Source organism: Schistocerca cancellata, chromosome 8 (genome assembly GCF_023864275.1).
Source record: "Schistocerca cancellata isolate TAMUIC-IGC-003103 chromosome 8, iqSchCanc2.1, whole genome shotgun sequence".
NCBI lineage: Eukaryota > Metazoa > Arthropoda > Insecta > Orthoptera > Acrididae > Schistocerca > Schistocerca cancellata.
The window spans coordinates 596,520,174-596,642,069 of NC_064633.1; the positions used below are offsets into that span (position 1 = coordinate 596,520,174).

The window sequence follows — 121,896 nt, forward strand, 5'->3', positions numbered from 1 at the left end:
TATACCTTTTACAAATCACTTACCTCACAAAAATCTTCGCTACTCAAGCTACTGCAAAACAGCGAGCGCCACTACTGCCAGCTAAATAAAAGATTCAAACTACTGAAGGTACTAACTACTGATAGGGATAGTTAGCAAATGAAAGATATTAATAGAGAACAAACAATGTATTTACATTAATATTCATAATTGACATTCAGTCTTACAGATTATCAAAACTCCGCCATCTCTCTCCCCACGTCCACCACTGCTGGCGGCTCACCTCCAACTGCCCAACGCTACGCGCTGTTCACATCCAGCTGTAGCAGTTCATGACAACAATGGCAGACAACAATGCAAACTAGCCACATACTGCACACAGCACAGCCAGTGATTTTCATATAGAGCGCTACGTGGCATTACCCATATAAAAATCTAAACAGCCTACTTACATAGCCCCCATGCTCCCCACAAAAAATTTTACAAAATATTTTTGGGCAGTGGCCAATAAAGATTTGATAAAATTTTTCATAATTACAATAACAAAGATATCAAATGCACACACTTATTGATACAATGTTGGTCAACAGCTAAAATTTTTTCACAGTCAATAAAGACAGTCCTGATCATTCAGCATAAGAGTAAACCTGCAGTTTGTTTGCTCAAAGTCTGAGCAGTAAAATACAATGCACACGGAAGTAGTGGATTTCCATGCAGTCTTGAAGAAGTAGTATTGTCCTTGCAACGGTAAGACAGTGCTGACTCTTGACATGCTGACAGGTAAGGGGCCACAACAGAGCAAACCCACAGCAGAGTCAGTTGACGTTTCGAAGAATATTGGTAGGTAGGTCATCACAGAGTAGACCCACTGCAGTCCTGGTAGAGATGGCCAGCAGCCATCTGCTGCGACTGTGCAGGTGCACAATTACCATCGAAGAGTCTTGCAGAGAAGATAGCAAGTCCATAAACCACCACTTGTGCACGCACAAAGTTTTTGGGAATTGTCCTTAGAACCAGCAATGCTGTTATCCAGTCCCTTGCTGAATTAGTAACACACGTGCAAACACTAACAGTCCCTACTTCTCACATATTGTCCATATACTATGACCAACAGAAATGTGTGCAGTGAGATGAATGCTTACAAGTTACTTGATTAGATGAACTGGTGTCAATCACAATATTATAACATAAGAATACAATTACAAAGGTACAAAATACATCATTAAAAACATAATAATACAGATAATATTTGTAGTGCAGGCTTTACAAAACAATAGAAATAAACATATACATCAGTGTTACAGGAATGATGACATGAGTACATACATAAAAGATCAGAATCACTTTTAAAAATTCAACTTCACACATGAGCATTAAAACAACACAGAATAAATAATGTCTAAGCATCTTTACAAAGAAAATAACAGAGTATTAGAAAAATTCTACAACATAGCTCTCATCAGCTAAACACATAAAGACAGGAAAAACACAAATACACACGGGTACCCAAACACATAGTGGGATAACACAAATGGAAAGGACAACACACAATTACATATTGGGAAAAAGCAACAAAGAGGAAAGGACAGGGTTTCTTTTACTGCAGTATTTTGCTTGGAGACCTCCCTTCATTCCATAGATCGTTCGTCTTATTTCAACCTTTGCTTCCACCAAAAAATTCTATCTAAGCATGCTTTCTGTATTTATATGTTCACACATTGCTTACCTCATCATTTATTTCCAAGAAAATCCTACCTATACCTCGTTCTTGTATTCTATTCATATTTCTTTCAAAATAATTATTTCTGATTGTACAATACTCATTGGGGCCCAAATCTTTCTTCGCAATGCATTCTTTACCTATTCTCCATAGTCAGTTTCTTATATAGTCTACCCCCTCTTAAGCTAACTTAAATCTACTGAGCTCAGATATATATACCAAGGGACGAGGCAATGCAGCAAAAAAAAATAATTAACACAAACATCAATGACAAAAAATAGAAATGGCAAAGCAAGCAGCATAAATTAGCAAAGCAAGTGCAATATTACAACTAATATAAGGCAATGCAGCAAACAAGAAAAACTAGCTTAGAAGAGTAACACAAAGTCAAATTCAGTAACACTATGCCTGGCAAACAGCAGCAACTTATACCTAAACATGACATAGCTCAAGCAGAAAAAATATTACACTAAAGACGATAATGCAGACAAGGGAAATGTATATTCACATCTTAATGTCTATGTAATTAAAGTGGTGCACCATAACAACTTATTGTAAAAAAATATTACCATGTACTTGAAAAGAAAATTATGTGTTACTGTTACTAGTTCCTTCTTATTGTTCTTTCCTTTCGAAGTGCTCCCTTTTTAAAGAATCTGGATCATAAAATAATTATTTAATAGATCTGTTGACAGAAAGTGTTCACATTAGCAAATGCATTTCATTTTATAAAAGCAATGCTGCAACACAGCTGGAAACCAGACATCAAATGAAATAAGCAACTATGAAAAGCAAAGCATAAAAATATCATTCAATAGTCATGTGGCATTTCGTAAGTCAGTAGCACTCAACTCTCGGAGAAAGACATTTGTCATAATCAGGTGAGCAGATGTACGAATATTTCCCATCAATTCATAAGCATTTCAATAATTAGCACAAAGTGCGAGTAATCATATGTTTTTAAGTAACGAGGGTGTCGCATTAGCGATGAAAGGCACGCCCTAATGGCTTGTTCTCCAGGTGTTTGACACAGCTGTGTGCCCACAACGCATTACAAAAATCATATGTTTTCAAGTAACGAGCGTGTCGCATTAGCGATGCCCTCTACAAAGGAATGTCATTAACAGTGATATAGGCCTCTCTTTGTCCTTCTCTTCCACCTGTGCCTCTGGCACACCCTAATGGCTTTCTTTTCTACCTGAGCGTCTGAAAAGGCTTGTTCTCCAGGTGTCTGACACACCTGGGTGCCCACGTCGCATTATGTGCAGGTGGTCACTTAACTTTCTTACGGAAATATTTACGACAGCAGTTTCCGCTACAGTGACAGTCTCATATAAAAATATTTCACAGGTCAAGAATTTGCGTTACAAATCTGTAGAAACAAAATGCTATTGATATGACAGTGTCCAAAAAATTTTCGCTTGCATTGTGATACATTCACGCATTTACACACACATCTCATAACTCTTAAAGTACGATTCTTGGTTTCCAACATCCTTTTTCACAAGTCAAGAGTCCCTAACCACTATTCATTACTCCTTACCTTATTCGTCGACACTTTTTCCATATTTCATCATAACAGATACATAGCATAATCAAATAACTCATATAGCATCAGCTTATGGATCATAAACTTACCGCAACAGCATAATACACATCGTCGTCGTAAAAATAACATCATAAAACCTCAGTCAAATCTCAAAATCGTCGTAGCTTCCTCCAATAATTTCAAAACCTAACAAAATTCTCTGCTCATGTCAAAAGTGTCACCTGCCTCCAACGTACTTTAAAATCATACTCCCTTACCAAATACATCATTCAAAGTTCTCATAGTGTCACAATGGTTTCAAAAAAATTATGAACAGTTCACAAAGTGCAGACAAAGTACAATTTCTTAAGTGTGAAGTAATCCAACTCTGTAATTGCGTAAACATGTGTCACTGACATAGTAAAAAGATGTTTGTTTCTCTGTTAAATGATCAGATAGCTGTGTAATTTATGTGTTAGAGAAATATGGTACCGATGTGTTAAATTGTATAAGCAAATACCATATTAGCTAGGGCTCCTTGTGCTTGCCAAACACATGATACACAAAGTAGGCGTGTACCCCCCTGAGGTTTGTTGTAATTATACCCTCAGGTGTTACAGATTACAGCAATGGAATGAAATGTATCACGAAAAACTTTCTTTGTAATTCAAAACTCTTAAAAAATAAATGTTTTATGTACAAAATTAATCACTCAAATACGTGTCCAGTAGCGCTAAATATGCGTCTTGCTGTAAGATAATCTCTGGGAAGTGTCGTAGTTATTGTCCTCCGAAAGCTAAGTTCTGCAGAAGTCAATGTACTTACCTCATGATACACAAAAGTGAAATGCTTTGCGTATAGATAACTTAGTTATTACGCTTATTGCCGTGATGAGGAAAGTACTGTGCTGTAACGTATTGTTGTCCTACGGAAAAGGCTGTCTCCTTGTAGCAATAGCACAAAAGTCACCACTAAAACATGTCTCACTTTACAGAAGAATTCAGAAAAACTGTGCAGATATCAAACAGATACACCGCAAAAGCAACATTGTAAATTGTCACTCATTAGTAACGTCGTGATATAATCGTGTAGCTGTCACACAAACCAACCACTGTGTCATCTGGCATTTCACAGAAAGCACCTCAAATCCAGAATCCACTCGTAAGCAAACCAAAATGTTGCATGAAAATCTCATTAGCAGTGCTGGTATATGTTCTAAGTATGTAAGCCGTATATTCGTTACGTAATCGTGCAACTAACAAGGAGGAATGTATAAATAACAACACTGTGTCGTCTGTTCGCAATAACAATCCATTCGCAGTTACTTGTCTAAGTTACCTATGTTCTTGACTGGATGGTTAGTTAGCTTTAAAACATAGTTGCATGTTAACAGTTTCTCAGTGTGACAAATTGTACAAGTAGCGTGAAGTGAAAATTGCAAAGACTAAGTTAAAAAGCAGATTATCTGTCAATAAATGGTTTTACATGAGAAATGTGGTGTAAACCTTTACTCTTCCTAGTACGCAGAGTTTCAACTTCAACGCAATTATCATGAGGTATACGTCGGATTCTGTAAGGTCCATTGTAAACTAGAAAGAATTTGTGACTCAAGTGTTTCTTCTTATGTGACAATGAATGAGCTTTAATGAGAACTTTCTGACCAATATATAATTTCTTTGCATTTGCTTTACCGTGTAGTTTTCTCCTTTTGTCTGCTGCAGATTTTATATTTTTAAGAGCCAAATCAATTATGTCTTTGTGGCGAAGTTTACGTGTATTCGGGAAAGGTACAAGCTCTCTGATTCTGTTCGGAGGTTCTACATTCTTCAGTACAAGAGTAGGTGGTAAAGCAGTGGAATCATGAGGCATTTCATTCAGCACATTTTGAAATAAGTGTAAATATCTGTCCCAATGCTGATGCTTTCTGTGACAATAAAGTCTGCAAAGCTTATTGATTTCTTTCATAATCCGTTCAGACGGGTTACAGTGTGGTGAATACAATGAAATAAAAACAGGTTTGATTTTATAATTCCGAAGCATGCGTGACCAAACAGCAGATCTGAATTGCGGTCCGTTATCTGAAATGACTTTACTAACGTGTCCCACTTCACGTAAGAAATTTTTAACAAAGGCGTTGGATACAGACCGTCCAGTGGCTTTACGTAACGGAGTGAAAGAAACAAATTTTGAAGTAAGTTCAACAGCGACTAGAACGTACGAAAATCCATTCGATGTTGTGACAAGGGGTCCCAAGAGATCAACAGCAGCAAATTCTTTTAATTTGGAAGGAATAATAGGAAACAACGGAGCACGATGTGAGATAGTAGATGGTTTCGCCTTTTGACAAAGTTTACAAATAGACAAGACTCTTCGAATTCGCTTTTCCATATTGTTAAAATAACAAGTCGTTCGAAGAATATGATAACATTTTCGTGGACCAAAATGTGCGTAGCTGAAATGAATGTACCAAATGAGCTTATTAACAAAATCGTCTGGAATGCAAAGTACCCATAGCTTGTCATCAACAGTGCAGCGTTTGAAAAGTATGTTGTTTCTAACCAGGTAATAATGCCGAATCTGAGTGTGTGTCTTTTCATGCCATTTACTTTTGATATCTTTCCAAATCGGATCTTTATCTTGTTCATGAGCAATGTCCTTTAAAGATGTGGTGATGAAGTTTTCAAAGGCGACTTTCTGAATGTAAAGAATACTGAAATTTTTCTCGAGGTTGCCTTCTGTGTTACTTTTCTCAAGCCCAGCCGGTGCGCGTGACAGCGCGTCCGCAACAATGTTCTCCTTGCCGGGAATGTAGACTATTGTGAAGCGGAATTCTTGCAGAAACAATGCCCAACGTTTTAACCTATCATGATTTAATTTTGAAGACATAAGAAACTGTAATGCACGATGATCACTGTATACTTTTACGTGCTTACCAGAAAGAAAGAAACGAAATTTGTTAAATGCCCAAACGATAGCTAAAGCTTCTAATTCAGTAACGGAATAATTTTTTTCAGATTTTGTTAGCACTCGGCTAGCAAAAGCAATGGTTTTCTGTATGGTAGTGTCATTTTCTATGGCTTCTTGAAATAAATGGGCACCAAGACCAACTTTGGAAGAATCCGTGCTAAGGCAGAAATCTTGTGACAGATCTGGATGAGCTAGTATTGGCGCGTGAAGTAACGCTTCTTTCAAAGAATTGAATTCCAACTGTGCTTGTTCGTCCCAGTTCCAAATAGTATTTTTTCCAGTGAGAGAACAAAGTTTTGGTGTAACTAGAATTTGCATATTCAGAAAACGACGGTAAAAATTTACGAGACCTAGAAAACTGCGGACTTGTCTTTTTGTGGATGGAACTGGAATGGCTCTGATTGCTTCTAACTTTTCTGGATCCGGCTGAATGCCTTCAGAAGAAATAATATGTCCCAAAAACTTCACCTTTGACCTACCGAATTCTGACTTTTCCAAGTTAACTGTAATTCCAGATTCTGCAAAAATACGTAACAAACTGTTGAGGATGCGGTTATGTTGTTCCCATGAAGCTTCTGCTATTAGAATATCGTCCACATATAAAGTGATGTGACGTTTTAAGAACTCAGGTAATATGGAATTTAACCCACGAATGAATGCTGCCGAAGAAATGTTCAAACCAAAAGGAAGTTTCCGAAACTGATAACAAACGCCGAAACAAAGGAAAGCTGTGTATGTTCTACATTCTGGATGAAGTTCGATCTGATAAAAGCTGGATCTGAGATCAATGGAAGACAACACTTTTACACCATTGAAATTTTGAAGAAGTTCTTCCATCGTCTGCGGCCTGTCTGTTTCAGGAATAATGATAGTATTGATTTGTCTCGAATCTAAGACAAGTCTGATCGATCCATTTTTCTTCTCAACAACATGTAACGGATTGTTGTATGAGCTTACTGCAGGCTCAATAATGCCCTCGTCAAGCATAGATTGTATTTCTGTTCTAACACGGTCCCTATAATGTGCTGGAATTACGTATGGTCTAACACAAAATTTAGTATGCTCACGAACACGAAATTGATATTGAAATCCCTTGATTGTTCCTGTTTTGTGAGTAAAAACTGTGGAATGTGCTTGTAAAATCTCAAAAAGGTCCTGCCTTATCAGTGTCATTACAATTCTCAATTGTTTGAATTTTATTCTGAATTAACTCATTAATTTCAAATATGCCGTCGATGTCATCCCTGTCAGTACTTGCAGAGTGATTGTTAGTGTCTAGTTCCGTAGAAAATTCCGAACTGTTATCTAACAGAAGGTAAAGCCGATTAATTTCCTCATCATGGTTTGAGAGCCAGTCTTCAAATTTCAAAGCTATTGACTTACCTTCTTTCTCTAAGCTTATTTCAGCATCGTGAAAACTTAAGATTGCTTTATATTCATTCAAAAAGTCTACTCCCAGTATAATTTCCGTCGACAATAATGGAACAATAAGGAAGTTCATAGAGAAGCTGTGGCTTTGACAAAAGAATTCTAAATTGGTTTGTTGGCGTACATCTACACTTTTTCCAAAGATTGCACCTTGTAATTTAATCTTACGTAACGGAAGTGTGGGGCAATCGTTCGCTTTGTTGCATTTGCTAAAAGCTGTTTCGCTAATTACTGAAATGGGACTGCCAGAGTCAAGTACTGCCGTAAATTTTACGTCATTTACAGTAATGTGAATCACAGGATATGCAATGTTGTTACGTGTTACGTCGTGTTCCTGGAGTAAGATGTCCCTAATGTCTTCCATTTTTACGTAATTACTAGCTACGGCAGCTGCGTCATCAGTTTCATAAGTACGTCTTGTGGCTGCCAGTGGTGTGAGTCATCGCCTATTGTCTCTTTGTTGGCGCGCGTCGTTATTGGGATTTGGAGGCCTAACTTCCACAAATTCGCCTTGCCGAGAGGGCCCAGCTCTGTTTAAATCTCGCCAGTTCTGATGCAATTCAGGTCTGTCGTTACGATCATATCGTCTGTCGTCATGTCGGTAGGTTCGATAGTTTCTTTCTTGTCTGTCACGTGGTGGAGAATTTCTGCCTGAGTCGTAACTGCGTGCTGGACCGTTGCGTCTAAAGTTATTCTGTCTCCCTTGATAATAGTTATATTGGTTCCCATATTGTCTGTTTCTCTGATTGTCTCTGTGATAGTCATTACCGCCGAAAGGTGATCTTTCCCTGTAACTATTACTCTGCCAGTGGTTGTCATATGGGTGGTGTCTGTTTTGGTCACGATTTACGTTGTAAGAATAGGTTTGTTGTGGCCATTTATTGTTTCTGTCGTCACGGAATTGTGACGGATGTGACCTATAGTGATTGTTTTCCTGTTTTCGCATCCCGCGACTGTCTGTGTCAATTTCCAGTTCTTGTAACAGTCCCTGAAAAGCTTCAATGTCGTCTTTGCAACGTCCTGCCAAAATAATATGTCGTAAATGTTCAGGCAGTTTGATTAAGCAAATGCGGATGAGTTCTGAGGGGCTGTATGGGTTTGACAGGTACTGATTCTTGTGCAACATGTCTTCAAAATATTTGACAAGACTGGAAAATTCAGATTGTTCAAAGTGTTTCATCATCATGATGCTATGTTTTACGCGATCTTGTGTAGCTTGTGACCAATATGCTGAGAGGAACGCATGGTAAAATTCTCCTTCACTGTGACAATCGTGAATGACCGATCGCATTCTTACAGCTGGTTCATTTTCTAAGTAGCCACACATAAATTCTAATCTGTGTTCTAATGACCAGTTGGGAGGAAAACAATGAGAGAATTGATGGAGCCACGCTTGTGGATGAATGTCGTTGGCAGAATTCTTGAATGTTTTGAATTTACGTGTAGTAATGAACAGCTTATAGTCAAAATCATCATGTCGGCGAGTCACATATCGGTCATTGTTACGTCGTGTCGGCGGTTCCATCTCAAAATTCGGTGCACCTTGCCAATTTCTTTCATAATTTCCGAAATGCCCTGTGTTATTATTTTGTGGCTTTTCCGTATTTCTATGTCCCTCTTCCCGTGTTGGAGCGCGAGTATCCTCTGAAATATGTAATTCTTGTATTACCTGTGTCAACTGATCTTGTACTTCCCGGATTTCTCTTTTGTACTGTGTATTGATTTGATTTTGATTTTGTTTGAATTTTCTAATTTGTTCATACTCTTCTGTGTCAGTGAAGGCTATGGGTCTTGTGTCATTCAGATCATCATCTACCTTTGTAGATAAGTTAGTGACCTGATCCGAAAGTTCGGCTACTTTCTCTGATAATGAACTAATTTCCCCCATGTGTCTTTCTACTGTGTCCATTAAGTTTTCCTGAGTTTTTGCAAGTTGCGTAACCGAATCGGTAGATGCAACTGAGTCCATTTTAGCTTGCAAGGTCTCATGATTTTCATGAACAATAGTTTGCAGCTCTTTTATGGCTGCTTCGTGATTCTGTAATGCATTTTCATGCCGCGAAAAAATAGGCTGAAAATGCTCACAAATTTGTGTTTTTACGTCATTACAGACTTTTTGACATTTCGATTCAATGTTATGTAACTCAGTAGTTAAATCTTCACGTGTTTGTTCAAGTGTGGTGTCTAACTTCCGAAGATTTTGTTCCATTGTGTCTAACTTTTTAAGATTTTGTTCCATTGTGTCTAACTTTTGAAGATTTTGTCCCATCTGTCTCTGATTTTGTTCCATTTGTTGCATTAGTTGTAATAACAATGCATTAGTGTCTGGAATCTGTTCCTCTACTCTTTTCGGCAGTGCATTTGCGCCGGCAACATTCACATTTTGACAAGCTGAAAATGTGTCTTGACTTATTTGAGAAAACGGTGAGGACGCAAAACCTGAATCTACAGTATTTGCAATATTGTGTCCTATCATTTCGGATTCCTGAGGCGAGCTGTTGCCGACCGACCGATCGATAATGCTTCCCTGTTCACTACCTGTTTGACTGTCTACGCCATTGTTTGATGTCCGCTCCATTTCCCTATGCACAGTTACCAAATTACTACTTTGAACATTAGTTAACTCATTACACAGTGGCGCTAACACATTGCTTTCGTCTTCACTGTCGTTTCTCAGTTTACTTTGGAGCCGAGTGTTACGTTTTTCACACGCCATTATTGTGACAATATTTCACACGATAACACAGAAAAACACAATTTGAAGAGCAAAAATAGGAGAACACATTAACATAGCACTGAAAATAATATCTAGTTAATTGCAGCTGCGAAATACTTGGTGCAAATCTACATGCATGCCACAACTGTTTTACAGTACAACAATGAAAGGCTGCAACTACAAAGGAGATTCCCTCTACAATTACGCACTATCAATAAACAAAATCTACACTAATTACAGAAACTACAAAAAAAAATCAGAAGATTCCAGTGAGGTATCCTAGGCTAAGGGTCGCCATATGAAACGTCCCCTTTGAACAATTTTACATGTGAAACGTCCACTTAGAACAATTATACAAGCCTGTGCTTAACCTGACACACAATATTATTTAGCGCAACGCAATCTGACTTTCAAAAATCCCTACAAAACAATGGCCCTGACTAACTTTAACCTATACCTTTTACAAATCACTTACCTCACAAAAATCTTCGCTACTCAAGCTACTGCAAAACAGCGAGCGCCACTACTGCCAGCTAAATAAAAGATTCAAACTACTGAAGGTACTAACTACTGATAGGGATAGTTAGCAAATGAAAGATATTAATAGAGAACAAACAATGTATTTACATTAATATTCATAATTGACATTCAGTCTTACAGATTATCAAAACTCCGCCATCTCTCTCCCCACGTCCACCACTGCTGGCGGCTCACCTCCAACTGCCCAACGCTACGCGCTGTTCACATCCAGCTGTAGCAGTTCATGACAACAATGGCAGACAACAATGCAAACTAGCCACATACTGCACACAGCACAGCCAGTGATTTTCATATAGAGCGCTACGTGGCATTACCCATATAAAAATCTAAACAGCCTACTTACAACGTGGATGGCCCCCTTAATGTTCCCCAGTGCATAATGGAGCCGCCGCTAGCTAATCTTCGTCCAGCAGTACAAGTGTCAAGGAGCTCTTCTCCTGGAAGATGACGGAAGTATGGTGGAGAAGGTAGCGAGATTCATGAGACCATGAAACAATCTTGCTTCTGCGCCAACGACCAGTGTCGTTGGTCACGTGCCCATTTAGTGGCCGATGTCGCGTAGTTAACGTTGGCACATTCGTGGGTTGTCGGCTGCATAGGTCCATTGTTAGCAGTGTTCGGTGCACTGTGTGTTCAGACACACTTGTACTGCGCCCAACATCAAAGTCTGATGTTAATTCCGCCACAGTTCGACGCCATTCCTGTTTCACCAGTCTGCCCAGCCTACGACGCCCGACATTAGTAATGAGGGACGGCTGCCCAACCTCTCCACTTCTGGACGTGGTTTCACCTTGCCTTTGCCACGTGTTGAAGGCACTCACCACAGGAGTCCTCGAACACCCGAAAAGTCGTGCAGTTTTCGAAATGTTCGTGGCAACCATTCGGGCCATGAGAATCTGCCCTCAGTCAAACTCGGACAGATGGCGCGCCTTCCCCGTTCTACGCACGGACAGCACGCTCACTGGTACTACATGCACGGTGCGTGTGTCTGACCAGCAGCCATTCCTCGCCAGGTGACGCTGCTATCGCCTGGACGGGCTTATATCGATAGTAGGTCGGTAGTCATAATGTTCTGGCTGACCAGTGCCTGTGTTTGCGTGCGTGTGCGTGTGAGTGTGTACGTGTATGTGTGTGTGTTTGTGTGTGTGATCCACATGCCTTCTTAAACCACTAGACCGATTTTAACCAAACCTCGTACATATATCCCTTACTGTCTGGCAACAGTCGCTGTCTGCTGTGCCTGCTGTGTAAGAACCATGGAGGTACGAATAGAGGGAGACGCCGTGTCGTCACAGCTGCGAAGCTATGTGAAGCCGAGGGTAGCCATCTCAATCCGGCCAAAACATTGCTGCTGTAAGCTTGTGTGCATAGGCTTGTCGCTCGCTTTTGGAAGGATTTTGCGGTATTATGGTGACTTGTGTGGTGTTCTGATGTACGAATCGTTCTGATTGTGATGCGAAATCGAAGGGAATAACATTTCATGTGTAAGTCGTCTCGCTAAGAGTGATTTTACAGCTTCATTGTGAATGAACGTGTGCTACATCGGTACTTGTACTATAGCGTGTTTTTCTCCTGTATGATTTTAGATTTCCTAAAAATGAAAGTCGGAAAGCTCTGTGGGAGAATGCCGTGAGGAGGAAGAATTGGCGTGCGTCTAAATGGAGCACTATATGTTCTCAGCATTTCCGAGAAGAGGACATAGACCGAACTTCCCTTTCAACAGTAAGGCTCCGAGAAAATGCTGTACCATCAGTTTTCCCTACACATCCAAAACAGTCGCAAAAGGTATGTTAATTCAAAGAATTAAATTCTTAGTTTTCAAGTTCACGTTTCAGTATAATACGTACGCATCGTCGATAATCGAAGTGTTGTGTAACTCACTTTGTCTTCATCATGTACCAAATTAAAAGCTAACACTACATTAACTGGCGTAAAGTATAGGCCTAAACAGGACACTGTGTAGATTTGACATTCTATGTACCGTATTTTAGTAAATATTGTTGGTAATGAACAGTGTTTCCCAGTAGTGTAACGTAACTGAAATGTCCCAGTACGTATTACAAACAAGATGTATTTATGGGGCTTTGGAGGGAGGGTATAGCTAACTTAGTTTTCAGTTTCTATTATTTAGTTTGTGATACACGTTTATTACTGAATTAACAAAATATTATCGTTTACATTGAAGACTAGCTATTCGTAATATTACATTAAAAACTATTTTTAATCAGAAGAAACGCGGAATTTCGCCTTTACGAGATTTTATTTTAAACAGAAACTTTGAAACAACCAATCTGAAGACGTTACATGCGTATATGGTGCAATTAGCGACTGTAATACACGCAGCGCTATAGCACACTGGCAATGTTTTGGTCAGAGTGTCATGGCGGCGAGCCACGCCCCCATGGCTTCAAAACGTAGTACGGCTGGGATACGTAGCGCCATCTCCCCTTATTCTTACCTCCATGGTAAGAACCACCCCAGATGTCATAGTTCACGGATATGACATCATAAGCAATGAGATACGTGAAAAACCAGCGTATCATGTATGACGTTTAAATTTATTACGTCTGTGCTATTAACTCTGTTCGCAATAAGTTTTCGCAGGCAATATCAGTACAAGCCGTCGAATGTGTCTGTATACAGGTATATCGTCGTATGACACACAGCTGAGGAAATATGACGTCATAACCACTGAAATGCTTGAAAAAATGCCGCACCAGACATGAGCTGTTGATAAACTTACTCTTTACTACAAAGGCACTCCTACAGTTGAGTCAACTTAAGGAAACCCCTGACACTTGGCAGTGATTTTGACAGCTTTCAACAGCACCCAAAGTGCGAAGCGCGAAGGGCTGTACGAGAAAACAAATGCCATCCAAAGAATTATGAAGAGACGTTAACCAGAATTGCCTTGTAAACACACGAAGCCGCTGCGCCCGTTGTACAGAAACTGTCAGGGTTATTACGCTTCAAACACGGTTATTCATTCTTTGTTTTACTTTCTAATAGAAAATTGGCAGAATGAATATTAGGTGTGGCGGCGCGGTTCTTTCCGTCCCTTTACGACGAACCTGCACCTATCTGTGAACATTGTCTCAGCATATCATCAACAGGGAAGCCGAGCGAAACCTACTGTACTTCGACGTGAACCAGGCTGCAATGGAAGTCACTAATCTACGTTTCGAGAGAAAGTTTTCACACGAAATGAAAGGTTGGAACTTTTGTCATCAATTAATATATTCTGAAACTTAGGTGAACAAGTATCACTGCCAAGCCCGTGCTAGTCTGAACACAGTCACTAACAATCCCTTTCACTCACGTTAGCAAGTTTATGGTGTTGCATTTCCCGAAAACGTAATAGCTACAGAAATACTGATTGTTTTTGATTGAGAATGCTCGACAAATATTAAGCCTGTCGGTAGCAATTGCAGTCACAGTTTTTTAGCCCCCGACCTGCTCAATATGCCACGCGGAATGTATGTCTTTTCACGTCACAAAATTCACTTAACAATTCCGAAATTTCTACACGCCCATCGGAAAAATTATGCCGTCACTTTAACACACTTTTGATGTATGAAACACTGCTACATCCGGCAACTTATCGTTTCCATCGGAATTACTACTACACACGTCTGAACAGTTTCATGGCTAGCCCCCCCCCCCCCCTCTTTTCTAGAATACCCTAAGTCTTCTCTAACAGCAGAGAAAGGCGCGCGAAGAATATTGCTTTACCATTGGTCAGTTCACTCAACAGTCAATAGCAAAACAACATTCTCCCGCGTCAATCTGCGCTTTTCATCAATAACCAATCGCAAAATAGTAAACCCTAACGACTGCACTTTTCATCGACGTAATTACCTAATATGCTGAAGTTTTGCTTATGCATCAAGTTACTTACTATTGTTATTTATACCTGAATTAACTTTCCCTTTACCATAAACTTAGTTTACAAATCTATTCTACAAATATCCCCTTTGTCCATATCCATACTTCTTCGAAATGTTCCCACACTAGATCCTACTACATAGCTCGTTAAACAATTATCTTCATATTAAACTTAAACCACACGCATCATTCATACTGCTAACACACATTTATAACATTTTACCTACACAAAAAGACATAATAACTGTTTATGAAAATAATTGAACAGTTTATGAAAAACATTCTATTACTGTAGTGCACTATAGTGGGCACAATCGAAACAAAAATCACAGTGCCCCTATCCAATATTGTCCTCTATCGGCTGATACATAAACTACGTGCGCGTCCAGTCTCGCGTCACCATCTGTCACTATCCAGCTCTGAGACACATCTGCCACTTAACCGTCTCCAAGGCAGCATCGTTATACGGCGCTACGCCTGATAGGGAAATTCCGGGTTTTCAGCTAGTAATCTATAATAACTTAAATAATAGGAAATACACTAATGATTTATGTTTTTATCCTGGGTTTTAGTTTTATGTGTGACCTAATTGTGGAGGAACAGTTAATTCCACTGAAACGATAGAGTTTTGTTCGTAAAATAGTAAAAGAAGACTGCTGCTGTCTCCTGGGACACAGTACTATATATATATATATATATATATATATATATATATATATATATATATATATATATAGTTTCTTTCTGTAGTAACATTACGGATTATAACTGCCCCTTTGTCGTAATTGGCAGGGAAAATGAGGACTGTCATTTGGAATTACATTCTTATATTGAGGCAAGATTCCCGTGCACTGCCACACGCAGATCGAACGCATGCCTGTTATTCGCAACCCGCAAAGGGACCGCGTGCGCGTGACAGCTCCATCAGGGAGTTGCGAATGCAATTTTCCTCGCTAATGAGTCGCCAGTTTGAAACCGGACGACAGCGACTGCCGGGGTCTCTGACGTTAAGAATCCAGAGAGCAGAGTGTGTGTCGCGGTGGACATTGTTTTTTATATGTCTCGGCTGTATCTGAAGTTGCAGTAATGCCTCTCTCCGGTGACTCGCTTTTAGCAAACACCTGTCTAACAACATCCTCACGTGCACCTAACAAGGGAACCTCCCCATCGCACCCCCCTCACATTTAGTTATAAGTTGGCACAGTGGATAGGCCTTGAAAAACTGAACACAAATCAATTGAGAAAACAGGAAGAAGTTGTGTGGAACTATGAAAAAAATAAGCAAAATATACAAACTGACTAGTCCATGCGCAAGATAGGCAACGTCAAGGACAGAGTAAGCTTAGGAGCGCCGTGGTCCCGTGGTTCGCGTGAACAGCTGTGGAACAAGAGGTCCTTAGTTCCCGTCTTCCCTCGGGTGAAACGTTTAATTTTTTTTGTTTTCAGACAATTATTATCTGTCCGTAATCGTGCGTTAATTATCAAAGTTGAGGCACTCACACATAATCAACTTCGCTCTCCTAAATTAGAGGATATGTTCAGATTTGCTTGGACATGTGCAGGATTTGTCGGTCTACACACGGAAAAATTTGAAAACGTTAAAAACATATGTTTTGACAGAGCACAGGGAAAACTGTGCGTCTGTGAAACTGTTGCATTCATTTGTTGCAGTTTATGTGACAAACTCTTATGTTTTCATCATTTTTTTGGGAGTGATTATCACATCCACAAGGAAACCTAAATCGGGCAAGGTAGAAGAGCCTTTTTACAGATTCGCCAAGTGTACAAGTTAGGTGGGTCGACAACATATTCCTGTCATGTGACGCACATGCCGTCACCAGTGTGGTATAGAATATATCAGACGTGTTTCCTGTGGAGGAATCGGTTGACCTATGACCTTGCAATGAAATGTTTTCGGTTTACATTTTAGAGGCACGTCCTTTCGTCTACTAATCGCACGGTTTTGCGGTGCGGTCGCAAAACACAGACACTAAACGTACTGCAGTGAACAGAGACGTCAATGAACGGACGGACACATCATAACTTTGCAAAAGTAAAGAAGGTAAACTTTTCACTTGAGGGAAGATTTGAACCAAGGACCCATCGTTTCGCAGCTGCTCGCGCTAACCACGGGACCACGGCGCTCCTGGGTTTACTCTCTCCTCGATGTTGCATATCTTCCGCATGGACTACTCAGTTTGTATATTTTGCTTATTTTTTTCATAGTTCCCCACAACTTCTTCCTGTTTTCTCGATTGATCTGTGTTCAGTATTTCAAGGCCTATCCACTGTGCCAACTTATAACTAAATCTGAGGGGGATGCGATGGGGAGGTTCCCTTGTAAGTACATTACTCAGGTACGAGAAAGACGTGAGCAGATATTATTTACACTATTCGTTCCTTACAGCCGTAGAGCTATTTTCTGCATGTGGAACACGTCAAATATGTCAGAAAACTAACGTAAATAAAACCTATTTACAAAAGAAACTTGCATAATAGTACTCCTTGTAGAAGTCCAGTGTAAGGGTCGCAAGGATACGGAAACGTTGAAAATTTTCGTTTCTTTAAAAAATTTACCTATCGAAAAGCTTACTGCAACTGTTTAAATACATCTGTGGCCAAGGGTCGTTAGAAACAAAAACAGTTTACCAGCCTTACTTACGGTTATTACGTGTGTGAAACGGAGCTGTGCCGAAGTCAGTAATACAGAAAATTAATATTATATATTTCCTAATAACTCTGTCAATTTCTTAAGTCAAGAAATCCATCAGAGGAGTAGGAGAAGTCAACTGTCAACGATTTCTTTAGGTTCCTCTCAAACTATGCATCATTAACTGCTAAACCTCTTGCCGTTGCTTCCAAGCTGTTGAAAACATGTGCTCATCAATAATGGACCCCTCCCAGGACAGAAGTGAGTGACTAAGTCTTCACGAAGATCGCTCTTATTTCTGTTCCAAGAGCTAAGAACTTGGTTTGATGACGGTCATAGTGGCCGAGCGGTTCTATGCACTTCAGTCTAGAACCGCGCGACTGCAACGGTCGCAGGTTCGAATCCTGTCTGGGGCATGGATGTGTGTAATGTCCTTAGGTTAGTTAGGTTTAAGTAGGTCTAAGTTCTAGGGGACTGATGACCTCCGATGTTAAGTCCCGTAGTGCTCAGAGCCATTTGAACCATTTTGAACCTTGTTTGACACATAGCAAACTATTTACACAAAAGTTTCGCTACGACATAAGTACATTGACAAGCAGATGCTAGTGTAGATGGTTGTTCGAACATATTTCTTCAAGTCTTTCGTTCTTATTTCGTGTGTTATTGTTCTCTAGCACTCGACCATGTATACATATTTTCTCTTCCCGTTTGTCTCCGTGTGACGCTGGTGCAAAGTGTCGCTTGGGGCTTTGATTAATATGTCATTTGGAAGAGCTCATGGTAGAATGTTGGCAGGTTATCCAGAGCAGTTCTTTTACGAGATGGAAGTTTTATCCATGTTCGGGTCATCGTTAGGCACACAATTTTAATCAGTAAAAAATTTCGCAAGTTTACCCGTTTCCATTAATTTCGTTCGTATCGTGCTTTTCTTTTCCTGTTTCTTTTTTTTTTAATTTGAAGTATTTCTGTTGCGATTTGTACAGATTTAGTTTCATTTTTAGTGACAGCTCCATTATACGAGACCTGATACACACGCTGGCCCATGACACCTCTGTAAATGAAACGAATTTTATATACCGTGAACTTCATTCTCTTTGTAATTTTGTTTCAGCGATAACAGACGTACGACACTGTGACATCTGTATTTATACACAAACGCGTTGTATTATGTCTGGACATTTTTGTTTGCCAAAAAAGGCGTCCTCAACGAATTGCGTAAGTCTCATCTGTATTGCGAAGGAAGAGTTTCATATACGCTCTGGTTGCCCACTTCTAATGAAAAGTTTAGTCAACTCTGTCTGAAGCAAATTTCGACATCAGTTGTTGCAGACACTGCTATTGAGGGCTGATTCGTGAAGGAAAAGTTACGTGGAAGGCCATTGGCTGTGAGCACTATGCGACTTAGCTTCTGAGGCCATCAGTCGCCTAGAACTTAGAACTAATTCGAACCTGCGACTGTAGTGGTCGCTCGGCTCCAGACTGTAGCGCCCAGAACCGCAAGGTCACTCCGGCCGGCGGAAGGCCATTAGAAAATAATTCTCAAATGGAATACTTTCCTATAACACAATGATTCAATATCTGTAGTAAATAGCTTGTAGGATTGAAGGAACTATGAATACGTTCTACTTCAAATAGTCAGTGCGCAATACTGACATATTTGGGAGTGAACTCCTGTACACGAATCAGCATAGTTTTAGAAACACACGTGCCGAGTACACTGAGGAGACAAAACTCATGGGATAGCGATATGCGTATATACAGATGGGAGCAGTACCACGTACACAACGCCGTGCGGGATTAACCGAGCGGTCAGAGGCGCTGCAGCCATGGACTGTGCGGCTGGTCCCGGCGGAGGTTCGAATCCTCCCTCGGGTATGGGTGTGTGTGTTTGTACTTAGGATAATTTAGGTTAAGTAGTGTGTATAAGCTTAGGGACTGATGACCTTAGCAGTTAAGTCCCACAAGATAAAAAAAAAGAAAAAAAAAACACGTACACAACGCTTAAAAGGGTAGCGAAGCTGTCATATGTACTCAGATGATTCATGTGAAAATGTCTCCGACGTGATTATGGCCGCGCGACGAGAATTAACAGACTTTATCGTGAGATGGTAGTTGGAGCTAGACATTCAGTTTCACAAATCGTTATGGAATTCAATGTTCCGTGATCCACATGTAACGCCGGAAATGCATATCCTCCTATTTCCATCTATTGTACTATAATTCTTTTTCCTTGTTTTGTTACCTCAAGATATGACATTTCTGTCTCTTTACATATTGTAATTGTTTTACTATTTGTGTATATATATATTTATGCTTTTATGTCGATGTTTAATTGGTTTGTTCCGTAAATATTATTTGTATTTTTACGCTGGGTGTTGCCTCGGAAAAACTGCTATCGAACGATTACATCGATAGGTCGTGTGAAGAATCAAAGTGTGTAGGATCTTTGAGCAGGTGTGTTGTGTGACGCTCCCGCGAGTTGCCGCGCTTTCGGGGTTTGGCAGAATGTAATTGCGCTCGACTTGCTATGCTAGTTTCTAACATGGTGTCACGGCCGGGAAGCATTAGCTGGCGCACATCAAGAGCCCGTTTCGTCTGGTGACCGTGTCGAGAAGAAGGCGCGCCAACATCCAGCTTCTGCAACAGCGACGGCCGACAATGAATGACTGTGGCCACCTCCTCGATCGACGGCTTCAAACCTTCAATCAACCAACATGGAAGACTGGAAGCACGTAAAGTTTTAGAACTGTATGGCAGACCTCAGCTTTTCAAACTTTTAAAATGCTTGCATCACAAAATTACAGCAACTTAGCATGAACCTTTGTTGCTCATTGTGCCGATTGCATTGCCAAGCAGGGTCCCTTCCTATTCCGAAATGAACCCGAGTGTCGTTGAAATTCAGAAGCCAGCATTAAAGTACAATCATTCCATTTCACTACTTTAATTTCAAAGTGCAGTTAAAGTATTCATAGCTGGCTACAATATTCAGATTACACAAGCACAAATTAAGAGTGCGAGTTTTGTTACCATATTTTAGCTTACCTGTGACTGCAGCTCAGCTTGGTACGTACTAAATTTTACTATTGTTAATTGTTCAGAATCATTTAATTGAAGTTCAAAGTTAAATCTCTTCTTTCTGAATTGCATTGATTCAAGTAGCTTTTGAAATGATTGTTGAGGTAGTCCAAGACTAACCGTATTTTACTGAATTTTGATGTGCTTCAGAAAGGAAGCTCACTATTAACTTCAGTCACTAAATTAACTTTCGATTTTTCCGGTTTTATTAATTCTTTTGCTAAATTAAGTCAGAGTGTAGCGAAATTTATTACTTCTGACAAACTTTCAGTTTTCACCCTACACGTGTCAACCTTCAGTTGACACGCTTCTAGTGATAATTATATGTGTAATAACCTTTCTTTTTCAGTTACTATAGTAATTGTGCTTAGGACTGGCGACCGTAATTTCCCCCAAATCTCAGATATCTAATTACCGCTAGTTAATTGTTAACGTAACGGCCGCTCATTTACTTTCTTTATTAACTTTACCCCTTTTCAAAATTAATTTCCACCAGTTTCATTAGCATTTTTCCTTTCATTTAGATGTAACCCTTTCCTCCCTCTTTACCGACAAATTAACTTCGGTGACGATTGCTTTTCCCAAATTTCCATTAGGTACACGCGGTTTAATTTTTCACTGTCATTAAGGTCGATAAGTGAGGGGGAGGTTACACACAGTGTCAATACTGTGCTGTGAATGTCTTATTTCGGGAATTACCTCTCACTATGGACAACGGGGTGACCGATGGCCTTCGCTCAATGACCGAGAGCAGCGGCGTTTGCCTAGAGTTGTCAGTGCTGACAGACAAGCAACACTGCCTGAAATAACCGCAGAAATCAGTGGGACGTAAGACGAAAGTATCCGTTAGGACAGTGCGGCGATATTTGGCTTCATTGGGCTATGACAGCACAACATCGCCTGCAGTGCCAATCCTGGATTCGTGACCATATCCATTGAACCCTAGACCACTAGAAGACCGTGAACTGATCGGAAGAGTGGCGATTTCAGTTGGTAAGAGCTTATGGTAGAGTACGAGCGTGGCGCCGACGCCACGAAGCCATGGACCCAAGTTGTCAACAAGGCACTGTCCAAGCTGGTGGTTGGTCCATAGCGGTGCGGGCTACGTTTACACGGAATAGACTGGGTCTTATGGTCCAACTGACCGTTCATTGGCTGGAAATGGTTGTGTTCAGCTACCTGGAGACCATATGGAACCAAACAACGATGGAATTTTTATGGGTGACAATGCGCTACGTCATTGAGCCCTAATTGTTCGCGATTGGCGTGAAGAACATTCTGGACGAATCTAGCGAATAATTTGACGGCCACATCGCCCGATGTGAATCCTACCGAACATTTATGGGACATAACCAAGAGGTCAGTTCCTGCAGAAAATCGTGTACCGGCAAGAGTTTCGCATTTATGGACAACTATAGAGGCGGCGTGACTCAGCACTTTTGCAGGGTAATTCTACAGACTTGTTGAGTCCATGTCCTGCTGCACTACGCTGGCCAAAAGGAGGTCCGACACGCTATTGGGAGATTTCCGATTATTTTAGTCACCTCAGTGTAGAAATCATACTTCTCACATTCTATATCCTGCTAAGTGTGGCTGTCAGCCAGTGCGAAAATATATATTCCTAAGAATCAGAAAGAGCATACAAACTAGAGACTGTCGACAAAGGTCTCTATATGCACGGTATTGGAGGGTGAGTATTATCACAGATAAGGACACAGATAAAGAACCGGTAGCGTCAGTAGTTTTCCCAGGAAACGTTTCGTAAATAACTTCTACTCCCTGTCTAGTAAACGGTATGTTAGAATTCAGCATCCATCTGAGACTGTTTCTTTTACGAAAATGTCTTGCACGGAAAGTGTCGTTGGAAGGTAACTACACAATAGCATATTTGGATTTAGAGGAAGCTTTCGGTAATGTGGGATGGACTACCCACTTCGATAATTTGAAAGTAGCAGGTATAAGATATTGGTAGCGAAGGGTTATTTACTACTTGTACCGAAACCAAACTGAAATTGTATTATGCGAAGGGCATGAAAGTGAAGCAATTGTTGAGAAGTGAGTGAGAAGTGTTATAGCCGATCCCTGATGTTATTCAGTTTGAACTTTGAGCATGCAGTAAAAGGAACCAATGCGAAATTTGGAAGTATAATTAATGTTCAGTGACAAGAACTGAAAAGCTTGGGGTTTACCGATGACGTAGTAATTAAGAGACAGCTGTGGACTGGGAAGAACGTCTAGTAGACGAGGTACTGACAGAATTGAAGCTGTCGTGAGTCGTGCATATGTAGCTCAGTCGGTAGAGCACTTATCCGCGAAAGGAAAAAGTCTGGACTTCGAGTCTCGGTCCGGCACGCATTTTTAACCTGCCGGGAAATTTCAACACATAATGGAACCAGTGCCCTGAAAAGAATTTTTAAGATGAACAGGGGTTATGCAATGCAGTCTAATTAAATGACGCGATGATGAGGAATCATATTATGAAATGAGACACTAAAAATAGCAGACGGCTCTAGTCTTCTATGGAAGTGAAACGTAGTCGCCACGGAAACCAGACAAAACGAGAGTAGAAGATTATGAAATGTGGTGTTAAGGAGCATTGGTGAAGATTATAGGATAGAGAAAATAACAAATGTGGACTTACTGAATCGAATAGGGAAAACAGAAATTTATGGTACAGTTGCACGAAAAGACGGGATCAGTTAATAAGACCATGCTAAGGCATCAAAGAATTGTCAGTTTGATAATGGAAGTGCGTATAGGGAGTAAAAATTGTAGAGGAACATTAAGGGTTCAATAGAGTAAGCAGTGTTAAATGGACGTCGGTTGTGGTAGTCATGGAAGGATGAAGACTCTTGTACAGGGTAGGGCGCCGTGGAGAGTCGCGTCGAACCAGACTCAAGACAAAAGGAAAAACAGTCAGGACGATTCACACCTACCTTCTACTCCTTGCGATAGTGACAGCTTTCATTGAATGCGGATGAATCAAATTTAATACAGATGGGTACTGACTGTTCTCATACAGTATCAGTGAAGTGTTGCTTGCGTCAGCCTGTTGATTAAATATCTAGTCATAACGTTCAGGAAACTACATGAAATATTAGGAATCCTTGGAGAGAAGGAGACGATACATCACAAATCTTTGTTGGCGGAAGTGTGAAGATAAGCATTTGCAACTGACTTGCAGACATATTCTCTTCCCTCCAACTTTGAACCCAACTAATACCCGTAATGCAATATAAGGATGACTGGAGCTCATGGAGAGGGAAGAAAGCAATCATTTTCCTCTCTTTCTGACAGTGGAGTAGTAAAGTGCATGATGGGCAATAGGTACAGAGTTCTGTCACCATCTAAACGACAGTGAAGTGCATTGTATCTGTGTGGACCAGATGAAGATGAGCTAAACAATATGTGTTGTACAAACAATATTTATATTCCCAGTCTGACAAAACAAAAAAGATGAAGCACGTAGAGGTGGAGAATAAAACTGATTGAAACTTCACGGTTTGAGACGGTATGTCACATCTGCTGTGATTACAAAATCGAGTCAAATTCAGAAAGAACTTGACAGTATGAGCCCTCTTACCAGTAAGACGCTGGATCCTCTCTAGCCTGGACGTATGGAGTGATTCATTGGAGCTGGGTATCATAAAGCGATTCATCTTCCCCTGACGCAAGCTGGAACACACGTTTTGTGACTGGGTCTTGGTATCCTACATACTGACACTAGGACAGCATTGACGTCCGAGCTGCTGCAACACGTATTCCATTGGTGACAGATCTAGGGAGCTTACTGGCTACGGGAGTACCTCAACATCACCCAGACAAGCCGTAGAGACACGTGTCATGTTTGGACGAGCATTGACCTGTTGAAAAATACCACTACAGTACTCTTGCAAGGGGCGTAACACATGGGTACTCAGGTTGTTCGTGACTTCAGATTTCCCTCAGACACTACCAGCCACGTCCTGAAGCCATACACAATGTATCCCCGCACCATAACGCCAGGGGTAGCACCGCTGAGCCGCTCCGAAGCATTGGGAGGGTGGGACCTCTTCGGAGGTCGCCACCATACTCGCTGACGATGGCGATCCAGCGAGGTGCAGGGTGATCCTCGTTGAGCACTGCGCGCCAATGATGACCTGCAGTCCATGTTTCCCGGTGACGACACCACTCTAAACACAGCTAGCTGTGTTATGGTGTTAACAGCAACCTACAAATGGGATGGTTATTCCTTTGTCCGGTTGCTGCTGCTATTCAACCAATGGTGCTGGATGACACGGAGTATTGCAGGGAGTTCGTTACTTGTTCCTAGATGGCAAGTGCAAATGTCAAGCGGTTGCACAGTGCTTGGTGCACAATATGGTGATCCACGTACTGGGCAGATTTCACGACGGGTATGCCAGCTCTCACGGTCGCAGGCAGTGGAACATCGGGTCACTCTCACACCCGAATTCCCCACAGATCTGGGTTCTGCATGAGTCGAAGAGGAAGGCAAATCGAGACCCATAATGAGGCTTCATTTAACGTTTGGCACGCGCTGATAACGCTACCTCACGTGTGTATCCAGCGTCCCCGTGTCATTCGCAGGTATCATTCAACATCTGATTCTGTAGACGCTTCCTTTATGTCCTACGATGCCTCGTAACAACGCTTAACACACACAAAAATAATGAACTTTGGTGGCCGTTCTGCTTGTCACAGAGAACTGCATCTCTAAACATTTACAAACCTGCCAATAGAGTGTATGTGTATGAAGTTACTAAGGCATATATATATATATACAGCGTAGTCCGTTGATCGTGAACGGGCCAAATATCTCACGAAATAAGCGTCAAACCAAAAAACTACAAAGAACGAAACTCGTATAGCTTGAAGGGGAAAACGAGATGGCGCTATGGTTGGCCCGCTAGAAGGCGCTGCCATACGTCAAACGGATATCAGCTACGTTTTTCTAAATAGGAACCCTCATTTTTTATTACATATTCGTGTAGCACGTAAAGAAATATGAATGTTTTAGTTGGACCACTTTTTTCGCTTTGTGATAGATGGCACTGTAATAGTCACAAACATATGGCTCACAATTTTAGACGAACAGTTGCTAACAGCTAGGTTTTTAAATTAAAATACAGAACGTGGGTAGGTTTGAAAATTTTATTTCGATTGTTCCAAACATGTACCTTTGTGAACTTATCATTTCTGAGAACGCATGCTGTTACAGCGTGATTACCTGTAAATACCACATTAATGCAATAAATGCTCAAAATGATGTCCGTCAACCTCAATGCATTTGGCAATACATGTAGCGACATTGCTCTCAACAGCGAGTAGTTCGCCTTCCGTAATGTTTGCACATGCATTGAAATGAAATGGCTCTGAGCACTATGGGACTTAACATCTGTGGTCATCAGTCCCCTAGAACTTAGAACTACTTAAACCTAACTAACCTAAGGACATCACACACATCCATGCCCGAGGCAGGATTGGAACCTGCGACCGTAGCAGTCGCGCGGTTCCGGACTGAGCGCCTAGAACCGCTAGACCACCGCGGCCGGCGCACATGCGTTGACAATGCGCTGACGCATGTTGTCAGGCGTGGTCGGAGGATCACGATAGCAAATGTCCTTCAACTTTCCCCACAGAAAGAAATACGGGGACGTCAGATCCGGTGTACGTGCGGACCATGGTATGGTGCTTCGACGACCAATCCACCTGTCATGAAATACGCTATTCAATACCGCTTCAACCGCATGCGAGCTATGTGCCGGACATCCATCATGTTGGAAGTACATCGCCATTCTGTCATGCAGTAAAACATCTTGTAGGAACATCGGTAGAACACTACGTAGAAAATCAGCATACATTGCAACATTTACACTGTCATCGCTAAAATGGGGGCCAATTATCCTTCCTCCCATAATGCCACACCATCCATTAACCCGCCAAGGTCGCTGATGTTCCACTTGTCTCAGCCATCGTGGATTTTCCATTGCCCAATAGTGCATATTAAGCCGGTTTACGTTAGAGCTGTTGGTGAATGACGATTCGTCGCTAAACAGAACGCGTGCAAAAAATATGTCTTCGTCCCGTAATTTCTCAGTGGCAGAACTGTACACGACGTTCAGAGCCGTCGCCATGCAATTTCTGGTGCATAGAAATATGGTACGGGTGCAATCGATGTTGATGTAGCATACTCAACACCGACGTTTTTGAGATTCCCGATTCTCGCGCAATTTGTCTGCTACTGACGTGCGGATTAGCCGCAACAGTAGCATAAACTCCTTCTTGGGCATCATCATTTATTGCAGGTCGTGGTTGACGTTTCACATGTGGCTGCACACGTCCTGTTTCCTTAAATAACATAACTATCCGGCGAACGGTCCGGACATTTGGATGATGTCGTCCAGGATACCGAGCAGCATACATAGCACACGCCCGTTGGGCATTTTGATCACAATAGCCGTACATAAACACGATATCGACCTTTACCGCAATTGGTAAACGGTCCATTTTAACACGAAGCAATACCATCCGCACTGGGGGACTGTTACGTTATACCACGCACTTATACGTTTGTGAATATTACAGCGCCATCTGTCACAAAGCGAAAAAGTGGTCCAACTAAAACATTCATATTTCTTTACGTACTACACGAATATGTAATAAAAATGGGAGTTTCTATTTAAGAAACGCATTTGATATCCGTTTGACCTATGGCAGCGCCATCTAGTGGGCCAATCATAGCGCCATCTGAAAGGTGGCCACACTGTGCCACAGCGCCAGAGATCGCGCCAGAGAGTTTTGTTCCGCCGCCTCCACTGTTAATGATTATTAAGAAGTAGCGGCAGGCAGTTCTTGTCGAGAAACGGTGGTAGGCGGTTCCTGCTAAGATGTAGTGGAGAGTTGTTGAGATGTGGTAGTAGTGAGTGTTTGTCCCATGTTTCATGCAGTTGTTTGATGGGAGAGATAGCAGATTTTGTTCTAATGGAGAGATTGTAATGATCAGAGTGCATTTCGTCAATATATATGAAGGTAACAAAACACTATGTTCTTTTATTGTTTCTGTGTCTCAAATAATGCATCATTACAGGTTCAGTCAACAAAGCATCTGGCTTGTGTTCTTGTATTAGAGTGTAATTTTGGTTTTCTTGCGCAATTATAGTATTTCTAATTTTCTTTTATCACGCCAGTATAATTGGTATTTAAAAATTCTGGTCTTGTTGAAGAAGAACCGTGCCAGATGTGTACGTTGAGTCACACTCCCACACACAGAACAATTACACTTGTGCTTTGGTTTCGTAGGTTTTATAGTTGCTGGGGGCTTAATTAATTAATTGTGTTAACAGAAATTTTCTTACATTCTTTGTTGTCATTGTAAGCAGTCAGATTGCGTACTAAAACTAGTCAGGGCCAGCCGTTTACGAGACTTGCGTAATCGGACTAACAGCTACTAAAAATATTTTCTAGTTTCATAATAATTAAGCCCCCATACACATCTGCTTTTCCCCTTCAAGCTAGACTAGTTTCGTTCTTGGTAGTTTTTTCTTTTGATGCTTATTTCATGAGATATTTGGCCTGGTCACTATCAATGGACCAGAATGAAGTCCTTAAATATGGTTCACATTATCCTATATTCAAACTTAAACAATAGCTCCAGGTAGTTTTCTAAGAGCATAGCTATAACCACGGTATTTTTAAATATTTAGTGTCACTGTCGACTGTAAAACGTTTATTCACCAGCGCCAGGCCACCAGCTTGAGAAAAATCGAAAGAAAAATGATAAAGAAACAAAAAGAAACTGAAACTGTTTTACCTATCAAATATGAAAGGAACATACACAGCCTGTTTAAATTTATGATGGTGCAATTCACAGTACCGTACCAGAAGGATACGAAAAGCTATTCCAGATGCCATTTTCCCAAGGAAAAAAGTTGCAAGAGGATTCTGTTGGTAATCAGATGAATTCTGGAATTGAAAAATTCCTCCCAAATGTTCCCAGGTGCGAATCACTTTCGACTCTCCAAGATTTTTTGCGATTTCATTGAGGTAAATAAAAGTTCTGTTTCCAGCTGCCCTGCTCATATGTATGGGGATAAAATAGTCACAGAAACGGACTAATAAAATAGCTAAGCCTATAGTATGATTAAATAAATGAAGGGCTCCAGCAGTTTTTCAGAAGTAAAGATGAATGAAATTACGCGACATTTAGAATCGGATATTTCTTTCTTCTTCATTTTTGTTTCTTTGGTTCTTTCTGTCCTTAGTATGTGTTCCGTTTAAGCGGTCGTTAAGTACCGAGAGAGACACGCAGCCAACCCAGCATTAATTGCTGCTACATTAGTGAGAACTCAGACAATGAACATCCAAGACAGATCAAAGTTAGAAAAGACAAACAGGCGCGCTCTGCTGAGCTCGGATTATCACTTAGCAAAATTGCCTGCTTTGCTGGTGCTGCGGACGTACATTACCAAGCTGTCTTCTTAACTGCACGGACATGATGTGGCATACCGGAGTCGATGGCTGGTTGCTTCAACGTCCCGTCGTGGTGATGATAATGTTGCGAGTATAGCCCGAAACAAATTATCCTGGCCTAGTAGTTCCGGACTAAAGACTTCCTAGCAATACAAATGCGCCTCTGAGGAAGACGAAGAAGGCTCGCCACACAATCACTGACGGTACAGTGATTGATTGTAACAAGCGAAGTCACCCAGTAACTCCGATACAGTCAACTTTAGCCAAAACTGTTCAAGACAGACAACATAGGCCCCTTGTATGCAGAACGCTCAATTGCCAACTGTACTTGGAAAGTTACGTTGAAGTCTAAACTTCAGCAACTTTGTCAAACAGTTAAAATTAAATAAAAGACAGCCAACAGAAGGCAGGCTTTCCAGAGCAGCGAGAGCTCAGTCTTGTAACCTACTCCGACCGAAAGGCGAGAGCCGTCTCCCCACAAGAGCACCCGTACAAACCGAACACAGAACATTCCCGCCCCCATTACAGTGGCCGTGGTTAACCGTTCCAATCAGCAACTCGAAAACCGGCGGAAAATTCCACTCTATTGCCGGAGCACTACCATTCCACCAATGGAGATTCTTGGCGCCAATTTCTGCGCTGATTTTGCTACATCACGGAGCTATGCCCTGAGCAAGCCAATCACAGTTACGATTTTGCAGAAAGCGCGGGAATTTGCCCGCCACAACTGCCTAGGTACACAAGCCATTCCCACGCCTCGCTGGTAGCCCGCCAGAAAGTGTTTTCGCTAAGTTTCTGCGAAGTAACGGAACCTCTAGCCCAGCCGCTACTTCAGGCCCCTGCGAGCATGTCTCCGCCGCTATTCTACAATGTCGGCATCTGGAAAGCATTCACTCGACTCCCTCACACCAGTCGGCTCACGCTTTCAAGATCAGCAAATCCCGCCGGTCACTGGACCATCCGGGTGACAAGAGACGCTGCGTGGGAAATCCGCATGTGAAGGAATAGCAACTTTTCACCGCATGCAATTAGAGAGGAAAATCGTAAGATAGAAATATGCGAGGGGGCTCATGGTACTGTGGGGCGGCGAGTGAGTAAGCAAATTGCTTGTGAAATAAAGTTTGTTATTTAAATGTGGGAAAAACACTGCACTTCCCGGCTTTTGGAATGTTGTATAATGCTGTCTTTCGCCGTTCTCAACACTGGCTCTCTCTTTGCTTTTTGGCACCCAGAAAGTGATTTAACGAAACGTGGAGCCTGTAATGAGAGTTCCTAGTGCCCGCTTAACCTGAGAATATTATTATAGCTGCAGCTTATAGCTCTGAAGAAGTAGGAGATTGTTCGGGATTTCTAATCAAAAACAATTTTCCAAAATAGTTGAGTATATTCTGAAATTCACTGATAACATCACAATTATCCCAACAGCCTAACAAACAGAGCAGTTCAGAGTCTAATTCGCTGATGCAACTATAAATGTCCGAATTGAATGTCAAAAGAATGCTCGCCAAAATTTGATGAGAAAATCTCATCAAACGCCACGCTAAAATGATTGGTAGAATGTCTGTACCGCGACGGCACGTGAAAATACAACAACACGCAAACTGAAGCTAGATAATGAAAATCATTCCAAAAATAATCCTTCATTTGAAATGTTTTCACAGTTACGCGTATACATCGTAACTCAATACGGCACCCGACGCAGTTTGTAGCAGCGCTACCGTAGCGAAGCGACTCCCGACACAGCTGACGTGCTATTCAGCGTCTGGAGAGAACTGGGGCCTTCCTTACTCGTGCAGTGCTCTTATATATATAGCCTCGGTGTGGACGGCTAAGAGAACGCCGGCTCTAACTTGGCTCTCACGACTGGCCGCTGGGCTAGAAACGCACCACTTCAAGTTACATAATAATTTATAGCTTCTTTTGCTGATGGCTTATGAAGCTGTTAATTTAATCGTGCATTTAGCACGCAGGTAAGTATTTATAATAAAATTATGACGTGGCTAAGTTAAATATCTTGGGCGAGAGAAATAATTAAGTTACGCTGCACGCAGCCGATGAGCTCTGAACTGGTCCTTTTGAGATCCGCTATCGCTATAATTTTATAGGTATTCAAAAGAAACTTTTCACATCTTCATAGTCATAGCGGACCTCCAACCTATTTAAATCTAAACATCCTAGTCTTATTCATTAGCCTACTTAATCTATCTTGCTTCCTTCAGTTTTGAGATGAAAACCAGAAAATCATGAATTTCCACTAAGGTCTTAACCTGTGAAATCCAAAGTACTGTTTTTATTAAATCATTATGAAAGATGAGTCTAAATATAAATTTTGAAGTCTCTAGCTCCTTTCTGTTGCGCCAATTATTTTTTTAGAAAAACGTCCAAATTACAAAAATGGCTGAAGTTATCGCACTGATATTTAATACACATTAATTTAGTATTATTCCTTACATGCTGGAAAAGTTTCAGATCATTTGCTTGAATTTTAAGGTATTGCGCAACATTTATGACGTCAGAGCTAGTTACAGCAGACTGGCTGGCACACAATGGAAACTGATGTGAATTTACTACAGCGTGAGTAGGCTGCTTCCCTACATCACCCTCTACTTAAATTTTTTGTTTATGAATGTTAATGAATGAGAAAAAAAATTTAATTACAAAAAGGGAAGCAAGAGTACAATTTAACTCCCTATAAAAATCAAAATTGAAACATAAACATGTAGAAACATTAAAAAAAACTGATTATCTACATTAATTATTTAAATTGTGGGCATGTTCACTGCCTTTTAAACAATGTCAGTACTCAAAATTTTAAGCGAAGTCACTGAAATATTTCGGCATACATATTGCCTTAGACCAACAAACACATAATAATTGAAAAATTATGAAAATCTTAGGCCCATTAAATACATTAAATACACTTTTACATACACAAATTCAAAGAAAATAACATGATACATAAACAGATGATTATCTCTTAGCAGTCTTTTCTAAACCTGAAAGAAAGTTCACAAATAATTTTTACACACGTGGTTGTAGCCGCTTTGGCTGGCGTCCTACACTTCCATTCACAAGGGTAGAGGAGGGGAAGTTGCTATGGTGTGCGTCCTTCACGTTCTCTCTAACTTACATGGGGGAAAGGGGAGGGTCACTGTGAGTTGTGTCCAAGTCACTCCACGCTTTCACGCAGCTACCAGGCTGCCATTATCTGGTTTGTCCTGTAGAACAAACAAAAGAGTGCCTCAGACTCTGTTCACTTAATATCTAAGGGTGGGTCACAATGAAATGGGGATATATACATTTTATCCTGCAATATTTGCTGGAGCAAAGTTAACAGAACTTTTTCAATTTTACTCTTAGGGTTACTTAACTGTCCTAAAATCGTTAAACAAATGGCTCAAAACGCCTTTAGTCATGTACTAGAGAAAATTTATGCTCCTAAGGCATACAATCATAAATCCTATTTAACATTAATTTATTATTTCTGGGCCGGAACACTGAACCAATGCTCGGTACATTCCTGACACATTTGTATTTTAAGCACTTAACTGACTCATCTTCAATTACCTTATTCTTAGAGATAGTATGAGTATGATTAGTGGTTGTTTTCTCAGCTTCTTTGTACATGTGAGTAACTTTTGGTAATAGTACAGTTGTGTGTGTTCAAAACACACTACGTTTAGTTGACTACAAAATCCACTTATTGGTCCTCTGCTGTTGTCAGTTCCACATCTGCAATTAGGGTCTTACTTACTTTGAAGTGTATTTATGCTGAGTTAAAATTACTGTTTCACGTCTGCTATTATGTTTCTTATTTATATTGCTAGTGTATGTACTTATTTACCACTCACTCTATTAATATTTAAAGCATAGGATAGCACATTTATTTCATATTCATAGTGTATTGCGGCTGATTAGTTTGCTCACGTGGCAATCCATTTCCACTCGATCGGATGCTGAAACCTCAGGTAGTCTCTCTCGGACCTACCACTAAAGTGCATCAAATAATTATGGACGAGCGTAATGCTAAATTCCTTAAACCTATAGGACACCATGAGCTGCTCTGTCTCATCTAACATAAGGGTACCTATGGTCGCATTCACGCTTCCAACTCATAACCTCAATACGCGTAGGTGTATCCTGTCACACACTACACTAAAATAATGGCCAGCTCCAACCTTATAAATACTTCAGGGACGTGTCCTTCACGACTCAACCACAAACACTGCTCACTTCTATTACACTGCCTTTCCTTGCTACATCAGGTGAGTTTAAACTTACAACTTATCTGCATATTTTTCATAACACTTATCAATCTCTTTCTTATTATTTATTAGTTAGCTCTAATGTATCCACTAGGTTTCATGACCACTTCAGATTCTGCTTGTACACGAATTCATACATCTTTTTAAATTACTGTTGATGGACCATTTCCAACCAAACAACACTTTGTACTTACTATATTACCAGGGTACTACACATAATTGTTACTCAAATACATTTGTATCTTAATTACGTCATACTTCTCTATTGTTTGTCACTATTCAGTTTATCACATTAGGTATCTTTCTTCACTGATCGGTAGATAGAATGGTAACATAACTCCTGGCCTGATAGTCATGACAGAAAAATTTCATGTCTGAAAGAAGAGATCTAAATTTTGGTGGATAGGAAAGATGAAGAATGAGTGAGACCTGAAAGGGAAAGAAGATCTCACACAGCTGGGACTGCACAGCTGCCACACTGTGTAGAGGTTACAGAACAACCTCCTCCCTACAGCCTTCATTAGTTTAATGCTGGCTTGATAGTCATAACGGAAAATTTAATGTATGAAAGAAGAGGTCGAAATTTTGTGGATAGGAAAGATGAAGAATGAGTGAGACCTGAAAGGGAAAGAAGATCTCACACAGCTGGGACTGCACAGCTGCCACACTGTGTAGAGGTTACAGAACAACCTCCTCCCTACAGCATTCATTGGCTTAATGCTGGCTTGATAACCATAACGGAAAATTTTGTATATGGAAAGAAGAGCTGAAATTTTGGTGGATAGGAAAGATGAAGAATGAGTGAGACCTGAAAGGGAAAGAAGATCTCACACAGCTGGGACAGCACAGCTGCCACACTGTGTAGAGGTTACAGAACAACCTCCTCCCTACAGCCTTCATTAGTTTAATGCTGTATTGATAACCATACCGGAAGATTTTAGTATTTGAGAGTAAAAGCCGAAATTTTGGTGGATAGGAAAGATGAAGAATGAGTGAGACCTGAAATGGAAAGAAGATCTCACACAGCTGGGACTGCACAGCTGCCACACTGTGTAGAGGTTACAGAACAACCTCCTCCCTACAGCCTTCATTGGCTGCCTATGAATCTCTTTAGGTCAATCACGTTCCTTAGACCTAATAGCTTCTTACTTTTAGGGTATTCTAGCCTATATGCATTGGCATGTGGTTTTCCTATGATCCTGAAAGGTCCTTGGTATACGAACATGAATTTCTTTGTTTCTGCATTTACCTTCTTGGATTTTTCTTTGGTTTTAACAAGGACTAATTGACCTATTTCAAAGCTAGTAGGTACAGCTTTTGCGTCATGCCGCTTCTTCCTTTCCAACGCTCTTTTTCTCATATTAGCCCTAGCCTTTAGTTTCTTTTCGTCTGTGGATATTTGCGTTAGAATAGGGAATTCTACCATATCTGCTATCACATTGTGAGGTTCTTGGCCAAACATCAATTCGCAAGGTGCAAAACCAGTTGCATCATGTCTTAAGTTGTTAATTACATTCTCAAAATACTTAATGTGCTCTGCCCAACTTGAGTGTTTTCGAGCACAATAAGTTCTACAAAGCCTATTCAATTCCCTCATAATACGTTCACTCATATTTCCTTGGGGGAAATACGCAGATATTTTCAGATGTTTCACGCCGGCCTTATCTAGACATTCCTTAAATCTATCAGAAGTAAATTGAGGCCCATTGTCTGACAGCAAATTCTTCGGAACGCCAACGTTCACGAAGAAGTCTTTTTCCAACTTTTCAACCAATGTTTTTGCATTCGCTCTTTTAATCGGGTATAGTTTAACATATTTACTGAATCCATCCACAACAACAAATACATGGGTACAACCACCTCTCGAAACAGGAAGAGGGCCAAACAAATCACAAGCCAGTAATTCTAGGGTTTCAGTGGGCTCTACTGCATGCATATCCCCTTGTATTCTGGTGTTAGCAGCACGGACTTTCTGGCACACTACACAAGATGCTAGACGCTTGGCCACCCGGCGGTACATGTTGTCAAACACAACCTTTTCCTTTAATTTTGCAATGCACTTCTTTGCACCGTAGTGTCCATACCTCAGGTGTACATAGTCGATTAGCAAGTCTACGTGTTGTGAGGGAAAGCACAGCTTCCACTCAGAAACACCTATCTTCTTTCTCCTAAACAGAATACCTTTATGCAAACAATAGTATTGCGAAACCTAAGGATAGTTCGCATTTCCTAAATAACTCTTCACTAATTTCAGTTGGTCATCTGCATTCTGCTCACGTCTCAAGTTCTTAATCACTCTCTTTAATGCACCTTCTTCCTTTACTTCGTGCAATACAAACATTCGAACTTCATTTAGGTCTATTGCTGTAATTCCCGCGTCATCACATAGCTCCGCACTTCTAGATAACCCATCAGCTACCAGATTGTCTTTTCCTTGAATATATCTCACCTCAAGGTCAAACTGCTGGAGATACAATGACCATCTTACCAAACGAGAATTCCTCAACTTACAGGTTTTTAAAAAGGTCAACGCCTTATGGTCACTGTAAACAATTATCTTGTGACCTAATAAATACTGCTCAAACTTTTGTACTCCAAATACAATGGCTAATGCTTCCAGTTCGGAGATGCCATAATTTCTCTCTGCTGCCTGTAAAGATCGACTTGCGAAAGCTATAGTCTTGTGCACTTCTTGTTCGTTCTCTATTTTGTACCTGGAATATTTCCACAGCTATACCATAGCCACTAGCATCAACAGACATACAGAATGGCTTTTCAAAATCAGGATGATGTAAAATTGGACTATTAATTAAAGATTGTTTAAGCACCTCAAACGCCTGTTGACATTCTGCTGTCCAAACCCAAGGGGTATTCTTTTTCAGCAGGAGGTGAAGACAGGGAGCATTAAAAGCCTGGTCACTAACAAAACGCCTATAGAAGCCGAAAAGACCGAACATTGATCTCAACTGCTTCTTGTTTCTGGGAGCCTCAAATTTTTCAATGACTGCTAGCTTGCCTGGGTCAGGCAGAATACCTTTTCCACTTATCCTATATCCCAAGAAACCTATTTCCTCTTTAACGCACTCTGTCTTTTCAATCTTTAGTTTCATGCCACCTCTCTCAATAGCCTCTAACACTTCCTCTAATAAAGCTATGTGTTCTTCCCAGGTAGGAGTTGCTATTAACAGATCATCTACGTAGACTGTTATTTTATTACTTAAAGCTGGTCCTAAAACATGGCACATCACACGTACGAAAGCACAAACAGAGATATTAAGTCCGAAAGGTACCACACGGTATTGGTAACAAACTCCTTCGTACAAGAAAGCTGTGTACTTCCTTGAACTCTCCGCCAGTGGCAAGTTCCAATATCCACACGTGATGTCCATAGAAGTTAAGAATTTTACTCCCCGGAATTTTTGCAATAATTCGTCCATATTCTGCGGTCTATCACTTTCCCTAACCACTATTTCATTTAACCAACGAGCGTCCAAGACCAATCTGACACTCCCGTCTCTTTTTGGTACAACAACAAGAGGATTATTGTACTCACTGACCGCTTTCTCAATCACACCCCACTCCAGCATTCTCTGTATTTCCTTTCGAACCGCCTCCTTCCTAGCTACATGTATTTGGTATGGCTTCCTGAAGAACACTTCGCCGGGTTTCACTTTTAATTGACATTCATAACCTTTGACTATGCCAGGTCGATCTGAAAATACCTTATGATGCCTTTTTAAAACCTGTCTCAGTTCTTCCTTTTGATTGGCGGAAATTTTATCGATTTCCTGCAATTTAGCTTCTATTTTGTCTAAAATAATTGCTTCTTCTTCTTCTTCTGTGTTCAGCTTATTGTTACTAAGATTAACACCTTCGTCCCAATACCTCCTATTTTTCAAAATTCTTATAGGCAGCTCCCAAGTTTCATCATCAGTTACTACATGTTTATCACAAAAAGATATTATAATTACTCCGGTTATTGGTAAGACCATTTTTAATTGGCTGTTCTCAAAGTCCACAACACTCTGATATTTTGACAAGAAATCTATGCCAATTAAAACCTCAATACTGAGATTGTTTACAATTAAACATGGATGATCAACTAAATTACCATTAATGTTAAAGGGCAGCAAAGCTTCTTGCTTTACCGTTTTTGACACCTTGCCAGTAGCACCAATTATTCTTAGTCCTGATACTCTCATTACTGTAAGCTTATCTTTACCAGGTAATGCATCAAAGAAGGACTGAGATATTGCACTTACCTCACTTCCACTGTCTAAGAGACAACGCACATTGATACCTAACATATTCACTATTATTATAGGGTGGCTTATTCTAGGTTGTACAGGTGGTTCCTCTAATTCATCTAGTAGTTCCTTTTTGATTTGCCTCCAACTAAAGTGATTGACATCTGTCTTCATTACATTTAGGTCACAGTGTGTAGGGGTTTCCTGAATTACATTTTCAGCTGCCTTTTCCAGTCGGTCTATTAATTTTAAATCGAAACACTGCACAACTTCATTACATTTAGTTTGCTGAACATAACCCAAATTACTGTAGTCTGAGCGATTCTGCGTCTCCAGACCGGGCATAACACTAGTTACAGCTAAACCACTTTTACCGTTATCGTCAGTTTCCTTCTCAAGTGATAACTGGTCACAGCTACTGGGTTCATCGACCCTCAACAGCCTACCCTCTACATTCTCACTTATCTCCTGTCCTAAGTCTATTAGTGATGATGATGATGTTTGGTTTGTGGGGCGCTCAACTGCGTGGTTATCAGCGCCCGTACAATTACCCAATCTTTGCTCAGTCCAATTTCGCTACTTTCCTGGATGATGATGAAATGATGAGGACAACACAAACACCCAGTCATCTCGAGGCAGGTGAAAATCCCTGACCCCGCCGGGAATCGAACCCGGGACCCCGTGCTCGGGAAGCGAGAACGCTACCACGAGACCACGAGCGGCGGACTAAGTCTATTAGTACATTATCAACATCCTGCACAGGCACTTTAGATAAGAGCACATCATCCTCATCGTAAATATAAGCATGAATTTCTTCTGCTTCTTCACCTGTCAATTCAATATTTTGTAGCTCTTCCCTATTGTTACACTGCTGCGCCTTCTCTTTCTCTTCCCACTTAGAAAGCGTTTCTAACACGGTATCTATCAAATACTGTGAGTGATCTAATATTTCTGTTGTATCTTTAGATGCTACCGACTCTTCATCCACATGTTCAGTTTGAGTATTCTGATCTGTCTTACCAATTCCCTTAAATACTGGCTTAGGAAAAGTAACCGCCTGGTGAGCGCCAGTGTCCTCATAGACGGGAACTAGTTTTCCTGCCTCGTCCTACTACTGTTTCCTTTAGTTTCATTATGGTCGACTGGCACAGCATTACTTTCCGTACTGTTGTTTACGTGCATATTTCTGTTTGGAGCAAAATTATTATCCCTTGGACGCCATTGTTGGTTCTGATAATTATTTCCCCAATTCCTACCTCTCTTGGGATGGCGAACACCTACTGTTCTGATATTTACATTACCATTTTGCTCATTCCTAAAATTACTATTATTGTTAGTGGCATTTCTATTATTACGTGCCTGTTCCTCATTAGCAGCAACACGTTCTACACGTTCCAAATATTCAATGAAACGATCAAGATTGTCTCTAGGGGCTGATATAATTCTGGTTTGCCAATACCATGGCAGTTTGGCTTCAAGACCTAGTATAATCATTTCTGGTTTTAGTTTTTCCGACAAATGTGACAAACGTGAGATCCATGACCTAGCAAACTCTTTAATCGATTCCTTGCCTGCACTGAAGCGTTTTCCACTCCAAAATTCTCTTAACACTTCATTTTGCTTATTGCTAGACCAATATTCATTAATGAAAGCTGTTTTAAACTCCGCTAAAGTTTTACACTTCAACATAACATCAGCTGACCAACGCATGGCGTCACCTGCTAAATGACTTCTAATAAATGAGATTTTCTCTCGTTCAGACCAAGTTGGTGGAATCACATCTTCAAAATCGTTCCAGAAATCTAACGGGTGGATATTTTTATCTGGATCGAACCGCAAGAACTGCCGACACCCGATAAAAGCGGCGTTTGCAGCTACAACTTGTTGTGTATTACCATTACCAGAAATTACTGAAGCTACTTTACTCTCTATGTTAGCAATGTTAGTACTGATATTTTCTACTTTCATTTCCACATTATCTACTCTTTGTACAATATGAGTAGTATCACTTTTGATTGCATCTACGTCTGCTTGACATATGTTTACTTTTATGTTAACATCTTTAAATCTGTCTGAGCAAAGTTCAGATTCCGCCTCGATCTTTTCTGTTAACTTGTGCTCCAGCTTCGCATCTTCCATTTGGAAGTCTTTGCGAACCTCAGCAACTTCGGATTTAACTGTTTTATACATTTCAGAAAATTGTTGAGCAACCTTTTTCTTAATATCCTCATGATTGCAATCAATTTTACAATTCAAACTGTCTAGATCCTCTTTCAACTTATTGCAACCAGCCTTGAAGGTATCGTCCATTACCTCCAATCTTTTATTAAAATTTGTTTGACTGGCCATAATCTCATACTTTAATTCAGCATTACTGTTTTTGACCTCAGTTATTTCAGACTTTAATTCAGCATTACTGTTTTTGACCTCACTTATTTCAGATTTTAATTCAGCATTACTGTTTTTGACCTGTTTACTTATTTCAGACTTTAACTCAGCATTATTGGATTCTAGTTTATTGTCCATTGCCTCAAACCGCATATTAAAATTTGTTTGACTGGCAGCTATTGCTTGTAATATAATATTTAAATCAACAGCCCCAGTATCTTTGGGTTGCTCACTAGCTGGCTTTTTATCACACTCAGGTGACGAAAAACTAGCTCCAACACCAGAATCATCAAAACTAAATGAAACTCCTGATTGATCAGTCATATCTAACTTTTCCTGTTTAAATTCTACCATCTCTGATGGTCGTTTCGTTTTTAACTCATCAGATAAACTGTCATCCAATAAATTTACAATTTCTACCTTCTGCTTTACTACAGGGGTCTCTATTCTTGAATCATTACCCCTTCCCACACTACTGTCAGGAGATAATACTTCATATTTTACCTCACAAAGTTTCCAACAGTTGTTAAGTACCGAAAGAAGTGAATTTTGAAAGCAGTGTTTCTTCTGAAAGTTTTTGCACTGACGCCATTATTGACAACAAAGGAATAGAGATTGAAGGTCACGTAGCAGGAACAAAAAAAAAAAAAAAAAGATTTGCTTCTGATACTGTGAGCGAAGACAAAGGATCTGAAAGACGAAGGTCACTTACAAAGTCAGGATAAAAGAATGGTAACGTGAATATCAGTAAAAGAAAAAGGTAATGGAAAGTAGTTGAATTATGTAAGGCGATACTGAGGGCATCACATATCACATTAGAGAATGAGACTCAAAAATCTATTGGTGAGATTTGCTCGTTGACCAGCGAAATATAGAATATAAGCTAGCAATAATTTTAAAAAAATCTGAAAAAAGAGACCCATAGATTATGATGACTCTCATGAAGTTAAAAGTATATTAACATCGAATATAAATTTTTGTTACAGAACATGTTTTCTGAATGTGTTTGCTTGGTGTTAGACCAGACCTTGAATATGCCTTATATTAAGTGGTGTCAAGAGGATGTTGGATGTCGTGGTGATGTACGGGCTAGCCTGATGTAGAGAACTGCATCAAACCAGTCGTCAATGTGATGACTACAACAACAATATTTGTATGAGATTGAACACGTTGGCGGCATAACTGACAGACATGTAATACGGCATATCGCGGTTGCACCAACATTTAATTAATATTTTGTGTCCTCTACACATGAGAATACACTTATCAGTCAAGAAAGCAACTGTCGTTTTGTCGGAATTGGTAGGAAAACGGCGTCTACACATATTTTAATGGCACAGTATTTCAAAACGTAGCCTACTAAACATTAGAGACTGATAGTCACGCATTAGATTCCAGTGTTTTAATCGATAGCATACCTGGAACTTATATTTCTCCATATCTGTATTTCTTTTTCAGGTCTTAATAAGGAGGTAAATCATCACCACGTCATTATCATCTCATCTCCATCATCATCCAATGTTCGGTATCAGGATTCCTGCGTCTACACGTACTGTTCAAATCATCGACGATGTGGTGTTTCTAAACCTCTCCGGAGCTCTTTATGAGGCGACTTTCTCTCTGGAATCCTAAAACAACTGGTTCTTTCAGATCGACACGTTTATATAGCATTTACAATCTAGCAAAAGAAACACCCAATGTCGTACATGGATCAATACCTAATTTTAATGATTAGGATTAGCATACTATTTCTCAACTACTATCCGTAAACAATTTTGTTGTGACTGGCGGTCAACAGCTCGAAGAAACCATTCCGAGGTATTCGCCGCCAGTCACAATCGGTGATGGCGCTAACAAATCTCTCCTCTATCACATCATCTTTTTACTTTCTTCTTAAAACAACTAAATATTATTTATATTTCTGTCTCAAATTATTTGTCATTAAAAAAAAGTTTTTATTCTATATCAAATGTTACAGATAAAAACAAAACAAAAAAGTACAAAAAAGATGACGAACGCAAACTGTAGTACATACAATCTGTTTTGAAGTATCAAGTAACAGGTCTATAAATTTACAGTAAATAAATAAATTTACCATTTCTTATATATAAATACCAACGTTTTTTACATATTCATGTCTTGTTCTATCGCTTGAAGTAACCAAAGTTTTTATATATTTGCGTCTTGTTCTGTCTCATAAAGTTACGCCTTTTTAGTAACGTAACATCTCATGTCTGCTATTTTTGTTCTGGAATTATCACTTTGCCCATGAATTCAAAACCACCAGCGTATATAATAGCCGGTTCTGGTAAGACAGTTATTTCCTCATTTTTATATAGATGTTCCTGTTAAATATTCCATTTCATTTGTTAAACGACGTTAACTCCTTGTGCGTGAATGTTTGGTTGAAAAATTACGAAACATATCTTCTGAAATACATATTGTAATGTTTTATTACTGGCTAGAACGTTGTAGTCTTGAAGTATTTTTTTTTCTCAGCTATAGCTTGTTTTTGATTGCGAAACTCTCATATTGTACTCTGGAACAATAGTTTTAAGTTCCAATACGTGTTTTTTGCAAATCATCTCCGCTTACAGTCTTTCGTGTCCGATCATACATAAGTAACAATGCGCGCAGCAGTCTGTTTTTACAATTTTAACATCAAGCTGCTTTGTTTCTTTATTTTTATAGATTACGATGATTCATATAAATAATAAATGATGATCCATTCTGCTCCAAGACTTCAATATTTTTATGTGTTTTGATTTGTGTACGAAAGCATCTCCGGTCGCTGTGGCCGAGCGGTTCTAGGCGCTTCAGTCCGGAACCGCGCTTCTGCTACGGTCGCAGGTTCGAATCCTGCCTTGGGCATGGATGTGTATTATGTCCTTAGGTTAGTTAGGATTAAGTAGTTCTAAGTCTAGTGGACTGATGACCTCACATGTTAAGTCCCATAGTGCTTACAGCCATATGAACCACTTTCTCAACGAAAGCGTCGTTTACAATGTGAAAGTGTGTAAAGGCTGCTTTAGAGTTCCGCAGTACGAGTAAAAGGCTCAAGTCTGAATGAAGCCACTGTAAGCAAATTTTTATTGGAGGAATTTAGAAACACGAAGAATAGGAAACAAGGAATTTCCAAATGCTAATTTTCGTTGTGTTTCGTGAATTAAGTAAAAAATTGTATCTTTTTGTAGAAGCTAATTGTAGTTAGTCTGTGGCTGAAACATTTAATAATTTACGCAGTTCGTAGACAGGAAGTAATCGCCTGTAAGATACACTTCCTTCTTATTTTGCGTCTACGTTCACTAACATTTCCACAATGAATTATGACTGTGAAAAATGAGTTTCATGTAACGTTAGTCATAAATGACGAAAGCATGTGTAGGTTACTTTTCGTGCTCGACAGAGTGGCTATTCTTGGAGTAACTGTAACATCAAAATCAAGGGAAAATTAAATATTTACTCTGTTGGCCGTCTTCACAACTACGTATTTTGTTCATCGATGATTTCGAACCAATGCTATCATCTTCAACATTGAAGTTGCTTGTCGAGGGGAGTAGATTCTAATGTCAACGAGACGGAATTTTGCTGCTTTAAGTCTCACGTAGCGCTGCAGTGAAGTACGTTCCTCATATTATTTACACAGTTTTCAAAGACTACACGAGGGAGGTACTTGCAACACAGCCAGATGAAGCAATGAGGCTGAAGCTGCGAACTGCACCATCGACAAAACGGTGGACAGACTGTGTTATTATGCCTTTCGTTTCACACGTTAGTTACCAAAGACGTTGAGGTTAATGGCTCATAGGTGTTAATAAACGAAATTTTAGGCGTCATTGCTATGGGAAGTACTGATGAAGGTTGAGTCAGATCATACACTTCACGTCCCCAAGTGTTCACTACTTCCTTGGAATGCGCTGCTCTCCATCTTGTCAGGTCCTCGCGGAGATACGCACGTTGATGCCTCCGACGGATGACGTCACAGCTGACTTGGGATCCATCTTCAGCTTGGCAGGCGTCTTGCTGGTGGCACTGAAGACGAACTTGGAGACCAGCGAAGCGATGCCTAGCTTGGCCTGCAGTAGGCCGAAGCGCATACCTGCACAGAGAAGACACGAGTTGTTGTATGCACCACGTGACTGCTGTGTAAGACAGTGTTTCCTACAACATGTTAGAGTATATATGCGAGGTCGCCAATCCTGTTTGTATTAGTAGGGTAGCCTCCCAAGGACAAGAAAACTCTATGAGGCCCTTCCATAAACTATTCACTTCATGAACCACCGACGTTGTTTTGCAGGGGGGTTCTTCTATAGTCAGGTTTCTACTCGTAGCACTGAGAAATGAAGAGCTGATAGAAAGGCTGCCTGAAAACCTCTGCGTGGGCTGTCATTTGCCGAATTCTTTTGTGTGCTGGCGCTGTGGTATAGATACATCCATTGGGAACGTCTCCCCATCTTTTGCTGGACTTCGCTTAGATGTATTTGCTCTGCAAATTCAGTATAGCAATTACGCACCCCACCCTGCGGTATTTCGTGAGGTTCGAGCAGTCTCACCTACCACGAAATCAGACGCCAGCGATGTAATCATCTTCTGATAGCTTGTGATACCCAGTTGTGCAACGAACTGGATGTTTTGTCATCAGAGATAGCAGACGACATATTTGTTATCTGTAGGTTGGCTACGTTGAAATTTTAGGCGTTATTAGAGTAAACATTGTGTGGAATACCACCTCAACCTATAAACCTTTGACAGTTGAATAAGAACAATGTAAAATTTATGATGACTCGCTCCTGTTTTTGCTAACAGGAGCCCGGAGAATACTATTCCAGAAACTTGAAATCGCTTGTGAGGTTTCGCTCTGTCAGCTTGGAACTGCCGCTTCTATTTATTGGCCAGCAATGGTGAGCGAAATTTTACAGAGCAGAAAACTACGTAGGGCTGTTCGGACCACTCGATGGGCGTGTGGTGTACAAAAGGACCTTCTTAGCAGCAAAAGAACCTCTCTGCACTGATTCCCTCGTGAACCTTAGACGGATAAAGGGTGATACAACCACTTGGGACACGTTTGTATGCAGCAGAGTTACAGAAATATAAAAATTCACCACACTGTGATCAAAACAACAGACTTGGTTGTAGAACTGATTTTATTATTTTACTTATTCATGACGCGCGTTTCGCCTAATATAAGGAATCTTCAGATTGAGCAGCATTGATTATAACTGTATTAGAAAGCGTTAATCATAACTTTCATCTGGAAAGATTACAAATTTAGCTTTTTTTTAACTTGCCAGTAGGTAAAACACTTTGTGCCAGCAGCAAGTGTCTATTCTTCACGGTAAGTGGCGCTGCTACAAAGTTACGCAAGTGACGTAGTTGTCTGGTTGTTTTACTTTAATAGCTGTGTACCAAGGCCACTTATCGTGAAAAACGGACACTTGATGTAAGCACGATGTACCGCAGCGCTCAGTATAGTGTATAAGACCGAAGAACTCACACGTCTCCAGGTTGGAATCTCATCGACTGCAGCAGAACTGTCTTCAGTGATGTTTGGAGCACCATGGACACGGTCCTCCAACCGTATAGGGTTTTTGAAGATCTGACGCAGCAACTGGACAGAATCTGGCATGTTATCTCTCAGGACATTCAACAACACTATCACTCACTCCCGTGCCGAATAACTGAATAAGGGCCAGAGGTGGAATAGCGCGTTATTGATGGTCAAGTTGTAAAGGTCTATCTCTTGAATAAATCATCCATTTTTTTTAAATTGTAGGCTAATGTTTGTGTGTACACGTACATCACATCTAGCAATTCTGTCCTATTCGGATAATTCCCTCATAGGTATATCGTTTTCCTTTCTACAAAATATTTTTATTTATTTAATTTTCGTTAGACTGTATTTTATGTATCTGTACGGCTAGTGTCATAAAAGTTAGTGTACGGCGGAAGTATTGTGCAAATGAATGTTTCTGTAGCTTGTTTCACACCACAGCCTATAAGAGCATGTAGGTCTTTAATTCTGCGTACATTGTTTTCTGCCACGGCAACTCTGATTCTAATTTTCGTAAGTTGCTATTAGATGCAACATACAGAACACCTGCTACGATTATCACATGTACTTATCTACGTTGATGACACACAGCTTGTTAATCGTAAGATACCAGTCAATGTCGATGTATGAAGACCTCTGTGACCATCTCTAATTTACCAGTAAATAGCTGTCGGCCGTGCAGTCGGTTTTACGTCGTGTGAATCTGTTCACAGCGTTAACACCCACTGCAGTTGTAACATGAGTGGTGGACGACGTACCAAAGTTTTAATACATGGTCGGAAATTTGTGTTACTCTACACAAATGCGAAGTATTCACATGTTTATGATCACGGTGTTGTCTCATACTTTTATTCCCTATGTCTTATTCATGGGTTTGTCGTATGACGTTGTTGTTGTTGTTGTTGTCTTCAGTCCTGAGACTGGTTTAATGCAGCTCTCCCTGCTACTCTATCCTGTGCAAGCTTCTTCATCTCCCAGTACTTACTGAAACATACATCCTTCTGAATCTGCTTAGTGTATTCATCTCTTGGTCTCCCTCTACGATTTTTACCCACCACGCTGCCCTCCAATGCTGAATTTGTGATCCCTTGATGCCTCAGAACATGTCCTACCAACCAGTCCCTTCTTCTAGTCAAGTTGTGCCACAAACTCATCTTCTCCCCAATTCTATTCAACACCTCCTCATTAGTTACGTGATCTACCCATCCAATCTTCAGCATTCGTCCGTAGCACCACATTTCGAAAACTTCTATTCTCTTCTTGTCCAGATTATTTATCGTCCATGTTTCACTTCCATACATGGCTACACTCCATTCAAATACTTTCAGAAATGACTTCCTGACACTTAAATCTACACTCGATGTTAACAAATTTCTCGTCTTCAGAAACACTTTCCTTGCCATTGCCAGTCTACATTTTATATCCTCTCTACTTCGACCATCATCAGTTATTTTGCTCCCCAAATAGCAAAGCTCCTTTACTACTTTAAGTGTCTCATTCCCTAATCTAATTCCCTCAGCATCGCCCGACTTAATTCGACTACATTCCTTTATCCTCGTTTTGCTTTTGTTGATGTTCATCTTATATCCTCCTTTCAAGACACTGTCCATTCCGTTCAACTGCTCTTCCAAGTCCTGTGCTGTCTCTGACAGAATTACAATGTCATTGGCGAACCTCAACATTTTTATTTCTTCTCCACGGATTTTAATACCTACTCCGAATTTTTCTTTTGTGACCTTCACTGCTTGCTCAATATACAGATTGAATAACATCGGGGATAGGCTACAACCCTGTCTCACTCCCTTCTCAACCGCTGATTCCCTCTCATGCCCCTCGACTCTTATAACTGCCATCTGGTTTCTGTAAAAATTGTAAATAACCTTTCGCTTCTTGTATTTTACCGCTGCCATCTTTAGAATTTGAAAGAGAGTATTCCAGTCAACATTGTCAAAATCTTTCTTTAAATCTATAAATGCTAGAAACGTAGGTTTGCCTTTCCTTAATCTATTTTCTAAGATAAGTCGTAGGGGCAGTATTACCTCACGTGTTCCAACATTCCTCCGGAATCCAAACTGATCTTCCCCGAGGTCGGCTTCTACCAGTTTTTCCATTCGTCTGTATAGAATTCCCTTTAGTATTTTGGAGCTGTGACTTATTTAATTGATAGTTCGGTAATTTTCACATCTGTCAACACCTGCTTTCTTTGGGATTGGAATTATTATATTCTTCTTGAAGTCTGAGGGTATTTCACCTGTCTCATACATCTTGCTCACCAGATGGTAGAGTTTTGTCAGGACTGGCTCTCCCAAGGACGTCAGTAGTTCCAATGGAATGTTGTCTACTCCCGGGGCCTTATTTTGACTCAGGTCTTTCAGTGCTCTGTCAAACTCTTCACGCAGTATCGTATCTCTCATTTCATCTTCATCTACATCCTTTTAAATTTCCATAATATTGTCCTCAAGTACATCGCCATTGTATAGACCCTCTTCCACCTTTCCGCTTTCCCTTCTTTGCTTAGAACTGGGTTTCCATCTGAGCTCTTGATATTCATACAAGTGGCTGTTTCTTCTCCAAAGGTGTCTTTAATTTTCCTGTAGGCACTATCTATCTTACCCCTAGTGAGATATGCCTCAACATCCTTACATTTGTCCTCTAGCCATCCCTGCTTAGCCATTTTGCACTTCCTGTCAATCTCATTTTTGAGACGTTTGTAATCCTTTTTGCCTGCTTCATTTTCTGCGTTTTCATGTTTTCTCCTTTCATCAATTAAATTCAATATTTCTTCTGTTACCCAAGGATTTCTACTAGCCTTTGTCTTTTTACGTACTTGATCCTCTGCGGCCTTCACTACTTCATCCCTCAGAGCTACCCATTCTTCTTCTACTGTATTTCTTTCCCCCATTCCTGTCAATTCTTCCCTTATGCTCTCCCTGAAACTCTGTACAACCTCCTGTTTAGTCAGTTTATCCAGATCCCATCTCCTTAAATTCCCACCTTTCGACGTTAATGATTTCATATTTCGTGTAACACGATGCTGTCAATCGTTTTATGCTAGTATGTCGTATTTCATTACGTGTGTGTCGTCGTTATCATTTACATCAGCTAGGAAATTTGTGACAGTTTAAGCATTTAATTTTCTTACGTATTACTTTAACAGATATGCATGAACCTGATGGTAGTCAGGGGATTGAAACTGCTTTGTAAATAAAGAATTTTATCGGCAGCTCAGAACGGAAATACGTATAAAAATATCCGGAGCTTGGTCTCAGCTGTGAGATCGACAAATGTGACAGCTTTAATAAAACAACTGCCTTAAAAATTCTCATACAGATGTTGTTGTGTTTTCTGTTATTTAAACGTATAGGCATTGTGTAAACTGAAAAATATCGGTCGGGAACGGTACATTAGTGTAACTTTCTATGTTTTTTCGTAGTTTGTCCTGCGTAGCAGTTTCATTGTAGTACAATCCTTTAAGGTTGCAACACGTATAATAAAATGATTAGACATCTCCCTTGCCTTCATTTCTTTCCATAGCGTAACCGTTCACGTGGTAGAAGGATTTTTCTGGGGCTTTTGATGCGATGTAGGTGTCAAGTTTGTAAACTGTCCTCTTGGCAGTCAGTTGCGGGAGAATTAAAACATTTTTACATCTAAAACCACGTATGTCATGGATCCACTTACCTATGCAGATACGTGGTCCCTCTCCGAACGGCAGGTAAACAAAGTGGTGTCGTGACGCCTTGCCCTCTTCCGTAAAGCGCTCAGGGTCGAACTTCTCCGGGTCCGGGTAGTATTTGGGATCGTGGTGGATCGCGTAGACCGGTATTATGACCTTCACGCCTTTCTCTATCCTGACACTGCTGCCTGGCAGGTTGTAGGGCTCGGTGCTGGCTCTGCTCAAGTTAGCTACAGGGGGATACTTCCGAAGTGTCTCTGCAAATGAAGAAGAGGAAGCATTCAACACTTGTAAATCTTCTTACTACCTATTTTATAAGTCACAGAAACAGTGGAAGACGTTATACTGAAATGCGTTTACTCTCGTTTAAAGTATTTCTACTACGCCAGTGTACTGTTCAAAGACACAGAATCATCATTAGGTCATAGGTTCTGAAGCAAGTACCTTCAGTACTCAGTAAATACCCCAGAAAAGCATTTCTGCACATTTCGTCGATTTCTTTTGTACTTGGCATCACCATATATCAACCCCTAGACATTTAACATACACAGTTTTCAAAGCTCAAAGGAACAAAGAACAAAAAAAATTGCCACTGTCAAAAACAGCAGACGGATTTTATTATTAAGTTGTCTCTTAAGTTGTTACGCAAGACATTAATTACGATGTAAATGTCGTAGAAAACCTTATGTGCAAATGTCAATTTATTTTCTACCTGACATTATCATTACGTAACTCCTAGATATTCAACATTCACAGTGTCTAAAGTTCAAATCATATCGTTCAAAGATCGTTGCAAATAATCGCTACCAAAAACAGCAAACAGCTTTTATTATTAAGTTTTCCTCCATGGAAAGAAGAGTGTGTCGAAAAGTAGTAATTTTTTGCTTGGTCTGAGCTTTTCAGAGCGAGCGTCAAGGTTACAATTGTCAGTTTTCACTTTTAATTTGTTTAACCTATCAAGTAATGGTCTAGTCTGGAAGTCATATATATAACTCATAAATTCATTTATCCAAGTTTTGTTAAGACAGCAAGCCCTTACGGGTCTAAGACGAGTCAAATAACTAAATGGCAGAAAAAGGTACTGCAAGCCCTGTCTACGGTCTAGTAAAGAGATACGACCAGTGCTTATCTACATACATTGATGGTTATGGTAATTATCTATAGATTCCTATAAGAACAGAGAATCAGCTGAAACTTCCTGGCAGATTAAAACTGTGTGCCGGACCGAGACTCGAACTCGGGACCTTTGCCTTTCGCGGGCAAGTGCTCTGCCACTGAGCTACCCAAGCACGACTCACGCTGCGTCCTCACATCTTTACTTCTCCCAGTATGTCGTCTCCTACCTTCCAAACTTTACAGAAGCTTTCTTTCAGGAGTGTTAGTTCTGCGTGGTTTGCAGGAGCTTGGGTAGCTCAGTAGATGCCGGCACGGTAGCTCAGCGTGTTCGGTCAGAGAGCTGGTTGGCCTCTGTAATAAAAAAAACTGAGTGGAAGGATCAACAAACGAACTTTAACGGATGTCATGTGACGTCCGCAACGACCAAACACAACGATCAACAACGAAAAAAAAAAAAAGTGGCAGAGCAATTGCCCGCGAAAGGCAAAGGTCCCGAGTTCGAGTCTCGGTGCGGCACACAGTTTTAATCTGCCAGGAAGTTTCATACCAGCGCACACTCCGCTGCAGAGTGAAAATCTCATTCAAGAAAATCAACTACCTCGAGAAGAACCACTCTTCTTCCTCTTTTACTTTATCTTCTGCAGTTTTCTAAAACGTACTAATGAATCTTGCACTAGTCCATCTTCACCTCCTGCCTCTATCTGACCATCTCCTCCTCTTTCATTTTTCTCTCTATCTCCGTCTCTCCCCACTCTGACCATGGTCACCCCCTCCCTCTCTCTGTCCATCTCCTTCCCCCTCTATCTGTGTCCATCTCCTGTTTCTCAGTCTCTGTCTGTTCATCTCCTCCTCCCTCCCTCCTTCTCTCTCCACATAAGCACTCACACACACACCAATAGGAGGCTGGTGGCTCTTGCCCCTACAGTATTCCTTTCCATATTATACCCAATATGTGTAACAAATATGGTTGAAATCGTTCTAGGAGCTCTTACCTTTCACTTTATCCGGGTACACACAGGTCAAATACGAGCATATTTCACATATATTTAATAATTTCACAGTATTTTTACACGTATTTCACCAGCATTTCTAGCGAATTTCGCCACGCAGTTTCATCTTTACGCGGTTCAGTGTTCATGACTATTTGCTGTACAATGCTATAATTTTGGGTGTACATCCATTGGTATATGTAGCTACTGTATTAGAAATGTGTTGGGAGTAGAATCAGTAGTAAATAAGTAATAAATTCAAACGTCATACATGATACGGCAATTTCTCACGTATCTCAGTGTTTATGGCATCATAGTTCAAAAACTATGTCTTGTATAATCTTATATTACTGTAGGTACATGCAGCGGTATATGTGTATACCGTCTGCAAAAGTTGTTCCGAATAGAGTTAGTAGCAAAAAAGAAATAACTTAAAAAGTTCTGAAAGTTGCGGCAGTTTTTCTACGATCCGGTGTTTTTGACGTGTACTCTGAATTAAACAATGATATAATTTTGCTGGTTCATTCTCTGGTATTTGTGACCAGAGAGAAAAAGTTTCACAAGTTCTTGAAATTATGTGTGAAGTTTGTTCCAAGTCATTAAGTATTCTCATTTTCAAATACTGGATGAGAAATGTGTAGCTATTCGAGCGTCGTGGGGTACATTGCTTTTCCACCTCTACCCCAACCTCTCTGATATGTAGGTGGTTCTTACCTGACAGCCACAGTTTCCAGACACTACGTGATATTTATACCGATTTTGGTTTAAATCTATCCCGTGGTTTAGGAGGAGTGAGGAACGTACATACATACGGAGTACATATGTACCGAGTGATCAAATAGTCAGTATAAATCTGAAAACTTAATAAACCATGGAATAATGTAGATAGAGAGGTAAAAATCGACACACATGCTTGGAATGACAAGGGGTTTTATTAGAACAAAAGAAAAAAAAAGAAAACGAAGTTCACAAAATGTCCGACAGATGGCGCTAGCCAGCAAAACGTCAGTGACTGCGCATGACAATCGTGTATAAAAGGAGTTGTAATGAGAGAGAGAATCATCTCTGGCGGTACACCGCAAGGTTAGCGCCCTTCGATTGTACCATTCCAGGTGCCAGCCAGCCAGCCAGCCAGCCCAGCCGATCCCAGCCGAGCAGAGCCGCAGCGGTCCAGAGCAGTCCAGCAGCAGCAGCAGCAGTTCCGGTCCCGATCCCGGCCTGCAGCGGCGGTCCAGCCGGCAGCAGCCAGCCAGTCCTCCTGCAGTAGCAGCAGCAGCTGCAGCGGCAGCAGCGGTCCAGCCAGCAGCAGCAGCAGCAGCAGCAGCCCCGTCCGCGGCAGCAGCAGCAGCAGCTGCGGCGTTCCTGCGCCCGCCGTCGCCGTCGCCGACGCCGTCGCCGGCCGACCCTGGTCTACGTCCGTCTTCATCTTCCTCCGTCTCCGTCGCCGTCTCCGTCTCCGTCTTCGTCTGTCCCCAGTTTGTGTCCTTTCTTTTTCGTCCTGCGCGTTTTTGTTTCTCCCTGTCGTCATGTCCGCCCCCACCACCACCGCCACCACTACCACCACCGCCATAGTTTATACTTCCCCTTCCGCCGCCTCCACCAGTATAACCTGATGTGCTCAGTCACATCCCCCTCCTTCCATCCCACCTCTTCTCACTCTCCCTTCGCACTCGCTCTTTGTCGCTCCCTCTCCAGCTTCTTCCTCCCGCTCCTCTCGTTCTGATCCTTTCCCCCCACTCCCTCAGCCTGTCACTGCAGCTCCAGCTAGGGTGGTGGCCCGTCGGGCCACTGTCCATGCCCAGCTCTCCCCATCGCCTTCACCATGACCGCCGCCACCGTCATCGTCGCCGTCACCGTCACCGTCACCGTCACCATCTCCGGCGCCGACTGCTGCGTCCACGCCGGGACCTGTCCCTTCCCGCCACTCCCTATAGCTCCCGTCCCTCATATCACCACCCGCCCTTCTGCCGCCATTAAACGCCCTAGTGGCACCACCACCTCCTCCGCTCCCAAAAAGGCCCCGCCCCATCCTCCATCCCCCCCGCAGGGTGCCATGGATGTCTCCCCACCTGGCCCTGCTCCTCCGCCCCCCCCCCCCCCTGTTCATACAAATACCTCCTCTCCCATCCCGATCCTTCCCTTTGTAACGCCGGAAATGCATATCCTCCTATTTCCATCTATTGTACTATTTTTTTTCCTTGCTTTGTTACCTCAAGATATGACATTTCTGTGTCTTTGTATATTGTAATTGTTTTACTATTTGTATATTTATGCATTTATGTCGATGTATAATTGGTTTGTTTCGTAAATATTATTTGTATTTTTACGCTGGGTCTTGCCTAGGGAAAACTGCTATCGAACGATTACATCGATAGGTCGTGTGAAGAATCAAAGTGTGTAGGATCTTTGGTAGTGTTAACTCTGCCGCGTGGAGCGCGGGCTGGGCAGAAGGAGTCTGGCGGGAGTAGCGAGTGGAGCAGGTGTGTTTTGTGACGCTCCCGCGAGTTGCCGCGCTTTCGGGGTTTGGCAGCATGTAATTGCGCTCGACTTGCGATGATAGTTTCTGACATGGTGTCGCGGACGGGAAACATTAACTAGCGCACATCAAGAGCCCGTTTCGTCTGGTGACCGTGTCGAGAAGAAGGCGCGCCAACATCCAGCTTCTGCAACAGCGACGGCCGACAATGAGTGACTGTCGCCACCTCCTCGATCGACGGCTTCAAACCTTCAATCAACCATCAAGGAAGACTGGAAGCAAGTAAAGTTTTAGAACTGTATGGCAGACCTCAGCTTTTCAAACTGTACCATTTTCGTAACTATAATAACAGCAACTTAGCATGAATCTTTGTTGCTCATTGTCCCAATTGCATTACCAAGCAGGGTCCCTTCCTTTTCCGAAATGAACCCGAGTGTCGTTGAAATGTAAACGCCAGCATTAAAATTATACCATTCGATTTCACTGCTTTAATTTCAAAGTATTCATAGCTGGCTACAATATTCAGATTACATAAGCACAAATTAAGAGTGCGAGTTTTGTTACCGTATTTTAGCTTACCTGTGACTGCAGCTCATCTTGGTACTACTAAATTTTACTATTGTTAATTGTTCAGAATCATTTAATTCAAGTTCAAAGTTAAATCTCTTATTTCTAAATTGCGTAGATTCAAGTAGCTTTAGAAATGATTGTTGAGGTAGTCCAAGACTAACCGTATTTTACTTAATTTCGATGTGCTTCAGAAAGAAAGCTCACTATTAACTTCAGTCACTAAATTAACTTTCGATTTTTCGGTTTTATTAATTCTTTTGCTAAATTAAGTCAGGGTGTAGCGAAATTTATTACTTCTGACAAACTTTCAGTTTTCACACTACACGTGTCAACCTTCAGTTGCCACGCTTCTAGTGCTAATTATATGTGTAATAACCTTTCTTTTTCAGTTACTATAGTAATTGTCCTTAGGACTGGCGACCGTGATTTCCCCCAAATCTCAAATACCTAATTACCACTAGTTAATTGTTAACGTAATGGCTGCACATTTACTTTCTTTATTAACTTTACCCCTTTTCAAAATTAATTTCCACCAGTTTCATTAGCACATTTCCGTTCATCTAGATGTAACCCTTTCCTCCCTCTTTACCGACAGGTTAACTTCGGTGACGATTGCTTTTCCAAAACTCCCATTAGGTACACGCGGTTTCATTTTTCACTGTCATTAAGGTCGGAAAGTGAGGGGGAGGTTACACGTGGCGACCTGGTGACAGGACAATCTTCAGATTTGAGGTTGTTCTGGACACGAATTTTGCATTGTGCAAATCTCGTAACAAAGTATTGGTTACGTACAGGCCGTTACGTCAGCGAGAATAAGTAGTGGGAGTAATCCTAATTATATTTGAGATTTGGCATTTATATTGAAAATTATTAAAATGAGTGAAGGCAACAATTGCCAAAATTTGGTAGACTTGGATACGGAACAATCGGTCGAACAGTGGGAAACGCGCACCGCGGTACCCATTGTTCAGGGGCAGGCGGCTAGCATGAAAGACGCGACCGCCGAAACGCAACAAAGAGCAGAAATGGAATTCCAAACTTTAGAAAATGTTTCGGAATCGGAAGTGAAAATCAAACCTGAATCCCTTTATGACGAATACGGGGGGGACAATTAAAGAGGAAGCCGCTACGGAAGTAAAACCGGTAGATTCCGGGAATTTAACTGATTTATTGAATGTTTTGATTAACGAAATCAAGAGTCAATCGGCCAAGCTAGACAATCAGAACAAAGCTATTAACGTTGTTAACAACAATGTTGGAGTTGTTAATACAAAAGTTGATAAAATCAAAGAAGATATTGTTGTAATTAATACCGAAATCGGTAATCTTAAACAGGAAATGATAGGCGTTCAGGCGGAAATTGCGAGCATAAATACTCGTTTTGATTGCGAAATTAGCAGAATCGAGAAAAGTGTAGGAGAAGCAGTTGCTCCGTTCATCGAGAATAAGGTGACGGAACAAATTCAATTAGTGAAAAAGGAGGATCAACAGAAGGTGGAAACTTTAAAGGCTTTAGTGTCCGAAGTAGACACTAAAGTGAGGGAGCAGGGTAATACCTGCGAAGAGAAAAAGAGGGAAGTGGAAACGCTTGCGACAACCACTTGCCAAGTAATTACGAGAGTGTCGGAATTAGAAAAGAAACTTGACGAAAAACAGAGCTATGTGCCAATCTGTGCACATAGTTCGGAATTGTTGACGAAAGAGGAGCGGTTCGACCCCTTGAAAAAAGGCGGTATACACGCGACGGATTTCATTAAAAATTGTGAAAGAGTTTTACCCAGATCATGGACTAATGAGAGAAAAATTAATGCGGTTATTGATGTGCTGGCTGGTGATGCCAAGCGTTGGGGCTTAAACCTCAACATTACGAACCTGACTTTTGACGAGTTTAAAAATTTGTTTCTGGCTGAATACTGGTCAGAGCAAAAACAGCAAAGTGTTTGGCGCGAATTTGTCGTATCGAGGCCTTTCGATGCGAATTCGCGCGGCTCGATGAAGGAGTTTTGTGAGGGCTGGATCTGCAAGTTGGAATATTTGCGTGATCGCCGCACGGAATCCGAAATAGTCTGGGAACTCTACAAGAAGCTTCCAGATGATACAAAACGCTACGTAGGAAGCAATTATAGGACAGTGAATGATTTCCTGGAAAGAGTTGAGGACGAGGACAATTGGCGCAATAATCGCGACAGTGGTAGAGGCCGTGGTAACAACAACGAGTACCACAGCAACCACAACAATGATAACCATGGGAATAATGCATACCGCAGCAATAACAATAATGGTTCGAACCGTAATAACAATCGGTACAATGCAAATAATAACAGGAATGACAGAAACCAGTATCATACTAACGTGATACGGGCTTCACAGAATAGTAATAACGCCAGAGGGTGTGATCAGCCGCCTCAGCAGCATCCGGGGAGCGTATCTGCTGGGACGAGACAGGGAAACCATTAGCCGCGCCGGTGAGGGGCCGAGCGGGCGTGGAGAAATTTTGGCGGCCCAATAACAAGAGAAAACCCAGGTGTCGCCGTTATGAAAATTCCGTGTGGAATAATCAACGGCGGGAGTGTGTGCCAGTGTTAGGAGAAAGGAGTGCGCCCACAAGTAGTAGATCAGCTGTATACACGGCAGTAGAAAATACATTCGCTGTCAGTGAGATCAATTTAAGTAGTGTTCCGGAAATCGATCATAAAGTGGCAGCTGTAATACCCACAGCGGAACTGGAGATTGAGTTTAAGAATGATTCGCAATTGTTGAGAGAAGATCAGATGTCGGATAACGCGTCCGTCATCGAGCGAGGGGATGCAGAGAGGGATGAGGTCTGGTTAAGGCAGTTCGGTCGCTTATACGACGAACTAAGAGATTATAGGGGTCTGTATGGGAGAAGCGTTTATGGGGAGCGCGTGCAGGATTTTCCGCGTCTCGTCCCGCAGGAAGATAGTGTTTGTGAAATGATAGGAAGTTCTGGCCCTAATCGGCAGACTTTACTAGAAATAGTTGATGTTAAGGGGGAGCACGAGCAAGATTCGTCGTGTTTCGTCCCGCAGGAGTTAGATGTTGAAGTAGTAACGGAAAGTTCTGGCCCTAACCGGCAGACTTTACCGAAAGTTTCAGTGGTAGAAGTAACCGACCCATCCGACGCAAACCTCCAGTTTAAACATTGCGAGAGTATTAAGGAGAAAGATTGCGAAAATTTAGTGATAGCCGGACACGATTGGTAGAAAAGCACATAGATTACAACGTGTATGAGGTTAGAGCTGACGTTATACGGTCAGACGGTAGCAGTGTGGGTTGCGCAGATCCAGAGGAAGTAATTGCAGATACTACTGGGCACATTTCTCCAGGTAGATTGGCGGATGAGATTAATCTGACCAAAGTGGAATCAACGAAGGTGACGATTAATGAATTGATAGCAAAGCAACACTCACTAGTTGACGAGTTACAGGAAAATGTTTCGGTATTGGAGGCGAAGCTACAGGCTAAGCCTCAGGACAAACGTGTTGAAATTAAAACTGTATTTGAACAGAGGCTGAAAAAGCCGCCAGATAAGCCGGATTTAGGATCAAAGCCGGATGATTTTTTCTGGAATGACCTGGATATAGACGAGGATTTACTGTGGGAAAATAAAGAAACAGTCGAGGACAAGTGTAGACAGATAGTAGTGTCTGTTAATATGCACGACCTACAACTAAACGTGTTGATTGACACCGGTGCAGAATTGAGTGCTGTATCTGGGAAAATATTTGAGTTACTGAAAGACAGACCCGGCATCGTAGTTATGCCAGTAACAGGAGTGAAAATTATCGGTGCTACTGGGAAGGCCAGTAAACCGGTCACAAAACAGATTTTTGTCAACTTCGAGATAGGTGGGGCACGATTTGAACAAGAGTTTGTCGTCGTGCCAGACTTGACAACGGAAGTAATTTTCGGGTTAGATTGGCTATTAAAGTACCGTGCAGTGATTAATTGCGAAAGCAAAACTTTGACATGTACGTCACAAGATAAAACGATAGTAGTTAGTTTTGACGAGGCAGGAGACGGTGTGCATAAGCAATACCAGCCTATACAGATTGTTAACTGGCCGGATGACATTTACGTAGGAATGAATTTGAACTGCCGTAATGTGGGGAATCTCGGCATTGACAAAAGTGTAGAAAGTTTAGTGGAAGAGATAATCAAATTCCCTCCACGGATTGACATTAGTATTGGTGTGAAAAAAGATCGTTTGCGAGAAGTAATGAAGCTAAAAGCCGATGCTCGCAAACGTCGTCATGACGCTACTGCGTGTTTTGCTAAGTTTGCAATCGGAGACTTAGTACTTGTAAAAGCTCATGAGAAATCGAGCGAGATAGACAATGAAATCTCTAAATTTAAGTTTGTTTATAATGGACCATATAAAGTCATTGGTATACCTCACACAAATGCTTATTGCTTAGAGTATCCAAGCTCTGGAAAACGATTAGGTATACGGAATATTGTAGACTTGAAGTTGTACCAACCTAGGATCGATTAATACCACACAATGGGTAATTTGTACAGTATGTAAATATAGAGTGTAAGATTTAAGGATGTGCCATGTTACGATGCTTTTGCCTGACCTAGAGGTCATTAAAGAAGTTGTAATTAATAAGTAATTGATGTTGATTAAATTATTTAGGAGTTACTGAATATTAATCAATTTAAAAATCCAAGCTGCCAGTTTTCAGCTGAGTCACAGTAGATTAAGGAGAGTAAATATGCTTTTGTAACTAGCTGTCAGACTTCATGAATGTGTGTTTCATTAGTCATTGCCGATGTACTTAGACGCTGTTTTAAGTTTCAGGCTAGTACATGCGTGTCATGATGGACAGTGTTGAGTTATCCGCTGTGATAGTGTTTATGGACTCCTTGAGATTACTCGGGAGTGAGTTTTTCCGAAAGAATTCAGTCAAACGGACGTTCTGGAAACGCCGTTACAAGGGGGAGTGAGATCAAGCGTGCCGCACCGGCGGGCGGAACAATAATGGAAAGACCGAGCCGCTGTCGGCTCTTGTGTCGCTGTCGGCTCTTGTTCCGCTGTCGGCATTCTTTGTACTCGCGAGTACGGAATGTGGAGTTGCTTTTCTTCCCGGACAGCTAATGTGAAAGGATTCTGCTGTCAATATTTATGTTTTATTTTATCTGCTGTATATTATTTTCTTGTTTAGCGTTAATTGGACATGACGAGAATATTAATTATGAAAAGGTTACATAAAATTGTGTATTCTATGTAATTAATTATTAGTTTGCGTATTTTGATATACCTGTTTTTTATGACCATGTACTCTGATCAATTTTGCAAATAGTATTCCATTTTTTATGGTGTTACGAATTTTAATGATTTTGAAATAGCTAAACCATTTTCTATGTTTTCTATGAATTTTGATATGTTGTCAACCTGTTTTATTTTGTGCAAGATGACAGAGTGGAATAAGATTAGGAGTGTCTCCACTCAATTATTATTGTCTAAAGATTGGTTTATGATTAATTAGACGAATGCTAAATTTTTTTGATGTTTTGAGCATATGCATTTCCGCTGTTCATTTTTGGGACATTTTCTGAGTCTGTTTACGTTACACGAACATCCTCAGACAATGTGGGGCACGTGTAACGCCGGAAATGCATATCCTCCTATTTCCATCTATTGTACTATTTTTTTTCCTTGCTTTGTTACCTCAAGATATGACATTTCTGTCTCTTTGTATATTGTAATTGTTTTACTATTTGTATATTTATGCATTTATGTCGATGTATAATTGGTTTGTTTCGTAAATATTATTTGTATTTTTACGCTGGGTCTTGCCTAGGGAAAACTGCTATCGAACGATTACATCGATAGGTCGTGTGAAGAATCAAAGTGTGTAGGATCTTTGGTAGTGTTAACTCTGCCGCGTGGAGCGCGGGCTGGGCAGAAGGAGTCTGGCGGGAGCAGCGAGTGGAGCAGGTGTGTTTTGTGACGCTCCCGCGAGTTGCCGCGCTTTCGGGGTTTGGCAGCATGTAATTGCGCTCGACTTGCGATGATAGTTTCTGACATGGTGTCGCGGACGGGAAACATTAACTAGCGCACATCAAGAGCCCGTTTCGTCTGGTGACCGTGTCGAGAAGAAGGCGCGCCAACATCCAGCTTCTGCAACAGCGACGGCCGACAATGAGTGACTGTCGCCACCTCCTCGATCGACGGCTTCAAACCTTCAATCAACCATCAAGGAAGACTGGAAGCAAGTAAAGTTTTAGAACTGTATGGCAGACCTCAGCTTTTCAAACTGTACCATTTTCGTAACTATAATAACAGCAACTTAGCATGAATCTTTGTTGCTCATTGTCCCAATTGCATTACCAAGCAGGGTCCCTTCCTTTTCCGAAATGAACCCGAGTGTCGTTGAAATGTAAACGCCAGCATTAAAATTATACCATTCGATTTCACTGCTTTAATTTCAAAGTATTCATAGCTGGCTACAATATTCAGATTACATAAGCACAAATTAAGAGTGCGAGTTTTGTTACCATATTTTAGCTTACCTGTGACTGCAGCTCATCTTGGTACTACTAAATTTTACTATTGTTAATTGTTCAGAATCATTTAATTCAAGTTCAAAGTTAAATCTCTTATTTCTAAATTGCGTAGATTCAAGTAGCTTTAGAAATGATTGTTGAGGTAGTCCAAGACTAACCGTATTTTACTTAATTTCGATGTGCTTCAGAAAGAAAGCTCACTATTAACTTCAGTCACTAAATTAACTTTCGATTTTTCGGTTTTATTAATTCTTTTGCTAAATTAAGTCAGGGTGTAGCGAAATTTATTACTTCTGACAAACTTTCAGTTTTCACACTACACGTGTCAACCTTCAGTTGCCACGCTTCTAGTGCTAATTATATGTGTAATAACCTTTCTTTTTCAGTTACTATAGTAATTGTCCTTAGGACTGGCGACCGTGATTTCCCCCAAATCTCAAATACCTAATTACCGCTAGTTAATTGTTAACGTAATGGCTGCACATTTACTTTCTTTATTAACTTTACCCCTTTTCAAAATTAATTTCCACCAGTTTCATTAGCACATTTCCGTTCATCTAGATGTAACCCTTTCCTCCCTCTTTACCGACAGGTTAACTTCGGTGACGATTGCTTTTCCAAAACTCCCATTAGGTACATGCGGTTTCATTTTTCACTGTCATTAAGGTCGGAAAGTGAGGGGGAGGTTACACCTTCTCGAGGCCCGGAATCTCTCCCTCCTCCTCCGTCAACACTTCCCTGGTGCCCCCATCTCTCTCCTTACTCCTAGATGGGATTCTGTTCTCATCTCCTCCCCCAGCCCAACCCTCCATACTGACATCCTCTCCCGCCTCCCCATCACCCGTTTTGGCCCCAACACCTCCCTCACCCCTGCTCCTTCTCCATCTCCTACCCACCAACCCCAACCCCCGCGTCGCCCGCCAACCCTCACCGCCGTGACCACTCGGCTCAGTCCGTCGATCACGGAGGAGGAGGTGTTGGCGGAGCTCAAGGCGCATCCCATGCTGGAGGTGCGGGCGGTCCGGTGCATTTTCAACTCGGCCTGCCCCACCCGCTTTTTGTGGGTTTTCTCCGAGGACGCCCCCTCCATTGACCATCTCCTGAAGGAAGATGCCCACCTCTTCAACCAGCGCTACAAGGTCGACCCCTCCCGTTCCCCTCCTCAATCCCTGCGCTGCCAGAGGTGTCTGCGCTATAACGCACACCCAACAGCTGAGTGCTGTGAGGCCCCCTCCTGCCCGCATTGTAGGCAAGCGCACTTCCTCCGGCAGTGCCCTAACCTTCAATCCCCTCCCTCCGGCAATACCTGCAATCTCCCCCATCCCACCTACTCCCAAAAGTGTAAAGCCCGACCCCCTCCGACCACTCCTGAACTCACCGTACCTATCCGTCCTCTGGACGCCCCCACCCCTCTTGGCAATTCCCTTCGTCCCCCTCCCCCCACCGCTGAGGACATTATCAGGTTCCTCACCATCGTCCTTCAGAATATTCATCCCTTTCAGCGCCCCCACATCCTCCAACAGCTCTCCCTGGCCGCCCGTTCCATTTTCCACCTCAAAATGTACGCCACCTACTCCCACAACCACGCCCATTTCACTTTCTCCCATCTTGACACCCTCGTCTACATCCCTGTCATGGTGCGACAGCAACGTATCCTCTTCAACAATATCCGCTCCCTTCCCGCCAACAAGAACCTCTTCCTGCACACCCTTGCCACCCACCGCGTGGATGCCTTCCTCCTCAATGAAACCTTCCTCCAACCCCACCACTCCATCCACACCACACCCTATCTCCTCCACTGCTCCGATAATCCTCTCCCAATTGCGTGTGGCGGAGTTGCCATAGGTCACCACCGCCAGATCCTCGTTCGGCTCAAACATCTCCTTCCCGACCCCACCGAACACCTGATCCTTAGTCTCTTCTTCCCCGACCTTACCATTACCTGCGCCACCATCTATGTCCGCCCCAACGCCCCTATTCCTTCCGACTTCCTCTCCCACATCGACCGTACCTCCTACGTGATCGCCGCCGACCTCAACATCCATAGTCGTTCCGCTGCTCAGTTACGGCGGTGGCATCGGTTCCTCTCCTCCCTTCAAGGCGACCTCATCCCCATCCCCCAGCCCACCCGTCCCGAATCCAACTCCACGCCTGATGTTATCCTCTCCTCCCCCAACCTCCTTGGCCGCATAACGGTGGATGTCCTGGAGCCTATTGGTAGCGACCATCTCCCTGTCCTCCTCACCATTTCAGACGGTCGTCGCCCCCGTCCCAACCCTCGTAATGACCCTCCCCCTAAGTACGTCCATGACTATTCCTGTGCAAACTGGAATGACTACCGGGATACCCTTTCCACCCAGGTCGATAGCCACCCCTTCACCTACCACCACCCTGACGATGTCACCCATGCCGCCTCCTTTCTCCAGCAGACCTTGTCTGAGGCCGTGGAGGCCCACGTCCCTACTGTCGCCGTCCACCCCCACCGTCCTACCTTACCCCCACAGGCCATCCTCCTCCTCCGTGAATCCCGCCGTCTCTACCGTGCCTTCCTCCACACACATGACCCGGACACACTACGACGCCACCGGCAACTCCAGCGAGACATTCGTAATTTGCTCGCGGCAAAGAAACGCCGGGTCTGGCGACAGACATGCACCCATTTAAATGCTACCCTCCCAATCAACTCGTCCAAGTTCTGGTCGGCCTTCCATCGCCTTACCGGAACTAAACCCTCCCCCTATTATCCTCTTCTCCATGAAGATCACCCTTTCCCTGACACCCTTAGTAAGGCCAATCACTTTGCCTCCTACCTCTCCGATGTATTTTCCATCCCCGATGATCCCCAGTTCGATTACTCCCTCTTCCCGGATATCCGCTATTGAACCGACACCTCTGTCCCTCCCCTCGCTCCTGGTTTCCAGTACTTGGACAACATTGCACACACGGAACTCAATGCCCCCATAACTACACAGGATCTCATTGATACACTCCGTACAAAACGCAACACCACTCCTGGTCACGATCGTGTCACCTACCGTCACCTTCGTAAGCTCCTGTCTCTTTCCTCTCCACCCTGGCCAGGCTCTACAATGTAGTTCTGTCCACCGGTTACTACTCCGACCTGTGGAAAACCTCCTGTATCCTCATGTTCCTTAAACCTGGCAAACCGCCGTCCGCCATCTCCTCCTACCGTCCCATCAGCCATACCTCGGTCTTCAGCAAGGTCCTGGAATCTATCCTCACCCGACGCATCCACCAGCATCTAAGCCAGCACCGCCTACTTCCCGTTACCCAGTGTGGTTTTCGGCCGTCCTTCTCTTCCGACGACCTTCTCTTTCACCTCACTCATCTCCTTTCTGAACAGCTTAATTCCCGTCGCTCCGCAATCTTCCTCTCCCTGGACCTCGAACGTGCTTATGACCGCGTATGGCATTCCGGTCTCCTCTTCAAGCTCCAAACCTTCGCCCTTTCCATTAACTACGTCCGTCTGATCGGCTACTTTCTCTCCCGCCGTCCTTCCTATGTCACCATCCATAACACAGATTCCTACACCTTTCTCCCCTCCGCCGGTGTGCCCCAAGGCTCCGTCCTCTCCCCCCTTCTGTAACTTTTGTACACGGCGGACATGCCGCCGCCGTCAGCCCCTATCCACCTTCTCCAGTTTGCCGATGACACTGCCTTCCTTGCCCTTGCCCCCACCCTACAGCGCTCCCAACACCTTCTCCAATCCCATCTTGACCGGTTCACCGCTTGGTGCAACCAGTGGCTGCTCAAGGTCAATCCCTCCAAATCCCAGGTGATCATTGTAGGCAAAACCACCCCTTCCTTCCGCCTCTTTGATTTCTATGTCACCATCTATGGCTGTCCTATCGCCCTCACTCCCACCCTTAAGTACCTTGGCGTCACCCTTGACCGTCGCCTCTCCTGGACTCCCCACATCCAGACAATCCAAGCCAAGGCATGCTCCCGACTCAGTCTCCTCAAGCTCCTCTCCGGCCGTACGTGGGGTCTGGACCCCTCCACCATTCTCCACACCTATAAATCCCTCATCTGCCCTATCCTTTGTTATGCCCATCCGGCTTGGATCTTCGCCCCCCTACTTTTTACAAATCCCTCCAAATCCTTAAACGCCATGCTCTCCGCCTCGCCTATCGCATCCGTCTCCCGTACCCTACGTGGCTCCTGTACGATCTCATCCCCTTCCCCCACCTCCTCCTTTTCCTTGAAAGGATACGGATCCTGTACACCTCCCATAAACACGATCCTCCTCACCCACTCGTCTCCCCGATCCTCTCCGACCCCCGCCCACTGCTGCGCCTGTATTCCCACGTCCCACCCGGTCTCCATCTCTCCACCCTCCTTACCCTCTCCCAAGGTGGCTTCCACCAGCTCCCTCTCCCTGATGATGCCCTTCTCCCCTCCATCTACCCCTCCTACCAACTTTGATCCTCCCTCCCTCTTCCGTTTTTTTTGCTCCTTTGGGCACCCTCCCACCCTTCTCTCCCTCTTCCCTCCCTCCTCCAATTCTCCCCACTCCTCCCTTGGGCTTCCCTCCCCTGTCCCTCTCCTCCTCCCCCCTTCTCCTCAGCCATTGGCATCCTTGTTCTCCCCTCTCCCCCACCTCACCCTTCTTCCCCTCTTGGCAGGTCCCCGGACTCGCACACGCTAAGTGGACATTCGCGCGCCGGAGATCATCGCCATCAGTGTCTCGTGTGTGCCGTCATGTTTAGTGTTCAGTGTTCCCGTCACACTCCATCGTTCACCTGTGCCGTCGCCATCTTCAGTGTTAGTGCGTCGTGACAACAGTTTGTAGTGTGGATTATGGTCGAGTGTGAACGGCTCCGTGTTTGTCTTTATGTGTCTACTGTTTTATTACCCACCGTTAGGTCACATCTGTGTATTCTTTCTGTTCTTTATTTATCTACTCTATGGCTGAAGAGCGGCGTAACATGCTGCTGCAGCCTGCCTGTTTGTATAGGTTTGAAAATAACAATAAAGAAAAAAAAAGAAAAGGGAGAGAGAGAATTAGATGCGCCAGCAGTCGCAGTATGTTGACGTTACCTGAAAAGCTGTATTATCAGAATGGGGAATGTGCTAGGTCAGCGTTACGATCCTATCGCCATACGAAGGGGATTCGAACAGGTAAAGGTCCGTTGACAAATGCAGCTGTGGCGAGAATGATTTCGTAGTTCGAAGCCACGGGTTGTTTAGACGATAGACCTCGTAGTGGCCGACCGAACACAAGGCGTAATGCTGCTGAGACAGTTCAGGAAGAAATAGAGACTGTAGCGGGTCGTCTGTGCACGGGGAAGTCAGCGCTCGTGCAGTCGCACGTCGCACCGGCATTCCATACACTAATGTTTGGTTGGCACTTAGGCGTACCCTCCGATGCTATCCGTACAAAATCCATCATCATCGTGAACTGTTACCTGGCGATTTAGTGAAGCGCAGGGCATTTGCGGTGTGGGCGTTTCAAATGATGGCGGAATATGACGATTGTTTGAGTAACGTGTTGTGGACCAACGAAGCTCATTTCACGCTTTGAGGGTCTGTCAACGCCCACAACTGCAGAATTTCGGCTACCGAAAATCCTAGAACTGTCGTGGAAACTCCATTGCACGACGAGAAAGTCACGGTATGGGTTAGATTTACCACATCCACGGTTATCGGGCCTTTTTTCGTCGAGGAAATGCGTGATTCTGGTGTTGTAACTGCTACCGTGACGGGTGAGAGGTACGCCGATATGTTAGAGAATCGTGTCATCCCCAGCCTGGCTGATAAACACCTGCTGGAAGGTACGATGTTTATGCAGGATGGTGCTCCACCCCATATTGCTAGACGCCTGAAAGATCTCTTGCGCGCGTCGTTTGGTGATGATCGTGTGCTCGCTCAGCTACTACTTTCGTCATGCTTGGCCTGCCAGGTCCCCAGACCTCAGTCCGTGCGATTATTGGCTTTGGGGTTACCTGAAGTCGCAAGTGTATCGTGATCGACCGACATCTCAAGGGATGCTGAAAGACAGCATCCGACCTCAATGCCTCACCGTAACTCCGAACCTGCTTTACAGTGCTGTTCACAACATTATTCCTTGACTACAGCTGTTGTTGAGGAATGATGGTGGACATATTGGACATTTCCTGTAAAGAACATCATATTTGCTTTGTCTTACTTTGTTATGCTAATTATTTCTATTCTGAGCAGATGAAGCGCCATCTGTCAGGCATTTTTTGAACTTTTGTATTTTTTGGTTCTTATAAAACCCCATGTCATTCCAAGCATGTGTATCAATTTGTACCTCTCTTTTTATTTTCATTATTCCGTGATTTATTCAAATTTATACTGACTTTTTTATCACCCGGTACATACATATAAAGGGTGTTCGGAAATTCCCGCTACGAACTTCTAGTACTTGCACAGGGGAGTGAGTATATAGTATTTTGAATAGAAACTCATCTCCCACAACGTACCGTTTCCCGTCTACGACGGTTTCAGTGCAGATGTGTAAAGCGTCCACGTCTGTTGAGGGAAAGAGATAAGTCTGAGTTGCTGGTCCTTGTATGCAGCAGGGCAGACAGGATGACATGTACTACGTCAGACGGTTTCCTGTTGTCACGTAAAGTCTGTCCTGCTGATGCAGAGATAGAGGAAGCTCTGCTGGCACGAGTTCTGGCCGCTGCACTAGAAATTGAAAAGACGCCATGTGGAATGGAGAGTGCGTGCCAGAACATGCTTCGTAGTCATACTGTCTGTAACAACGTTGGCGCATCCTGCATCGAGCCCATGTTGCAATGCGTCAGTACTGTTCTGTAAGTATAGTATGCTGTGTTCGTTTTTTTGTTTTGGAATATTGTAGACAGTTACTGTTTAAGTGTTAATATAAACAAATTTGCTTTAGTAATAAACCGATGTTTCGTTGCGTTTCCTTTCTAATTGTTACCTAATATATGCACTGCATCACACCTAGATCAGTTCTTCAAACAGAAGCTGATGAGCTCAACATTTGAATTCAGAAAGTCATAGAACTGTACGTTTCCAGACATTGATTCCTATTCAACATATTATTTACTCACTCCCCTCTAGAAGCATCACCACCTAGTCCTACAAGTCCGGGAAATTTGAATCTGGAAGTTTCGAACATCTTGTGTATATATATCCATACTGTGGATTTACAATCCCCTGTGCAGGTAAGATATTACGAACTGCACGGTGAATGCATTAATGTACCCAAGATAGACACAGATCCAATACGTACCACATTAGTACAAGTTTATATACCAACTAGCTCCGTAGAACATGAAGAGATTTAAGAAATATGTGATGAGATAGAGGAAATTTTTCAGCTAGTTGAACGAGACGAAAATTTAATAGCGATGGATACTGGAATTCGATAGCAGGAAAAGGAGGAAAAGGAAAAATAGTAGGTGAATATGGCCTGGGCTAAAGGAATGAAATATGAAGCTTCCTGGTAGAATTTTCCACAAAGCCTCAATTTAATCATCACTAACACGTAGTTTAAGATCTATGAAAGAAGGTTGTGTACGTGGAAGAGACTCAGGAACACTGGAACGTTTCAGATTGATAATATAATGGTAAGACAGATATTTCGGAACAAGATTTTAAATTCTGAAACATTTCAAGCTTCAGATGATGACTCTAACCACAATTTATTGGCTATGAACTGTAGATTAAACTAAAAAAATTGCAGACACGTAAGAAATTAAGGATATGGGGCCTGGATAGTGTGAAAGAATCGGAGGTTATTGTGAGTTTCAGAGGAAGGTGGGTAGCTTTCAGAGATGAAATAAAGAAAGCAAAAGAGAATGAAATAGGTAAAAAGACAAGGCTAAATATAAATCCGTGGATAACATAGAAGATGCTGAATTTAATTCATGAAAGGAGAGAATACAGAAAGTCAGGAAATGAAGCAGATGTAAGGGAATACAAACACCTGAAAAATGAGACCGACAGGAAGTGCAAAACGGCTAACCAAGAATGGATCGATTGATAATACAAATTCTGAGACATTAAGGCATCACCAATTCAGTAGTGAAGGAAAGTGTGATAGAGGGAGACCATGTGGTGAATACAGTAAGCAGATTAAGAAGGCTGTAAGTTGTAGTGTTTATTCGGTGTTAAAGAGACTTGCACAGGATAGAATATGATAAAGACCCGCATCAAACCAGTCTTCGGAGTGACGGGTTCAACAACATCAAACTAATGTCTACCAGAAAACTTTAATAAATTTTCACATCTGACTTTAGGGCTCGATTCAGAATGTTAGTTAGCGAATCATAGACTACATTGAAATAATTTTTTACTGTAACTCCACGATCGCTTGCAAATGTCAAATATTTGTGTTATTGGTACTATTGTGTAATTTAGGCCCCGAAATATTTCGAAGAACATTAGGAATTATTTATAATGCAAAATAATCTTATCTCCAAACGAATTTAAATATGCAGTCTGGTAGATAACGAAAGTCTTGATCTGAGTACTCCGAGAGGGATATAATTTATGTTGTTAAAACTGCCAGGTAGCAACAGTTATTGTTGCTACACGTCAGTTGGTGAAATTCACACAGTAAAATGTATTGAATAATGCTATGTGCTGACGTCAACGTACTTTTTATTCGATGACAAATATTTTGAACAGACTGACGGAGTGGCTATGGGGAGCCCATCGTCCCCAATAGTCGTCAATATTTGTATGGAGGATTTTGAGGACATGGCGCTGAAGACGGCCCGTTTCTGGAGGTAAGTCGACGATATGTTTATGGTGTGGCCTCATGGGGGACAAGCTCTTGACCGCCTCATAGATCATTTTAATTCCCTGCATCCTAGGATCAAGTTTACCATGGAGGTGGAAAGTGATGGAAAGGTTCCGTTTCTGGATGTTCTGGTGTACAGAAAGGATGATGGGACACTGGGATACAGTGTTTAGCGAAAGCCTACGCACACGGACCGTTACCTGCATGCTTCTAGCTGTCAGCCATCGTTCCAGCCTACGGAGGTCCTGCAGACGTTGATGAGAAGAGCTTATGCCATTTTAGATGGAGAAAGCTTGGCACAAGAATTGGACCATGTTAAGGTTGTGTTCAAGCAGAATTGCTATACAGATAAACAGATACGTCGTGCTTTCCAGTTTGGACGTTCACCTGAACCACCAGAAGATACCTACAAAGCGGTGTCTTTTCTACATTTTGCTGGAAGCATTTACTCGAAGATAGGAAGAATTCGTAAAATATAACATATCAAAAGTATTTTTCGTCCGCCAGGCACGATTAGAGCGTTTCTTGGCTCTGTTAAGGATGGCTTGGGTTTGAGGAAGCCTGGTGTGTACAAGATCCCTTGCCACAGTGGGAAGGCTTGTCTTGGTCAGACAATCCGGTCCGTTCAGGACTGATGTGTTGAGCACCAGCGGCACACACGGTTGCTTCAGCCTGAGAAATCTGCAGTGGCGTAACACTGTCTCGCCGAGGGACATAGAATGCTGTATGACGAGACACAAATGGTTGCCCCTGCATCTCGCTATTGGGACTGTGTTTTAAAAGAATCCATAGAGATTCGTTTATCTGATTATCTTATTTATTAATAAGATAATCAGATAAACGAATCTCTATGGAGTCTTATCTTTTAAGTAAGACTTGGAACCTGGTGTTATCAGACATTAAAAACAACGGTCTGTGTTTCGATCGTCGAAATAATTTTTAATTTTTGATAGCGATATCTCGATTACGCCGGTATGTTTACTTGCGCTAGAGGGCAGTTACGGCAACTCGCGTACGCTTTGTGGGCCTTCTGCGGCCCCTATACAGGGTGTTAGAAAAAGGTACGGCCAAACTTTCAGGAAACATTCCTCACACACAAATAAAGAAAAGATGTTATGTGGACGTGTGTCCGGAAACGCTTACTTTCCATGTTAGAGCTCATTTTATTACTTCTCCTCAAATCACATTAATCATGGAATGGAAACACACGGCAACAGAACGTACCAGCGTGACTTCAAACACTTTGTTACAGGAAATGTTCAAAATGTCCTCCGTTAGCTAGGGTACATGCATCCACCCTCGGTCGCATGGAATCTCTGATGCGCTGATGCAGCCCTGGAGAATGGCGTATTGTATCACAGCCGTCCACAATACGAGCACGAAGAGTCTCTATATTTAGTACCGGGGTTGCGTAGACAAGAGCTTTCAAATGCCCTCATAAATGAAGGTCAAGAGGGTTGAGGTTTGGAGAGCGTGGAGGCCATGGAATTGGTCCGCCTCTATCAATCCATCGGTCACCGAATCTGTTGTTGAGAAGCGTACGAACACTTGGACTGAAATGTGCAGGAGTTCCATCGTGCATGAACCACATGTTGTGTCGTACTTGTAAAGACACATATTCTAGCAGCACAGGTAGAGTATCCCGTATGAACTCATGATAACGTGCTCCATTGAGCGTGGGTGGAAGAACATGGGGCCCAATCAAGACATCACCAACAATCCCTGCCGAAACGTTCACAGAAAATCTGTGTTGATGACGTGATTGCACAAATGCGTGCGGATTCTCGTCAGCCCAAACATGTTGATTGTGAAAGTTTACAATTTGATCACGTTGGAATGAAGCCTCATCCGTAAACAGAACATTTGCACTGAAATGGGGATTGACACATTGTTGCATGAACCATTCGCAGAAGTGTACTCGTGGAGGCCAATCAGCTGCTGATAGTGCCTGCACACGCTGTACATGGTACGGAAACAACTGGTGCTCCGGTAGCACTCTCCATACAGTGACGTGGTCAACGTTATCTTGTACAGCAGCAACGTCTCTGACGCTGACATTAGGGTCATCGTCAACTGCACGAAGAATTGCCTCGTCCATTGCAGGTGACCTCGTCGTTCTAGGTCTTCCCCAGTCGCGAGTCATAGGCTGGAATGTTCCGTGCTCCCTAAGACGCCGATCAATTGCTTCGAACGTCTTCCTGTCGGGACACCTTCATTCTGGAAATCTGTCTCGATACAAACGTACCGCGCTACGGCTATTACCCCGTGCTAATCCATACATGAAATGGGCATCTGCCAACTCCTCATTTGTAAACATTTCACTGACTGCAAAACCACGTTCGTGATGAACACTAATCTGTTGATGCTACGTACCGATGTGCTTGATGCTAATACTGTAGAGCAATGAGTCGCATGTCAACACAAGCACCGAAGTCAACAGTACCTTCCTTCAATTGGGCCAACTGGCGGTGGATCGAGGAAGTACAGTACATACTGACGAAACTGAAATGAGCCCTCACATGGAAAGTAAGCGTTTCAAGACACATGTCCACATAACATCTTTTGTTTATTTGTGTGTGAGGAATGTTTCCTGAAAGTTTGGCCGTACCTTCTTCTAACACCCTGTATAGGGGCCGCCGCTTGCGCTGTCAGTTCCGGCGACTTCGTGTACAAGCGCTCTCACCTGAAGATGGCGGCCAGTTGGACCGCGGAAATATTGTGCGAAGATGACGTTATGATCCGGCTGCACACCCGAGAAAAATATTAGCAATTATTACTCCGGGAAAGCCTTCGTAATCACACGTTATAAACACGCTTAACACCGCATACTATGGAACGACAAATTACTGGAAAATGTGGTGCAATTTTCGTATTGTGCATTCACAATCCTCGGCATACGATATGGACGCCCTAGGAGCAGAACACCTGCAGTTCGCTGACCCAGCGTCACCCCACAGCATCGCCGCCGACTGCCGGTCACCGCGCTGACCGCTTACAGCAACCAGGGCCACTCCGGCACTCGCAGGACGTGACTTCAGCACCCGGCCCACCACCGCAGAACCACTCTAGTGTGGAGAAATACTGGCCGTTTGGCCGAGCAGATCATCAGAATCAGCAAGTCAGCAAGTATTGACCTCGGCTGTTAGGTCGCTACCGCTTCGGCGCGTAATGGGACCAGGGTCGCATTGAGCCTCCCCCCCTCCCCCTCTGCCCTCCTCCCCTCACCATAGCAGCCACCGGGCCATTGGACGCCCGCGACGTGTAGGCCAGCACATCCGGCAACTTGAAGGCCGTGCCAATACGGATCGGCTAATCTGCGACTCTACGATATCAGTCATTCCTGCGACTGATACTTTTCGGTAACTGCGATTCTTAGCTGCGATTTGTCACAATTAGGGCACGCTGTTAACGAATTCATAGCTTCTATCCCTTCGCACGCCATCTATGCTAATTCCGCGATATCTACGACTTACGTGCTTTTCTGCGAATTACGTGTTTTCTGCGAATTCTGTGACTTGCACGACTTCTGCAAATTTTGCTATTTCTGCAATTTATCACAATCGATGTTACACAGTCATTCGTCGCAGGTAAGAAATGAACTACGGCAGTTCAACCAAGAAATATGTTCTCGGCTCTAAAGCCGATTACTTGCCATGGCCTAAGGTTAACGTTTCAGTAACCCTTCTGACCAAAACTTACGTGAGATGATATTGTTAATATTTGCCATTTTTCTTTCTCAGTTATTATATGGTACACGAAAGTTGCGCTTGTCCACAGAGAAAATTCCACTTCAACACAACAGTCAGTAGTAAGTATGTCTTACATTTGTCCTTGCTTTGAGTTTCAATTTTGTATTAGTGGAACAAGTGTTGGAATTATTAATGACGCGATGTTGAGAATTACAAGGTAAATTGCCACGTAGTAAAGTAAGAGTTCATGTTTAGAGCCGGCCGGTGTGCCCGTGCGGTTCTAGGCGCTACAGTCTCGAACCGAGGAATGTGTGTGATGTCCTTAGGTTAGTTATGTTTAATTAGTTCTAAGTTGTAGGTGACTGATGACCTCAGAAGTTGACTCGCATAGTGCTCAGAGCCATTTCAACCATTTTTCATGTTTAGAATACCAATTGTAACGACGCTGTTATGTTCATATTTATGCTAAAATACATTTTCAGTCGCTAAACACAGTGATAATCCAAAATATGATTCACAGCATAACTGGTGAAGTTGCCACACCGTCTTTAGACCATCTACGTCAGAAATGAGTGTAGTTTCTGAATTTACGAATGCACTTAGTAGTTTATGCCAATAGCGAAACCTGTCCGCTCAATTGCTTTCATCAACGGAAATATTTGCAGTTCAAAAAATGGTTCAAATGGCTCTAAGCACTATGGGACTTAACATCTGGCCGGCCGGAGTGGCCGAGCGGTTAAAGGCGCTACAGTCTGGAGCCGCACGACCGCTACGGTCGCAGGTTCGAATCCTGCCTCGGGAATGGATGTGTGTGATGTCCTTAGGTTAGTTAGGTTTAAGTAGTTCTAAGTTCTAGGGGACTTATGACCACAGCAGTTGAGTCCCATAGTGCTTAGAGCCATTTGAACCATTTGAACTTAACATCTGAGTTCATCAGTCCCACAGATTTAGAACTACTTAAACCTAACTAACCTAAGGACATCACACACATCCATGCCCGAAGCGGGATTCGAACCTGCGACTGTAGCAGCAGCGCGGTTCCCGACTGAAGCGCCTAGAATCGCTACGCCACAGCGGCCGGCAGTTGTACAATGTGAATTACATTGCCAATAATTGGTAACAGTGGAAACTTCTAATAATGCTCGTGATGTTCTAGTTGCAGTTCACACTTCGGTTCCTGGCAGCTCTTTTTCTCCATCCCCTTCTAGAGAAGACAATCCTGAAGATTTTAGACAAGTCTTGAAGAACTTGCGGTTTAAGAGAGCCATATTTTATATCATAGATCTGCAGAATGAATATTCGAACAACGTGTCATTCAAGTCTTTACGTGATTTTAAACGGATGATAAATAAAGTGAAGTACACTGTGAGTGCATAACGAAAATTCCATTCTCCCCTTGTTTTGGCCGTTTCATAGTCTAAAATTTCTGCCCTGTAGTCACTGATAAAGGCTTGCTACAGTGTCATACTGATCCCTCCCACCCTGAAATGTTGGTTGCGATGACAGACTTATCACTTCCCAAAATATGGAAAGCAAAGAGCTTGCAGTAGAAGAGATTTGCTTTACAGTCTCGAAGGTGAAACATTGCTCGTAGCTCTTAAGGTATGCCTATGTTTGCTGCGACTCTTTTGCCTGTAGTATCGCGTACTTTCAACGCCATTAATTATGATACATCCCATATATATATATATATATATATATATATATATATATATATATATATGGTAGTCCATTGCTAGTGACTGGGCCAAATATCTCACGAAATAAGCATCCAACGAAAGAACTACAAAGAACGAAACTCGTCTAGCTTGAAGGGGGAAAGCAGAGGGCGCTGTGTTTGCGGCGCTAGATGGCGCTGCCATAGGTCAAACGAATATCAACTGCGTTTTTTCTAAATAGGAACCCCCATTTTTATTACATATTCGTGTAGTACGTAAAGAATATGTGAATGTTTTAGTTGGACCACTTTTTTCGCTTTTTCGTTGTAGCAAGATCTCTTCACGACATTTCAGTCTTCTAACTTTCTACAGCGAGTGCAAAAATATTTGTTTGGCGCTCACTTCAATACAGAGGATTGATCATCATTATAAAAGAAGAGGAATTACAACTGATGCTGGTTGCTCCTCTCCTCTCCCATCTCCGCCCCCTGCCACGTCTTCACCGTTGTTCCCCCCTACCCTCCATCTCTGCACCCTATATCTCCTTTCCCAAGGTGGCTTCCATCTACTTCCCCTCCCGGACGATGCCCTCTCTCCCTCCATTTATCCCTCCTATCAACTGATCCTCACTCCCCCTCCTCTCCTCTGTCCTTTCCCTGGGCTCCCTTTTCCTCCCTTCCATCCTCTTTTCTCCCCACTAAACCTCTCCCTACCTCCCTTCTCCCCCCTCCGAGTCCTTTTGTTTTCCCCTCCTCTGCCTACCCCACCCCCTGTCGCGTCTGCCCAGCGCCCCGCACCCCTCTTATGGGTCCTCATCCTCCATCAGCTCCTTTCCCGGCTCCCCCCCCCTTTTTTATTTTCCCATCATCTGTCCAGTTTCCCCCCACCTGCTCTCGGCTGTGGTATGTTCCATTTGCCAACTTTTTAGTGCAGTGTTCCAGTGACTGTTCAGTGTTGTTCGTCTTTCTCGTGTTGCGAACAGAAAGCATGCCGTCGCTGGGTGTGAATTTTATGTCTTTTGCGAACAGAAACCAGACTGTCGCGCGTGTTTTTTTAATTGTCTGTCTATTGTTTTACCTGTCTGCTTTGTATGTATTTTCTTAGCGTCATCATCCCTCTGTTCTTTGTTTTAAGTTCCACGATTTCTTTTCGCCATGTTACTCTTTAAGTCTCCGATTGTATCGCCTGTTTTTATTATTTATTCTCTTCATCTTTCTAACAAAGTCTGTAGGCTGAAGAGCGGCATACTAAGCTGCTGCCAGCCCGCGCCCTTTGGGGGGAATTGAAATTTAATAAAGGAAAAAAAAACTGACGCGGATTTGTTCAACTGCTCGCTTTCTCCCCGCGCTGTTGTACTTTGAAACTATCGAGAAATAGTGAGAAAGTGGTGCGACGAAGTCTCTGCCAGCCACTTAAGTGGGGGTTACGGAGAAACCATACAAATGTAAATGGAGAACGGCATCAAACTTGTGAAAGGACTAACTTAAAAGAAAGTTATCTCCTATCCGTCTACAGCATGTCGTTTTGAATCGTTTCCTCAACCATCGAGCGATTGTGCCGTTTCTCGTAACACGAGTCGACGCGAGGGGTAGTTTGTACACGTGTGAAGAATTGCTGTTTTCATATTACCAAGGTAAACATGTATGAACTAAATCACAGTTTACTTTTAGTTTAATCAAACAACGATAAAATAAACTTTCTTTGTATGAGATAAATCACTGTTAAACACTCGAGCCTGTGCGACTATGTATAAAGTGCGCCAATCACCTAGACCGATACAGTGTGGTTTTACAATTGCGAAACCGTACCCATTCATTCATTATCGCTTCCACTGACACAACGATAAGTTGTGTTTTCATGCGTCTACGTGAGCTGCAGTAAGCCATACAAATTGTAAATACGGGTGTACGTACGTACCCTGTGTCTATGTATATATGTATGTATTTCGACATTTCCTTCTAAACCACTGAAACGATTTCAAGCAAACTTTGTACACATATCAGTTACAGGCTGGAAGAAACCAATGGGAGGGTTAAGAGCCACCCAACTATCAAAGGAATGGAGGTGAAAAAGCAATGTAGCCCACGAAGCGAAAATACCTATAACTTAGGCATCTACTATTTGAGAATGGGTGCAAAAAAAAAAATGTTCAAATGTGTGTGAAATCCTATGGGACTTAGGTGCTAAGGTCATCAGTCCCTAAGCCTACACACTACTTAACCTAAATTATCCTAAGGACAAACACACACACACACCCATGCCCGAGGGAGGACACGAACCTCTGCCAGGACCAGCCGCACAGTCCATGACTGTAGCGCTTGAGACCGCTCGGCTAATTCCGCGCAGCAGAATGGATGCACTTAGAGATTTACATCCCCCCAAATTTACACTTAATTTCAAAATCTGCGAAACATTTTCTTGAGGATCACTCGCACAAAATGATGAAAGGAGGACAGTTCGTCGGTTTCTACATTTAAGCTGTTCATACAGTGAAACTTTCAGATGATGTATTACTTTTTATTTATTACTTCTTTACGATTAATTCTATTCGTGACACATTTTTCAGACAGTATTCACATATGCCACTGAATCTATCAGAAAAATTATATCGTTGTACGACACTTAGTTCAGGAGATACAACTTTATAAACGCTGAATTCGTGAAAAACTACCGCATTATGCAAGACGTTTAAATTTACTTCCTCGCTGCTACTAACTCTATTCCCAACACTTTTTACCTTCAGTATCCACACTACTCGCTGAATGTACCTACAAATGCATGTCACTGTACGACACATATTTCAGGAGATATGACATCATGTCGTGAGATGCGAGAGAAAACTGCCACATTGTGCATGTCGTTTTAATTTATTACTTCTTTGCTGCTAAATCTATTCGCGAGACATTTCGTAGACAACAGGCAAGTATACCATTGGATTCGCCTGGAAAATTATACCTTTTTACATCACATAGTTCGAGAGATACGATGTCAAGGACATTAAGCTGCGTGAAAATGAACCTGCTGGTCGAAATTCGCTAGGCATACGAGTGAAATATGTGCAGAAATACGCATCTAATGTGTTAAATACGTATGTGTGAAATATAGTTGACACGTGAGTGTGCGAGCAACGCAATAGGTAAGAAGCTCATCCTCAGCCCCTGGAACGATTTAAATCAAATTTGTTTCACATATTCGTTACGATCTGCAAGGAAATACTGCCGCCGTAAGAACCAACAGACTACTATTGGGTTGAGTGTGATAAGGTGCAGAGAGAAGGGAGGGGGAGGATGTGGACAGACAGCAAGGCTGAAGGAGATGACAAGCACAGATAGGAGAAGGAATAGGAGGAGGAGGAGGAGGAGGAGGAGGAAGAGACGGGCGGAGATAGGGCAGGGATAAATGTACAGAGAGAGGAGAGAGGTTGACATGGGCAGAGAAAGGAAAGGGTTGGAGATGAACAGGGAGAGTTGGAGGAGGAGATAGAGAGAGAGGGAAGGAGTAGATGGAGTAACAGAAAATTGGAATAAAGAAATACCCGGACAACGTCGGCTCTCTCAACTAGTATGAAATAAGGAGATAGTGTGAAACCTTCGTACACAATGTACGCCACGCGCCCTGCCGTATTCCTTCACTTTTATTTCGTTACTTTTTAAGAGCAGCAAAATATAACGCCTAACGAGCGGGTTCTTGTCACTGTGTGCAGGACGAGATGAAAACTGACCGGTAACGAGTTCGCACATGTCCGAAAGAACAGACACTATTGATGACCTGCGGCCGTCTAGAACGAAATTAGAATTACATATTAATACCTTCAGCTGCTGACGGGTGTTGATATATATCAACGGGAACAGGTGAAAAAGTGTGCCCCGACCAAGATTCGAACCCGGGATCTCCTGCTTACATGGCAGACGCTCTATCCATTTTTTTTTTTCAGTTTGTTCGGTATTGTTCGTTGCGTTTGTTCTGCGTGGACGTCACAAGACATCCACTCACGTTGATCGTTGATTCCTTTACTCAGATTTTTATTACAGAGTGCGAGCAGCCCTCTGACCGAACACGCTGAGCCACCGTGCCGGCAGGGACGGAGATGAACAGGGAATCCATCTGAGCCACCGAGAGCGCAGAGGATAGTGTCACTGCAGCGACTATCTCCCACATGCCTCCCGCGACACCCACGTTCTCACCATTTATGTCCACACACTACATTCTTGGTGCCCCTACCCAACACACTCATTACTCGTGGAAGACATTCTTACCAAATTCCGTAAGAGTTCGGGTAATATGTGTGCATAAGCACAGAAGAGAATGTCTTCCACGAGTAATGACTGCGTTGGGTAGTGACGCTACGAATGTAGTCTGTGGACATATAAGGTGAGAATGTGGCTCTCGCGGGAGGCGTGCCAGAGATAAATCCCTGCAGTCGCGCTATCCTCTGTGCCCTCGGTAGCTCCCATGGACAGAGCGTCTGTCATGTAAGCAGGAGATCCCGGGTTCGAGTCCCGGTCGGGGCACACATTTTCACATGTCCCGTTGATATACATCAACGCCCGTCAGCAGCTGAAGGTGTTAATATATAATTGTAATTTCGTTCTAGATAGCTGCAGTTCATCAATAGTCCGAAAGAACAGACACAATTTCCACATAGGTAACGAGATTCTTTGGCTATTAAAAGAGTATCCAGGGTGTAACGCCATACCAGACATCGAAAATGATAACGACTCTGTGGAAGAAGTGGAACTTATCAAACAAACTGACCGCGTTCTGTTGGTGATGTGTGATGAGCAGGCCGGCCGGAGTAGCCGTGCGGTTCTAGGCGCTGCAGTCTGGAGCCGAGCGAACTCTACGGTCGCAGGTTCGAATCCTGCCTTGGGAATGTATGTGTGTGATGTCCTCAGGTTAGTTAGGTTTAATTAGTTCTAAGTTCTAGGCGACTGATGACCTCAGAAGTTAAGTCGCATAGCGCTCAGAGCCATTTGAACAATTTTTTGTGGTGAGCAGTAGATTTCTGTTGCTTTTACGTTGTATTCGTTTTTACTGCAACAGCAGAGGACAAGAAAGAACAGCAAGTGATATATTCGCTGAATTAAAGCAGAACTAGATGAAATTATGGTGAACTGTAACGACACTTACCGTGTATGCAAATTTGTAATAGTAGAAGAACGGTGGTACGCTCTCCGTGGTAGCTGCTTTTTTGCTTAGTATATCCCGAACAAACTGGCGAATGATGGCTTAAAGAGTTTGGATTTAGTTGCGGCTAAAACATTCTTCACAAGTAACATTCAAGTGTATTGCGGGAATTGTGGGAAACAACCTACAGGACCATACGATGCTTCTCGTTCTCATTGTGATGTTGTAGGACGGTTTTGCTACTGACGTAGACTGGTCAGGGAGAAACTTATCGACAGATAACTGGTACACCAGCGATTCCTTAGTTACCTTCTAGTTTTTAAAAAAAGAAAAAAAACTAGTAGCATGCTTCGGTACAGCGAGAGAAAACAAAAGCGAGGTTCCACAAGAATGAGATTTTCACTCTGCAGCGGAGTGTGCGCTGATATGAAACCTCCTGGCAGATTAAAACTGTGTGCCCGACCGAGACTCGAACTCGGGACCTTGGCCTTTCGCGGGCAAGTGCTCTACCATCTGAGCTACCGAAGCACGACTCACGCTCGGTACTTTCAGCTTTACTTCTGCCAGTACCTCGTCTCCTACCTTCCAAACTTTACAGAAGTTCTCCTGCGAACCATGCAGAACTAGCACTCCTGAAAGAGTACACTCGGTGGCTCAGATGGTAGAGCACTTGCCCGCTAAAGGCAAAGGTCCCGAGTTCGAAGCTCGGTCGGGCACACAGTTTTAATCTGCCAGGAAGTTTCGTTCCACGAGAAGTTTTGCCAGAGAGAGTGGGACTGTCCGTTGTTTCGTTTGTACGGAAAAAAGGCAGTTTTACTACTTTCAACTATGCACGGCTTACCGTTGACGAAGCTACGATTCAGCCAGAGATATTTTTGTGTTAGAAGGTAACAAAAGAAGGAATCGACGCAGTCGATCAGCTGGGAAGTGCGTGTTCCGTTCAAAAAATGGTTCAAATGGCTCTGAGCACTATGGGAGTTATAATCGGAGGTCATCAGTCCCATAGAACTTAGAGCTACTTAAACCTAACTAACCTAAGGACATCACACACATCCATGCCCGAGGCAGGATTCGAACCTGCAACCGTAGCGGTCACGCGGTTCCAGACTGAAGCGCCTAGAACCGCACGGCCACACCGGCCGGCCACGTATTCCGTCACGCGGGTGACAAGAAGATGGTCATTGGTTGTATTCTGTGTTCTACTGGATATAGCAGGAATCAGTACCCGAACCATTTTTCATGCAAATGAGGTAAAACAAATTAAGAGTCGAAGGATTTTCTTCAAAGACTTGGCGTTTTCCCTTCTGAAGCCTCAGCTAGTAGAAAGACTTAACGTTCCTTCATCTCCTGCCGACGCAGCTCCTTTCTTCAAGAAATACAAAGAAAGGTGACTTGAAAGAACTGAGGGGCTCGTTACCAAGGGAAGAGGACAGCTTGGGACATGTTGATGAACAAAATACACCTCTAATACCATTAGGTGTAGCTCATGTCATAGTTTCTATCGAAAGGACAAGTGAAAACAACGCATATTTCTCAGAAGTGTCAAGTAGTCCTCGAAAATGGGAAAAACAATTATCTGAACAGCTCCTAAGACATTTGTGGTAAGTGATACTGCGTATGACCACCTGATAACTGGAACTGTCTTTGTTTCCTCCTTTCTTTCACTGGGTCATGTCCCGCACTGACACACGGTCGGCATTGTTAGCAACGGATTTGGCAAGGTTAGGATGAAGGGGCGGCCGGATACCCTTCCTGCCGCCACCCCGTACCCGTGGGATGGAACTTGTGTACCCCAGCTGTCTGCGTCTAGTGTAAGTCATGGAATAGTGTAAATTTGTTCAGATGTCGGCGAGTCGTGTAACTGAGGCGGAACGTGGGGACCAGCCCGGTATTCACCTAATGGGACGTGGAAAACCGCCTAAAAACCACATCCAAGCTGGCCGGCAGACCCTCCTTCGTCGTTAATCCGCCGGGCGGATTCGATCCGTGGCCGGCCCGCCTACCCGAGTCCAAGAAGCAGCGCGTTATAACTGGAACTGTCTGTGTCACATTTTATATTGTGATGAAAACGTGTTGAGTAGTAAGTACTTCAGAAAAGTGTTGGGCTAGACTGATATAAGTCAGCCGTGGCAACAAACTGACATAACGGGAGCTTATTCAGTTACTGTTTAACTGAACCCCCTCATTCCCGCTGAAAATTTTGTGTTCACGTGTGTGAATGTGAACCTCTCGGTTCTTCAGCAGCCTACTGGTGCCGAGATAACGCGCTGCTTCGACGAGTGTCGATACGCATCATCTTCTGACAAAGCCCAGCACCTCAACTCCGCCGACCGGATGGAAAAATCGAGAAATTTTCGTCGTTGTGTCCATACGCCTCGCGTTCAGAGGCGTAATTTTTCATTTCCCACAGGTACCGGTGGTTCAAGAATTTGTTGAGGAAGAGCAACCTCACCTGCGACCACCATGTCCAGATAGGTCATCTCCTGTACGGCATCGTACGTCACCTCCCCGCCGTGTCTACTGAGCACGCTGTCGACTTCAGACCTGAGCCGGTCCTGCACGTCTGGGTTGACTGCCAACTCGTGGATGCAGAAACTCATTGTCGTGGACGACGTCTCGAAGCCGGCCACGAAGAAAACGAAGCACTGCGCGGCGAACAGGTCGTCTGTGAAGGCTGCAACAAGGTAGACCAACGTTAGTCTGGTAGAGCTCTACAGTGTGCTCAGTCATTTGCTCTCAGACAATAAACCGAAGCAGTGAGAACCATAAGGGCCCAAAACACAGCGACAAAGTTTTGAGAAAAATCAGTGTTTGTGAAAAATAAATTTACAGACAAACCATCAGTCTCTCAGGTCTGAATTATCTTTTAATAAAGTCTCAACATTCTATACTTCCTATCAAAAATTAATTTACCCATTTTATGTTCAGATATATTAAGTACACTTCTGGCAATTAAAATTGCTACGCCACGAAGATGACGTGCTACAGACGCAACATTTAACCGACAGCAAGAAGATGCTGTGATATGCAAATGATTAGCTTTGCAGAGCATTCACACTAGGTTGACGCCGGTGGCGACACCTACAACGTGTTGACATGAGGAAAGTTTCCAACCGACTTCTCACACACAAACAGCAGTTGACTGGCGGTGCCTGGTGAAACGTTGTTGCGATGCCTCGTGTAAGGAGAAGAAATGCGTACCATCACGTTTCCGACTCTGATAAAGGTCGGATTGTAGCCTATCGCGATTGCCATTTACCTTATCGCGACACTGCTGCGTTGGTCGAGCTCCAATGACTGTTAGCAGAATATGGAATCGGTGGTTTCAGGAGGGCAATACGGAACGCCGTGGTGGATCCCAACGGCCTCGTATCGCTAACAGGCGAGATGACAGGCATCTTATCCGCATGGCTGTAACGGATCGTGCAGCCACGTCTCAATCCCTGAGTCAACAGATGGGGACGTTTGCAACACAACAACCATCTGCACGAACAGTTCGACGACGTATGCTGCAGCATGGACTTTCAGCTCGGAGACCATGGCTGCGGTTACCCTTCATGCTGCATCACAGACAGGAGCGCCTGCGACAGTGTACTCAACGACGAATCTGGGTGCACAAATGGCAAAACGTCATTTTTTCGGATGAATCCATGTTCTGTTTACAGCATCATGATGGTCGCATCCGTTTTTGGCGACATCGTGGTGAACGCACATTGGAAGCGTGTATTCGTCATCGCCTTCCTGGCGTATCACCCGGCGTGATGGTATGGGATGTCATTGGGTACACGTCTCGGTCACCCCTAGTTCGCATTGACCGCACTTTGAACAGTGGACGTTACATTTCATATGTGTTACGACCCGTTGCTCTACCCTTCATTCGATCCCTGCGAAACCCTACATTTCAGCAGGATAATGCACGAACGCATGTTGGAGGTCCTGTACGGGCGTTTCTGGATACAGAAAATGTTCGACTGCTGCCCTGGCCAGCACATTCTCCAGATTTCTTACCAATTAAAAACGTCTGGTCAATGGTGGCCGAGCAACTGGCTCGTCACAATACGCCAGTCACTACTGTTAATGAACTGTGGTATCGTGTTGAAGCTCCATAGGCAGTTGTACCTGTACACGTCAACCAAGGTCTGCTTGACTCAGTACCCAGGTGTATCAAGGCCGTTATTACGGACAGAGTTGGTTGTTCTGGGTACTGATTTCTCAGGATCTAGGCACCCAAATTTCCTGAAAATGTAATCATATATCATTTCTAGTATAATATATTTGTCCAATGAATACCCGTTTATCATCTGCATTTCTTCTTGGTGTAGCAATTTTAATGGCCAGTAGTGTAGTATTCAAGATTATATTTATTTTTAATGTTAATTCACAAAATTTCCCTATAATGGCTACTTGGAATACTGCTGTTAAGTTCGCAGTTAGTATGGAACTAGAATCAGAACATAAGGGACGGATACTAAATGCACCACACACACACTCACACACAGTTTTGACGTATTAAGGTTCCATGTCGAAGACGTGTCTGGAAGCGCCCCAGATAACACTGGGACACCATACGGCTGGGGAGAGATGGTCTGGAGTACCATTTCTTCTGACAGCAGGACCCCTTTGGTTGTCATCCACCTCACCCTTCCAGTACAGCTGTACGTCTACGATATTCTGCGTCCCGTTCTGTCGCTCTTCGTGGTAAACTATCCTGGGCTTACATTTCAGCAAGATAATGCCCGCCCGTACACGGCGATAATTTCTGGTGCTAGTCTTCGTGCTTGCAGACCCTACGTTGGCCAGCAAGGTCACCGGATCTCTCATCAGTTCGGAGAGTTTGGAGTATTATGCACAGAACCCTTCAACCAGGTCTGGATTCTGACGATCTAACGCGCCAATTGGACAGAAATTAGCTCGGTGTCCCTCAGGACATCCAACAACTCTGCCAGTCAATGCTAAGTCAAATATTTGCTTGTAAAAGGGCCAAATGTAGACCAACGCTTTATTTATGTTTTCAGTTTGTGAAGCTCTTTCTCTTGCGTATATGTCTTACAATGCCATCGTTATGCAGAAACATGACAATAATGACTTTATGTCAACAGTTACGTTGTACTAGAAATTACAGCCATGTGATTTTTGTATTTAAATGTGTCTTGCGTACAGTGACCACTATTTACGTTGTAACTGATCCACGCGCTACTTGTTTTCCTGTACATTTGGCTCACACTGTCTTAAGGAAAAGTCACAGACTATTGTAACGTATGTATTTGGCAGATAATACGAGTAATGAGCACGCGATTCGATAGTTATTGCCTCATGTAACGACAAAGGTTATGGGCAGATTGTTCACCTATCCATATTTCAGTTCCGAATAAGCTCCACACAAATACTTCAAGAAAAGACTTCATAAGCTTTAAATTTATATTCGGCTTACCGTATTGCTCTTTTGCAGGAAATCTTTCCTTGCTACTCTCAGACCGAACTGGTGTGTCTTCTGTCGGCCTCAGTTGTTTTCCTCGGCCGTCAAAACTCGTCTGATACTTTCAAGATCTGATTTTGTAATCTAATACCCCCAGCATTACCTGAATTAATTACATGACAATGTTTCACTTATAACCTATGTTCAAGACACTACGCATTCCGTTAAACTGATCTACGACATCCTTTGCAGTCTCTGACAGAAATACAACGTAATAGGGAAACTTAAAAATTTTGGTTTCTTCCCCTTTATCCTCAAATCTATTTCCCAAGTCATGCTTTGTTTCCCCTGCTGTTTGATTTACCGCACGATTCAATAACAGTGTGTCTCATTGCATTCTCTACTACTAGTTCCCTTGCTTCTTTCAACTTTTACAACTTCAGTTTGATTTCTGTATAACCTGTAGGTAACCATTGCCTGCCTGAATTTTCTGCCTAATATCGTCAGAATATCAAAGAGACTATTCCCGTTAACAGTTTTCATGGAAAGATGTTCAAATGTGTGTGAAATCTTATGGGACTTAACTGCTAAGATCATCAGTACCTAAGCTTACACACTACTTAATCTAAATTACCCTAAGGACAAACACACACACACATGCCCGAATGCCCGAGAGAGGACTCGAACCTCCGCCGCACAGTCCATGACTACAGCGCCTTAGACCGCTCGGCTAAACCCGCGCGGCTTTGGGGGAAGGAGACCAGACAGCGAGGTCATCGGTCTCATCGGATTAGGGAAGGATGGGGAAGGAATTCGGCCGTGCCCTTTCAAAGGAACCATCCCGGCATTTGCCTGGAGCGATTTAGGGAAATCACGGAAAACCTAAATCAGGATGGCCGGACGCGGGATTGAACCGTCGGCCTCCCGAATGCGAGTTCAGTGTCGCGACATGTTGTTGATGACTTGCGTATACTTACTGAAGTCGATGTCCGGCGAGTGAGCGACTTTTTTCCCAGTGTCTGCACTTTCGTGGTCGGGGTCGACGTGTCCCGTCTCCTGCAGCTGCAGCAGCAGGTTGACGAAGTCGTTCCTCTTCACGCTGTTCTTCTTGCGGTAGTCCACTGTGTCACGCACGACACCCATGAAGAAGCGCTCACACTCCGGACTCACAGAATTTATGTGCAGGAGGTAACCAATACGCACCTGAAACACGGCGTTCAGTTATTCCGTCAGAGGCGTAAGGTACATTCACTGCTTGAGGCATAAGCCTTTTTTTTAATTTTATTCACGATGGCTTGAGAAACCTCAGCTGTCTTCGTAATTATCAGTGACATAGAAATCTGTAACGGGCCGTATTGTAAACAGAAGGATTCGAGACGTTGTTCGCAGTCTGGTCATGGTTCACCTTGGATAACGTAAAGGAAGGTGAGTTTTTTAATATGTAAAGTACTTATCTTCCTAAGATAAAAATACACTCGTGCTTATAATTTAAGGATAATTGCAGAATGTGGTGACACACAACGTGGCACTACACTAATCTGGCGCTAATAGCATAGGTACATAGGGAACACAAATGGCTCCGAGAACTATGGGACTTAACATCTATGGTCATCAGTCCCTAGAACTTAGAAATACTTAAACCTAACTAACCTAAGGACATCACACAACACCCAGTCATCACGAGGCAGAGAAAATCCCTGACCCCGCCGGGAATCGAACCCGGGAACCCTGGCGTGGGAAGCGAGAACGATACCGCACGATCACGAGCTGCGGACGGAACACACACGACACGGATATGTAAGTACTCGGTACTGGTGATAAGTTGAGGAAACCATCCCGAAACACACGTCGTACAAAACTGTAGTTTCCTGCGCATCGAGTACGTCTGGGATACTCTCGGTCGACGTATCGCTGCACGTCTTCAAACCCCTACAACACTTCAGGGGTCTACATCAATATGTGATATGATCACCGTGCACACGTACACAGGCCGCACAACGGGTTGGCATACTCCGGATCAGGTGGTCGAGCAGCTGCTAGGGTACAGCCTCCCATTCTTGCACCAGTACCTGTCGGAGTTCCTGAAGTGTTGTTGGGGTTTGAAGACGTGCAGCGATACGTCGACCGAGAGTATCCCAGACGTACTCGATGGGGTTTAGGTCTGGAGAACAGGCAGGCCACTCCATTCGCCTGATATCTTCTGTTTCAAGGTATCCCTAGACGATGGCAGCTCGGTGGGGCCGTGCGTTATCATCCATCAGGAGGAAGATGGGACCCACTCTACCCCTCAAAAGGCGGACATACTGGTGCAAAATGACGTCCCGATACACCTGACCTGTTACAGTACCTCTGTGAAAGACATGCCGGAGTGTACGTGCACCAATCATAATACCACCGCACACCATGAAACCACGACCTCCATAAAGGTCCCTTTCAAGGACGTTAAGGGGTTGGTATCTAGTTCCCTGGTTCACGCCAGATGAAAACCCGGCGAGAATCACTGTTCAGACTATACCTGGACTCGTCCGTGAACATAACCTGGGACTACTGTTCCAACGAGCATGTTATGTGTTCTTGACACCAGGCTTTAAGGGCTCTCCTGTGACCAGGGGTCAGTGGAATGCACCTTGAAGGTCTCCGGCCGAATAAACCATGCCTTTTCAGTCGTCTGTAGACTGTGTGTCTGGAGACAACTGTTCCAGTGGCTGCGGTAAGGTCGCGAGCAAGGCTACCTGCAGTACTCCGTGGCCGTCTGCGGGCACTGATGGTAAGATATCGGTCTTCTTGTGGTGTTGTACACTGTGGACGTCCCTTACTGTAGCGACTGGAGACGTTTCCTGTCTGCTGGACTCGTTGCCATAATCTTGAGATCGCACTTTGTGGCACACGGAGGGTTCGTACTACGACCTGCTGTGTTTGACCAGCCTCCAGTCGCCCTAGTATTCTACCCCTCATAACGTCATCAGTATGTGTTCTTTGAGCCATTTTCAACACACAGTCATCATTAGCACATCTGAAAACGTCTGCACACTTACTCGCTGCACCGTACTCTGACATTCACCAACACACCTCAGCGTATGTGGACTGCTGCCTGCGCCACCGTGCGACGACCTCAGGTCAAATGCACCGCACGGTCATACCCCGAGATGATTTAAACCCGCAAACCGCCGACCAGACCGTTGTTTCACCATGTATCAGCGTTATCCCTAATTTATGAGCATGAGCTAAATGCGTACAAAATTCTCGGGGCTACGCCTCGAATAATTTTCGTTCCTCGAAATATATTGTGCCTGTCTGATGGTCTTTTCCTCATTAATGTTGGTTTTCTCCTGGAAAATTTCAGGATGGAAACAAAATATTTGTGCTAAATGCAAACTTCATTAGGATAACTGTAACTGAAAACAGTGAAAACATACACGACGTAAATCATAAAATACTAACAACAAATAATAGAAACTACTCTCATTTGAGATACATATCTTATGCAGGGTGTGTAATTTCCATTAACATTTACTTTTCTCATTTGTGAGTAGTATTAACACCACAAGGAAAGAAACTCACAAGAGAAAAAGCAGAAACAGTCAAGCGCAAGAATCTGCGCACCTCTGATTTCAGACAAGTTTCCCATCCTAATCGGGGACCACACGGAAGTAATTCATATTAAAGCACTTCTGTTTTCGGAAAGCATCGAAGTGAAATGTTTTAATGCGTGATCCGTTTAGGGCCAGGTCAAATCCTTGGAATATTCGATAGTAAAGGTACATTATTTACAGATATACACAGATATTTTTGTCTATTGTTATCCCATATGGTCGAAATTCGACCAATTGTGTCAATGTCATACAAAAATAGTTGCGCACAACATGATGAACGACCATACGTAGAAATCAACCGACCTGATCCATGATAAAAAGTTTCGTGTATCCGAAAGTGACACATTCCACGTAAGAGTGTCTGACATTTCAGCCTCAAGACAGGCCATGGAAAATTCTGTGTTGTGGATGCCCGATCATTTGAAGTGAGTCCTTGATAAAGTGCGTTGAAAATAAATTTTTAACTGACGGCTGAAAATTAACATTTCACTTACGGCAACTTAATGTGAATGCTTTTCTGTGACATAAAGTAACCTCAGGTGCGAAATGTTTTGGATTACAAAATCTGCTCAGCAAGTTCATCAAATTGCATTTATAAGTTTCAAAATTATTTGAAATTAGGTTAACTGCACGTTTAAATGTATCTTTTATAATGGCAACCGAATTTGCACTATCGATGTCTACATTATTCTCTACGCAAAAATTGTGTCTGTCCTCTTTGTTTTGCAGCCCGACTGTTAGTGTTCTTCTCCGATGCACAGCCAAAAACAAATATAGTTTCCGTATAATAAGGGGAGTGTAGCTATCCAAAAAGGAGAAATGGAAATTATGAACTCACTTCAAATTTTGTGATAAAAGCGGGAAATAAAATCAGAGTCACTTTCTTTTGCTCTTAAACAAAAGTAAGCAAAAAGCAATAACGTCAATAAACAACGCTGTGTACAGTGTGCGTTCGCCCAAAGGCGTCGTTACTAAGATGTTTTGCTGCAGCATTGTAGCTGCCCGGTGTGGATGTGTCACTGCAAATGAATCATCTACAACATTTAAGGGCGAACGTCCCTCGACTGCGTTCTCACAGAACGTTAATTTCGTGTTTTATTTCTACCATAGCACTCGGCGCGTGCGGTAGAAGTTGGTAGCGGTGTGAGAGAAAAGAACTTTTCTCATCCGTGTATCTCTGCGTCCTTTTACCTCTCTTAGCGTTTACATACACACCTAATTTTCTTTCGTACACATCTATGGCAAAGTACCTTTCGAATTACATAAGCTTCATTGGACTCCTTGTACAATTAATATTACAAATTGGTACTTCAATTTTCTGCGCTCACGTATTAGTATTAGGATAAATCCGAAACTATATGCGATACGATATTTCAGTGCCTGTGTTATTCAGAATTGCGATGCAATGTTCCTTCGGACATACATTCATGTCCGAAGGAACAGCCGTTGTTAAACACATGAAACGTATTCGTATATGGACCATCAGTTGTGTAATGGAATGATGAAATGAAAATTTGTGTCAGGCCGGGATTCGAGTGGTACATGGTGTGGGTTCCTGTAGTCATGTCCTAGTTCATGAACCACGGGCAACGTATGAGTGGCCAAGTAAGTGGTCCCGACAGTCGGGATACCAGTTACTTTGGAATAAGGCTGGGCATCTCGGACATATTCTGAGTCGTGGTCACCTTTGTGCTCATACGGCAAAGACTACCAAATCCACCGGTTAGTCCCTCAGCCGTTAGGGGTAAAACCCAATGGGACTCGGGGCAAGTAAGGCTAGCAACCTGCTTCCCTGGTACTTTAAATATGATGCTGGCAACAATCAGAGCAAAATGCCTCGGACCTTTGGAGGTGACGGAGTCCCACCTCTAACTGACAAACCAGGGACTCCTAATATACGACTTGGCAAACAAATGGTAATGAGATGGGGAGCTATTAATATCAATGGGGGCTACTCTGGGAAGAAGGTAGAGCTGGCAGAGGCTGCAAGTAAGATGGGGCTGGACGTTTTAGCTGTTAGTGACATTCGGGTAAGGGGTGAGAAAGAAGAGGAAGTGGGAGAATACAAGGTCTACCTGTCAGGAGTCAAAGCAGGAATAGCACAATGGGGTGTAGAGCTTTACATCAGGAAAGAAATGGAACCCAGCGTAGTTGCAATAAGGTATGTAAACGAACGACTGATGTGGATAGATTTGACAGTGTCTAGCAAGAAAATTAGGATTGTGTCAGTATATTCGCATTGTGAAGGCACAGATCAAGATAAGATGGATAGTTTTTATGAGGCACCCAGTGATGTAGTTGTTAGAGTAAAGGACAAGGACAGTGTTCTGCTCATGGGTGATTTTAACGCCAGGATTGGAAATCGGACAGAAGGGTATGAAAAGGTTATGGGTAAATTTGGAGAGGATATGGAGGCCAACAGGAACGGGAAACAACTCTAGGATTTCTGTGCCAGTATGGACTTAGTAATCACAAACTCCTTTTTTAAACATAAGAACATTCACCGGTATACTTGGGAAGGCAGGGGAACCAGATCTGTCATTGACTATATAATAACACATCAGGAATTCAGGAAGGCTTTGAGGGACACACATGTATTCAGGGGATTCTTTGATGACACTGATCATTATTTAATCTGCAGTGAAATTGGGATTGTGAAGTCCAAAGGTCGATATGTTGGAGGATAAGAGTGGAGAAACTTCAGGATAAAAAAATCAGGCACAAGTACATAACAGCGATCTCAGAAAGGTACCAGTTAGTTGAATGTAGTCAATTACAGTCATTGGAAAAGGAATGGACAAGGTACAGGGACACAGTACTAGAAGTGGCTAAAGAATGTCTTGGAACAGTAGTGTGTAAAAGTAGGATGAAGCAAACAGCTTGGTGGAATGAGACAGTCAAGGCAGCCTGTAAAAGGAAAAAGAAGGCGTATCAAAAATGGCTACATACCAGAACCCAGGTAGACAGAGAAAGTTATGCTGAAGAAAGAAACAAAGCCAAACAGATAATTGCAGCATCCAAGAAGAAATCGTGGGAAGACTTTGGAAACAGGTTGGAGACTATGGGTCAAGCTGCTGGAAAACCATTCTGGAGTGTAATTAGCAGTCTTCGAAAGGGAGGTAAGAAGGAAATGACAAGTATTTTGGACAGGTCAGGACAACTGCTGGTGAATCCTGTGGTTGCCTTGGGCAGATGGAGGGAATATTTTGAAGAGTTGCTCAATGTAGGTGAAAATGCGATCAGTAATGTTTCAGATTTCGAGGTAGAATGGGATAGGAATGATGATGGAAATAGGATCACATTTGAGGGAGTGGAAGAAATGGTCAATAGATTGCAGTGCAATAAAGCGGCTGGGGTGGATGAAATTAAGTCGGAACTCATCAAATACAGTGGAATGTCAGGTCTTAAATGGCTACACTGGATAATTGAAATGGCCTGGGTGTCGGGACAGGTTCCATCAGACTGGACAAAAGCAGTAATCACACCAATCTTTAAACATGGAAACAGAAAAGATTGTAACAACTACAGAGGTATCTCTTTAATCAGCTTTGTGGGTAAAATCTTCTCAGGTATTGTTGAAAGGAAAGTGCGAGTATTAGTTGAGGACCAATTGGATGAAAATCAGTGTGGGTTTAGGCCTCTTAGAGGTTGTCAGAACCAGATCTTTAGCTTACGGCAAATAATGGAGAAGTGTTATGAGTGGAACAGGGAATTGTATCTATGCTTTATAGATCTAGAAAAGGCATATGACCGGGTTCCTAGGAGGAAGTTATTGTCTGTTCTACAAGATTATGGAATAGGAGGCAAACTTTTGCAAGCAATTGAAGGTCTTTACATGGATAGTCAGGCAGCAGTTAGAGTTGACGGTAAATTGAGTTCATGGTTCAGAGTAGTTTCAGGGGTAAGACAAGGCTGCAACCTGTCTCCACTGTTGCTCATATTATTTATGGATCATATGTTGAAAACAATAGACTGGCTGGGTGAGATTAAGATATGTGAACACAAAATAAGCAGTCTTGCATATGCGGATGACTTAGTTGTGATGGCAGATTCGATTGAAAGTTTCCAAAGTAATATTTCAGAGCTAGATCAGAAATGTAAGGACTATGGTATGAAGATCAGCATCTCCAAAAAGAAAGTAATGTCAGTGGGAAAGAAATATAAACGGATTGAGTGCCAAATAGGAGGAACAAAGTTAGAACAGGTGGACGGTTTCAAGTACTTAGGATGCATATTCTCACAGAATGACAACATAGTGAAAGAACTGGAAGCGAGGTGTAGCAAAGCTAATGGAGTGAGCGCTCAGCTACGATTTACTCTCTTCTGCTAGAAGGAAGTCATTACCAAGACTAAGTTATCTGTGCACCGTTCAATCTTTCGACCAACCTTGTTGTATGGGAGCGAAAGCTGGGTGGATTCAGGTTACCTTATCAACAAGGTTGAGGTTACGGATATGAAAGTAGCTAGGATGATTGCAGGTACTAGTAGATGGTAACAATGGCAGGAGGGTGTCCATAATGAGGAAATCAAAGAAAAACTGGGAATGAACTCTACAGATGTAGCAGTCAGGGCGAACAGGCTTAGATGGTGGGGTCATGTTACACGCATGGGAGAAGCAAGGTTACCCAAGAGACTCATGGGTTCAGCAGTAGGGGGTAAGAGGAGTCGGGGTAGACCAAGGAGAAGGTACCTGGATTCGGTTAAGAACGATTTTGAAGCAATAGGCTTAACATCAGAGGAGGCACCAATGTTAGCACTGAATAGGGCATCATGGAGGAATTTTATAAGGGGGACTATGCTCCATACTTAACGCTGAAAGGCATAATCAGTCTTAAATGATGATGATGATGATGATGATGATGCCGGGATTCGAACCCGGATTTCCCTCTTGTCACGAATGGGCGCCTTACCATCAGACTATCCGAGCATCATTCAGTACGAAACCCATGGTTGACGACATATGGAAGATTGGGTCTTGCCGTGAGTCATGTCTACGAACTCTCATTTTCTTGATTCGATTCAGTTGAACATTCCTCTCTCTCTCTAGGGACTGAACCTACTCTCGTTTAGGTTTCAGTGTGTTCGATGAATTCCTTATCCGACAGCAAGGCGCCATCTCGCCGAGGTATCCAGAACTGTGGATGCTATCTATAAAAGTCTGCTACAGGCTATATCGCATATCAGTGTTTGCTTGTATAAACAGCATGTTTCACGCGCACGGAAAGAGTTGGGACCAGTGTTGCGCGAGAACCGATACCTGGGTTGTAGGCTGCCATCTGGGATAACGCCTTGGCAGAAACGGCAGACTGAATCAATAGCACACGCACACAGAGGTGTACACAAACTCCAACCAAAACCTTACATAATACCGGTAGTGCATAAAGTGACCGATCCAGTCACTCTTGCTCGATGTCGGTACTGCAACCGCCTGTTGCCGACTGTCCAACGAGGAGTTTTGTTCCAGAGACTCAGTTTTTCTTTTTCCGGATCAAGTATGACTACGAGATGTCGCAAAACTACAGGGTGTTACAAAAAGGTACGGCCAAACTTTCAGGAAACATTCCACACACAGAAATAAAGAAAGCCGGCCGCGGTGGTCTAGTGGTTCTAGGCGCGCAGTCCGGAACCGCGGGACTGCTACGGTCGCAGGTTCGAATCCTGCCTCGGGCATGGATGTGTGTGATGTCCTTAGGTTAGTTAGGTTTAAGTAGTTCTAAGTTCTAGGGGACTGATGACCACAGAAGTTAAGTCCCATAGTGCTCAGAGCCATTTGAACCATTTTTTTAGAAATAAAGAAAATATGTAATGTGGATATGTGTCCGGAAACGCTTAATTTCCATGTTAGAGCTCATTTTAGTTTCGTCACTATGTACTGTACTTCTTCGATTCACCGCCAGTTGGCCCAATTGAAGGAAGGTAATGTTGACTTCGGTGCTTGTGTAGACATGCGACTCATTGCTCTACAGTACTAGCATCAAGCACATCAGTGCGTAGCGTCAACAGGTTAGTGTTCATCACGAACGTAATTTGCCGTCAGTGCAATGTTTACAAATGCGGAGTTGGCAGATGCCAATTTGATGTATGGATTAGCACGGGGAAATAGCCGAAGTGTGGTACGTTTGTATTGATACAGATTTCCAGAACGAAAGTGTCCTGACAGGAAGACGTTCGAAGGAATTGATCGGTGTCTTAGGGAGCACGGAACATTCCAAGCTATGACTCACGACTGGGGAAGACCTAGAACGACGAGGACACCTGCAATGGACGAGGCAATTCTTCGTGCAGTTGACGATAACCCTAATGTCAGCGTCAGAGACGTTGCTGCTGTACAAGGTAACGTTGACCACGTCACTGTATGGATAGTGCTACGGGAGAACCATGTACAGCGTGTGCAGGCCCTATCAGCAGCTGATTGGCGTCCACGGGTACACTTCTGCGAATGGTTCATCCAACAATGTGTCAATCCCCATTTCAGTACAAATGTTCTCTTTACGGATGAGGCTTCATTAAAACGTGATCAAATTGTAAATTTTCACAATCAACATGTGTGGGATGACTAGAATCCGCACGCAATTGTGCAATCACGTCATCAACACAGATTTTCTGTGAACGTTTGGGCAGACATTGTTGGTGATGTCTTGATTGGGCGCCATGTTCTTCCACCTACTCTCAATGGAGCACGTTATCATGATTTCATACGGGATACTCTATCTGTGCTGCTAGAACACGTGCCTTTGCAAGTACGACACAACATGTGGTCCATGCACGATGGAGCTCCTGCACATTTCAGTCGAAGAGTTCGTACGCTTCTCAACAACAGATTCGGTGACCGATGGATTGGTAGAGGCGGACCAATTCCATGGCCTTCACGCTCTCCTGACCTCAACCCTTTTGACTTTGGTTTATGGGGGCATATAAAAGCTCTTGTCTACGTAACCCCGGTACCAAATGTAGAGACTCTTCGTGCTCGTACTGTGGACGTCTGTGATACAATACGACATTCTCCAGGGCTGCATCAGCACATCAGGGATTCCATGCGACGGAGGGTGGATGCACGTATCTTCGCTAAAGGAGGACATTTTGAACATTTCCTGTAACAAAGTGTCTGAAGTCACGCTGGTACGTTCTGTTGCTGTGTGCTTCCATTCCATGATTAATGTGATTTGAAGAGAAGTAATAAAATGAGCTCTAACATGGAAAGTAAGCGTTTCCGGACACGTGTCCACATAACATATTTTCTTTCTTTGTGTTTGAGGATTGTTTCCTGAAAGCTTGGCCGTACCTTTTTGTAACACCCTGTATATGCGATGATGTACTGTAAGATGACCTGTTACAGCAAGAGCGTGAAACAGGGGCGTGTCATGGTCACGTGTGGTCTGCAGTTACTGTAACACCTCTTGCTAGAGTAGATTGATCGTTGTACACCTGAGCATAACTTCTGATAAGTTTGTGAACAATGAACTCCAACCATTTTGTTAGAGAACGAGCAATCAACAAAACGACCTGCTGTTATTTCATGGAGGACAATGCAAGAGGAGACACACCACGACAGTATGATTCTATTCGCATTTCGCGGGTATTACCTTTCAACGGAAACACCTCGTAATACTGATGGTGTGTACTCGTACTTTGTAGCGCATGCAACAACCATAGGTGTTTTTGTTTATTGCTCTTTCTGTCAGAAAGTAGCTGCAGTATATTGTTAACAAACAGAAGTTTTGGTCAGGTGTATAAGTATCGGTCCAGTAATTGGTGTTACACTAACTGCACGCTTCATGTCACCATCACGCACTGCTGTTTCACGTTCTTGATATATAGTTGATGAGGTTTTTCATAACACCAGCATCCATTGTTCTACGACAGCAAGCAGTCGTACGTGATCCGGAAAAAAGGGCCAGTTGCAATACCGACGTCGAGCAACAGTATCTAAATTGGTCAGTCTATGCACTCCCGGTACTTTGAAGGGTTTCAGTTTTAGTTTTTGTAGACCTCCCTGAACAGGTGCTACTGACGTCCCGGCTATTTCCCCTAAAAACGATACGCCTCCTGCTAATATCCGAGGAACCTGCCAAAGCGTTACCGGCGATCCGGGCATACTTTAACGGCATACCTTCACGGTACTGGTTGTCGCGCAACGCCAGACACAAATGTAATCGCTTTTACTGGGCCTCATTGTTCTGTAGCGTTCCCTCTGCACATTTCTCTTCAAATTATTCAATTAGGCGATGAAACAGGTGTCAAGTCAAGAAGTCTCGTCGGTCGAGGGATACCATATTAGCAAGATGACTGATACTATTCGCTGATAGGTAAAGGTTATAGGCAGCGATTTCCCAAGGTGTACTTATATCATTCAGCATCTAACAACCAGCCGCTACAACATCATCACAAGAAGTGCAACTAGGTGCACTTAGAAGAATATCTAAAGTTTTACTCAAGGCGTTAATTCAAGTACGGACAAAAATCTCGTAGCCTCTCTCAGTGAAATGGTACAGTAGTACGCTTCGTTGCGTCTCTCAGTGAAAGTGGCCAGGTCATTCGTTTGGGTATTCGCAGGGCGGGCTTCCGCTTGTAATCGGAATTTAGGGCGCTAATCCTCAGAGTGATATAGCAAAAGGGCTAGTGAAAGCAATTTTAATGCCTAGAAAGAATAAGGGGCGTTCAAAAAGAAACGAGCCAGAGGCATAATTACAGAAACCGGTGCCTTTATGTTAGAAGTATTGACCTGGCCGTTGAGACATTTGTCTCACTGTGACACAAGGCGATGAATGGCTGCGACGTTAACCAGTTCCGCCCGTACAGCTGGACGTCGTCGTCCGTGGTGAATCGTTTGCTCCTCAGAGCCTTTCCAAGGGAACCAAAAATGGCCCCCTTCTGATTCACTCCTGCAGCACGGGACAACAGAGAATGCTCAGCGTTACTGGCATACCTTGACCACCCTTCGCCAAGCTATAAAATAAAAACGACCAGCCAATTTCACCTGTGGGCTCATTCTGCTCCACGACAATGCAAAGCCTCGTACGGCCAACACAGTCGCGATACTCCTGCAGAAACACAAATGGGAGGTTCTCGTCCAACCTCCATACAGTCCGAACCTCTCTCCCTGTGATTACGTCGTTTTTGGTCCCCTTAAAAAGCCTCTGAGGGGCAAACGATTCACCTCAGACAACGGCGTACAGCTGTACGTGCGGAACCGGTTAACATCGCAGACCCGGGGATTTTATGAGACAGCCATTCATCGCCTTGTGTCACAGTGGGACAAGTGTCTCAACAGCCAGTAATAGTTTCTGTAATTATGACTACAGCTCGTTTCTTTTTGAATGCCCCTTACACCTTAGAACATAAAAAAATACAGGGTTATTACAAATGATTGGAGCGATTCCACAGCTCTACAATAACTTTATTATTTGAGATATTTTCAAAATGCTTTGCACACACATACAAAGACTCAAAAAGTTTTTTTAGGCGTTCACAAATGTTCGATATGTGCCCCTTTAGTGATTCGGCAGACATCAAGCCGATAATCAAGTTCCTCCCACACTTGGCGCAGCATGTCCCCATCAATGAGTTCGAAAGCATCGTTGATGCGAGCTCGCAGTTCTCGCACGTTTCTTTGTAGAGGAGGTTTAAGCACTGAATCTTTCACATAACCCCACAGAAAGAAATCGCATGGGGTTAAGTCGGGAGAGCGTCGAGGCCATGACATGAATTGCTGATCATGATCTCGACCACGACCGATCCATCGGTTTTCCAATCTCCTGTTTAAGAAATGCCGAACATCATGATGGAAGTGCGGTGGAGCACCATCCTGTTGAAAGATGAAGTCGGCGCTGTCGGTCTCCAGTTGTGGCATGAGCCAATTTTCCGCGGGCTACTCGTGAAACTTGCCCGCACGCATTCAACCGTTTCTTCGCTCACTGCAAGCCGACCCGTTGATTTCCCCTTACAGAGGCATCCAGAAGCTTTAAACTGCGCATACCACCGCCGAATGGAGTTAGCAGTTGGTGGATCTTTGTTGAACTTCGTCCTGAAGTGTCGTTGCACTGTTATGACTGACTGATGTGAGTGCATTTCAAGCACGACATTCGCTTTCTCGGCTCCTGTCACCATTTTGTCCCACTGCGCTCTCGAGCGCTCTGACGGCAGAAACCTGAAGTGCGGCTTCAGCCGAACAAAACTTTATGAGTTTTTCTACGTATCTGTAGTGTGTCGTGACCATATGTCAATGAATGGAGCTACAGTGAATTTATGAAATCGCTTCAATCATTTGTAATAGCCCTGTATGTTGTTCTCAAATAATGGACTTCTGTACGTCACCAGTACGAAGTTGAAGAGTGTTCGTATGGGCGAGTTGAGGATGCTGCGCCCCATCCTTCGGAACTCGGACTCGGGGTCGCGCAGCGAGTTGCACTGGATGCCGAAGGCGCAGGTGCCGATGACGTCAGTGGTGAACCTGGCGTTCCACTCCTTGATCTCCACCTCCTGGCGGCCCTCGGCGAGCGGCTGCAGCACGGCGACCATCTCGCGCGCGCACGCCTCCATCAGCGGGAACATGAGCCGCATCTTGCCCGAGGTGAACGTCGGCGTCAGTTTGGTGCGCAGGGCGCGCCACCGCGGCCCGCCCAGGTTGAACAGGTGCGCGCTCAGCGGGTCGTGCTTCTCGTCCACCTGTTCACAACGAGAAATCAGGCCGACCAATCAGCGCCCGAGTTCCTACTACCTCACTACGCGCCGAGTCCCACAACTTGCTCGACTCGGCATCAACGCTAAACTACAGCCACACTCCCCATACATCTACATCTACATGGATACTCTGCAAATCACATTTAAGTGCCTGGCAGAGGGTTCATCGAACCACCTTCACAACTCTCTATTACTTTAATCTCGTATAGTGCGCGGAAAGAATGAACTCCTATATCTTTCCGTACGAGTTCTGATTTCCCTTACTTTATCGTGGTGATCGTGTAGGTCGGTGCCAAGAAAATATCGTAGGTCCGTGTCAAAAAAATATTTTCTCATTTTCATACTCTAAACACTGCTTGCAGCGTTTGTACGAGGGTCGTTTTTTAAGTAAGGGGCGGTTTTATTTTTAAAAAAAGATACAAATACTTCTGAAAAAAAATTTTATTTTCTGATTCTACACACTTTCACCTATTTTTCTACATAGTTGCCTTGTTTATTTAAGCACTTGTCATACCGTACAACTACGTCTTTAATTCCCACTTCAAAGAATTCGGGCGCCTGCTCCGACAGCCAAGAGTTCACGGCCGCTTTCACTTCATCGTCGTCGTTGAAGCGCTGCCCGCCAAGATGGTGTTTCAGGTACCGGTAAAGGTGAAAAACGCTAGGAGCAAGGTCGGGGCTGTATGGTGCATGGTCCAAATCTTCCCAGCCAAAAGAATCAATCAAATCCCGAGTCTTTTGAGAGGTGTGAGGCCTAGCGTTATCGTGCAGGAGCAAAACTCCTTTTGTCAACATGCCGCGCCTTTTGTTTTGAATTGCTCTGCGGAGCTTCTTTAGAGTTGCACAGTAGGTATCTGAGTTGATTGTCGTTCCTCGTGGCATAAAGTCCACTAGCAAAACACCGCGCCGGTCCCAGAACACAGTTGCCATAATCTTGCGCTTTGACAGCGTCCGTTTGGCTTTGACCTTGATGGGTGAGGTTGTGTCTCGCCATTCCATCGATTGTCGCTTGCTTTCGGGAGTGATATGGGATACTCATGTTTCATCTCCAGTGACAATTTGACTCAACATGTCATCCCCTTCTTCCTCGTAACGAATCAAAAAGTCCAATGAAGTGGCAAATCTCTTCCCTTTGTGGTCCTTAGTGAGGAGTCTGTGTACCCACAGAGAACACAGTTTCTTAAAGTTTAAGTTTTCAGACACCATTTTGTACAAAACCGATCTTGAAACTTGTGGAAATTCCAAAGAAAGAGTGGAAATTGTGAATCTTCTGTCCTCACGAATCTTTGTTTCGACTGCAGCCACCAAATCATCACTGATCACAGAGGGCCGGCCTGAGCGTTCTTCGTCATGGACGTTTTCACGGCCATTTTTAAACTCTCTAATCCATTGACGCACTTTACCTTCACTCATTGCATTCGAGCCATAAACTTCTGTTAACTGATGATGAATTTCTGCTTCTGATAGGCTTCTCGCGGTCAAAAAAGGTATCACTGACCGCATCTCACACGCGGCGGGCGATTCAATAATCGTAAACATTATAAAGTACCACAGCGATGCGTACTCGTCAGCTACAGAGCTGCAACTTGCATCAGTGTGAACGGGATGGATGCCGGCAAGTGGCGCGGTGGCTTGTTGCGGCGTCCGCGCGAACTACGGGACTATACGCGCGAACGGCCCTTACTTAAAAAAACAACCCTCGTACCATATGTATAGGGTGATTTTTTTTTCCACCGTGTATAAACTATAGGGGATTGATAGATGAGAGGATACGGAACAAAGAGTTTCTAACGAAATTATGTCCAGAAATGCATGGTTTTCATGCTAGAGACCATTTATTCACGCAAACTTTGTTATAGAGACTGCGGTCTAACGCCCGTTTTACCATGCAAACACCGTGGTAGTACGCATGGTTTCCTGCGAGAGGGTGGTACGGTAACAATGTACGATTGAATAAATGGTAACGTTCTTTACAAAATAAAATTTTACGATTACGTTGAATGAATGTCTGAACTGTGGAATGGATACAAAGCTTGAATTATCGACTAGCGTGTTGTAACTGCAAGTAGTGTACTTACTCTGTTTTATTGTTAGCAAACCTTAACACGAATCGATTGGGCAACGTAACTCCGAATACCAATAAAGAAAAACCGTCAATGCAAAATACCGGGTGATCAAAAAGTCAGTATAAATTTGAAAACTGAATAAATCACATAATAATGAAGATACAGAGGTACAAATTGACACTCATGCTTGGAATGACATGGGGTTTTATTAAGACCAAAAAAAAAAAATAAATAGAAAAGTTCTAAAAATTATCCGACAGATGGCGCTTCATCTGATCAGAATAGCAATAATTAGTATAACAAAGTAAGACAAAGCAAAGATGATATTCTTTACAAGAAATACTCAATATGTCCACCATCATTCCTCAACAATAGCTGCAGACGAGGAATAGTATTGTGAACAGCACTGTAAAGCATGTCCGGAGTTATGGTGAGGCATTGGCGTCGGATGTTGACTTTCAGCATCCCTAGATATGTCGGTCGATCACGATACACTAACTGAAAGCCACCAACAACAAAGGAAATTAGAGAAATCATAAAATGACAGTAATAAAGAAATAGGTGAAGACAATGAAAGGGCGCGCTGAAAAGTAATGTCTCCTAATTTTTATGTGAAAACTCGTCAAGCGCTTTAAATGAAACAGAAGTTGCTAGCATTCGACATATTCATTCGTCATAGTTACAAGGCGATGTCTGCTACTTTCTGCCGCTGGACGGGACCCAGTTAAAGTTTGAAACAAGAGTGATGTGTAACGGTAACTGCATCGGTGAGTGAGAAACAACGTGCTGGTATTGAGTTTCGAATTCGAGGAGTTCGTCCTCGCATGGAACACCGTCTCTTTCACCATGATATTACCAGAACATACACTAGAGCTGCGACTTCTGCACCAGTCCGACAACTTGGGTTCACTATCATCGATCTTCCTCCATACAGCCCCGACTTGGCATCGTCAGGTTTTTTATCTGCTTCCCAAACTTAAATAATACATTCGAGTATAACACTAATCTTCAATCAGTCATGTAATTTATAAAAATTCTTTTGCATTTAAAATTTGTTGTAATATAATTGTGACCTGCAAACACTGTATGGAAAATGTTATACAGGGTGGTCCATTGATAGTGACAGGGCAAAATATCTCACGAAACAAGCGTTAAACGAAAAAACTACAAAGAACGAAACTCGTCTAGCTGGAAGGGGGAAACCAGACGGCGCTATGGTTGGCCCGCTAGATGGCGCTGCCATAGGTCGAACGGATATCAACTGCGTTCTTTTAAATAGGAACCCCCATCCTTTATTACATATTCGTGTAGTACGTAAAGAAATATGAACGTTTTAGTTGGACCACTTTTTTCGCTTTGTGATACATAGCGCTGTAATTGCGGAAAAGGTCGATATCGTGTTGATATATGGCTATTTTGATCAAAATGCCCAACCAGCGTGTGCTATGTATCCTGATCGGTATCCTGGACGACATGATCCAAGTGTCCGGACCGGTCGCCGGATAGTTACGTTATTTAAGGAAACAGGAAGTGTTCAGCCACATGTGAAACGTCAACCACGACCTGCAACAAATGATGATGCCCAAGTAGGTGTTTTAGCTGCTGTCGCGGCTAATCCGCACATCAGTAGCAGACAAAATGCACGAGAATCGGGAATCTTAGAAACGTTGGTGTTGAGAATGCTACATCAACATCGATTGCACACGTACCATATATCTATGCACCAGGTATTGCATGGCGACGACTTTGAACGTCGTGTTCAGTTCTGCCACTGGGCACAAGAGAAATTACGGGAAGATGACAGATTTTTTCACGCGTTCTATTTAGCGACGAAGCGTCATTTACCAACAGATGTAACGTAAACCGGCACAATATGCACTATTGGGCAACGGAAAATCCACGATGGCTGCGACAAGTGGAACATCAGCTACCTTGGCGGGTTGATATATGTTGCGGCATTATGGGAGGAAGGATAATTGGCCCCCATTTTATCGATGGCAATCTAAATGGTGCAATGTATGCTGATTTCCTACGTGATGTTTTACTGATGTTTCTACAAGATGTTTCACTGCATGACAGAATGGCGATGTACTTCCAACGTGACGTATGTCCGGCACATAGCTCGCTTGCGGTTGAAGCGGTATTGAATAGCATGTTTCATGACAGGTGGATTGGTCATCGAACGACCATACCATGGCCCGTACGTTCACCGAATCTGGCATCCCCGGATTTCTTTCTGTGGGGGAAGTGGAAGGATGTTTTTGCTATCGTGATCCACCGACAACGCCTGACAACATTCGTCAGCTCATTGTCAATGCATGTGCGAACATTACGGAAGGCGAACTACTCGCTGTTGAGAGGAATGTCGTTACACGTATTGCCAAATGAATTGAGGTTGACGGACATCATTTTGAGCATTTATTGCATTAATGTGGTATTTACAGGTAATCACGCCGTAACAGCATGCGTTCTCAGATATGATAAGTTTACAAAGGTACATGTATCACATTGGAACAACCGAAATAAAATTTTCAAACGTACTTACGTTTTGTATTGTAATTTAAAACACGTACCTGTTCCCAAAAGTTCGTCTAAAATTGTGAGCGATATGTTTATGACTATTACAGCGCCATCTATCAAAAGTGGTCCAACTAAAACATTCATATTTCTTTACGTACTACACGAATATGTAATAAAAATGGGGGTTCCTATTTTAAAAAACGCAGTTGATATCCGTTTGACCTATGGCAGTTCCATCTAGCGGGCCAACCATAGCGCCATCTAGTTTCCCCCTTTCAAGCTAGACAAGTTTCGTTCTTTGTAGTTTTTTCGTTTGGCGCTTATTTCGTGAGGTTTTTGGCCTGTTCACGACCAATGGACCACCCTGTATATGTGATGTTAGAGTGCTTTTCTAAAGTATGTTTGTAAGTTATGTAAAGAAAAATGTGGAATGTATAATTTACTAAATAATATTCTGCCGTGGATTAATTGAATGAATATGTTCGTGTATGCAATTTTAATATTTGTCCAAAGCCGTCATTTGTATAAAATGGTACACGCTTTGGGACAAAGTGTAGGGCACCTGTTGTACAAAATATCGAGTGTTTTTGCACTGTACGGTAGTCACTCTGGGAGGCGGAAAGAATGGCTTGGGATTTTGGCGCGCTAACTGCAGAGCGGGCGGGAACGAGAAGGCACACTCTGCAGGCAGCAGGGAGAGAAGCAGAACTCGCACGGAGCAGCGGCTGCCTCGCCTGGAAATTGTCACACAGTGGCCTCGAATGACGACTGCTGAATTGTTACGGCTTTGGTATAAGCTGTTGGGCTCCGTAAGTTATGGGCGTTGAAACGACGCCAAGAAGAATTAATTTGTCGATACTTCAAGAAACTCGTGCGCCGTACCAGGGGTAGTGTAGCCTGTAAGGGGTCCGTAGGCCCTTACTATAACTTTGCACTCAGCACAGGTCGATAGGGCAAACAATCGATTGTTGAGAGAGCGAGTGTCGAGATGCGCCAGTGTGGTTGGCGGGTATATGTGTGTGAAGGCCATTGTTGAAATACAGGGCTTTAACGGAGAAGGGTGTCGCCATCGCCGTGGTTAGACCCCTATGTAACAGATTAATACCGGGAAAGTGATGAAGTATCATTACGAAAGTGATCAGTGTCGTTACTAGTGCTGATATTTGGTTTCGCGCCTACCGCGCCGGCCTAACCTTGGATTGCAGTGTTGGATGCAGTGATGCATTGGCGTGTGACGATAATGGAAAATGAAGAAAGCCTGTGCTGAGATTAGCCGTAATTAGATATGTATGACGAAGGCAGTGGCTGTCTCCTTTTTGTGTTTTGAGAAGAATATAAGTTCGTAATTAGTAAAACTGTGTTGGTGTTCCTTATTACCAGACATTCAGTTTTACAGTATTGAACAGGACGAACTGGAAAGTAACAACTTCCGTAGCAGTCAATTCCGATTACCAGCCCCATTAGGTTCACGGTCATGTTAATAATAAATATTGGGCTGCTATTCGATCAGATCAGGTCAGGATATTAAAAACGGAGGTGTTACAAGCCGCCATTACTGCGTGCCACATCCAACACCTGCAGCCAACTGGTTACGAACGGTACAATTAGAACCGTAGCAGCGTGAACTATGAATTCAAAACTAACTTTTATCAATAATTATTGTGTTAAACATGAAACCTGGTTCACCCTGTTACGTTCGTAATTATTTATTTTATACAGCACCCGCTTGTAAGTTTCATTTGTTAGAGTCACCCGTCCATTCCGTTTCCTTTGTACTGTTTCTCCTGAGTGGTCTTGAGATTTAAAAAAATGTAACCTAAATATTATGATAAATTTTATAAAGAACTGACAAGTTACGCCAAGGGAGAAGAGATAGAACTACAATGGACATGTTATTCCATGGACTCTTCTCTTCTATGCACGAACGCCCTTTCCTTTGTCATTCGCTTATCTTATCTGCTTGGGTTCGGACCTAAGAGGACGTTCTTGTGTAAAGCTCATCTTGCTGTACCAGTTAATAATGTAAGTTGTACTTACAACCAGAAAAATATAATGGTTATTTTGTGAAAAGAATTTGTGTATGCAGTCAGTCAATTTGTAATGATACCTGTATTGTTCTAAGTAGATATGGGCCTTAGCGAAGAATTTCCATTCTTAGGCGCCATCGTGGAAAGTCTTCAACATTTTTCTTTTAGCTCATCTGCGAGACGTGCCGTCGGTTAGGACAATTAACTTTCTTTCAGATACTACGAGCCCGGCGGCCGTTGATAACAATTTAACTATTTTTACTTACAGCTTTTCTTTACATAACGAGATAACATCCCAGGAAGAAATGGTCTGGTCACAGGACTCCAGTTCCAGTATAGGATTTCATTTGTAGATGCTACTCTTGTTATATTGAGGAATCGAGACTAAACCACGACAATAAGTTATGTATTGCAGTAGTTTACATCCAACAGACTTGCGAAATATTCTCTGGTGCAATAAGCACACGACTTCTCACGAGCCTGGAATAATAACTACGGTGTTGGGTAAAGAAGGAAAGGACAATTAATTATCGACGATTACGTAACTACCCTGAGAACTGAGCTAGTTTATTAATTACTGATCTGTGTCGGACAAACTTAAAAGATATTGCACAATTAAGAACATTCTTGTGAGTCATTTTCAGAGATGTGTTTTCAACGGCTACTATTGAGTCAATAAGAATACGATCACATTGTCAGACTGCCGTATCATTTTTAGGTATCACTGTTTTTATATTTTTACATTACACCTTGCCCACAGCTCGTTTCCAAATATCTGAATCTTGCGGAGCTATCCGCATATCGAGAGGTGATACTCGGTACAGATTACCAGCTTGTTCCTCGAAGATGTGTCTTGAACATCCAGAATGGTTCGAATACTAAAATACTGCTTTATAACTGCACTTTGCAACAGGTAGCTTCATTTGAATCAATGTACGTGAAATGTGAAAGGAGTCTACTGGGGTACACTTACATGTGGCACCCCAATATTGTAACTATACTAATGTAAACTAAAATGAAACTATCATATTGTAAAACATGTATGTTTCTGATGGACTTTATAAAGCGGATCGCTGACTTTGCACGAACGCAGAGCCAAAGATATTACTTCTGGTCTGATATTGTTGTGTGGGAGCAAGAGAGCGCTTGGCGCACAGCATTGACTGTGTATCAGTCTGTGAGCGAAAGAGGATGCAGTAGGCAGTTTTTGTGGTATGCTCTGTAAAGCCACCAAGTGTTCGATTAAAACGTAGGAATTTTTCTCTTATCAATATTTTGTGTTACACCGCACATAAATTAGGTAGTAAAAATGGTGAGTGACTTTATAGTGGAATGTGAAGTAAAATGAAGAACTGTAAATTTAAATGTGATAAGAAAGGAATACTGAACTGATACTACAAAGAAGCTTTAAGAGTACATGTATTATTGGAAACATAAATGTGGAAGCAGAAGCCCTCTCGGAATGAAGGTAAAGAAGTTAATTTTTCATTACTTGTCTTTTGCCTGTGCGTTAGACTAAATGAGATGTCTGATAACTGGTAACACCAGAATATACGTAAAGAGATTTTATGTATGCGCTGGTTAGATATTTCCCTTTTGTAGTGTTTCTAATTTTTGTTAACACATGTATACGTAATTTGATGATTTGTCTTTATGCTTTTTAGTGATTTTAGATAATACTTGCTATACAAATCTCATTGTTTGTGAGTGCGTCAGGGAAGAAAGGGTTTCATTTAGTGGAAAGAATATTATTCTTCTGATTAATGTAATTTCAATTGTCAGATGTTTTGAGAAGCCAAAATTAACTTCGAATACAGCTTCACTATTGAAAACGTCTGTGTTAGTAATTCACCCAAATCGCTACCTCGTCCCTGTCCAGGTCATATGTTTTTCAAAGACATTTAATTTTTCTTCAATGTTTCCGTTTATTAGGCAAAAGAATTTCATGTATATTTCAAAGTATTACTGCCAGCGTTGAAATAATTTACGTGTTTGCTGCCGGGTGACGTTGTCGACCACCGCCGATATTTCGGCAGGAGCACACCCTGCCATTCTTAAGGCACAACTGCAAGGAGGAAGTACTGTGTAAACGAATTTAATACCTCGGTTCACAGAGGAGAGACAAGGAAGATACCACACGCAGAACAAGTAACCGCAAAGTCAACACACAACCACAGATAACCAACATCAGAAATGTCGATACTGACTATTAATCAAAAGGTTAAGTAGCCCCAAGTCTGTCCCTCTACTTTTGCTCAGAGACAGAGCCGGATTCCAAGCAGCATTTTGACAAAATCCACCATTTCTTTTTATAAGGTTGCTTGACAGCTTGGTTTCAACAGCTTCCTTAATGACACTATCGCAATAGTTGGACGTGGAAGCCAGAATCTCCCTGTTGTTGTATTCCATAGGATGACAGGTGTCAAGGCAATGTTCTGCAATAGTGGATTCTGTGGTGTCACCGCCAGACACCACACTTGCTAGATGGTAGCCTTTAAATCGGCCGCGGTCCGCTATTATACGTCGGACCCGCGTGTCGCCACTGTCAGTGATTGCAGACCGAGCGCCGTCACACGGCACATCTAGAGACACTTCCTAGCACTCGCCCCAGTTGTACAGCCGACTTTGCTAGCGATGGTTGACTGACAAATTACGCTCTCATTTGCCGAGACGATAGTTAGCATAGCCTTCAGCTACGTCATTTGCTACGACCTAGCAAGGCGCCATCATCATTTGCTATTTATCTTGTGGTGCATGTACCGTCAGACCGACGTTCACCAATTATGAATTAAAGTATTCCAGAAGTTACGTACTTATATTTACTAGACTCAATTCCCTTAACTGTTCCAGACCTCACGCCAGCCTGCGTGAGCTTAACGCGTGCTTTTCGGCTACCGGTCATAGTGGCTTAGCTGTTTTGCCAAATCACAACAGATTCGCTCGGCTGTCGTAAGCGTGTGTGACGCTTACGTTCAATACACCGGTCTTCCACAGTCCTGATTGTCTGACCAATATATGACATGCCACAACTGCAAGGAATAGACACCAGCCTTACGCAAACAAAGATCAGGCCCCACAGGGCCCATGTTATATCAGACCCTGAAAGTTTGGCAGCTGAGCTATCACATCTCGAAGTCACCTTTCGTCAGAATGGCTATAGTGAGAGGCAGATCAAACGTGCGTTGCGCCATCAGCCTTCTGTGCAACGGGTGAGTGACGTTAGCAACGAAGTTGCACCTAAGTTTACGGCAATTTTTGCCTTACGCAGGAAGCATTTCTAACAGAATTGGCCGTATTTTGCGGAAATATGATGTGTAATGTGTTTTTCGACCACCTTCTAAGATTTCTGATGTTGTTTATCTGTGGTTGTGTGTTGACTTTGCGGTTACTGGCTTCAAAAATGGTTCAAATGGCTCTAAGCACTATGGGACTCAACTTCTGAGGTCATTAGTCCCCTAGAAGTTAGAACTAGTTAAACCTAACTAACCTAAGGACATCACACACATCCATGCCCGAGGCAGTATTCGAACCTGCGACCGCAGCGGTCTCGCGGTTCCAGACTGCAGCGCCTAGAACCGCACGGCCACTTCGGCCGGCTTGCGGTTACTTGTTCTGTGTGCCGTATCTTTCTTGTTTCTTCTCTGTGAACCGAGGTATTAAATTCCCTTGCACATTGGTTCCTCCTTGCAGTTGTGCCTTGAGAATGGCAGGGTGTGCTCCTGCCGAAATATCGGCGGTGGTCGACGACGTCACCCGGCAGCAAACCCGTAAATTATTTGAACACTCAATTCGCCGGGAAAAGCTAAGGTCTCATATTACTGCCAGCACTGCACACTGCTGAGGCTGTAGCTAGTAATTTTATTCTTCTTCACGAGAGAGCAGAATATATCGATATCTACTTTTACTGCTTTAGAGGAAAGACAATTTTATTTATTTGTTATGTGCACAGGGACCAAAGTTATTAGTTTTGAACATGGCCGGAGGATTCAGCACCTAAGGGACTGAATGTATTTTGCAATGACTGTGTTTCTTTATTGGTATTCGGAGTTTCGCAATCAGTTCGTATAAAGTTTTACTAGCAATAACACAGAGTAAGGACGTGACATGGAGCTACAACACGCTACACGTTAACTCCAGTTTTTTATGCATTCCCAGTTCAGGCATTCATTTATTTAGTTCAAAGTCTTATAAGGAACGTTTCAAATGGAAGCAGAAACTTACACAGCTGTACACTGGCCTTCAGCTATTCGGTCTGTGTATCTGCATACAAGGGGCGGACTAAAGGATGGAAACAACAAACACACAACATATAGGGATACATAATACGGCTTAGAAAACCCTTTGTCACTAAAAATGGGTTTTTGTCAGAGGCCTGAAGACTGATTTCATCTTGTGTCTTTTCAGATTTCTTTCCCCTCTCACTCTGTGTCGGGAATGACAAACCACCTGCTGCGAAACACAAGATCACATCGTTCTTCAGGTTCCCGACAAAAATCCGTTAATTACTTAGACCTGTTAAAAATGCAGTAGGTAATATTGAAATCGGATAACTTAGCGGAAATCAAAAACAGTGTGAAACAAGATTTATCAGATCAAATAACATTCTTTCACTGCTCCACAGTTATGACTTAGCGGATGATATTTTTCCGATTTTCCTGTATGCGGCACAAATCTTCGATACGTTGCCTCTTGAAACACCGAACATTTCGGCTCCCTTGGTTTCATAGGTACCCGTCATACGGGCACCAGCAGTTTACCCAAGTCCAAACGCACAGAGCTCCGGCATAATGTAGTCACAACTACACAGAACATTGTTCTGACCATGAGTGACACTTTCTATGGACTGAGGACACTGACGGAGCGAGGTGGTGCAGTGGGTAGCACACTGGACTCGCATTCGAGAGGATGACAGTTCAATCCCGCGTCCGACCATCCTCATTTAGGTTTTCCGTGATTTCCCTAGATCACTCCAGGCACGGCCGACTTCCTTTCCCATCCTTCCCTAATCCGAGCTTGTGCTCCGTCTCTAATGACTTCGTTGTCGACGGGACGTTAAACACCAATATCCTCCTCCTCCTCCTCCTGAAGACACTGCACGGTACCATTCATGGTCAAATACAATAAACCAACTTGCAAACTTGACTCATATCTGTTGTGGATTGAATTCAGACAAGAAGTATCGGCAGAAATTGAGAAATTTATACGAAATAAATTAACAAACGACGGCACTGATCTTCGTTGGTACAAAAAAGGGTCATATCACTGTTGCAGAAACAAGGAAACAAACATGCCAAACTGAAACAGACGCACAATCTCCAATATTTTCGACCTTTTACAGACGCTCGAAATTTAGAGCGGAATTTAACGCGACGTGCTTATAGTAGTTTCCACCACGAAACTTTGTCTCGAAACCTGGCAGAAAATCCAAACAGATTCTGGTCATACATGGAGTATGCTAGCGAAAAGACGCAATCAATGCCTTCTCTGCACGATAGCTACGGAGATACTATCGAAGACAGTGCTGCCAAAGCAGAGTTGCTATAAACAGCCCTCCCAAAATTCCTTCACCGAAGAAGAAGAAGTAAATATTCCAGAGTTGCGATCGAGAATAGCTCCCAACATGAGTAACGTAGAAGTAAATATCCTCGGAGTAGTGAAGCAACTTAAATCACTTAATAATAGCAAGTCTTCTGGTCCAGACTGTACACCTATTTGGTTCCTTTCAAAGTCTGCCGATGCAAAAGCTCCATACTTAACAATCATATACAACCGTTCGCTCGAAGAAAGATCCATTCCCAAAGACAGGTCACACCAATATTTAAGAAAGGTAGTAATTCACTAAACTACAGACCCATATCATTAACGTCGATATGCTGCAGGATTTTGGAACATATATCGTGTGTTATACTTGGTAGAGAACGGTCTATTGACACACAGTCGCCTGCCGTTGTGGCCCAGCGGTTCTAGGCGCTACGGTCGAATCCTGCCTCGGGCATGCATGTGTGTACTGTCCTTAGGATTACGTAGTTCTAAGTCTAGGGGACTCATGACCTCCGATGTTAAGTCTCATAGTGCTTAGAGCCATTTGATCAATTTTGACACACAGTCAACATGGATTTAGAAAACATCGTTCTTGTGAAACACAACTAGCTCTTCACACACATGGGGTACTGAGTGCTGTTGACAAGGGATTTCAAATTGATTCCGTATCTCTTGATTTCCGGAAGGCTTTTGACACTTTACAACACAAGCTGCTTCTAGTGAAATGGCGAGCTTATGGAATATCGTCTCAGTTATGTGACTGGGTTCGTAATTTCGTATCAGGGAAGTCACACCTCGTAGTAACTGATGGGAAGTCATGGAGTAAAACAGAAGTGATTTCCGACGTTCCCCAAGGTAATGTTATAGGTCCTCTGCTGTTCCTTATCCATATAAAAGATTTGAGAGACAATCTGAGCAGCCTGAATTGTTGGCAGATGACGCTGCCGTTTATCGACTAGCGAAGTCATCCGAATATCAAAACAAATTGCAAAAAGATTTAAAAAAGATATTTATATGGTGCGCAAATTGGCAATTGACCTTAAGTAACGAAAAGTGTGAGATCATCCCCATGAGTGCTAAAAGGCATCCGTTAAACAGCAGTTCACGACAAATCAGTCAAATGTAAAGGTTGAAATTCAACTAAATACCCAGAAATTACAATTACGGAAAACGTATATTGGAAGGAACGCATAGAAAATGTTGTGGGGAATGCTAACCAAAGACTGCATTTTATTGGCAGGACACTCAGAAAATGTAACAGATCAATTAAGGAGACCGCCTGCAGTACGCTTGTCCGTCATCTTTTATTGACGGAGTACATCGAAAAAGTTCAAAGAAGGGCAGCACATTTTGTATTATCGCTAAATAGGGCAGAGTGTATCACTGAAATGATACAGGATTCGGATGGACGTCATTAGAACAATGGCGTTTTGCCTTGCTGAGGAGTCTTCTCAGGAAATTCCAATCACCAACTTCCTCCTCCGAATGCGAAAATATTGTGTTGACGCCGTCCTACATAGGGAGAAACGCTCACCATGATAAGGGAAATCAGAGCTCGTACGGAAAGACATCGGTGTTTGTGCTTTCCGGGCGCTGTACGAGATTGGAATAATAGAGAATTTCGAAGGTGATTTGCAAAGTAGCCATGGAGATCTAGATTCATATTGATACATGCATTTCTACGTTAGTTACAAATTTTTGTATAACCTCTTTATGTATTCCGGAAGCTACTGCATAGTGCACGGCGGAGGGTACATGCTACCAGTCTTATCGATTTACGTTCCAGTACCATACAAGTACTGGGTGATAGGATAATGGTTGTCTGTGCTCTGTATGTGCTGCTGTCTCCCTTCTGTTATCCTCAAGATCCCGTTGTGATATATTTTCTTGTAGATTTCATCTAACGTTTCGTGTACGTGACGAAGAGATTTGGTGTTACAAGCTAAGTGGGAACGTAACGTTTTCACTTATGTGTCAATTACATGAAATAACCTCAGCTTTAAGACAGCTATGAATCTCTGTTTATTGTTGTTCATTTGTAGGAAATTATCGAAGACAAAATGGAAACGTCTCTATGATGTACCGCAATGTTTCCGATGTTGTACCGGTTCAGTTTAAGAAACTTATTCGTATAGTCTGTTTAAAAAAAGCGTTCACCATTATTAGTGTTACATAACGTTTCAAAATGATGTTCGGATTTATCTATTACTAGCCTTTAACCTAACTGATTAAAAACATAATCGTTTCATATCATGCTGTTACAACAGAAAGGCATTATGGAATGTGGAGCACAGATGAACTGCATGTAGCTATAACAGAACACCTAACTGCGGATAACGGATTAAGAGTATGTGCACGGACATGTAATATCCCTAAGCCAATAACTAAGGGGTAAGCTGAAAATAAAAACAAATAAACAAATGGGGATATCAAAGATTTTGGCCGCAGTAAACTGTTTTCTAAAATCACTGGCGGAATGGCAACAAAACTATTCACGTTGGTGTGTAGAATGTATGAGTCTGACAACATACCATCTGACTTTTGGAAAAATATCATCCACTCAATTCTGAAGACTGCAAGAGCTGACAAATGTGAGAATTATCGCACAGTAAGCTTAACAGCTCATGCATCCAAGTTGCTGGAAAGAATAATATACGAAAGAATGAAAATATGACTGAGGATTTGTTAGATGACGATTAGTTTCGCTTTAAAAAGGTAAAGCCAGCAGAGAGGCAATTCTGACGTTGCGGTTGATAATGGAAGCAAGACTAAATAAATATCAAGACACGTTCACAGTATTTGTTGACCCGGAAAAAGCGTTCCACAGTGGAAAACGCTGCAACAAGTTCGAAATTCTGAGAAAAACAGAGGTAAGCTATAAGGAAAGACGAGTAATATAGAATATGGACAAGAGCTAAGAGGGAATAATAAAAGTCGACGACCATGAACGAAGCGCTCGGATTGAAAAGGGTGTAAGACAGGGATGCTGTTTTTCCCCAATACTGTTCAATCTGTACATCGAAGAAGTAATGACGGAAATACACTCCTGGAAATGGAAAAAAGAACACTTTGACACCGGTGTGTCAGACCCACCATACTTGCTTCGGACACTGCGAGAGGGCTGTACAAGCAATGATCACACGCACGGCACAGCGGACACACCAGGAACCGCGGTGTTGGCCGTCGAATGGCGCTAGCTGCGCAGCATTTGTGCACCGCCGCCGTCAATGTCAGCCAGTTTGCCGTGGCATACGGAGCTCCATCGCAGTCTTTAACACTGGTAGCATGCCGCGACAGCGTGGACGTGAACCGTATGTGCAGTTGACGGACTTTGAGCGAGGGCGTATAGTGGGCATGCGGGAGGCCGGGTGGACGTACCGCCGAATTGCTCAACACGTGGGGCGTGAGGTCTCCACAGTACATCGATGTTGTCGCCAGTGGTCGGCGGAAGGTGCACGTGCCCGTCGACCTGGGACCGGACCGCAGCGACGCACGGATGCACGCCAAGACCGTTGGATCCTACGCAGTGCCGTAGGGGACCGCACCGCCACTTCCCAGCAAATTAGGGACACTGTTGCTCCTGGGGTATCGGCGAGGACCATTCGCAACCGTCTCCATGAAGCTGGGCTACGGTCCCGCACACCGTTAGGCCGTCTTCCGCTCACGCCCCAACATCGTGCAGCCCGCCTCCAGTGGTGTCGCGACAGGCGTGAATGGAGGGACGAATGGAGACGTGTCGTCTTCAGCGATGAGAGTCGCTTCTGCCTTGGTGCCAATGATGGTCGTATGCGTGTTTGGCGCCGTGCAGGTGAGCGCCACAATCAGGACTGCATACGACCGAGGCACACAGGGCCAACACCCGGCATCATGGTGTGGGGTGCGATCTCCTACACTGGCCGTACACCACTGGTGATCGTCGAGGGGACACTGAATAGTGCACGGTACATCCAAACCGTCATCGAACCCATCGTTCTACCATTCCTAGACCGGCAAGGGAACTTGCTGTTCCAACAGGACAATGCACGTCCGCATGTATCCCGTGCCACCCAACGTGCTCTAGAAGGTGTAAGTCAACTACCCTGGCCAGCAAGATCTCCGGATCTGTCCCCCATTGAACATGTTTGGGACTGGATGAAGCGTCGTCTCACGCGGTCTGCACGTCCAGCACGAACGCTGGTCCAACTGAGGCGCCAGGTGGAAATGGCATGGCAAGCCGTTCCACAGGACTACATCCAGCATCTCTACGATCGTCTCCATGGGAGAATAGCAGCCTGCATTGCTGCGAAAGGTGGATATACACTGTACTAGTGCCGACATTGTGCATGCTCTGTTGCCTGTGTCTATGTGCCTGTGGTTCTGTCAGTGTGATCATGTGATGTATCTGAGCCCATGGAATGTGTCAATAAAGTTTCCCCTTCCTGGGACAATGAATTCACGGTGTTCGTATTTCAATTCCCAGGAGTTTAGAATATGGACAAGAGTTAAGAGGGAGTAATAAAAGTCGACGACCATGAACGAAGCGCTCGGATTGAAAAGGATGTAAGACAGGGATGCGGTTTTTCCCCAATACTGTTCAATCTGTACATCGAAGAAGTAATGACGGAAATAACAGAATGGTTCAGGAGTGGAACCAAAATTCAAGGTGAAAAGATATCAGTGATACGATTCGCTGATGACACTGCTATCCTGCGTGAAAGTGAAGAAGAATTACATGAGAAGCTGCATGGAATGAACAAACTAATGAGTACAGAAAATGGATTGAGAGTAAATCGAAGAAAGACGAAAGAAATGAGAAGTAGCAGAAATGAGAACAACGAAAAACTTAACATCAGGATTGATGGTATCGAAGTAGATGAAGTTAAGGAATTCTGTTACCTAGGCAGAAAAATAACCAATGACGGACGGAGCAAGGAGGACATCAAAAGCTGACTAGCACTGGGGAAAAGAGCATTTCTGGGCAATAGAAGACTACTAGTGTCAAACATAGGCCCTAATTTGAGGAAGAAATTTCTGAGAATGTTCGTCTGCAGCACAGCATTGTACGGCAAAGAAATATGGGCTGTAGGAAAACCGGAACAGAAGAGAATCGAAGCACTTGAGATGTGGTGCTACAGGAGAATGTTGAAAATTAGGTGGCCTGATAAGGTAAGGAGTGAGGAGGTATTGGGTAGAATCAGAGAGATAATAAACGGGTATTCATTGCGCAAATATATTTGTGGTGTCACCGCCAGACACCACACTTGCTAGGTGGTAGCCTTTAAATAGGCCACGGTCCGTTAGTATACATCGGACCCGCGTGTCGCCACTATCAGTGATTGCAGACCGAGCGCCGCCACACGGCATGTCTAGAGACACTTCCTAGCACTCGCCCCAGTTAGACAGCCGACTTTGCTAGCGATGGTTCACTGACAAATTGCGCTCTCATTTGCCGAGACGATAGTTGGCATGGCCTTCAGCTGCGTCATTTGCTGCGACCTAGCAAGGCGCCATTACCAGTTACTATTGATGCTGTAAAACATGTACCGTCAAGAGCGATGTTCACCAATTATGGATTAAAGTTAAGTATTCCTGAAGCTACGTACGTTTTTTACTAGTCTCATTTTCGTGTCCTGTTCCAGACCTCACGCCAGCCTGCGTGAGCTTAAACGCGTGCCTTTCGGCTTCCTCATAGTGGGTTGGCGGTCTTGCCAATCCACAACAATATTATACTAGAACTGACATGTGATTACATTTTCACGCAATTTGGGTGCATAGTTCCTGAGAAATCAGTACCCAGAACAACCACCTCTGGCCGTAATAACGGCCTTGATACGCCTGGGCATTGAGTCAAACAGAGCTTGGATGGCGTTTACAGTTACAGGTACCCATGCAGCTTCAACACGATACCACAGTTCATCAAGAGTAGTGACTGGCGTATTGACACACTTGCTCGGCCACCATTCACCAGATGTTTTCAATTGGTGAGAGATCTGCAGATTGTGCTGACCAGGGCAGCAGTCGAACATTTTTTGTATCCAGAAAGGCCCGTACAGGACCTGCAACATATGATCGTGCATTATCCTGCTGAAATGTAGGGTTTCGCAGGGACCGAATGAATGGTAGAGCCACGGGTCGTAACACAACTGCAATGCAACGTACAATGTTCAAAGTGCCGTCAATGCGAATAAGAGTTCACCGAGACGTGTAACCAATGACACCCTATACCATCACGCCGGTGATACCCCTGTATGGTGATGATGAATACACGCTTCCAATGTGCGTTCACCGCGATGTCGCCAAACACGCGACCATCATGATGCTGTAAACAGAACCTGGATTCATTCGAAAAAATGACGTTTTGCCATTCGTGCACCCAGGTTCGTCGTTGAGTACACCATCGCAGGCCCTCCTGTCTGTGATGCAGCGTCAAGGGTAACCGCAGCCATGGTCTCCGAGCTGATAGTTCATGCAGCTGCAAACGTCGTCGAACTGTTCGTGCAGATGGTTGTTGTCTTGCAGACGTCCTCATCTGTTGACTCAGGGATCGAATCGTGGCTTCACTATCCGTTACAGCCATGCGGATAAGATGCCTGTCATCTCGACTACTAGTGATTCGAGGCCGTTGGGATCCAGCACGGCTCCTGAACCCACCGATTCCATATTCTGCTAACAGTCATTGGATCTCGACCAACGCGAGTAGCAATTTCGCGATATGATAAACCGCAATCGCGATAGGCTACAATCCGACCTTTATCAGAGTCAGAAACGTGATGGTACGCATTTCTCCTCCTTACACGAGGCATCACAACAACGTTTCACCAGGCAACGCCGGTCAACTGCCGTTTGTGTATGAGAAATCGGTTGGAAACTTTCGTCATGTCAGCACGTTGAAGGTGTCGCCACCGGCGCCAACCTTGTGTGAATACACTGAAAAGCTAATCTTTTGCATATCACAGCATCTTCTTCCTGTCGGTTAAATTTCGCGTCTGTAGCACGTCATCATCGTGGTGTAGCAGTTTTAATGGCCAGTAGTGTATATCATGGTACCAGACATAGTTCAGGTGATGCGTGAAAAGCTGCCACGTCATGCATAAGGTTTACATTTATTAGTTTCTTTGCTACTAACTCTATTCCCAACATGTTTCGCTGCACTTAATGTACTTCTATAAATAGGGTGTATGATTGGACGACACATGCCGTATCATGCATTAAGACTTAGTAAATTTATTCTGCCCTACTAAGACACTGCTACAGTCTAGACAAAATAACGAAATCCAATAGTCCTGGTAGAACTTTTGGCAGCCTTAAACTGCGAAAGGGAAACGGCCGTAGGCGACAAAGATAGTCGTCTATAGAAGTATGAGGAGGCATTGCCATAAAGACGCTTATAAAAGTGCGTTGTAGACACGCCAAACAGCTGTGCCTAGCGTACAGAGACTGTTCGGGGCTACGTTGCTTAATTCGGGTACGGTACGTATACATCTGCACATTATGCACATTTCTTTGTGCGACTGTTTCATAATTTCGGAGGTGTTTCAACGAATACACGGTAATGAAATTTTTTCGATACTTCACAAAAAAACACCGTGCATTTTTTGTTTTCGTTTCTAATACAAGTTTGGAAACACTGAATAACCGCACAATGTCGGGTTTTGTCAGCTAGTGAAATTTGAAAATCAATTACCGTATGCATGCATTATTCGCTGCTTACCTTGAATCCCCTGTGTTGAAAGTGGTTGAAGTCTTTGACGAGACAGCTCTTGATGAGATCGGGCTCTCTGACGAGAAGCGCCGGCCTCAGAGACACGAAGATCCCGCCGTAAGGGTGAGGCTGCAGGCGCCAGTAGAGCTCTTGCAGGCCTTCACCGAAGTATTTTCGGCTCAGAAGAATCTCCTTAAAATTACCGAACACAGACTCCGGTTCTAGAAACGGGACGCCGCGCCGCTTCCAGTATCCGTAGATCCATCTGCACACGAGAACCAGCGTGGCTGCCACGAACGTCACTGCAGCCACCGCGTCGCCCAGGTAAGAACCGGTGAGGGGCATGGCGTGGAACTGAACTCTGCGAAAAAAATATTAATCGTAAGCTTTATATATATATATATATATATATATATATATATATATATATATATATATATATACAGCGTTATTACAAATGATTGAAGCGATTTCACAGCTCTAGAATAACTTTATTATTTGAGATATTTTCACAATGCTTTGCACACACATACAAAAACTCAAAAAGTTTTTTTAGGCATTCACAAATGTTCGATATGTGCCCCTTTAGTGATTCGGCAGACATCAAGCCGATAATCAAGTTCCTCCCACACTCGGCGCAGCATGTCCCCATCAATGAGTTCGAAAGCATCGTTGATGCGAGCTCGCAGTTCTGGCACGTTTCTTGGCAGAGGAGGTTTAAACACTGAATCTTTCACATAACCCCACAGAAAGAAATCGCATGGGGTTAGGTCGGGAGAGCGTGGAGGCCATGACATGAATTGCTGATCGTGATCTCCACCACGACCGATCCATCGGTTTTCCAATCTCCTGTTTAAGAAATGCCAAACATCATGATGGAAGTGCGGTGGAGCACCATCCTGTTGAAAGATGAAGTTGACGCTGTCGGTCTCCAGTTGTTGCACGAGCCAATTTTCCAGCATGTCCAGATACACGTGTCCTGTAACGTTCTTTTCGCAGAAGAAAAAGGGGCCGTAAACTTTAAACAGTGAGATTGCACAAAACACGTTAACTTTTGGTGAATTGGGAATTTGCTGCACGAATGCGTGAGGATTCTCTACCGCCCAGATTCGCACATTGTGTCTGTTCACTTCACCATTAAGAAAAAATGTTGCTTCGTCACTGAAAACAAGTTTCGCACTGAACGCATCCTCTTCCATGAGCTGTTGCAACCGCGCCGAAAATTCAAAGCGTTTGACTTTGTCATCGGGTGTCAGGGCTTGAAGCAATTGTAAACGGTAAGGCTTCTGCTTTAGCCTTTTCCGTAAGATTTTCCAAACCGTCGGCTGTGGTACGTTTAGCTCCCTGCTTGCTTTATTCGTCGACTTCCGCGGGCTACGCGTGAAACTTGCCCGCACGCGTTCAACCGATTCTTTGCTCACTGCAGGCCGACCCGTCGATTTCCCCTTACAGAGGCATCCAGAAGCTTTAAACTGCGCATACCATCGCCGAATGGAGTTAGCAGTTGGTGGGTCTTTGTTGAACTTCGTTCTGAAGTGTCATTGCACTGTTATGATTGACTGATGTGAGTGCATTTCAAGCACGACATACGCTTTCTCGGCTCCTGTCGCCATTTTGTCTCACTGTGCTCTCGAGCGCTCTGGCGGCAGACACCTGAAGTGCGGCTTCAGCCGAACAAAACTTTATGAGTTTTTCTACGTATCTGTAGTGTGTCGTGACCATGTGTCAATGAATGGAGCTACAGTTAATTTAAGAAATCGCTTCAATCATATATATATATATATATATATATATATATATATATATATATATATATATATATACAGGGTGAGTCACCTAACATTACCGCTGAGTATATTTCGTAAACCACATCAAATACTGACGAATCGATTCCACAGACCGAACACGTGAGGAGAGGGGCTAGTGTAATTGGTTAATACAAACCATACAAAAATTCACGGAAGTATGTTTTTAACACAAACTTACGTTTTTTTTAAATGGAACTCTATTAATTTTGTTAGCACATCTGAACATATAAACAAATACGTAACCAGTGAAGTTTGTTGCATTGTAAAATGTTAATTACATCCGGAGATATTGTAACCTAAAGTTGACGCTTGAGTACCACTCCTCCGCTGATCGATCGTGTGTATCGGAGAGCACCGAATTACGTAGGGATCCAAAGGGAACGGCGATGGACCTTAGGTACAGAAGAGACTGTAACAGCACATTACGTCCACATGCTAACGCCTTTTTATTAGACCTTTTCACTGACGCACATGTACATTACCATGAAGCTTGAGGTACACGTACAAACGTGGTTTCCGTTTTCAAGTACGGAGTGGAATAGAGTGTGTCCGAC

At 43.1% G+C, this 121,896-nt stretch overlaps 1 protein-coding gene across 1 annotated transcript; it reads right to left on the minus strand.

The window, feature by feature from the left end:
• Nucleotides 1-41,922: 41,922 nt before the first annotated feature.
• On the minus strand, nucleotides 41,923-119,887 carry LOC126095056 (probable cytochrome P450 6a13). The gene is made up of 6 exons (XM_049909740.1): nucleotides 119,544-119,887; nucleotides 99,334-99,684; nucleotides 86,404-86,629; nucleotides 82,463-82,684; nucleotides 49,090-49,341; nucleotides 41,923-43,956 (listed from the first exon to the last, which is right to left on the minus strand). The coding sequence occupies exons 1-6, from the start codon at nucleotides 119,877-119,879 to the stop codon at nucleotides 43,790-43,792; spliced, it is 1,554 nt and encodes a 517-aa protein (XP_049765697.1). The 5' UTR covers nucleotides 119,880-119,887; the 3' UTR covers nucleotides 41,923-43,789.
• Between the last annotated feature and the right edge of the window lie 2,009 nt (nucleotides 119,888-121,896).

Coding starts and splice junctions, on each gene's coding strand:
- LOC126095056 (XM_049909740.1), bottom strand. CDS start 119,879: ATGCCCCTCACCGGTTCTTACCTGGGCGACGCGGTGGCTGCAGTGACG. Junction 99,685..119,543: donor TTCAACACAGGGGATTCAAG/GTAAGCAGCGAA, acceptor CGTTGTGAACAG/GTGGACGAGAAGCACGACCC. Junction 86,630..99,333: donor CACTCTTCAACTTCGTACTG/GTGACGTACAGA, acceptor GCCGTGTTTCAG/GTGCGTATTGGTTACCTCCT.